Source organism: Lepisma saccharinum, chromosome 5 (genome assembly GCF_977018435.1).
Source record: "Lepisma saccharinum chromosome 5, izLepSacc3.1, whole genome shotgun sequence".
NCBI lineage: Eukaryota > Metazoa > Arthropoda > Insecta > Zygentoma > Lepismatidae > Lepisma > Lepisma saccharinum.
Window position 1 is genome coordinate 53776636 of NC_139233.1, and position 144179 is coordinate 53920814.

General features: G+C 37.1%; 4 protein-coding genes across 4 annotated transcripts; 1 reads left to right on the forward strand and 3 right to left on the reverse strand.

Annotated features, from left to right (window-relative positions):
- The first annotated feature begins 7625 nt into the window (after positions 1-7625).
- Positions 7626-36412, forward strand: LOC145987833 (KIF-binding protein-like). The gene is made up of 8 exons (XM_083122571.1): positions 7626-7962; positions 17608-18357; positions 20174-20272; positions 21391-21584; positions 23061-23301; positions 25682-25942; positions 28379-28526; positions 32788-36412. The coding sequence occupies exons 2-8, from the start codon at positions 17618-17620 to the stop codon at positions 32914-32916; spliced, it is 1812 nt and encodes a 603-aa protein (XP_082978697.1). The 5' UTR covers positions 7626-7962; positions 17608-17617; the 3' UTR covers positions 32917-36412.
- LOC145988033 (histone-lysine N-methyltransferase SETMAR-like) lies at positions 13455-14516 on the reverse strand. Its single transcript, XM_083122871.1, has one exon. The coding sequence runs from the start codon at positions 14514-14516 to the stop codon at positions 13455-13457; it is 1062 nt and encodes a 353-aa protein (XP_082978997.1).
- Positions 36413-41360: 4948 nt separating the features above from the next.
- LOC145988377 (leucine-rich repeat-containing protein 9-like) lies at positions 41361-107719 on the reverse strand. Its single transcript, XM_083123260.1, has 18 exons — positions 107646-107719; positions 105165-105742; positions 100302-100442; positions 96989-97123; positions 84019-84195; positions 82757-82912; positions 74912-75037; positions 74105-74238; positions 72851-73058; positions 64779-64939; positions 62245-62365; positions 54188-54514; positions 50799-51464; positions 48098-48322; positions 46475-46630; positions 45264-45570; positions 43806-43999; positions 41361-41528 (listed from the first exon to the last, which is right to left on the reverse strand). The coding sequence occupies exons 2-18, from the start codon at positions 105696-105698 to the stop codon at positions 41361-41363; spliced, it is 3936 nt and encodes a 1311-aa protein (XP_082979386.1). The 5' UTR covers positions 105699-105742; positions 107646-107719.
- Positions 107720-117627: 9908 nt separating this feature from the next.
- Cog8 (conserved oligomeric Golgi complex subunit 8) lies at positions 117628-136266 on the reverse strand. The gene is made up of 9 exons (XM_083123261.1): positions 136066-136266; positions 133724-133795; positions 131630-131754; positions 130116-130391; positions 129570-129783; positions 127030-127193; positions 123773-124054; positions 121749-122093; positions 117628-118399 (listed from the first exon to the last, which is right to left on the reverse strand). The coding sequence occupies exons 1-9, from the start codon at positions 136118-136120 to the stop codon at positions 118061-118063; spliced, it is 1872 nt and encodes a 623-aa protein (XP_082979387.1). The 5' UTR covers positions 136121-136266; the 3' UTR covers positions 117628-118060.
- Positions 136267-144179: the final 7913 nt, after the last annotated feature.

Genomic DNA, 144179 nt, shown 5'->3' on the forward strand with positions numbered 1-144179 from the left:
GGAACGAATTTTATTTCCGGGGGGACGACGGACATATTTTACTCCTCCCTACACTGGAACGACGTCCATGTAACAGATTTAATATTTGCACCCTTGCCAGCAAAATTTAAATGTCCATTTGAACCTGAAAAAAGCGATTGCAAGAACAACATGCAAAGACCAAGTCCATTTTATGTATAAAAATAGGCTAATCGGGACTGGACATACACTTTAAAGTAGGATCGGAACCACTGTGCTGTGTATCGACCCTCCCCTTCCCCTCGGGTACGCCACGTTACTAATAGTACAGCGCCTTGAATATCGTAGTGTGGAAAACGGCACAGTTTTGCGCGCTCTGGCTGGTTCCACTCAAAAATGATCCGCTAGAGGCGCTGGTGTTGAACCCGGTGCTTGGTATTCGTCTGCTTATAATGGAAGTGAATGGAGTTTTCGCTGCAACGTCTGATTCTTTTACATGAAGCATTTCTATGAATGTGATAATTGCTATGATATTTGGTACAGTGGTCGCGAAGATATTAACGGACATTCTAGACAGTCGACCACGTCCTGTTATCGTCATACGTTCGTTAATAATACGGGAGAAAAAATACGCATGGAATGCTCTTGGCAACTAAATTTTTGTGTATGAATTAGGTTCATTATTATTATCATCATCATTTCTTTTAAAGATATACACACTAAAGCATTTGTATTTTTGATATTTACTGTCTCTTTTCTTCCGCTTTAAACTAATCGAGCGATGATGATAATGATGATTCCATGAAACGACAAGGGGAACCCCACAAAACTTTCTTAGTGCCATCGACATGAGTGTAAGGCAACTTTCAAACCAATGGGACAAGCGACACGGGATGTTCACACTGTCACACTAGTGACACACACTTCCAGACTGTAAAATAGCATTCATTGCACATGAGGGTCCAAACAGCAAACGACACGTTCATACGGCGTATTCGCGTGCTACTTGTTACTTCGGTCGGAAAGCTCCTTAAAGGAAGGGTGCTCAGACCGAAGCGACGCGCTACAGGGGGAGTTCCCGACTAAGTGACAAGCGACATGGTGCCTTCAGTCTATTGGCAAGCGTTCGCTGCTAATTGTGCGAACAACAGATAGGCGACACGAAAAACCGCAGATTACAACAACAGATCTAGGCGACACGATAAGTCACACGTGTCGCTTTGTCGCTTGTGCGTCGCTCAAACTGGGCCATTTCCTCAATAGCTTGCAACATGTTGCCGTGGTTTGTTGTTCGCGCATGCGCGATGCAATGAGTGTCTTGCTTTAGGAAGATTGCGCACCAAAGCGACAAGGGGCACGCGACACTTATCGCTTGAGGATTTCACCAACCGAACGCTTGCCTGTGCTTCCCGTCATGCCGCTACGATGTGAAATGTTGCTCTTGATTGGCTCCTTTCCAAGCAACATGTGTCGCTTCGGTATGAAAGTTGCCTTGGTCCCAAGAACCCGTGTCGCTTTGGCGTGAAATCCTTGTATCGTTTGTCGCGTGTCGCTTTGGTGTAAAATCTCCTTGAGGAAACGGTGCAGTCAGAGCTTGTGTCCCTACGGTTCGAAAGGTTGCATTGATTACGGACTGCTCGCTTCCAAGCGACACTTGTGGTTTGTTGCCTCGGTATGAAATATCTCTCAGGATACTATTTATATTCTAATAAAATAGAAAAATAAAACTCTAGTACACAATCCAACACCTGACGTACGGAATTACTTTGCGATGTTTCTTCTTGTGTTATGATGCTATTTATTTATTCATTTTATTTTACTTTTCTTTCCAAATTAATGTCATTTCGTGACTGCAAATCACTCCACAAATATAACTGTTTCCATCAATTCACGTACCGCCTTTCAAGACAAACAAATCTACATAATATATTCCAAAAACTAACAAAGCCACATTACTTTCATAAGAAAAGTAGTACCGACATTAATCGCACTGCCATCTATGTTTCTCATCCGTCTGGGGAACCAGTTTCTTGGGTCGTTTTCCACACTACGTTATTCAAGGCGCTGTACTAATTCGCGAGTAAAATTAACCGATATGCCATCTGATGGGACTTTCAGGAACTAGTCTAAGTAGGATACGTTGTGTTGAAGTCGTTTAAAGCATAGGGAATATGCGAAAGAGTAAGGTCTACTTTTCAGTTTTTTTGTGCTCTAATTCGTTTTATGGGTCAGAACAAATGAACAGTCTTCATGTATTTCCACTTCGTGGAATCAACAAAATGAAATGTGTAAATAAATCAGGGGAAACGTAATTGATTGACAGAAGATTGGCATGGGGAATAACACTGTAATTCGGCAAGGAAATTACAAAGAATGCACGAGTCTATTCACTTTATTTTTCGAGAGATTGCCATGAAAGTAAAGTTTTAAATTGTACTTTATAAATAAAACGTTTTTCTTTTTCGAAAAGTCACGAAGAGTCTTACCCAATGCATTCATGTATTATGTATGTGTGAAATTTGGAACAGGTGCAAGTCGATTAAGAGAGAAGATGAAAATAGTTTGAGAATGAATTAATGTCAAATGTAACCAGAAAAAGAAAATGGAAATGCTAATGTTGCTACTCCATTTAGTACGATGTACTTTATCATTGAGGATAGCCTGATCATGAAATCGTGAATGTTATCAACGATATGTCCGCAATTTTCTCCTGCCAGCTTTTCAAGTATAGGTTAATTTAAATTTCTTTATTTTCAAATAATTTCAGAGAATCCCAGTTACAATATGAGGTGCATATGATACAGCACTGTTTTGAAGAACCAGTGCGTATCCATTAGTTTCGTCTACGTTTTCCCTGTTATTTTTGCCTATCATAATTAAATGCTTCGTTCTCATCACAGCTTGACCTTCGTTCGAGTTCGCAATATTTAAAAATATCGCGTAATTTAAACGTTTCTTCTCCATAGCAGCCATGGCAACACGCTGCTGTTTCGCACTACTGCTGAATGTAAGCAAATAGTTATCCTACTTAGAGCGGCCATATTGGAAGCGACACTAGCGCTCAGGTGGTAATTTTAGTCACTACTCAAAAGCACTCGGCAACATGTCGGCTTTGAAATGAGCAATTTCGAAAAAAGGAGGAGAGAAATCAGCACAGCTCAAAATTTGAATATTCCATGAACAAATATTGCTAGATTGACACCGGAACTAGGGGTGTAACAGAATTTTTTGGTTCGGGACGGGAAAAATTCGCAATTTCCGGACAAAGTCGATATATTTCGGGACGGGGAATGTTCGAAATTTCCCGAAGCTCTGGAAATCTCGAATTCTACACGTTATTTTCACTTTAAGGGATTGTTTTTGCATTTCTGGAATAAAAACTAACAATTTCCGATAAGTTCAAAAAACTTACAATGCAGAAGACGTCGAGAATAACGACTTTTTTAAATGCTCGGCATCCCGAAAAGTCGGGAAGTCATTTCCCGAAGTCGGGATTGGGACGGGAAATTTTTTTCCCGATCCCGGTCCACTTTTCGGGATAACGCACATACTGGATAGGATAAGATTCATTGATTGATTTAGTGTTTTAAGTCCACTTTATGCACAGTAAGGCTAATCTGGACTGGACCTACAGTTTAAAGTGGGATCCGAACCACTATGTGCCTCCACTGGGAATCGAACCCGGGACCCCTTGATATGGAAAGGATAAGATAAGATAAGATTTATTTCCATCCACTTGATCATATGAGTACAAATAGCACTATGATATGAGATAGGTCAATTACATGTATAATTTTGAGTACAAAGGAATTAACACATACTTAAGCATATTAAAAAGTCTAAAGAGTATAAAATAAAATTACATGTATGATTTTGAGTACAAAGGAATTAACACATACTTATGCATATTAAAAAGTATAAGAGAGTATGGAATAATTAGAAAATAGAAGAAAAATCAAAGGTTGTGACTATTAGTGAGCATAAAAATAGAAGAAAAATCAAAGGGTATGTCTATTAATGAAAAATATGATCTAAGTACTCCTCTGTGCTATAAAACAAATACTTCATAAGCAAGCTTTTTACTGTTATTTTAAATTTGGTTGGATTATGATTCTTGAATTCCTCTGGCAGCTTGTTATAGAGTTTTACACCTTGAAATCCTAGACCACTGTGTTTTGGATGTGCGGACAGTAGAAAGGTGGAGGGAGTTATGCATACGAGTGCTGTACTTGTGTATGTTCAGATTTTTTGAGAAGATTTTAGAATTTGTATGAATAAAGTACAACGAATTTCGAATATGTACAAACATGGAAGAGGTAATATTTGAAATTCATTGAAAATTTGTTTTGTTGGGTTTGAGAGGGATACATTCTTCATAATTTTTAATATGCGTTTTTGCCAAATAAAAATTTTCTGCATTTTGGGTGAACTGCCCCAGAAAGAGATACCATATGTGAGTACAGGTTGAATCTGTCCAAAATATACTGTCCTTAAATCATTCAAAGTTAAAACATTTCTCAAAATTCTCATCATGTAGCAGAGCCTGCTTAACTTTTGAGTTAAATTAGTAATTTGCATGTCCCAAGACAGGTTTGTGTCTATCCATACTCTAAGAATTTTATTGCATTGCATTCTTTGACAACTTCATTGTTAATAATTACATTTAAGTTTTTTATTTGTTTTGCTGGATTAAAATTTATTAGAACTGTTTTATTAACATTCAGGGAAAGCGTGTTGTTGTTTAGCCAGGTGTTTAGTTGTGTTGTTGTTGAAATGGAATTCTTTTGAAGTTGCTCATATTCCAGGCTTTTAACTATGATATTTGTATCATCCGCAAAAAGTATTGTTTGAGACTCTGATAAGGTTTCTGGAAGATCATTTATGTAGAGTAAAAATAAAACTGGTCCTAGAATTGAGCCTTGCGGTACACCTGTATTGAGGAACAGTTGGTCTGATTTGATTTTGTTAATATCTACATACTGACATCTGTCTTTTAAATAAGACGTGAACCATTTTTTTGCTAAACCTCTGATTCCATAATTTTATCTAGTAAAATGTCATGCTCAACCAAATCAAATGCTTTGGTGAAATCTAAAAATAATCCATGCACATGCATTTTTTTGTCTCTCGATTTTAGTATGTTATTTGTAAATTCAAAAATAGCTTCTGATATTGACTTACTTTTTTGGTATCCAAATTGATGTTTGGATAAAATGTTGTATTTTTCTAAGAAAGTTACTAATCTATTTAGCATAATTTTCTCTATTACTTTAGAGAAGACCGATAAAAGAGAAATTGGCCTATAGTTTGAGCATTCTTCTTTGTAGCCTTTCTTGAATAATGGTCTCACTTTTGCTATTTTGTACTCACTAGGAAAAATACGTTTCTAAAGATGTGTTGCAAATACTTACTAGTGGTTGTAAAATACTATTCGCACATTGTTTTAGTAGAGAACTTGAAAATTCATCTGGCCCTGATGAATACTTCTTTTTTAAGTTTATAATAACCTTCTCGACTTCTCCCTCAGTTACTGGTGTGAGAAACATAGTGTTTGTGTTTCTGGGACTGTTGAAATATGTTCTTAATCTAGGTGTAGAGATTACTGCATTTTTATTTACGGTATTGGGAATGTTCACAAAGTATGTATTAAAAATTTGTGCTACATCTCCATCAGCCATAATTTCTATTTTTTCATTCACGTTCTTTGTTTTCTTACCAGTTTCATCATTAACAATTTCCCATAGTTTCTTTGATTTATTAGCAGATTTGCGTATTTTATCTGCAATGGCCAATTTCTTAGCATTGTTTATTACCTTCCTGAGAATAATTACATATTTTTTGTAGTGGTATTCAAGTATGGGATTCTTGTTTTTCTGGATTTCTTTATATAATTTTCTTTTTGTTTCACAGGATTTTTTTTATCCCTTTAGTTATCCAAGAAATTGATTTTGTTTAATTTAGGGGTTGTCTGTATGTTTTGTATGGAAATGCTACTTCAAAATGATATTTTACTGTCTTTGTGGATAAGCTTACTTTTGTACTTAAATTTTCCTCCATGAGCACATCAGTCCAGTTTTCTTTCTTTAATGAATATACAAAGTTTCCTATATTTTCCTTGGTGAATTTTCTTTTTTCTACAGTAGTGATATGTTTTGCAGTTTTTTCTTTTATATTCTCTGGTATATGGACACTTATGAAAACTGCTTCATGATCGGACAAGGCTAAGGTAAAATATTTGTGGTGTATTCAAAAAAATCTTGGTTAATTATTATTTGATCAATACATGATTTACTTGTTGGTGTTATCCTTGTTGGTGAATTTATTGTTGCAATCAAATTATGGGAGGTTAAAATTGTATTTAGTTCATTTTTTTCTGGACTGTGTTTAAAAAAATCTATGTTTATATCGCCCATCACTATAATGGGTTGTTTCTTATGTAGTAAAATGGACAACATTGTTTCTAATTTTTCAAAAAATGTGCCTAAATGTCCATCTGGTGTTCGGTATAAGCAAACTACTGTTGCTTCATCTTGTTGTAATTTTAAATTCACTACTGCGTGTTCAAAATTGAATTCTTCATTTAAATAATTAGTTTTTGTTACGTTTTCATATGGTATATTGCTTTTAACTAGTATAGCAGCACCACCTCGTTTGTGTTGTTTACGGCAATATGCACTGGCTAAATTAAAATTGGCCGAGTCTGTTGCCACGCACGTGTCAGCAGTAAGAATAAGCGTCAAATTTGCTGCTGCCACGTAATTCGTCTGCTAAGAGGATGTTACAAATCTTAAGAACATATTAAGACGAGAGAAATGCAAGTTTATGATTAGTGGAAATGAATGTACAGGTAATTTAGAACCTTTATCTTTAGAAAACATTTAGCGATATTATTTTAATGCTAACAGAACTTAACCTAACTACGAGAGCATTTAGGTTTATTATTAAAAGAATGCTGAGGGACCTAATCTTAAAACATTTTTGTGAAAGTAATCGCTACAACTTCACAGTATGTGCTACAGACGTAATTACATACATAGCATGATGAAATCACGATAAAACAAAGACAGAGTCTACTGCCACGCGCATCTTTTTTGAGGTTGCAGCAGAAAAAGAACGTGGCAGCAGACACTGCCATTAAAATTTGGGATTTGTGTGGAAGAAAACTTTTCTTCTCGCAACCAATGTTCAGTGGCACAAATTATATGTGGGACTTCTTTGAGGGATCCAAGAATCACATCCAGCGCATGGACCTTACTTACTTACGACAGCAAGATATTTTCTTGGCCGAGTCTGCTGCCACGCGCGTGTCAGCAGTAAGAATAATAATCAAATTTACTCCTGCCATTTAATTCATCTGCTAAGAGGCTTTCCTTTATTTATTTGCCAAGAAAAGAAATAATTTCTATTACTATGACCGTCTGCCGATTTTTTTTTATCCGGGATCTTGCGATTATACCCATATCGCACAACAGATAGCATCATATTTGTTTCACAATTTACCTTAATTTTGTGGTGTATATTCTTCGGTACGAGTTAGTTGATAATATATTTGTGATCTATTTTGGCAGTTTGGTTTTGTTCTCTACCTTATAGTAAGTACTTTGATTTTCTTTCTCCGCTTGAGAAATTACGGTACTCCCGTATGGGACATTTAGTAAGACTTTTTCTGATACTGATCTGAACAGTCTTTCTGCTTGAAGTTTCTATTTTTTATATGCAGAATGTTCGAATAATTTATTATTTAAAGCAAGAATTTCTGTATAATTAAATAGAAGACACCTTTGTTGTGTCAAGTACATTAGTTGCAAAGTTCAAACGGGGTGTCGTTGTATATGAAAAGGTCACACTGCCTAAGGAAGGATATAACATTGGCTCATAATAATACGGTATTTTGCACAATTAAGGCCAAAAATGTTCGGATATGACTTCATTGTTTTAGGAATTGGTCGAAATTAAATTTACTGAAACAGTAAATTTATGTGTTTTACATCGTATAAAATAAAGGTAATGAATTATGGAATATGAAACATTTATGTACTTTCAGATCTGTAGATTAAGTGTGTACAGGTCTTGTGCATATGTGCTATGTCCTGTTTTTGGGAGGGCAGTTACGAAAATCAACATTTAATTAGTAAAATTTTTTTTCATCTTTTATGAATCTTTCCCAGCGCATTGATTTTTATTTCATGCATGTAGAGAGGAATCAAATACAGGTAAAGATTTTACATAAGTAATTATCGATAAATCTTTAAGCTGGAGCATCTTAATTGCATAAGTACAGTGTAGGGAAGTTTCTGGCCCGAAGTCTTTTTAATGTGTGTGCATAGTGACTAGCTTCACCAGGTAAAGCCAGCTCAATTTTCACCAGGTTTTAAACTGCACATGATCTACTACCTTGTCTGTTACATGGTTGCATTCTTTAGTTGTTGGCATGTAACAAGCATGGGTCTCATTTATTACAGGAGATTCAACCAACCTCCCTGCCCTTCACCTTGTGAGCCAGTCCCCGTGGCGGAGTGGTTAGCACATCACGCTACAACGTCAGGGGTCCTGTGTTTGAATCCCGGCCTGGGCATGGATGTTTGTGAGTGTCCAATCATCACCATCTTCGCAAATTAACCAAAAGTGTACAAAAAGCAAAGTAAAATAAAGCAAATCAATCAATCAACCTTCACCTTCTGATGTCAGTGCAAATGCCTTCGTTGTTAGGTTTAGCTCTCTTATCATAAATACACTACAATATTTCGGGGCTAGACCAAAAAGGTATTATTTATGCTAAGAGAACTAAACCTAGTAACGAAGGCATTCCACACTGATGTCAGAAGGCGAATGGTGGGGAGGTTGCTTGATTCATGTGTAATAAGTGAGACCCATCAAGCTAACACCAATGTGAAATTATTTTCGTGCAGGTAAAAGTACTATTTTTTCTTCTCTCCATGGAGTTGGAAACATACTGCAAGGTGTTCCTATATGGGCTGCGGTACCCTTGACCCTCTGTAGTCCTCACGAGAGTGAAATATTTTGAATGATTTATGAAAATTATGTGGTTTATGAAGGTTTTTCTGTTATTTTTAGCTCATGGAGATGTACTATCGTGGAGTAATGTCTTGTTACATTCTTCTTCTTCTCTTCCCTTATGCCCATTTAGATGTCAAGTTCTTTCATCCTCTTATTGAAGGAAGTTCTATCCTGTGCCAGTCTTTTCACTTCATTTGGTGTCTACCCTCTCTTTGCCAGTCCATAAATGTACTGGTTCCAGTTCAACCTGGGTCATCCCCTTCCTCTCTTTCCATCTGGTCGGGCCTCAAATATTTGTTTTGGTTTTCTCTCTTCCTTCATCCTAATGAGAATCCCAGCCAGCCTAATTCCCTCTTCTCGATGGTTTCAATCGGTGGTTCCTGATTCAGGCATTCTCTTCTTATTGTTGTGTTTTGTACCATATCTCTCCTTGTCTTTCCCAATGTTTTTCTTAAGAATTTCATTTCTGTAGCAGTAAGTCTGCTCTCCGATTTAGTTTGCATTATCCAACTTTCTGATCCATATAATAGTGTGGGGAGATAGACTGTTTTATATTTTAATTTTTGTTTCTTTACTAATCTCCTTTTTACCTATAATGGTGTTATTAATATGATAGTACTGATTATTTGCTTTCTGAATTCTGTGATTAATTTCAGAGTCCATTTTCCCGTCCGCAGTTAGTATGGTTCCTAAATATTCAAACTGTTCTACTTGTTCTAAGGTCTTATTATTCCAATGAATGGGCACCTTTGCTGGTTCTTGTTTAGTAAAATGCATGACTTTAGTCTTGCTAACATTGATTTCCCATCTTTCGTTCTTTGAATGCTCGGCCCCACTCTAGGTCTGCATTTTGTAGGCTGTTACTATCTTTTGCTAGGAGAACAATATCATCAGCATATACTAATGTCTGTATCCATACCGGTTTCAGCTTATAATTTCCAATTTTACATTTTCTTTTTCTTCTTTTGCATTGTTTTATAATTTGATCCATGAATAATATGAAAAGAAGAGGGCTAAGTCCATCACCTTGTTTTATACTTTTTCCATAAAATTAAATTCCTTGGAGGATTGTCCATTTATTCTAACAGTCCCTTTAATGTTCTTATATAGACTTTGAATTATTCTAGTCAGTTTTGACGTTACTTGGAACTGATCAAGGGCCTTCCATATTTGTCCTCTTGGTACTCTGTCGAAGGCAGACTTTAGGTCAATATAAACTGTAAATTGTTTCCCTCCTCTGCTTAGTATCTTCTCTATTGCGTTCCTGGGGTAGAAGATTAGAGCTTGAGTTTGGCGATGAGGCCTGAAACCTGCTTGCTCTTCTGCCAATTTGTTTTCCGCTTGTTGCCTTAATCTTTTTTCTATGATGTGTGAATATAGTTTCTGGGCCACAAGTGCTAAGCATATTGCTCAATAGTTTGAGCAGATGGTACTTCCTTTTTTATGTATAGGAATTATTACATTCTGTTCCTTTTGGTATTCTCTCTGTTGCCCATATTAGTCTATATAAATCCCATATCAATTTTTCTATTTTTTTCCTCCATATTTTATAAATTCTGGATGGATATTATCCAGGCCAGGTGCTTCACCAGTTTTTAAGGATTTACGTGCCTCTTCTACTTCTTTTAGTTGGATTTCTTCCTCCTTCCACGTTCTCGTTTTCTTCACTCACGAGTCTTTCCTCGTACAATTCTTCTTCTTCTCTAAAGGTTTCTGCATAATATTCACTCCAGGTATCTAAAATTTCCTTCATATTGGTTTTCACCTCGTTATTCTTGTTTTTGATATTCCTTATTTTCTTTCCTCGTTTTCTTTTCAAATTTTTCAACACAAAATTTTCTTGGATTTTTTTTATGATTTTCTTCTATTTACTTTCCAAATTGTTCCCAGGTTTCCTTCTTCACTGTTCTCACTATCTGTTTTGCTGTATTTCTTGCCTCTATATATGCTTCTTTGTCCTCCATTCTGTTGGTCTTTAAATATTTTAGCCATGCTTTCTTTTTAATTGCAACTTTTTCTTTCACATTGTCATTCCACCATCTTGTCTGCTTCTTTTTGTTTGTTAATTTTACTATTCTACATATTTCTGTTGCAATTTCGATGAGGCTTTCTTTCATTACTTTCCATTTATTTTCCACATTCCATTCGTCTCTATTGTTTTGTTCTTTTTCTCTTTCTTCCAGTTTCCTCTGAAATTCCTTTATTTTATTTTGGTTTTCTAATGTTGATATTTTAAGTTTGGTAAGATTTATCTTAGTTGGTGCTGGTAGTGGTTTGAATTGGGTCGTCATTACCAGTATTCTATGTTGAGTACTGAGTTTAGCGCTGCGAAAAACTCTTACATCCATGAGATCATAGTGGGTGTTTTTTGTATATAGACTACGCAGTAATCTATTGTGCTCTGTGCCCCTCTGCTAATTGCTTCAAAGGTAATTTGATGTATTCTTTTGTGAGGGAAGAAAAGAAGGAGTTTCCGATGCAGAGCTCGTTATGAATACAAAACTCCAGCATTTTATCTCCATTGCTGTTTCGGGTCTTTTCAGCAGCATATCTTCCCAAACTTCCATGTCCTCGCCTAATTTCATTTCCCACTAGCATTCCAATCTTCCATTATGATTATTCTTTCCGTTGAATTTCTAGCCTCATCTAATGTTTGTTGGAGGGAGTTGTAATATAATTATTTTTCTAGTTCCTCTGTAGGAGCGTGTACTTGTATAATGGCAATCCTACGGTTTAATTCTTCCAATTCCAATCTTATTATCCTAGAGTTAACTGTTTTCTAGTCAGTTAGTCTACTGTTCAGTCTTTTGCTAATAATAATTCCCGCACCTTCTTTTGCTCTACTTCTTCTTTCTGTTCCTGAATACCTGAGAACATATCCTTTTCCCATATCTACCTCTCTTGATCCTTTCTTTTTGACTTCACTAATTCCTAATATTCCCAGTTTGTATTTCTCCATTTCTTTTACAATCTCCACTTCCTTTCCTGAGAGGGAGGTGATGTTCCAGGTTTCAAATCTCATAGTCCGTTTTACCTTGCATTGTCATCGTTGTTTACTCTGTTCGGCTTCTATTCCTATGTTTCTCTGAATATGTATTATTTCACTTCATGTGGGTTATTAGCCCTACGATGAAGCTAGGGCAGTGGGAGGAGTGCTCCCTTTAAGCCTCTGCCCTTGCTTGGTTTTCTTTTTGGGTTTGCTCCCATAGCCTTCGAGTCAAAACCCTTACTACAAGGCAGTGGGTTTGTGGCTCTTCTGCCTCTTAGGATGTTGGGACTATACTGTCTTTTTCCATCTCTAGAGTCGTTGGCTGGTTTTCTGTTAGTGTTCCTTCCCTTAGCCTTTGGGGATCCCTCCCCTCTCTACAAGGCACTTTAATGGGGGCACTTCCTTGCCATGTCACAATTCTGTCATCGGGCTTTTCTGGGTTTTTATTGAGGATGGACCTGCCAAATGCCATCCTCCCCAGGCCCTGATAGCATTGTTGCCTTGGTCCGGGACTTCTTATTTGGCATTGCGTTATTCGCAGCTAACCACCATATCTGGTGCCCGTTCGCTATCCGCCACCTGCCCAGTTGCTGAGGCTTGCATTGGAAAAAAACTTTATAGAGGCTTCTACCGCTGGGTGTTACCTTACCATGAAGCAGAACAGCCTGAAGATTTCTGAAAGTGAATATAGCACCCAAAATGACATTCTACAAGTGCATCTATAATTTTACATTGCTAGGTTTGGAGCTGATAGTAATTTCCGACATGTTCTTTTGCTATTTTAGTTGTACACACATTATTTTTTTCTAATAAAAAATGGAGAAAGTACTCTGAGATGACAGATTTTTACTTATGCGGACCATACTTGGGACCAATTATGTCTGCTATGAATTTAAAGTTGTTTGATTGATTGATTTCATTTATTTTACTTCGCGTTTTGTGCCTCTTGGCTAATTTGCGAAGATGGGGATGAGTGATGAAATTGATGAATGGACATTCACAAACAACCAAGCCTGACTGGGATTCGAACCCGGGACCCTTGGCATCGCAACTCGATGTGCTAACTACTCGGCGAATTTAAAGTTGTGTGGGTAGTTTAAATGAAATATGAAGTTGTGGATTTAATAATTAATTGTTTTTTTTGCATGCTGGAACCAATTTTATATTTTGTAAAACATCGACATTTGTTGATTAAAATAAAATTCAATGTACTCCTTGAAATACAGGGGGGGAGGGGGGTTGTTTGGTACAGCCCTTCCTGCTGCTTATATGTCACATGACATAGGAATGTAGGGATATTACATTTGTCAATGCTTTTGGTTTTAGGTTAGGTAGGTCAGGTTTAAGGCTGTTAGCATTAAAGAATATATAAGGGGGGATCAACTGAAACCCGTTCAGTGGTCATAATTCGCGAAATAAATTTTATTTCGAGCTGAAACTGGTACACTGTCTAGAGGCGTCTATGGTTAGCGCTCAGTAAAAATATTGTTCAGAAGAAGTCACCATGAGCGTTGAGACACTTGTCCCACTGTGTCACTAACTTACAAATGCCGTCCATGTAAAATTGCAAAGGCTGAATCTCAAACCAATCACGCACAGCATCCTGAACTTCAGCGTCAGACTGAAATCTCTGACCTTTCAAAGCCTTCTTTAGAGGCCCAAAGATGTGAAAGTCACAAGGTGAAAGGTCAGGGCTGTAGGGCGGGTGTCGCAACATTTCCCACTTGAATCGTTGAAACAAATCCTGCACTTGGTTTGCAACATGTGGACGCGCATTGTCATGCAACACAATGACTCCAGCGGTCAATAAACCAGGCCTTTTGTTTTTGATGGCTCTCCGTAACTGTGTCAAGGTCTCACAGTAGCGTGCGGCGTTGATGGACTGTCCTGGTTCCTTGAAGTTGAGCAATAATGGTCCATGGCAATCAAAGAACACAGACGCCATAACTTTCCCCGCAGACGGTTGCGTCTTGAACGTTTTGGGACGTGGAGATGAGGGGTGTTTCCACTGCATAGTGGAAGACTTTGAACTCGATTCAAAATGATGGCACCAAGTTTCATCCTCAGCAACAATGCGCAGCAAGAAGTCGTTACCTTCCAAATGGTAACGTGACAAATGTTCAATGGAGCATCCCATACGCTCGAACTTTTGGTCCTCCGTCAATACCCTGGGTATCCACTGCGCGCACACTTTATGATAACCCAGAGCTTTCACAATTTTGTGAGCAGTACCATAACCCATGTTTAACTCGTTCGCTATGGATCGAATACTCATGCGTCTATCTGCAGATATTGCCGGATTCACCTTTTCACACATGTCTTCTGTGGCAACAACATGGGCTTGACCAGGACGGGGATAATCAGTGGTTTGTTCATACCCCTTCCGAAACATTCTTGCCCAGTCCACCACTGTTGTTTTGGACACGCATACATCACCATACACGTCTTTCATATGCCGGTACACTTCAGCTGGTTGACAATCTTCGGCACTCAGAAACTGGATGACAGCACGCTGGTCCTGTTTGGACAGATTGGGGATGTTGAACGCCATCTTTCACTCGTTATACCTGCAAAACGGAAACACGCATAAACAACATTCCTACACCCAACACACAGGGACATTAGCCATTACACACTATTGGACAAACAATATCCTCCTACACACTATACCAATAATACATGGAACGAACGGGTTTCAGTTGATCACCCCTTGTAAAAAAGGATGTTATAAACTGTACTTACGTATGCGAGTATGTTGTTCCAATATTTCTTACTGTAGAACGACGTTTCGGAGATTAATTATCCCCTTGTTCAGGTTCGTATGAAAAAACTAGGTACTTAGCATAGTACCATGTCGAAATGTAATATACATAAAATAATAATATAAATAATGTAATATTACATTTTGACGTGGTACTATGCTAAGTACCTAGTTTTTTCATACGAACCTGAAGAAGAGGATAGTTAATCTCCGAAACGTCGTTCTACAGTAAGAAATATTGGAACAACATACTCACATACGTAAGTACAGTTTTTAACGTCCTTTTTTATATTCTGGAATTGTGAGTAATATGCACCAAACCTACAAAATGCTGTTAGCATTAAAATTACTACTGTAAATACTTCCAATACCTGATCATATCGTGTGATTTCTGGTCTTCACTTTCTGCTATTCTCACTTACCTGGTAAAAGTAGTAGTACGAGACACAAACACACACAACACAATATGGTGGGAATTAGAGTACTGCATTGGACCACTTTCGCTCGATCGAATCTTCCATGCTAGAGTGGAATTCACTCAAATATATAAAATATCATTTCAATGTGATAATAATCGTACAAATATGTGTAAAATTCATGCTGGTAGTATCAGCCCATAATCATCTATTCATTTTCATATATTGCTATGTATTGGTAAGATAGACTAAATTACAATTCAACATGGAGATGATGACTATGTTCACTTTAGTTTCAATTTCACTTCACGAAGCATATTTGAAGGCCCACAACCACATACAAATTATGGTTGTACTTGAACTACTGGGCTTCTAGCGTATACCCATAGTTTGCCTGTCCGAGCGTTATTCACTCGAACAAAGAAACAGTCATTTCCGTAAGCCATCTAGCATCATCTGTGCGAACTATTAGACGATCGAGAAAGAAACACTCGATGCAGCACTCTAGTGGAAATGTAGGATCAGACTGTTTCATTACAACTAAGAATTGGCTACTTGTATACTTTCCAATCCATTCTCAGCATTGTCCTGGCCAGTGACAGTGCCAGGAGTAACCATCTAGGGGTGCTGATGGGGTACAATATGAAATTAAGGGGGTACAAAGTTGAAAATAAAGAAAAAATCAAACATGCATGTATGCTTTAGCCACTACATCAAATACCAATCAACTTTTAGTATACTTCTATGAAAATATGCCAATGACTTGATTCAGTTTTGCTTGCTTGATTGATCAGTGGTATCGCTACAACCCAGAATCGGCTGTGACTGTACAAAGAAGTAAATGTTGTTTCCCTTTCAGATTAGTATCAATATCTTGACCGTAGTATACATTAATAGGGCCTCTCTTCAATACATATATTATACGCTCATATGACGACATCGTTTTCGTAAGTCATAACGTAAATGACACTGCAGCACAGAGAAAAGGGATATGATTGAATTAACAAAACACGTTTTGTTAAGCTATTTGGTAACTGTTAAAAAAAAAAAAGTATCATTTACTACAGTTGGTAATTTTGACGAATTTCTTTGGTATCTGTAAGCCCATGTACATGATTACTGAAGAGCATATAGTACTGGTGAATGATGATTTGTTTGTTGCCTGTTTAAACAAATGTTTGGTTACCAGAAAATATTTGTGGTTATACCATACCAAACTTTTTCCTTTGGTAAGAGTTAACATAAGGTGACCAGATTTTGTAAAACGAAAAGAAGAACATCCACAGATGCACAGAGGGAGGTTCTAGGAGAGTCATGCACCCCCCCCCCTTCCCCGTCCTTTGGACAATGGAAAAGTTGTGCTTCCTGTATGTGTATTTAAATATCATGCAGTTCTATTTACCCTCTTTTCTTCCCTTTTTCTCTCTCTCTCTTATTTCTTCCTTGTTTTAAGAAATTTTGGATGAACTGGATATTATTATTCCTTCCTTATTATCGTTTTAAATAATTAAACTCATGTCTGTTTGATGCAAACCCAAAACTCATTATTATTCCAGTTTCTTGATGAAATCTCGAATTTGACCTTGGATTTTTAGGTTGCTTGTACAAATGTTACTCATCACTGAAAACTTGTTTTCGGTTTGGAGAATTTGTCCTGGGAAATGCAATTCAAATTATCACTTGGAAGTCGAGCATGTAGCTCAAGATTTATGCACCCAGGGCAAGAGTATTTTTCAGTTTTTATCACTAATTCCATTTCATGCAAATGAAAAGGTTGAGAACCTACTGATGCGGGAGTACCTACTCCCTCAGTGAACCTGGAAGGAGCTTGTATAAACACACACATGCATGCATACGATGCAGCCAGTATGTATGTGTAAAAGTTTATGTATCCATTGCATATGTGTTTATGAAAAAAATGAGGACTTTATTGGTGGTGTAAAAATTCATCTGGATGTTTTGCAGTGTTTTGCAGGATGCTGTTGAAACATAGGACATTTGTTTTTTGGAGTGGCATCGCGGACTGCAGGACATGACTCTCAAAAAAAGGACTGTCCTGCGAAAACCAAAACGCCTGGTCACCCTAAGTTAACAGTAATTTCGAAACCACACCCAGTGGCATGCTCAGTATTTTGGAAAGGGGAGGGGTTATGCACACTTTTTCTGGTAGTCTGCCCCCATTTTCCCCATCTTTTCCTACCTTTGACATTTTTTTTTTAAATACTGGGCCAAAGTGGGGGATATAACCCCCATCAACTCCTTCCCCCTTGGCCACTGTTCACACCCCCTTGACACCACCTCTGTCCTTGGTACCTACTGAAGAATCAATATGCTCATTTAGAGAGATCAAGTTATGCCTAAGATATGTTTTTTTTTGTGCAACTAAAGTTAAGTTTTGACATATACAGAGATGGTGGTAGCCCTGAATTATCATTGTTAATTATTTTTGTAATATTCCTTTTTAGAAAGAAAATAATGGCTGATATTGATAAGGAAATCCTTGTAAGCTTGCAAGAAAAATATGGGAAAGTTAGGAAACTTCTTGACGAAGAGAGCAAGAAAGATCCAGAAGAGGAACCATTCCATTCAAAATATGAAGCCAGGGATATACTGAATGACATGAAATCCATCCTTGTGAAAATACTTGATGATGTGGATTCCAACCACAGCTTGCATCTGAAATCGAGAGCAATGCTTGGTGCTGTAATGTACAATATGGGGTGCATATCTGTAGATACTGAAGAACTCTCAACTGGTGAAGAACAGTTATCCAAATGTGTTGAGTATTTGTCAGATATTGCTGTGGAACCAGAAGTTATTTTAATTATGCTGAGTGCCCTCAATCAACTGGGAATATTATGGTCGCAAAGGGACCAAGCTAAAAAATCCCAAGAGTTTTTAGAAAGAGCTGAACAATTGTACAATGATTTTAGGAAACAGACGTCAGTGTTTCCAATTGATATACATGATTTGTTTGATGTTTTTGGAAACAGTGAACAGAAGGAAGATGGTGATAAGAGCTTGGAGAAAGTGTATACTCATACATTGTATTATCTTGCTCAGATTTATGGAACACTGGAAAGACCTGTGAAGTCTGGAGCCTACTGTCACACCACACTGAAAAGACAGTTGGAAAGCAAAGCCTTCGACCCAATAGAATGGGCCTTGAATGCTGCAACATTGTCACAGTTTTTTGTGGTGAAGAATGGATTTAGGTGAGTTAATGTCGGTATTTTTTGTGTTTTGTTTATTTTATATCTCCCTAGATGATGATGAGAATGAATGATGATGTACTAAGATAGATAAGGGAACACATTTTATGAAATGTCCATGCTTTATCCAGGAGTTGAAATCTTCAAAGATGTTCTCCCAATGATCATTAATATCAGTTATCATCCTTGACAATCTAAGCCTCTCCATCTTTCTTTCCATATAGATCTTAATTATTCACTTCTTGGTCATTTCGTTCATAATCTCGAATTCAGTAATTATACTGACAAGGGAGGTTATCTAAGTGTCCCCCTCCGATTTCATGAAACTTGGCAGGTGGATAGAGGGGCCCAAAGGAAAAAATACGTGTTTTTGTGTTTCAGCTAAAAAAAACTGTTTTAGGGGGTAAAACCCCCCTCAAATGTGAAGATGAAGACAAATTGACGTGGGGATCTGATCCCTGTGTCCCACTCCGATTTCCATGAAACTTGGCAGGTGTATAGAGGGGCCCAAAGTACGTGTTTTTGTGTTTCAGCAAAAAAAACTGTTTTAGGGGGCAACCCCCCCAACTCAAATGTCAAGATGAGGAGAAATTGAAGTGGGGATCTGACCCCGAAACCACGTAAATATGGCATAGGAAGAAACAGGGGGCATAGGGCCCCTCTATACACCTGCCAAATGCCATGGAAATCGGAGGGGGACACAGGGGTCAGATCCCCACGTCAATTTGTCCTCATCTTGACATTTGAGTTGGGTTTTGCCCCCTAAAACAGTTTTTTAGCCAAAACAAAAAAACACGTATTTCTTCCTTTGGGCCCCTCTATACACTTGCCAAGTTTCATGAAAATCGGAGGGGGACACAGGGGTCAAATGCCCACTTCAATTTGTCCTCATTTTGACATTTGAGGAGGGTTTGCCGCCTAGAACAGTTTTTTAGCCAAAACAAAAAAACACATATTTCTTTCTTTGGGCCCCTCTATACACCTGCCAAGTTTCATGGAAATCGGAGGGGGACACTTAGATAACTTCCCTTGTGAGTAGCCATTCTGCATTCATTTTCGAATATATCCATAGTATTTTAATCTCTACCTTTCTGTTCATATCTGCAGCGTATCATTTCTTTTTAAGTTTTCATTTCTGGATATTATCTTTTCTTGGTTTTCGTACCATGCTTCTAACACACTTCATCTTTGTGCTTTATCCTGACTTGTGTATGAACATAACGTGTACCTTTAGTCAGTGATTTCTGTTATCCTTGACCCTCTGTACCCTTGTTAGAATGTGGACAATTTTGCATGGTTCATGAAGATTATGTTGTTCATGAACATTTTCTGTTGCTTTTTAGAGTGAAGTAATGTATGGTTTTATGTAGTATTGTTGGGATCAAATATCTTGGTTATGTGTGGTTTCTGTGCACTAAAACAAATTTTTTTTCACTTTTTGAGTGTGCATGCAAGTGGGTTTTGATTAATATAAAACTGTGAAAGTAGTTCTTTTACATCACTTGTCTACTTCTTCAGGCTATTCAAAACAAAGGGCACGAATGATGATTAGATGAAATTGATGAGTGGACACTCGTGAAGAAACATCCATAACTTGAACCTCGTACTCTCAGTAGTGAGATTGACAGTTTCACACTCAGTGCATTCTGGTTGAATCATTAAGCATGCTTTATTTTTCTTTACCACTACTAGTATATGTTTTTCAATAATTTGCTATGATAATAATCTTTGTTTGACTGAGGATTCAGAATCTTTGGAGATCTACTAGATATGATGTTTAAAAGCTGTTTCATAAATTTCATATTTTTCTTTCTTTCAGGCAAGCAAGACATCATCTAGCAGCAGCAAGCTATATACTAGATCAGTATGAAGCAGAATTAAGACAAAGAGGAGCAGAGGGGGAAGAAGCCGATGCAAAGTAAGATATCCCTTTTTACATGTTTTTTAATTTATACAAGTAAGCATTCCTTGAATTCTGGCAGTGTAAGTCCAAAATATATCTTGTATTGATTGTCAGAAGTTCTTTGTCAAACATATATATCAGTCCATGCAAATCTGCATTTCAATTAGCGAGATGCGCCATTATGTCCTCAGTCTTATTGTGGGTGATGGAGGGGGTATAAATAACTTAAGGACAATATTTCACACTTCACCATTTGTTTTAGTTTTTTTAATACAAGGTGCTCTGTAATTACCGAGACAAATTTATCAATCCCCTGCTTCAATGTTTGGATGCCATTCTGAAGATGTTCTTCTTCCATTGAGCAAGCAGCATTTAAGAAATCAGCCTCGAATCTTCATGCAAGACTCTGCATGACCTCGTGAGATGGTGTAAAACCAAACTGATTGCCTCTTTACTCTCAATCTGCTGGATTTGCTCCACCTTATGGCCCAAAGCCTATGCTACTATCCATAAAATTATGGTTATGCTGAATCTGGGAGTCCCAGAAGCTTCATTGGCCGAAGCCTACAACACTAAGGATGATATCAACATGCTGCATGCTGCCATGGATGGCTTCCACAAAAACCTCAAGTTATGCTTCTAGAACATTCAAAATGTAAATTTATCTTGTTACTTCTTATGAAACTGTTTCCAGAATTTTACTTTCTTTTTGCCTAAATATCATTATCTTGAACTTGTCTCGGTAATATCTATTTTGATTATTTTACAGAACTTTTTAACTCTTAGGTTAATCATTCCAGGTGAACAGTGAGTGATGGGAGAAACACCACAGAGGTTGACTTGTCTGCAATTGTGGGCCATACTCTATGTATTGTTGTTGTTGATTTTATTCATTTTATTTCACTTTTTTTCAGATTTTGGCTAATTGCAAAGATGAGGATGAGTTATGATATGATGAAATTGATGAAGGGATGCTCACATAGAACACCCATGCCTAGGTCAGGATTCAAACCCAGGACCCCTGGCATCATAGCATACTGTGCTAACCATTCTGCCACGGAGGTCGGCTGTACGCATTGTGTATTGGCTAATAAACATTGTGTAAGTGCTTCTGATTTATGTCTTTCCAACAGATGGGAATCTTTAAGACATCGTAATGCGGATGTTGCTAGATGCTGGGCTAAATACGGACTGCTTTTGTTAACAAACTCCAAAGAAAGATTAATGAAGCAAGCAAGCGAAGATGATGAAGAGAAAAATGAAAGTAATTGTGACACAACTCAGGAAGTTAGCTTGGAAAACATGAGCTTAGATGATATATCCAAAGGTAAGTAGTTAAGACCATCATGGGCGTCGCCAGAAAGTTTTGCAAGGGGGGGGGTCTGGCAAATGATAAAAGTTGAATAGTAGTAAAATAATAAGTATTATTACCACGGTTATAAATGTTGTTATACAATAATAGATATTATAAACTAACAAAAATAAATTTTATTCGAAATAATGATAATAATAATAATAATAATAATTATTATTATATAAATGTTGAGACTCGATCCACCAAACAAGTGAATACCAGCACAACTATTTTCTATTATTTCTTTTGCATTTTATGCAGTTAGTACCTGAAATGCATTTTGATATTAACTTTTGCACATCTCGTTCAAGGAAAGGCTTTAATTGTTAGGGGAAATTTTTTTTCACAAAGTTTGTTGCGTGACCCCTCACCTACAACTGTAATTATTAGAATTTTGAAAATTGTGGAACGATTTGTTCTTTGGATGAAATGGTAGAATATAACCTTGTTCCTGTATTTTCACTCAATGATTTCGATCCAATGCATTTTATTTGGTTTTTCTGTTCGAATACTAACTAAATGAACTTTATTTCTGTTCTTAACAATAAGGGTAACAAACTTTCGGCTTTCTTGTATCTTAAAATTAACTATGTCAATTTCCAGGGGGGGGGGGTCCACCGACCTGTTCGACCCCCTCTCCCGATGCCCATGAAGACCACTTATTTCCGTCTGAAACATAGTGTATCATATTAGTACATCATAGTGTACTGGATATTTCAATCCGAGATGATTTTTAAGTCCATTTTGTGCACAGAAGGGGCAATTGATACCGTACCTACAGTTTAAAGTGGAATATGAACCACTGTGTGCCTTCATGACTGTGAATCAAACCTGAAACCCCTTGATTACAAGCTGACAATGTTACCTCTGTTATTAGGAAGGCCAGTATACTGGATATGTAGAAACAGATGTAAAAAGAGAGAGAGATGTAGGAAGAAATTTAGTGGCAAAGGAGAAATGTTAGTGTAGAGCCTCACAATATTTGTCATTTGTGAAGGTGATTTGATCAGCACCATGTGGTGGCCATTTTTACTCCCCCTTCTCCCCCAGGGTTACTTCCAGGTCCCCATTCATTAGAAGCTGGGTGAACCCCAGAGCTGCTCCATACAGGGACATTACTAGAAATATTTCCACCCGAGATCACCCATCAGATTTATTTGTACAAGATTTTATAATTGTGTTTCTCAAAGTTTCTAAATAATCAAATCGAGAAAACTAATATCTCATAAAGTTATGTCGTCATCGGCATTTCATCCCCACAAAATATTTATTCATTTTGTCATTTTTATGCGCTGCTTGTTAGCCCAAAATATGCTAATTTTTTATACTGAAATTTTCATATTTTATTGATTGGAGATACGTACATATGTCTGTAATGACTAATAATATAGAATATTTTATCTGGTCACACAAATGCTTACGATTCCTCTCTTTTCTCTTTTGCTTTAGAGGAACTTGATGAAATGTACTTCTCTTCGCTTGAAGTAGCAAACTATGAAGAACAAGTAGCAGATAATTTTGTCTTGACATACGAAGATGCAAGAAAGGTTTTTCTCAATGCACAACAGTGGCTAAACAAAGCGAAGGAGTACTATTCCATAGAGAGCCATGCTACAGACTATGTTCAGATTGTCCAAGATTTGAGCCAAGTTTACAAGTTTTTGGCATTCTTTGAAGATAATGAAGAAAGGTATGTTCACATGATTATTTCCATTCTCCAGTATGTAATTATACCCTGGTTGCAGTTGATGCAGCAAAATGTTATAAGTTTTTTTTAATAATCTCTCCCACCAATACACTGCCTCCTTATAAATGTGGTAGGGATGGACTGATATGAAGTTTTTGTTGATACTGATAAATTACCAACACCAATAACTGTTATACCGATCTGATATAAAATTGCAAATGTTCCTTGAAGAATATAAATAATCCATTAACCCCTCTAATTAATGTCTGTAATGGAAGACCATGTCTGTGATTTTGATGGCCGTGGTTGGAACAAGTACTTGTTGGCACAGATTTCACACACAAAGTATACTTCAAATGCACCTACAAACTGTCTTTTCCCGGGTAGTCATAATTTTCCACACTAGTGTCATTAGCAGAGGAACAGAATGTGCATGCTAAGTACAAACTTTGAGAGTTTTCCTTTGCAGTGATGCTCTACACGTTTTTTAAAAAATATAAATACATACTTTGTTAACCTTTAGGGGATGAGTGGGATATACGTATATATTCTGCTGCATGTATTCCGTTGAGGATGAGCAGGAGATATTGTATATATCCCACCACCATGAAACAGCAATTAATGTGCCATTTCTTGAAAACTACACATGATATTTCAGTTCTGTCTTTTTAGTTTATTAGCGTACATATGAAGGTATGACATACTCAAATTACAATACAATATACCCATTGATACTATTATTAACAAGCAGAGTTTGAAAATGTCCTTTGTTTCCCTGAGTAATATTATGGGATAATATATATATAACTTCTCCCCCCCCCCTTTTTTTACCTTGCCCACTAATTGGTAGGCACATGGCAATAAACCATTCACATTCAATAAATAATCTATGTGCAGTGACTGTGGTACTTTCACTCAGGTGTGTATCCAGAATTTTCTATCTGGGTGTTTTGGGTGCAAGTTCATATTTAGGATAGGTGAAAGGTAAATTTAAAACCAAAATTATCAAACTTTTGATCTTTGTAAAAATTTGGTAGGTGTGTGGATAAATTACTGGTTTCAGTATGTAGCTGAACAAATTCTTGCCATGTCTTTTACACTTTCTCACCATGAGCTGTTCTTGGAGTTCCTAGACACCCTTGAAATCAGATTTATGATAAATACCGTATTTACGCGTGTATAATGCACGTGCATGTATAATGCACACCCTGGTTTTCGATGGGGAAAAGTGACGAGCAATTATATATTGTATATATAATGCGCAGTACAATTCAGGTTCAAGAAATGACTTTCTTAGTTGTAGGTCGTAAAGCTGTTGCTATGCCGATCAAGAGTGAATGACTTCATACCTATTCAATGAGTGACCTCTTGCTATGTGGATCAAAGGGAGAATATTCTCTTGTGTAAACAGTAAGTCACCAACCCAAAAGCTTTCACTCTTTAACCACCTTATTTATTCTGTAATAGTAGAAAGCAAGATCAAAATTATGTTATGGATTTGAAGTGCTCACAAACTTATTTTGTATTATTTCTCGCCCAATGAATACCGCTGATACACATCCCATGTAACGGGAGGTGCATGCTTGAATTCCACCAGAATGGCACTGCTTTTGTTGGTGTCGCAGAACATTACATTGCAAAGTGAAAAATCGCGGGAACTTTTATACGTGGTTTTTGCTTATTCCTTCTTTACTTTTTCTAAAAAAAACTTCAAAATATGTACTTTTTCTGTGACTAATGTAACAATTATACGAGGCATATTCATGACCCTCAAAATAGCAGTTAGCAGCACAAGATTTCTTCTATTAAGACATCTACGCACTCCATATACATAATATTATTTGGCCAGTAATACATTTTAATAATTATTTTCTTTTTCCTTACCTTTTCTTTCATCCAAAGTGCCATAAACATCAGAATGTTCCATCATTTTGTGATGAGTTTATTTCAACCGCATTTCATATAAGTGTCGCTATCTTGAATGGAATACTGTTGCCATATTTAGAAACTGCAGGATTTAAGCTTTACAATGATATATAACATGGTAGGGTTCAGTAAACATGAAAAATCAATGCATGTGTCAGAAAACATGGAATGACCCTGAATGGTTTCATGTTGGCTGTCCGAATTATTCTGTGCATAATACGCACCACAGTTTTTGGAGACAAATTTTGGAAAAAAGTGCGCATTATACATGAGTAAATACGGTACAGGCTTCTAAAAATTATAGTTCTTTTGCACACCCTTCATTATGTTCATCTAGTAATACATGATTAACTTATGCATTTTAAATAAATATTTTGCTGTTTAGTTTGTTAAGATAGGCAATTATTTTGAATGATCAAATAATATTAACATATGCTATTTGTTTCTTTCTTTAAAGGCAGAGTCGAATGCACAAACGACGAGTAGATCAATTAGAAGCTGTGTTGAAAGAACTGAATCCTAGATACTACCTGCTGGTATGCAGGCAATTGTGGTATGAATTGGGTGAAACTTATTCTGATATTCTCGATATAAAGTTGCAGAAGCTTCAAGCGACAGATGAACGACCAAGTCCTCATGCTTTGTGGAAAATTAATCATTTAGCTGAACAAAGTATAGCCCACTTCAGGAGCTTCTTGGAATCAGTCAGTGATCAGAGGTAATCATTTATTTGAATACTATTCTTGTATCTCCTCCATTTTTGGATTCAGTATGTAAACTATGTTTTGTGTGCAAAACCACAGCTTTTCACATGGATGATTTCATTTTATTTTTTTTATTTTTGCAATAAAAATTTGTAATTACTAGGGATGAAATTTTTGCTGATATCAATATGACCAATGGTAACACTATTAAGTCTTGTTTCCATATTTAATAAAACATTAAAAATAGTGACAAAGGCAATATTTATTGTAAAATATTTTAGATTTTAGTTTGAATCTTTGTCTGAAGAGGATCCTGTTAGAGGGTGGATGCGTTACATTATAGTAGTGTGTTATTTTACAATAAATACTGCCGTGGTCAGCATTTTTAGTGTTTTATCAATATCACATTTACTGATACCCATAGGCATAACTATAGGGTCAAGGGGGCATTTTCTCTTCCTCAAAATTTTCAGGTTATATAAAATTTACAAGTTAAGGATAATTTTGTTAACATCCTAACACCTGAGGAGCTAGGTAATAAATAATAATATTTATGATTTTGCAAAACAGTTATTTAGCAAATAATCCTGGACACTATTTTTATTGGGCCTCCCTGATGGCGCAGTGGTAGTGTCGTTGCCTTGTAATCAAGGGGTCCTGGCAGGCCCGAAAGTGTAGACAGCACATATTATTTTGCTCACAACTTTGGTGAAGGATAAATTCACATAACATGAACAGCATCTATTACATTCTTTATCTGTACCTTCGCTGCCCGTGTTGCGACCTCCCGTTAATACAAAAATCTGTGACTTTGATGTCATCTGCGTCAAAGGTCAACAGATCCCATGTTTTGGGAACGAAGGGGAGTTTCATTGCTTCGGCCAAGGGTGGAATATAGGCTATGGCACTATGATTGAATATTGTGCATTTTTCTTCTGTGATATAAATATCTGTATCATCAGAAGTAGTATGGAGTGTGTAGTAAGCGATGATTTCAGTAGCAGTCAATTAACGCTGCAAGCAATGTTTTAAAAGATATAGAAAAATGTAGTTTTTTTATATCCCCCCACATAATTTACCTTCATTTAACAGTGTTAAACTTTTGAAAAATGGACTTGGTTTACAAAGCCACCCCTGATAACCAGTGAGCCCCCCCTGGAGATCAATTCTAGCTACGGGCCTGGGTCCCAGATTCGATACCCGGTGGAGGCATATAGTGGTTCGGATACAACTTTAAACTGTAGGTCCAGACCCGATTAGCCGTACTGTGCATAAAGTGGACTTAAAACACCAAATCAACCAAGCAATTATTTTTATGGGATGAAAAATGTATCAACTCTGTCCCCCCCTCCCCAAAAAGTTAAGCCTCAAGTTCGTACCTGTCCTCCCACAGTTAAGTCTCAAGTTACGCCCATGCTGATACCTGCAATGGACATTCTACTCATCGGTTATAATATTACAAACTCTCCATGAGTGGTTAATTCACCCTCTTAATTAATATATGTAACCAGGTAACTGCAATAGGTTTTATCTTAGAATACATTTTTACAAGCCCAGTGTAAATGAATTATGCCTTTATATTCATTAAAAATGAGCTGCTATTTAGCTGAATGGTAAGTGCTTTCACTAGGAGCTCCAAAATTTTGATGTTGATTCAGCATCATGATGATAATTGGGGAAGTACTTGAAAGTGGACTCTGGCCTTGAAAGCCAGAGAATGTCAGCAATGGGACTTATGCATAGCGCATTACCCAATACAAATTTGGTTTAGTTCATTTATTCAAAAATAACAAGAGAATGGCAGGAACTAATTACATGATACTTGTAGAAATATCTTGTTTGCAAAATGACTAGTAATTTTACTGATATGTCTATATTGGCCTATTCCAATAAAGTACTGATTAATCTGTACCATTCCTTTGATTTACATCAGTGGTAGATCTAGATATCTTTCACAGCACACCATTCAGTGGAAATTACATTTCTTAAGATAAATAATGTAAACTATATTTTTGCTCCCAGCATCCAACATAGCCTATATTAAAAACCACCCGTGCAAAAAGTATACTTCATATGAAGCATGAATTTAATATGTAATGTAATAGTTTTGCGTAATGTGTAATAATATATTCATTATTTAATTTCTAAACAGCATATCAGGTAATGTTTCACAAACTTTCAGCCAACAACAAACAATTAACCCTCTTGAAACTGATCCAGCAAACTATGTAGTCCACACTGCAGATTTCTTCTTTCAACTCTATTTGGTCTTTTGATGCAGATGAGAAGTTTATAAAAACATTACCTGTTATATAAAATAATCAATGTATTGTTTATGAATTAAATAGGGGGAAAATCTAGGAATTATGTGTTCTTAGAAAGAAGCAATAGGTCAAATGTAATTTATGCTGTAATTATATGTAAAACAAATGATATATGTTTTGTTGCAGCAATGAAGAAGTAGAGGAATTCTCAGAGGATGTTTTAAGGCCTGCATTGGTGGCTTATTTTCACTTGGGCCGCCTTTACAACAGAATGATCATTCCAGAGAAGGCAGTCAAGTTGGAGAAGCTGTCTCAGAGCTTAGAATGCTACAAGGTAAGTTTAGAATTAGTGATGGAGAACTTAATTATCCAATGGCTAGAAACAAATGAAACTAGATAAGAAATCATGGACAGTGCCTGTTTATTTATTTTCCATGTCTTTACTTGATGAACAGGCAAATATCAGTTATTCAAAGTCACACATGATCATTTCACAAGAAGACAATTTTAGTATTTCTTTTATCATGAATTGGACCTAACGAGTTAGAAAAAGTACTATTGATTGCCTGAAGAGCATGCCCTGGCAATGTTTTTTGCTGAGGGAAAATTAAGGTCCGTCTACCATGATATGAGCACACAAAATACCTGAGTCCTATAAGACTCAATGTTAATTGCGGCATGAATATTTCGTGTAAGAAAATAAAATAACATTGCAGCAGAGAACAGATACACACATTGTTTACTGCTCTGCCAAGAAGAGAAACTCACTGACACTGTTGAATTTCAATACTAAGGAAGCGAAGGGAGTGTGGTTGATGCAATCAGCTGCTTACCATGTAATCCCACCCCTGCATTACCAAAATGTGTGGTGTTCTTCAATACATCGTCATCACCTTTATTCAGTGCCAAGTGTTTGTATAATCATGCAGGGAGAAGTTGCACACAGCAAATGCAGAGACATAATATTTAATGTTGTTTATTTCTTTTAAACAATGGAACAACAGAGAAATTTTAAATATGACAACATGGGGACATGCAGGTACAAGCAAGGGAGGATGAGAGGCATATTCATCTGTGGTGTCTACAAGAGGAGTAAACAAATGATTTTCCACTTCGGTTCACAAGTTGACTGCTAACTTTGTCTTCTTAGTTACAAAATTTCCTTCCATGCTACTACCTGTACTTCGAGGAGTTTTGTGTTCATTCCCATTGCAATCACTTGGTTACATGTTACCTCCACACCTGTGTTTTTCCGTGGCACAGTGCAACATGCAGGGGTAGCTTCACTTTTGTCTATAATGGTAAAATTCATGTATAGTTTTGTAAAGTAAATATCGAAGTACGCAGTTTCTTTTTGTAAGGCAAAACTACTGCAAACACCTAGTCACATACGCCGCTTAAGAAGGTAAGTGAACCATTTAGGTTCTTCATGGAACATTTACAATTTTACATTGGATCGGTAAAATATTGGTTATTGATGTATTTTATATCTACTTTGTAATTTATATTCTGAATTTGTGCGTTTACTCACTAAATATATTCACAGTATAAAAAGTATAAAAAACTTACGGGAGTGAGTATAATAGTCGCAACAATCCTTGCAAACGACGTTTCGCGAAGCTACGCTTCGCTTCTTCAGGTTTTCGTATCAGTAAATAAAATACTTCGTCATATATATAAATAAATCCAGGATTAGGTAAAAAAGGGTAATGGGGATATAGAATGTAAAATTATATGACGTTAAAGGTGCCATATAGGCTAGGAGATAATTCTAAAAGAAGGGTGTACCCATACTACCATACAGCCATTCATTCTGCTTGATTTTACCATTATGCCAAAAGCAGGGTGCTAAGTGCCAACGAAGATCAAACTGTGCTTGGTTTAGTACCATTTTTCTGCGGTTGGCATTGCGGATTGAGGAAACACTTGCTGATTCCTAGGCCCTCGCCGATCTTTGCACCCCCCTCACCTTCACTGCCCCTTTCACTCCTCACCCACTGTCTGATTGACAGTACCTAATCTAGTCAATTGTACTTACATTGTGCTCATAATTTTATAACGCACATTAAATTCCTAAAAAGTAGAGAACTCGAAATAAGTATAAATGAACTGCAGGAAGTTCCTCACTTCCTACATGGAGGAATCACTCCTGGTCTGAACTTTCCCAAGTTCTGGCCCTGTTACAGATAAAGGTCGCAAATATTATTTGAAATTATAAGTTATCTAGTACTATGGCATACTAAATAATTGGAGATGACAGATTGAGTACCTGGTGATTTGACATGGAACAGTCTAATTATTAGCATTACACACATTCTTGATAGTAACTCATCACTAGAGGCACATATTTTTGGTAAATACAAAGGCAAAATTTCGGTACAAAAACTGAGTCAATTTCGGGTTCAAAAGCGGTAAATAAAATAAAATATCGGTGTTATAGCGGTGAAAAAATGGATGAAAAGTGGTATATAAAAAGACATATTGGTTTTAAAATTGTGAAAATAATCCTAAATTTGATTTAAAAACTACTCTTATTCCACAGAATTAACATTTCACTTCTAATAGCACATTTATGTAGTTATCAGAGTATTAAGTTCATTTCTGTGTAAAGGAGTCCATTTTTGCTTCTCCAATATTAACAGCAGAATTAATCAATTTTCCGGGAATTGCATAACTCTCAGGATAATTCAGACCTCGGAAGGTGTCACAGCGGTGAATAAACCCTGAATTTCGTGTTTGAGAGTTAATTTCGCTTTTTGCAGTTCATTTCGCATTATTTCGTGACAAAATATGGTCACAAAATGCACCTCACACCTTTCAAAAACATGAAAAATTAACACTACAATGTGTTTTTCAAATTTCGTTTTTTCGTCAAAAACGAAATATGCATGCCCCTACTCATCACATATTATGTAGTTTTTACAGAAGCTATGTAAGAAGAATCTTTCAATAAAGATAAACACTCCTTTAGCAGATTATGAAAATGAATTATACACTCATGGAATTGTATTGTTAAAAACTTTGACTTAGTACAAAAGACATCATCAAACTACTTCTTGTCTGAGATACTAAGGATAATACATACTGAACATGGTTAATCCAAAATGGCTGCTTCTTGCTGAGATCTTTGGTGGCTTTAGGTGCAAGTCATGTTGTTGGAAGCCTACTCAGTATTTTAGTTTCACTTTGGGGTATTGGATTATTTAATTTAATTTTTATGGTTTTGTATGTTTTATTAATTGTGGAATAATCATATTTTAATCAGTTATTAGTCATTGCCTGTGATAATTTATTGTGGAAAAAAAAATTATATAAATAATTTTCCTTAGAGCTGCTAAGATTTGAAAGAGCTTGAATGAAGATGATGTTCTTGTGGGTTCTGGAAAAGATTCTTAGCTTTTTTAGCCTCAGTATGAGACTTGCATTACTCCTCAGGATCTTCTCCAAAACTCACTCACTCATTAATTATCTCATATCATAATCTGAGAGAAACCTTTTCAGTATTTTTACCAGATAAGCTTCAAGATGTACTTTACTTTTGAAAAATCATATATGCCACTGAACTATTACCCTTAAATCATGAAGTTAGAATGAGGATGCTGGATTGACCAATTTTGTTCCTTTGGGTTGTTTCTTAAATATCTCCTGGTCAGTGGACAAATGCAATCAGATTGTAGTCATTATTTTGATTAGTGGTCTGAGGGGCATATTCATCCAGATTGAAAGCAAGATTTTGATTGATGGCCTGATGGGCAAATGCATCCAGACTGTAGGCAATATTTTGACTGATCATTAGGTGGTAGGGCCTCCCTGATGGCACAGTGGTAGCATCGTCGCCTTGTAATCAAGGGGTCCCAGGTTCGATACTTGGTGGAGGCACATAGTGGTTCGGATCCCACAACTGTAGGTCCAGTCCTGATTAGCCTTACTGTGCATAAAGTGGACTTAAAACACCAAATCGATCATGATCATTAGGTGGGCAGATGCAGTCAATTTGATTGGCAATCTGGTGGGCAAATGCATTCATATTGCAGGCAATATTTGATCACCAGCAGTGTGAATGTTTACAACTAGATCACTCATCCCAAATACCGGTAGATGTGTGCATTCACATACATGCAAATTGGTTGGTTCTTAAAAATAACCAGATTCCTTGTTCTATCACCTAGTGAATGAGTAACTGGGAAAATAACCAAATATTCCAGCAATTTCAGAACAATCACATTGATGATGCAATTGCCTCATAGCTTTGTGAATGGTAGGAGGAATCAGTTTGTGTGACTTGAAGAAAGGTACAATTAACTGTAAATATATTGGTCTCCACCATAAATTTGTTGTAGTTTTCATTTAAAAAAATAACCTTTCCCACACTACCCTCCAACCTTTCTATTATATCTTGATTGCCAAATGTATGTGAAGATTTCGCTTCTTTAGCTTTGCACCATACACCTTCAACCTTTGTCCTCACGTGGCTACTAAATGTCTGTTTTGTACATTCACTGTTGTACAAATAAGTGTGCTTCATGCTATGCATTTCCAACATCTCTGATCTGTCTACAATGCAGTTTTAGTACATACTATTATTGTTATTACAGTTTGTTGTAGACTACTGCAACAGATTCCCAGAGGCAAAAAATGTGATGAGTGCTGAACTTGGAATTTGTCAGGACATGGTGAAGCTGTTGCCATTGAAAATGGAGAAATTTAGTGGAGAGGAACAGTAACTGTGGTCATAACTTAATAAATTTGTGTAGATATGCAAGTCAAGGATGTAAGTTTGTTTTCAAATGTACTATTGTACGTTGCATTTAGAATGCCTTGTTTATCTGCTCTTTCATTTCTGACTTGCTTTCACAAGGTGGCATGCCAATTTTTAAACATGGAAACGTACGTGAAACTTATGCAGTGTGTCATGTGAATGTGGTTAGTACTTTGAGTTGGTGTGTCACAATTTCTCAATGCAGCAACAATAATGAAAGCAAGTAGGAAGGAGGATGGTACATTTTCCACAAGTCCACACATTGCACCTGAAGGATCGTAAATTATTTATAACATTGTAAACATTTCTAGTTAAAACTGGAAATTTGTATGTAATAGGAGTTTGTAAGAATGTGACCGTGTTGTTGCAAATACGGAGAAACTATTTTGTGTGGTTGGCTACATTGAATTGCTTCTGTTATGGTCAAGTGATGTGTTTGAGTGATTGTATGGTTGTGTGCTTACAAAGAAAGAATTAAAAAATCAAATTATTTTATTTTTAAATCAACCAATAGTATAACATGTGATTAGCATGCCAAATAAGGGAACTCACTGGTTAAGGATTTTAGTGGATTTTCAAAGGAAAACCCATTCATGATAAAATGTGAGTCCTGAATGGTCTGGATTTTGTACTAAATGCCTATTATGTTTCTGTGAATGTATTTTTAGTACATAAGCATATTTCAGAGTATAACAAATGTTGTGTAAATTTTATTGCACTTAAAATTGTGTATTTTGGTTGTTATTGATGCATGAGAGAGTACCCTAAAACAAAGGCAGTAAACAAATTATGAGAAGGTTGCATAAAATAGCCCAGCCATTTTCTAAAGGACATATCAGTAGCAACACTGATTAAACATATCCCAAGGCTACATTTCTCCCACTCCCCCTCTTGGAAGACAATGTGATTGATCGTTTGGCCTATTATATTCCAACTGCTCTTGCACCTTCACATTTTGTGTTGAAAGAACATGCCAGTCGTGTGATCATTACTTTAAAATGGAAGTATTTCCAAGATTGCATGCAAGTTCATTACCGCATGTTTCTTGCCCTTTGACTACACTTTCCTGCCTGGTGGCTTAATGTTGTTGCCTTCTAATCAAGGGGTCCTGGGTTTGATCCCTTGTGGATAGACGTTGCACAATGGTTGAAGTCCCACTTAAACCATATGACCAGTCCTCAGCCTAACTGAGCATAAAGTGGACTTCAAAACAAATTTTGGCTATTAAACTCCATTTGGATGGGGATCTCCTGATGGCATAGTGCTAACATTGTCAACTTTTAATCAAGGGGTTCGAGATTCAGTAACTAGTGGAGCCACATAGTGGTTCACATCCCACTTTAAACTGTAGGTGCAGTACCAATTAGATTATCTGTGCATAAAGTGGGTTTAAAACAAGAACTCAGTTCTGGATGGCTACACTCAAGTACTTTTTTTGACCTCGAAAAGGACTGCATTAAGGGTTAATGCTCTCACTTCCCCCTGCTCCACTGTCGTCATGAAATATCATCCATATACCCAGCCGATAGGGTGTTTTGCTGCAATGATCACAGATGTGGAAGTACACTCATGGTCATAAGTTAAGGTATTTACGAGATCAACTAGATAGAAAACATTGGGTCACTGCGATAATTGATGCAATAAAATGTGCCCTGGCAACACTGAAACACGAGAGACAGTAATACTGATACAAGATATAAAGGAAAAGTGGAAAATGACAGTGGGCATCACTTAACGTGGTGTGGTCTCTCTCCACCAGTGGCATACATTTCGTGGTGGACGGTGTCAGAACCATTCAATACAGCATGTGGTGACCCCGAATGGCAATACATGTTGCACAACGGCTCCCCATACTGTGAATCAGGCCGTCCAGCATGTCCTGCAGTAACGCATCCCATTGCTGGAAAAGTGCCCTTCGGAGGTCTACAATGGTCCATGGTGTCAGAGCTAGGACTGCAATCCTGCGACCTAGAGCATCCAATGCATGTTCAATTGGATTGGGGTCTGTTGAGCGAGTGGGTTGCTCCAGATGCTTAATGTCCTCGTACTGCAGATGTTAGTAAAAAAAATTCTTATTAATTATGTGTACAATTTTGAAAAGTGGTGCACCCCGTATATCGTTAAACATTGCTGAGTGCCGAACATCATTTGAAGTTGGTGTCCCCGAACATCGTTGAAAGTTGGTGCCCACGTTGCAACGTCTGTCGTCGAGAAAGGTGCCTACTACACCTACATGAGTACGTCAGCAGGATGCAAGTCTACTAGCTTAGCAACAACCAATCAGTAGTACCAAACACACTGCAAAGTTTTACCCATTATGCTAACCTTATCTCCAGTGGTGGCATGAGACACTATTTCACTCAGGGTTCGGGAAAAAGTACACTGTCTAAAGTTAGAGAAAGTTTAATGACTATAACTGGATACACTGTAAATGTTGTAAGTTTAGGACACACCCGCATAGGATATTACACTCACTGGCCTATGTACTGCCACACAATGGGGTGAGAATGGCTTCTGCAACTGCTGTAAACTGAGAACAGGAACACTGCTGCTGCTTCCCTCTGCCGTCGAAAACATTGCTCCAACTCTCGTTAGGAATGTGCTGTCCTTGTGCCGACTTCTGTAGCTGCAGGCTTTTTACAGGGAACTGTTGGCTTTTGGGAGCAAGGGCATCTATTAGGGTTACCCTCACGATAACTGTAGTATTTTCTCTGACCTGTAATTTTATCTTGTGGGTGGTTGCCTAGAAACCCAAAGCCACACTACCCTGGTGGGCTGCCGCAGGTTGATCGGGGAGGAAACCTCTCACAGCAAGCAGAGTGGGTCCTCTCACTCTAAAGTGGAGTGTATCTCTCTCGCCAATAGGTGGAGTGGGATATCTCTCACTCGAAAGTTGAGTGGGTTCTCTTCCCAGCGGCAGAGTTCAACCTCTCTCGCTGAAAGGCGGAGTGCAGCTTCTCTCGCCCGCAGGCGGAGGACAATTTCTCTAGGGTGCTTGGCCTCTCGCAACAGCGGAGAGCACCTTCCTTCCTTCCTTAGGATGCTTGGACTCTCGCAAGAGCGTAGTGCTCCTTCTTCCAGGTCAGTAGGTAAGAGAGATCTTATCGTGAGCCGACCTGAAAGCCAACTCAAGAAAATCTGCTGCGCGGCCGGTTATATACCCTCGGTTCAACTAGCGCCGTTCACGCAAACTACGTGGAACCGTGCTAGAGCAGGCAAGGCCATCTGTACGGCAGTACATTGAACTACGTGCTCAAGGCACAAACGATAAATACATATTATAATATTAAACGTGTACTAAACGTTAATATACAATTATCAGATAAATAATACATATTCTTTGCGACCACGCAGGGCGTGATTAACATTACAACTCAGCATAATATGCTAACACAGATCACCTGACCTCATTATCACCAGTTACAATGAATGGTTAACACAAATAACGTTGACAGAATTAGCAATTAACATGGAATAATAACACTCAGAAACTAAATAATTGTGATGACCTCGCAGGATCATTACAACGTGCATCGTTGAAAGTTGGTGCCTCTCGAACATCGACTATGTTTCTTTCATAAATCACTTGTAAGGTTTCTCCCTGTTCTTTGTTCCGCCATGTAAGAATCAAAGGGAGTGAAAGTATGGTTTAAAGTGCATTATCCTACCCAACACTATATGCAGGTGGTACGATCCAGATTGAAGTCTTAAACACTCTACAGAAAGTAATTCCGAAATTCATTGTTGAAGAAGATGACCCAGCTAAAGATATAATTGAGGCAGCTAAATTTTATGAAGATGACGTGCAGTCTATTTTAGCAATAGAAGGGGAACTCAAGTTATAGAGACAATTCTGGTTTTTGGAAAAAATCTACCCCAGATAATCCAGCAGAGGTGTACAAATTTTCTTCCTTGTATCCCAAAATTAGAAGTTTGCTTCACCTGTTGTGTGAGATTCCAGTCACAACGGCTACAGCTGAGTGTTCATTCTCCAATCTGCGAAAAATCAAGACCTATCTTAGATCTACAATGGGTAATGAATGATAGAATGGTTTGGCTCTCCTGAACATCCACAAAGACAAATACCAAGTGAAACCAGAGGAGGTTATTGGCATATTGGCATATTTGCAAGGAAACATTCACGAAAAGTACAGCTACAGTATTTGTAGGGTGAGTTAAATGTATTTAGTAAGTTCCAATTATTTGACGATTGAAAAGTTAAATTGGTGTCCAAATTAATAGCAGCTTTATCATGTATCATGCATGTTACTGAAAAGAACTCGGGTACTACATTAAACTAATTATAAAGCAAAAAAGAATTAAGAAATGAAGTAAAACAGACTGTTTATAATTTGAAAATACTTCTGTAACTTGTGTGTTTCTGTGTTCGCGAGGAATACGCTATTTTTAATATGTTTTTTTTACAATGTAATTTTTAAATGTATTTGTTCTTAATAACTTGGCCGCATGTACAAAAGACTGGAATTGGTACTTAAAGAAATATTAAAGTATAAAAGACTTGTTTCACCATGGTAAACTTTAATTTTAAGTAGTACTGTAATCTTCAATAGTATTTATGTGTACACTTTTGGAAAATGGTGCTCCCCCCAAAACTGAATCCTGGATCCGCCCCTGACTTGTCCCAGGGGCATGCCAGATGAACAGGTGTCGAGAATCACTCTCCAGGCTAAACTGAGACTCATCTGTGAACAGCACACTGCCCCACTGTTCCTGGGTCCAATCACAGAGGGCAATACACCATGTTTGACGAGCCATGCGGTGTGTTTGTGTGAGGGGAATGCATCTGATGGGTCACCTTGCATACAGAGCGAGCGACCTCTGAAAGCCAACGATACACAGTCTGATGGGAGATGTGTGTCCCAGAGGCTGCTACGATGTCTCTAGCCAGTGCATGTGCTGTGCTGTGCTGGTTGGTCGACTTTGGGCATTTAACCTTTTCAGTCCCAATCGTCTCGATCGAGATACCCAAAAGTAAGCCTCACGGTCCCAAGCTTCTCGATCGAGATGCTGTGTCAAGGTCGTAGTTTTTATGTTATAACGTTTCTATTTTTGGCTAGAATTTCGATTTTTTTTTATATTGTTCCTAACACATGTATTTAACAGAAATGTTTTTTTGCATTTTTTTTGTCTTCATGAAAATGGAGGGGAAAAGGCGGGAAAAGGGACTTCTCTTTTGCGTCTCTTTTCAAGGGAAAATTTTTGCCGACAAAGGAGGACCGGCTTTGTTGTTCTAAAGCAATGCTTTTCACTCCCGCCTGTGAACTGCATTCGAAGGAAGCTTGTTTATCAGTATCCGATGTCAAAATGAAAGTTTCCCGTGAGGGTGCAAGCAGGGGGTGGGGGGAGGGGTAAGACTGGTTGTTGAATGTGCATTGTGAGAATGGAATTTTGAAGCGTGCTGAAAGAAACCTTTGTTTTTTTAGCACAAGCGTCCACAAGTTGCGACAGGGGTTACCCTGCATTGTCTAAAAATAGAATTTCAAGCAGCTGCAAGAATCGGCGCTCATTTTTCACTGCATTCTAGCTTTTCGTCCGTGAATGTTGTGCATAGGTGTCGTTTTGTGCCCAAGTGCGAGGACATTTTTTGGGTGAAGTGACAATTTTTTAAAAGTATTTCCAGGGGATTTCCCCCCTTTCCCCCTCCATATATACGCCGAATGTGCATAAATTATATATCGTCTGAATCTGTGATTCATTCTGCGTACAACGGTATATCGTTCATATCTCCAGGGCAAATAGTTTCTGAGCTAAAGTCATTTCAAGGTACTGCTGCATTTTGACGCTTGAATCATTGAACCATTCCTTTTGGAGGTACAACTCAAGTTACATTGGTCATATGATAAGAATGCAAATAATTTTGTGTTCCTTACATGTCAGCGATCATTTCCATGTGCATGTCGACACTGTCATGTACTTTTTTCTTGGGGGGAGGGTGGGAGAACCAATTTTTTTTCCGAAATTTTGGAATTTTGAGACTTAGCCCCTTCCCCCCCGCCACATATATGCCGAATTTGCATAAATTTCATATAGTCTGAATCTGGTTCATTCCGCGTACAACGGTATATCACTCATTTCTCTAGGGCAATTAGTCTCCGATCTACACTCATTTAATTGAAACTCTGCATTTTGCTCAAAATCGGCTCGGGACAGAGAGGCTTACTTGTGAAAAGGGCCTTGGGATTGAAAAGGTTAAAGCAAGATAACGATCCTGGCGCTGGGTTGTAGCACATGGTCAACCTTGCCCATACTGCCGTAGAATGTTTCTGTCTGCCTCAACAGATGAGAAATTACGCTACTGGCAGCTTTCAGCTCCTGACCCACCTCTCGTTGACTTGGCCAGCCTTTAATATGCCAATTATATGGCCATACGTAATGACATCCAAATGTGTTTGCTGTGCCATCCTGCTTCCCTACAACTCGATTGCTGTGAGCCAAACGCACTCAGAGACACTTTACTAAACACCTCTTCCCACATTTACTGTTCCAGTCAGACTAATCGGTCTCGTACAGAGTGGGCATGGTGGCGACTTGTCTGGCACATATTTCAGTGTTACCAGGGCACATTTTATTCCATCAATTATTGCTGTGGCCCATTGTTTCCTAGTGGATGTCGCAAATCCCTTAACTTAGGGACATGAGTGTAGTTTTCCTAATCCTTTCCAGGAGAATATGGTTTCTTTATTCTATTCCGAGCTTTGATGCATATTTGATGCTGGCTGCTGTGTGATCACTAGGGCTAGGTTTTTATGACCTTAAAATTGTCAAGAAATTACCTTTAAAAAATGCATTAATGACCTAATACATGCAAGAAAATGCCCTATAAACATAGAAAAATGACCTAAAAATTCTGAAAGATTTGTAAAACAAATTTATAAACTACCATGAGAAATTCAAATTACAAATTAATGTTACAGTATCATGTACACATGTTCATTGCATATGGTAGTACAAGCAAGTACAAGTAAGAAATTTTAGGGCCTCCTCGATGGCGCAGTGGTAGCATTGTCACCTTGTAATCAAGGGGTCCCAGGTTTGATACCCAGTGGAGGCACATAGTGGTTCAGATCCCACCTTAAAGCCAGAGCCAATTAGCCTTTCTGTGCATAAAGTGGACTTAAAAGAACAAATCAATCAAGTAAAAAACTTCACTTTTTGTCATCTTTTACACTTTAAGGACTGAGTTGCAGTACACAACGAAAATCAAATGCAAATTTTCAAAAGTGAATGATTGTCGGTTGTCGGACAAGAGAGCCTTGTACATGGAAAAACTTCTCTTTACTCCACCGACACAAGATGAGCGTACTTGAAATGGACAATATCACTTGCTGTTAAGTCACTTTCAAATCCATGTAATGCAAATTGCTTCCCTGACAAAATGCTCGATACAGACCCTTATTTTTTTAACAATAATCCGTCTGGCGACAATGTATTTACTGATAGAGCAGAAAATCACATTGTTTGAGCTGAATTGTTACACAACAGCTTGTATCAACAGTACTGCACAGAATTTCTTTGTTTCTTCAAACACAGTCGTTCAGAACTGCGCTGAAGGCAATGAGACAAGAGTCGGGAACCTATCTCCTTCAAAGGGTTACATTTGCATGTAAAATGCACATTCTTTCACTAAAATGTATAGAAAAATGCATAATATGACTTTTAAAAGGCCGAAAAATTACTTAAACAGTTTAAAAAGTTTAAGAAATGACCTTTACTCCAAAAAGGGTCAAAAAATGCCCTAACAAAGGCATCCCAATTTATTCACTTACGTTTAAGACACGTTCCTATCTACTTATGCAATGTTTCTGCCTTACCAAAAAAAAAGATGCATTTGCATCAAAATCCTAGCCCTAGTGATCACTATACCAAGGACACACTATCCTTGAAGAAGCTTTAATTATATACTTTCCTGCCCTTTTGTCAAATTCATTTTTAATAGCCCTCTATAAAGATTACACATTCATTTTCTCTCATGAATTTTTTTTCTCAATTATTCACTGTTCCATTGTGAACACTTTCTGCAGAAGGTTTTATATATAAGGAACCCTGTATTTAAAATAAAATAAATATTGAAGAACCTTGTGTGTAAACTTTGGGAGATTTCTGACTGAAGTGACTTGGCGATTTTTGCACCAAAGTGACAAGCGACACGAACCTTTCGGTCTATAAGCAAGCATTCACCACGCTTGCACTGTCAACAAACCGGAGTGGTATGATGCATGATATTAAGAAAAAGGCCCAGTCCAAGCAACAAGCAATACATGTTAGCAGTATGCTAATGATGACACACTAAATCTATTGCAAAATAAAACACTCAATTACCATTCCAACATTTACTAATTTTCTTAAGTTTTTCTAAAAAATAAAAAAATATTGAAGATAATATGCACATCATTTATAAACATTCATGGCCAACGAGCATCCATCTATAAGCAACAGAGATGGCAGCAGCTGAATGATCTGCTTGTAGTAGTTTGATTTCTGACACACAGGGTTCCCAGCCAAGGTTAATTCCTCCAACTTATCCATAGAGCCAAATAGTTTCATTTGTGAGCAGTTCTGAAACGAATCAAAAAGATTTGTGTCTTATACACTAAATGCTCTTCCCAGTTTTGAAAAGTAACAGTTCTCAACACTTTAAGTACATTAAATATGCTTTTTGTAAGAAATACATGTATTTTATATTTTCTTTGTTTTATTGGTATAATCTCATTGTTCCGCACCAGTAAACATTCAGCTTTTGTCTCTTTTGGTGTGGGCAGCAGATTTTCACGATTTTCGTGTGGTTTTTGTGACAGGTTCCATTCACCAGTGGTCATGGGGGTGGTAATCAGAAATCAGTCTAGTGAAGACCCCACTTTTTTTTAACCCCTCAAGCCGGTTCGACGTACACGTGAAGCCGGTTCGACGTACACGTGTACGGACCCTCATAGTGCTTCTAGAGGCGGTTCGACGTACACGTATACGTCCCGTGTAGTAGTGACGAAATGATGCATATTCTGCCATCTGTTGTTTTCCCATATGAATGAAAACGCATGTAACTCAAGAGTAGACTGCAAAGTTCTGCTGTCTGTTGGTTTGCTTCCAAATACATGAAATTATATGTGATTGCATCACTTTATTACGTAAAAAAAAACAGCTGAGAAATGGCGTCGAACGAGCGGGTAAAGGGCATCGAAGCGGACGAAATTGGTGCATTTTTAGAGGAAAGTTACAGTGAAGGTTCAAAACTATGCAGAACAGGAAGTAGATAGTGTCAATGATAGTGAAAGCGAATTAGATGGCATTACATCCTCACCTGTTGCGTCATTGAATGTAACCTGGAACTGGAAAGAAGTTGACGACTCTTTCAAAGCAAATAAACTTGCGTTTTGTGGATTGTGCGGTTACCAACAGAAAGGAGTCAATAATGTTCTTGATGCCTTTTTGTTGTTTTTTGACAAACAAGTTGTACAACTCATTGTCGGAGAAACTTACTTATATGCCGACACTTGTATTCAACATTGCACATTGAAACCACGTTCACGAATGCGCAAATGGCAAGCAGTTACCGTGGAAGAAATATATCTTGTTCTGGGAATATTTATGCTTATGCGTATAGTTCAAAAGTGTTGATTGGTGTTCAGATAGTGAAGTAGGACTGTGTTTAGAAGCATATTTTAAATTGAACCACACAACGTTGGACTTCTAAACTAACAAGAACACAAGACAGAAGGAGTACTTTGTAAACGCAACATGTAATTTTTTATTTTTATTATTATTTTTGTTATTAGAGTATAAATGTCATCATTTATACAGTTTTGTATAGTGTGAAGTTTCGTTTACAAGTCCTGAAAATTTCATTGTAATTGAGCAAATGGCTTTTAAGATATGTTCAATTTTGTGACATTAAGCGAAAATTGCTGTTTTGGTGATTTAAAATCACCGCCTCTCGCATCAGCTGATGGGTATTTAACTCCCGGCTTGAAGGGTTAAGGAGGCCTGGTTGGGTGATCATAATGGTGAAGGCACTTTAGTCAATACATGTATTTGTACGAGGTGCATTTCAAAATTAAGTGCTGGTTGCTCATAAAAAATAACAAAAGAAGTGTAACAAAAATGCATTAGTAGTTACAAACACACACATAACAACTTCATTTTTATGTAGTCACTAATGTTTTCCAACCACTTTTGGTACCATGGAACAAGCTTTTGTGCATAAAAGTTCAGCCAGACCAGCACTGCTGTGTTGAACAACTCACCTGAGCTCAGCACTCCATGCCACCTATTCGAATGATGTACCCTACTTCACAATTTGTGGGATTGTTTAGACTAGCGGACTACTTGTAGCTACTGTACAAGCACAATCCAACCACAGTTGCTAGTACTTTGTGTACAGCCGGCCCTTACTTTTGAAATGCACTTCATATTTTTCTTAGTTTGTTACTTTTCTGCTTCTGTAAGTTAATCCAGATGGTGATGATGATGAATGATGATTAAAGGAAAATGATGAAGTTATACTGACAAAAGAAGGAGGCAGAGTTGTGCGTTTCAGACAGAATCGGAATGTAGGTGATGTGATCAGCACCATGCTCCAGCCACCTTTACTCCCAGGATTGCCCCAATGTACCCATTGATTAGAGGCTGGATGAGCCTCAGAACCACTTTACCACTGGGAATCAAACCTGGGTCTCCCAAGTGGCAGACACCTTCCTGACAGCCACGGTGATGAAAAATGATCAGTTGAGGATTTTGTGAAACATTTAGATTTGTGACACGTTATACAATGATAACATGACTTTATGTACAACAAGAATTGATACTTTGTTAATAAAGCAAAGAACACAGGCAACTTACATTTATTTTGTTGTCACTTAAGAATAAACGTTGCAGATGCTTCAGATGTTTTAGAAAAAACAGCGATTGCAAGCAGTTTCTCTCTAGGTAGAGTTCACGAAGCTCAACCATTTTGGAGAAGGTTTCTTCAGGAATATACACAAGCTTATTCTTGTCCAAAATTAGTTCATGAAGGCTAACAACATGTTCAAGACCTGTTCAGCAAATTAGAGGGGCAAAAATTTAGTCCATCACTATTACTAAAGGGCAACTAAAGGAAACCATGCTTCAATTTCCTAAATATTTTTGTAAATACATTTATTACAATTAAATAAGACAATAATCACAATACATATACCCTCTATTGGTTATCCAAATTTCCAGATGAATTTTGATTGTTCCTCAGTGTTGGAAAGGTTATAAGCAAAATAAAAGATTGTTCCTCTTTGTGTAAGATCAGGAAATTGTTGGCCATTCTACCAACAGGATCTTGGATCAAGTGTTTATACCTTTTAGCCACTTTTATCCACACAGGAATTTTTGGGAAAAATGCAAGCTCAAGTAGGTTTCATGTCCAGGTCTTCGGCATGTCAGCCCTGGTTTCACCTATCTTTTGCTTTCGTTGTTCTACTTGTGGCAACCAGTGATACTGTAACTGTTAAATGGATTTCTAAATTCAAATAATCAGGAGAAATATTAACAAATGACAGTAGCGTGCGATGACCATTTAGATAGCCGAAGCACTGAATATATAATTTTAAAATAAACAATAGTACATCAAGGGGCAGGCTCGGCTCGCCTTGATAAAAATACCACACAGCACTGCTTTGCAGCATTTTAGTCTTTCACGGGCTCCACAAAAATGCCTCTCTAATTATCCTGGTAATTATATGCAAAATTCGAATTTGCATTCTGAAGCAGTGCTTCGGTAGCTTACCTTGTATGCACGCCACTCACAAATGAAAATTATATCGAAGAGGAAATTAACAGCAGACTTGCCTATTGACCTTATGCCAGCCTGACAAAGGCCATGTAAACTGATTGGAAACATTTGGCAGAAAAAAGATGCAATTAATAAAAAAATATGTATTGTGGAATTTTTTGTGTTATAACTGACGTTATTTGTTGTTAATTGCAAATGTCTCTAATAAATTATTCCCTATACTAAAATTGTAACTAGTAGGTTTAAGCCAGAACCACTTTGAACCGATACCAATACTTGAAAATTGTAACAATTCAAAATAGTTCAAAATATTTATAAATTTTCCATTTAGTAAAACATAGCAATCTGCCAGTTTTGCTTTAAAATATTCATAATTTCACATGAGATAAACATTTAATCACAAAATCAATTTTTCTCCACAATGCTGTTCCAAAAAATAATGAAAATTTTGTATTTTGCATAGTTTTCAGACTCCACTGGTTAGCTCATCCTTAGTATCTATGTGAATATTTCTATATATCGCAACGAAAGCATACCTTCTGTTGTGTTCAGTTCATTTCCTTGCAAGAAAAGTGCTTTCAGTGTTGTAATGGTTCCAATCTTCAACGGTTTCATGCTTTGAATCTTATTATTTGCTAAAAATAACACCTCAAGCCTTGGAAAAAGTAGAGAAGGTGCCTGTGGCTTCTGGTAATCTTCACTTCGGAAACAACTAACTTGATTATTATTAAGACACAGAATCTGTAGTCTTGGTAGCATATGAAGGCCCCATAGTTGTGATATGCAGTTATTGTCAAGATTAAGGCTCTTCAGACTAGGCAGGATGCCTTCTGAGAGGTCAATCTGTGAATAAGATATAGAACTATAGTGTACGGGGTACAGTTTAGCATAAGGTGAACATTTACAGTTTTGTCAAAATACCTGTGAGTATGAGGGACTGAAGTGACAGGCAACAAGGGACATGGGGACACTTGAAACCAAAGTGACACGAGAAGGTGCACATGTTGCATGTCACTTGCATCACTCAGACTGGGTTACTGTTGGTCGTGCAAAAGCAGTAAATGCTGTTGTACAGACTTGACGAGAAAGTGACTATTCTACTGTGTTCAGTTTGTGGTCATGTCGCTTCAGTCTGAAAGCTCCCTTAGAAAGAGAGAACAGTGAGTTCTAGATTATGAATTTCTCCTCACAATGCAGTTGTAAGAGGAACTCTTAAGTTGTTTAGCTAACCTCTGTGGCAGAGTGGTTAGCACACTGTGCTGCGATGCCAGGGGTCCCGGGTTTGAATCCCAACTTTGGCATGGGTGTTATTTGTGAGTGTCATCATATCATCACTCATCCTCATCTTTGCGATTAGCTAAAAGTGCCGGAAAGGAAAAGTAAAATAAACCAATCAATCAATCAAAGTTGATTATTAAACTATATATAGCTAAATAAAATATATTAAAATTTTTATTAATATACGATGTATGTATGTATGTATATCATATGTATTTTGATGGCCTCCCCGATGGCGCAGTGGTAGAGTCATCGTCTTGTAATCAAGGGGTCCCAGGTTCGATACCCGGTGGAGACACATATTGGTTCGGATCCCAATTTAAACTGTAGGTCCAGTCACGATTAGCCTTACTGTGCATAAAACACCAACTCAATCAATATATGTATTTTGACTCCCATATATGTCCCATATTATTGAGAACATAAACACTTGTCTTGAACTTAAAGTTACAGGAGGGTTAACATTTACCTTGTGCAGGGAACATCCTGACAGTGTCATCTCAGTTAAGCAGTTCATTTGAGGTGGCGTGTAATGCTTAAACAAGTAGTCACTGTTGAGCTGACCTCCAAATTGTATTGCAGCTTCAGCATGAGCTGCTTCAGAAATGTATTTACCATTCAGGAACTAGAAGGTAAGGGAGAGAGAGAATCCAATAAAAGGCAAATTACTTTGGCTATACATGAACTGCAATAAAATGTTCTCAATTTTTGCGGAACACGCGCCTTAAAATTACTGCAAAATATTATTATTGCATCTGTTGTTTGATAAATATAATGTGTGCCAACATTTTACACTGCTCAAAACTTGTTTTCGGTTAAGTATCTTCTTATTTCAGGGAGCCCCTCAGTTACTTTTAATGCATATGTTACTAGTGTACAGCATGAGACCACTTTTGCTTGCTCATACTCATTTGAGTCTCCTATGCTCGAGTGTATAGAATCAAATATTTCAATGTGACAATAATCGTACAAATATATGTGTAAAAATCCATCCTGGTAGTTTCAGCCCATAATCATCTATTTCATTTTCATATATCGCTATTGGCAAGATAGACTAAACTACATTTTAACATGGAGATAATGATTGTGTTGACTTCAGTTTCAATTTCGCTGCATCTTTCACTTCACAATCCGTATTTGAGGGCCCACTATTACAGAAAAATTACGGTTATAAGTGTACTACTGAGCTTCGATCGTTTTGCCTGTTTGAGCATTATTCGCTCAAGCGAGGAAGCTGTCAATTCCGTATGCTATCTACCATCTTTCGAGCAAGCCCTTAATGCACCACTCTAATAGGTACATAGTATAACAGCTAGATATTACATACAAATAAAAATTAAAGGGTGACCTTCACTGAAGGCACTCAAATGTCAATCTCTCTTGGGCTGCATTGTTGCATGCTAATGCACCCCTGGTTCGTGTACCCAAAGCCATTATAATCCTGTGTTGTTGTTTTTTAGCCATGTGTGTGTGTACCTTTATCCATTTGTTCTTATCTTCATTTATCCCTATTGTGAGCTATCAAAAGTGGACGATGCTCAAGTGGTGGTTCAGAGAAAGTGTTTTGAAGAGATGACCTTGTGATGTGTGTAGTGGAACTTTGGACAGTTCTATCCACTAAGAACTTGCACACATGGTCAGGATTTTGATGGGAACCTGCACGTGAAACAAGTTGCAATGATGAAGTTCCTTGCCAGTATTACTCAGCAATGGTGAACTGAAAGTCCTCATGCAATTGAACAATATACTATGCCACAGGTCACGTGGCAAGGAAATTCAATACCACACATGGTCTATATCCTGGACCTTTCACCCTACAATTTTCATGTATTTTATTTCAGTGGAACATCTAATTTAATACTTTGCAGGATGTGACAAATAGCAGAATAAGAGGTGTTTTTCCATCAAAGCCAGCTGTCTAATATTGCCAAGGAGTTGCATAGCTGGCTGAACATGACTATCATTATGAATTTGGCTTAACCTGGTATTTACATACTAGTAAATTGGAAGACTTAACCTGGATCATTTACAGCATAATTTTGAATATTTAGCAACCTTAAATTTGCAACCCAAAATAAAAATGTATACTTACCTCAAGTTTTGATAGGTGATACACCACATAGTGCTTGAAAGTTTTAAGTTTTTCAATTTTATTGTAGGATAGGTCTAACACAAGTAATGAATTGCTATTTTTAATAGATGAAATGTCATCTAGTTTCATTATATGATTGTGTGAAACAAACAGTTCTTCTAAAGTTTTAGCAACATTTTCCAATCCATGCAAATCCATGAGCATATTACTTGAGATATTCAATGACTGAAATGGAAAAATCAAGAGGATATTGGAGAATAAGATATGAGCTGAACTAACTACTATGTGCTGCTTATTTTCAATTTATTGTATTTGTATTTTATGTCGCTTTTTATGCCTCTTTCTTCCTCTTCCTATTTTCTTCTTTCTTTACTCTCTGGAGAAGACGAGGAAGAAAGAGTTTAGACTAGTCATGATGATAAGGATGAAAGATGTTTCGATGAAATTGATGAAGGGACAGTCACCAAGAAATGCCCATGCCAGGACTTGAACCTGGGACCATCAGTGGTAGATCGTGAATCCAGGGAATAAAACCTAGGCAAAAAGAGTAACGTAGCAACCTTGAGATCATATGAGTTGATCTTCATCAACCATTCACCATCTTGAATTCACTCTATTCAAACTTGCTAGTTCCTTGTTCTCTGTGCATTTGTCTTATGAAATTGAGACAGTTGTCTTTGGATACCCATAACAATATTAGTAGACTACATTTATGCCCCTCTAATTTATGCAGTGAATGCTTTTTTTTTTGGTTATGTCGCTAACTCTCCAGGAATATCCACAAACTGCTGACACTGGAATAAGCATTTTTCACTCCAGTCTGCAAAACAAATTAGTTCATGAAGGCTAGCAGCATGTTCAAGACTTATTTGCAGACAGGTGACATGATGCACGAGAAAGATCTGTGAAGTTGTTTATTTAAAGATTTTTTTCATGTGTACGACATATTTTATGTTATGTAAGCTAAAAGCCACACAAAGAAGTTGGAAATAATTGCAAAATGGTTCAAAACTTTTGATAAATATAAGGATTTTTCTGGAAGCATGTTGCTTGGGCTGCCTTCTTGGTAAAAAACATCATCACTGAGTAAGTTAATGCTACCAGCAGCAGGCTCAGTGACCAAGCCATGTTACATGGTCTACTTTCAATCTGTCCACTGAAGTTCTCATGCTCAAGCCACGGTCTGGGCATGGTTGTTCTTTGTGAGCCTGTCTTCATCAATTTCATCTAACGATCTCTCATCTTCATCATTGCAATTAGTCAAAAGTGGCAGGAAAGTGATGCTATGAACGAAAATACAAAGTACAAAATAAAAACAGTGTTACTAACACAGTTTGATATGTGTTGATTACATATGAGGCACTCAGAATAATAACGGCAGATCCCAACCAAAGTTCATTTTGAGAAAAATGACATTTTCTGTTTAATTTCAAAACTCAGGAGATTTTTTACATTATGATGTAATTTTTTTAGGTTCTTTTAAATATGGTTTTTCAAGTTTATCTGCAAATTCTTGAACCATTGTGGTTAATAGTTTCACAGATTTTGTGCTGTTTACTAGGAAAAAATATACAAGTTAAAAAATGGGGTAAAACTTATTTATTGAGTTTACCTTTATTTAACGTGTTGTATTAATCCAGCTCCATTCCCAGATTTTCACATTCTTCTTCAACATAAACACCATCACGAACAAGATTTTTATAAAAATCATGATAGACTGGTAGTATATATATTTCAATAGTTGCATCAGGTCATTGTATTTAGCTTTCTTAATTTTTCTCTGTTCACTGTACTTCTGCTGTAACTTAAACAATGAAACATCTACAGTTTTACCTCGTTTCCTAAAATTTACTGTTTGATGCACGTCAATGTCAGAATAAGATAGACTAAATTTTACAATATCAGGATTAATATGTTCCATAATAATGGAAGTTGACTGATTGATTGATTTGCTTTATTTTACTTTGCTTCTTGTGCCACTTTTGGCTAATTTGGGAAGATGGGAATGAATGATGATATGATGAAATTGAACAATGGACACTCACAAACCTCCATGCCCAGGCCAGGATTCAAACCCGGGACACCTGGCATCGTAGCGCCATGTGCTAACCACTCTGCCACGGGGGCCGGCAATGGAAGTAACCTTATGTAAAAGCAGAGGAGCACCATCAACATATTTTATTTCTGATGACAAAGTTTGAACTAATACTATTTTAACTGTTTATGCATAACTTCCGTTTGTTTATTACCCATTTACTTGAGTTTTCACTAGTTTTTTTACCTTTTTTCAGAGATTCTGGCATACCAACACACTCAGTCACGGCTGCTGCCATATTGTCTACAATGCCACCGAACTCGTAGCGGACATAAACAAAAGCACACACAGTTGGGATATGTTATTTTTTCACTGATAATATTTTCATTTTCCTTACAGACGAATTTCAAAGGTGGAATATGAGAGTTTTGGCATATCCCAATTCTTTTGATACTTCAGCATATGAAAGATAGGTTGCAGCAGTATACCGTCATACTTGTATCTCAAAATTCGAGGTCGGTTCGGATCTGCCGTTATTATTCTGAGCGCCTTATGTGTATTGTTACAAACTTGCAAAACATTTCTTTTAATGTGATGTTTAGTCCCTGTTTTCATGGAATTAACCAGAATTTTTGGATAATACAAAATTTTAATTATTAATCTTACCTTAAGATAAGGAAAAAAGCCTTTCTGAAATACGAAGAGCGAACTAATGAAATTTCTGCTTAGATCCAATTTCACCAGAAACCTCACAGATGTAAGACAACTATGTAGCTGTTCTAGTATATTATTGCGCAAAGAAAGTTCTTCAATCTCTGCACAGTCACCTAGGAACTCTATACTAGTGATTAGATTATTCTCAAATGACGCCCACTTCAAGTGGCCAAACATGTCTGTGTGCTGTATGCTATGAATCCCCTTTCCATCCAGTGACAAGCAAGACAATTCTCCATCTCCAGTATTTATATTAGTGATATCTTCATCTTGAATGCTTTCAGTGTACAGTTCAACCTTTGAACGTATGCTAATTAGTGGACCACCATATTCTACAGGTTTCTTCCTTAATTGGGACCGAATAGTTCCCTCATGGTTTTCAAGAAAATTTCTCTTTTGGAACAACAATATGCTTTCTTTATTGAATTCTTCAACATTTGGCAAATATTTTATTGCATATGCTATTTTCTGATCTATGTCAATAATATCTTCAATCGGGTTGTATGAGAGATCTAGATTTTGGAGCTTCTTTGCATTTCTGCTTAAAGACTTCAGTGAGAAGACAAGTTTATTAATGCAATTCCATGATAAATCGAGTGTCACCAAATGGGGCATGCTCTGGAAATAGAAAGGAAAAACAATTATACATCAATGAACTTCTTGTGACAAATGTACAGTAGATTCTGGCAGGCAACAACTTTCGAATGTCCTCTTATGCACTGGAACACACAAACAATATGAGTGATGTTATTTTATACCTAGATGTTGCCCGACCCTGTGGCTGAGTGGTTAGCACATCGTGCTGCGACGCCAAGGGTCCCGGGTTCGAATCCCGGTCGGGCTTGGTTGTTTGTGAATGTCCATTCACAATTTCATCATTTAATCACTCATCCTCATCTTCGCAAATTAGCCAAGAGGCACAAAACGCGAAGTAAAATAAACTAAATCAATCAATCAATCAATATACCTAGGTGTTGTAGCTCATTGCCACTTTTTTTTTTTGCAAGACATGCAAAAAAAAAAAAAACTTGTTCCAGCTTTGTTACTTGTGTGAAGAAAACTGTGGTAATTACAGTCTAAATAATTTGCATATATATCGTGATTGCTGCCTTAAAAATACATTCAGGGTTTGCAATGACCTGGAAAAATTAGAGAAATCAGTTTAGGGGTGAACAGGCCATGCAAATGCCAGGATACTTTGTAAAAGAGTCATTCCATGCGAAATCAACACAGCCCCCAACCTGACCATCTCCGATTTTCCTGATATTTGGGGAGTTGAAACTATGCATGGAACTTAATAACTATGAAAATTTTGAGTCTTGTTTGCCTTGTAATTGTAAAATTATTCAAGGTCAAAGTTCGCAGAAATTGCCCTTTCTTAGCTCGTTTAGATACACTAAATGTGCTGTAACTCTACTCCTATTTGGCCTAGGAATCTGAAATAAAGTTTGTTGTGCAGGAAATGGAACAAGCTTTCCAATGGTATGTCACGTGACCTTGAATATCTCAAAAGATGTCTGCCAAAAATGGTGAAAAAAATATATTTGGTGCATCATGCTATACTCTAATGCACATGAGAAAATCAAACTGGGACTGCAATGGGATCAAAATATAAAATAATATGTATTTCTATGTGCCTGCCTGATAAAGGCCTCCTTACAATGTACTAGGGTGAGTCAAAAATCTCTTAACACCCGCTATAAAATGTAAAGGAGTTATGTTAGCTACAATTATTTATGATAGAAAGATGTTAAGCTCAGGGGGAACCATAGTTGGGTGTATCAAGCAGAGGTCCACCATTTTTTGTCTGCCATATTGAATTCAACTCAAACATTTTTAATGGAAATGGGGGTGATGTGAATATCAAATCAAGCTAGAATTTTATGAGAAATGGAGTGGCGAAGGTTATTCCAACGTAAATTTTTTCATCCATTTCTTTGTAGGCTTTCAAGAGTATTAATTTAATAGTGTGTCAATACTTTCTTAGGATCCCCAGATATTCAGTCTTTTCCAGCTTCTCTTTTGGCACGTCTGGGGTCGAAAACATGTGGATACAACATCACTAAATACAGTTTCCAAAATTTAATGATTGAACTCTCTCTCCACTATAGAAATCCCTTCACAATCTAACACTTTATCAAGAGCTTCATATCTCTCCATTTATATTTAATACTTATGGGCATGCATATTTCGTTTTTGACAAAAAAACGAAATTTGAAAAATCACATTGTAGTGTTAATTTTCCATGTTTTTGAATGGTGTGAGATGCATTTTGTGACCATGTTTTGTCACGAAATAATGCGAAATGAACTGCAAAATGCGAAATTAACTCTTAAACACGAAATTCAGGGTTTATTCACCGATGTGACACCTTCCGAGGTCTGAATTATCCTGAGAGTTATACAATTCCTGGAAAATTTATTAATTCTGCTGTTAATATTGAAGAAGCAAAAATGGACTCCTTTACAGAGAAATAAACTTAATACTCTGATAACTACATAAATGTGCTATTAGAAGTGAAATGTTAATTCTGTGGAATAAGTGTAATTTTAAAATCAAATTTAGGATTATATTCACAATTTTAAAACCAAAGTGTATTTTTATGTACCACTTTTCATCCAATTTTTCACCGCTATAACACCGATATTTTATTTTATTTACCGGTTTTGAACCCGAAATTGACTCAGTTTTTGTACCGAAATTTTGCTTTTTTATTTACCAAAAATATGTGCCTCTATTAATACTCAATTCTACCACCAAAATTTCCATGCCATAATCTAAGACCTAGAGTTGGATACTGTCCCCCAACGTTTAATTCAGAATCACCTCCAGAACCCACGTGTCAATTAAGGTGTAATATGTAAGAGTCTGATATTTCTCCCCCCCCCTTCCCCTTTGATAATGCCCTTAAACACTTTCTTTTCTTTATCTAATTGATTAAATATGGTGCATTTAAGGTGTAAAATTTTTACATATATTTTGGAAAAATTTAGTAATGTTGAATATTACATTATTTGAAGGGAAACCCCCCCCCAAATCTCAATGGTGCAGCCTGCACCATAATCCCCCCTGTGGGCACCCCTGCTGATACATAAGAACTTTTAATGGGTATTATTTTCAGAATCCACAAACCATACACTCAGGGAATTGTTCTGTATCTGCTACATCATGTCTCATCAGGAAGTATTATGAATCAACCATAGTATTTTCAAAATTGGACCCACCCCCTGGATATGCCCTTGTGGTACCCTACTCACAATGAAGTAAAAGCTATAATCAGCTGATAAGGGGTACATTCGCAAAAAATCTACAATCTGCATTGAAAGTCATTAAAATCTTACCTTTAAGTCCACAAAAGATCTAATGGAGTTGAAACTCATATACATATGATTAACTGAAGGAAAATGTTCAATGATGCCAATAGCTATTATCTTATTATATGAGAGATCCACCTTTTTGACATTATGCAAAGCTGGTATAGACTTTATGGACTTAATGCCGCGAGCAGAGAGGTTCAACTCTGTGAGTAAATTCCAATCATGGTTTTCCACACAAGCCTTAAGTGCCATGGTATCAAGTTCAGGATGCATTAGTAGTGTTATTCGAATGTGGCTAGTCTTCATATCGGGAGACCAACCACAGTCTTCCTGGTGTCGTGTTAAAAGATTCTGAAACACAAGGCAGTATATTCAATGAAAAACAATCTCTGGCAAGATAGAGAATTTTCTGTAAACTAGCTATGTTCTATAACTTTTTTTTTTATTTGAAAGTTGTGTCCTGTTTGGAAGTAGTGTTCACCAGATATCTTCAAAATAATAAAAACTTTATAATTATAATTAACAAACACATTGCTTGCGTTTCTTCAAAACATAATTGAAATCTGTTTTTTGTTTTGAATAATAAGCATGACAATAAATGTGTAGAATTAAGAATAAATATTGTTTCAATATAGGAAACCAAGGTAATGATAAATTGCAGTGTTCATACAGGGTGTCACCATAAAACATCAACAGACTTTCACAGCTTGTAGTAGACATCAAGATGAGCAACTTTTCTTGGTAACATTGTGCTCATTATGTCCTCGTTTTGATGCTATGAGCCTACAGAAATTAGACATGTGACACAGGTTTTCACTGTCATTTGCTTTTCTGTAACATAACATACTAAGAGTGATAATATGCTGAGACAACATCATCATGCCAACAGAGACACCTGGTTATGCAGTTGCAGGGTTTAACCCCTTTCCATTAAATCATGCATCCACATAAAAGTGGGGCCCCCCATGTTTTATTATTTTTGACTAGTAGCTTTATTAGCTCAATATGATAAACACCAATTTTCAGCAGTTGAAATGGTAGACCTGATTTTAGAATCAGTAGTCATTCACAATCGAACATATCGCAGATAGGTTTGCAGGGAGAATAGCACAGTAAAATAAAGTTACAGGACGAAAATTGTAGCACTATAGCAGCAGTAAAATTCTGCGTCTAAATGTCTACAGTATATTATGAAGAGTGAACACCGTAACTACAATATATAGTAAATACTAAGGGGGTTCAGACGGAAACAGAGAACTGAGCAGTAGACTGTACTTATGTACATAATTTATTATAAATGATATTATTTGCAATTAAAAGTAAATATGTCACTACATATGCACGGTCCATCTACTGGACAATTACCGGCAGGTTCATTGTGGAAATTGTAGTAACTACACTTCCTTCAAGAAAATTTCCAAAGGCTTAACACTTATAGAAGACACACTTTTCTTGCCCTTTTTGCAGATTCATCTACTATATCATCGAAGTCCAATTCATGAAGACGTTCATGTTCAATGCTTAATAAACAAAGATTGGATAAGCGATCCTGTCCCATAGCAGCACAAAGCCTGTTTTTAACTAATTTCATTTTTGAGAAAGTGCTAGAATCTCCATATTTTTTTCCCTAGAAAAACTCACAGTTCTAATACGATGTTATTAACGAAAGAAAGTTATGTACTTCGTAGGATTATTTATTATCTTAATCGTATCTGAGAATTGATTGATTGAATAAGTGTACCTTATTTCCACACCACAGCTAAATCAATGCATGATATAAAGTATACTGAGCTTCAGATATCTACAAACAGATCGACTGAGAGATGTGCTACAATTGGATCCAGAAGAGTGTAGACATACGACAACATTGAAGTTTTTTTTATTTTTAAAATACAACTTATGTAATTTTTCACAAGCATAGCCAGGTGGTTAAAATATTTTTTTTTTGGTGGAGGCCCTTCACAGCTTCCTTTTGGTGGGGGCCCCCGGGGCAATTGCCCCAGTTGCCCATAGGTTAATACGGCCCTGTACAACAATGTCACAAAAGTGACAGTTGCTACTGGTCGGCCATGGAAAACAGCAAGAGGAGAAGTTACACGCTTGACCACAAAGTAAAATTTATACAAAAAGTGGACACTAATCCACATAAGACTCAAACTGAAATAGGTGCAGATTTAGGCATCGCTTATACCACACTTTGCACTGTCTCATTAGTAAATGAAATGCTATTTTAGATGACTATTTAAATTGAGTAGTAAAACTACCTATATAGTGTCTACTGTAGTATTTCAGTATCAAAGTGTTCACTAATAAACTGGCAAATCTAATGAATTTAAGAATCAAAGTTTTAGATTCGTTAATGTACCACTTTATGACAGAAATAACCTGTATTATGTATATCTTGTTCCTCAAAATAGATACAATTTCAGTATTTTAATAATGATATGACATGGTATATAAATCTGATTTGTAAGTAATTCTTAGTTACACATATTATTTTCTCTTCACCTTGACATATGTATAACTCAGGTTCAACTGTATATCCAAAGTTGTAGCATTATATATTTGAGCTCTTTTACTGGTTTTCTATTTTAATTATATGCATCTCTTTGAAAATGTTTTTTTCATTTTTTCAAAATTTGAGTCCCAGTATATCTGGTGGGAGATCTAATAAAAATTGATATTTATAGCATAAATACGAGGGTGGTTCAGAAAGTTCTAAGAATCGGTCAGAGATGGCGTTGCAGTCGGAACAAAAGCATGTGCATTAGAAGGCCACATCTGTTCTGAACATGCAGCGAAAATTTCATTGACACTCTTCCAATAGTATGGTTTCCATAGGCACGTGAAGGAGGAAAAGTGCAAGTGACGTGACAACTTGGAACAATTGGAAGTTTGTGTGGTCATCAAGTTTCTGGTGAAGAAGGGATTAAATGCGACAGCCATCAAAGCCGAATTGAACACAGTGTTGGGAGACTCTGCCCCATCATTTGCCACTGTTAGCAAGTGGACGACGCTGTTCAAGCTTGGATGGGTCAGTGTTGAAGATGACCCCCGCAGTGGATGTCCACCATAACACCAGAAACAATGTATAAAGTCCATGATATGGTGCTGGCTGACCGAAGATTGAAAGTGCGGGAGATAGCTCATGAAGTAGGCATCTCAGTGGACCGAGTACACCACATTCTCACTGAAGAGTTGGGCATGAGGAAGCTTTCGGCGAGATAGGTGCCGCACCTGCTCACACCGGAGCAAGAACGCGTTCTTCGCACAGTGACTTCCACTGAATGTTTGGCGCTTTTCCAGAGGAATCCTCAAGAGTTTCTGCAGTGTTACGTCACTAACGAAACTTGGGTTCATCACTACACGCCTGAGACAAAAGAGCAGTCCAAGCAGTGCAGATTCCCCGTCACCAAAGAAGGCAAAGGGGGTTGCGTCGGCAGGCAAGGTGATGGCATCAGTTTTTTGGGACCAGGCCCGTAGCTAGGAATTTTTAGTAGGGGGGGCAAAGTCAATTCTTGAGGGGGCAATTTTTTAATATATTATTTCGCATTGGCAGATATAGTGGGGTACATAGGAGGACACGTTCCCCCCCCCCCATACAAAGCAATTACTAACCGGGAAAGGGATGATATTGTGAAACTCCAACGAACAAAAGAATATAAAGTGTAACATCAAATATGGATAAAATTTTAAGATAAATAGGCTAATCCGGACTGTATCTACTTGAAATTTAAGTGTGCTGCCACCGAAAATCGAATCTGAGGCAACTAGATTGCAGGTCGATAATGTTAATAGTCGATTAACACGTAACAACTTTATAAATCGTGCTTCATAAGTTTTGCCTCTAGTTTCCAGTATGCAAGATATTTACGTATAAACGGATCTAACAAGAATTCAATAACACCAATGTGTTGTGTTAAGCAATAAAAATCAAATAAAGTGAATAATAGTGGTTACATATTATCTACACTTTGATGGATACTGTAAAAATTTGTAACGTACAACGTCTGTTACATTTTTTGTACATTAACACATGGGTCTCTTAGGACTACCACGGATCCTATTTGCTTCAAAGGGGGAGACTCTTATATCACTACAGAAAATGTTGGCTTACTGGTTACGTTAACCAATTTTTTCAAAATATTGTGTGAATTGTATTATTTTATTGTTGAAAACACATTTCTTTGACACCCGACAAACAAATGGGAACCCCTTGATTGATCAATGACTTCTTGAATTACGGTGTCATTTCATACTAAGTTGCATACAGGGGAATTTTGTATCCTCTTTACATTATAATAAAAATGTTCCTCTATGACTATAATATGAAATCAACTATACAGTGTATAAGGGGCCTCCTTCACCTTACTCCATCCTTGCTGCGTGAGGTCTCACGGATACCTGTCACCACCAAAGCGTACAAACCCCAAATATCAGTTTTTTTTAATACTGATACTGGTTTCTGTGAAAAACAGAATGGCTTAAGATGAGTAAAATTAGGAAAATCCACTCCACAGCAGAAGAGTTGACAGAATGTTTTGGCAAAAAATTAGGTTATAAAAAAGGCAAGGTCTCCTGTATATAGCACTGTGCCATGAAGACACATTTAGGGGCTGTGGGGATAGATCCCCACACATTGAAGGTGATGTGATCAGCACCATGCTCCGGCAGCCTTTACTCCCCAGAGTTACCCCCAGGGACCCATTGATTTGAGGCTGATGAGCCCCAGAGCTGTTTTATGCCGGACAAGACCGGAAAAATTCCGATCTTAGATCACCCACCCCAGGAATTGAACCCCGGTCTCCCACGTGGCATACAAACGCCGTACCGACTTTTCTTATTTTTTAAAGGAATACCCCTAAGCGGTAGTATGCCCTGTTATTCACTTTCTCTCATGTTGTCATTTTTTACATTTTTGGACAAACACAAACATCCATGCCCAAACCGGGATTCGAATCCAGGACCTCTGGCAACGCAGCATCATTTTCTTGAACCTATATACGCAGGGCAATTTTCACAGTGTGTAGAGGACATCAAGGCGAACAACGTTTCTTATATTTGCTCGTCCAGTTCTTGTTTCGATGCTACAATACAAGCCATCGAAAAATGGCATCATCTGCCATCCTTAATGTATGCAATCCCAATTAGCTTCACGGTTGCAAATGGCATTTATTTTTACTGCCGCTAAAAATTCTAAAAGCAATAGAATACTATGGAAATGATAGCATGCCAACAGGAAGTCAACACTTACCCTTTCCTTTATAAAATACATTTATCATATCACACACCCATGTTGCTTATCATATTTGCCCCCCAAAAACACCATTTGAATTTGAAATCATCGCATTAATGTAAATTACTATGAAAAATCAAATTACACATGTTAAATATATTATTTTAGGTTGACATTTGATTTCTAAGGGGGAGTGGTGGCTTTGCCCCCTCCCCTTTCCATGTCCCTACATTATTATACTTTCACCTAGAAATTTAGTGTAGAGGAATCTTATCATCGATATTAGACGACATTAGACTCTTAAAGAAAATCAAGTATTTTCAAGCGATTAAAGTTCAAAGCACTACGGGGGAAGAGGGTGCAGTGGCGCAACCACAGGGCATTGCCCCTCCCCAACCTTGGACAGAAATCAATTCTACGGGGACAAACATTGAGGTTGAAGAAAGCAAGACTAGGAGAATCTAAGAGTAACAGGACAAAATGATACTCAAGATACTCTTTCTTAAATTATTTCTTCCAGGCGGCCAAGAGCACCTGCAGGGGGACACAATTGCCCCCTCGATATCAAATTTTATAGAGATAAAAATACAATTCGTAAAATTTTCTGCTTTTATTGCAGTTTTGTCAAGTTCAGAGCCGTAGCTAGTGGGAGGCGAGAGTTGGCCTTGAGTGCCGAACGATCTAAATGAAAAAAAAAAATGTAAAAGAGAATGCCATGGCGCCCCATGGAATTTTTAGTGCCATATTAAATCAATATTGTTTTCAGTTTTCAAAAATTTGGATGTAAAAGATTTCTTGCTCGCTTCGCTCGCTATTTTATTATTTTCTCTAATGCATTGTAAATTACCAGAGAAGGAAGTTAAAACTAAGTACTTCACACTCTTACTGCTAAACTATTTTGTTTTAAATGTATGAACACAATTATTTGAAGGAAAAGGAGGGCAGCATATTTCATAGATAATTTATTTATTCGTTATGGTGCCTCTATGTTACTGCATTATATATACCCACCAATTAAATGAAACTAAACAGAGAATAAAATGAGGATTTTCTTTCCCGACTGAACTTGCATCAAGGCTTTTGCCCCTCCTAATCAGAAGGTCTGTGCAAGAATCTCGATCAGTAAAGAAGAGGATGGTGGTCGCCTTTACTGTAAGTGGACTTGTGGAGCACGTGGTGCTATTAACACAGAAGACCGTCACCGCAAAGTGGTACACCGAGGAGTGCCTGCCCAAGTAGTTCAAGCTCTCAAAAACACTCGTCCACGCTCGAAGGCAGACGCTTAGTTGGCATCAAGTATTTGGCACCTACGGGACTGAAAGTGCTGGAGCATCCTCCGTATGGTGCAGACCTCGCCATGCGACTCTGCACTGTTTCCTCACGTCAATAACAGGCTAAAAGGAATAGGTTTTCCAATGAAGAGAAACTTCTAAGGCCGTGGGATGACGAGTGTACCCACTTCCCTCAGGAAATATGGAAGAGTTGGTTCGACGAATGGTTTTGAAGATTGAAGAAGTGGTGGAAAGTATTTTCAAAGATTTTGAAAATGAGAGGTGTATTGCAAAACTTTCCTAGAACCTTTTCTATTTACACTCCAAAAGATACCTGGTGTAACCGACATCACACCACAATTTTTATTGCTTTCTAACAGAAATAATAAATGTGAAACACTATCACATTTTCGTCATGTTTGATAACTGACCCAGTAATCTGTCCTACATCTTTCACTAGCCGACTTCCATGGTGGGGTGGCTATACAACGCACTGCGACGTCAGGGGTCGGTCGCTGTGCAAACCTCAGCCTGGGCATGGATGTTGTTTATGAGTGCCCCTAAATCAATTTCATAAAGTATCCACTCTCTCTCTCTCTCCCTCTCTCTACCACATGCATCACTATTAGCAAAAGGTAGATGTGGGAAACAAAAAATTGAGCAGTTCAAACTCCATAGAAATACATTCAAGAAAACATATCCAAACACATTACGCATCTTTAATAATATAAGGCCACTCAGAATGTCTAGATACTGAAAATCGTGAAATCACTTTCCGAAATCTGAATCTGGAAAGATTTTTTTTTCCCAATTCTGGTACGACATTATGGAATCCAACACACGTTCCTTAATGAATCACCAAATCCATAAGTGTCATTGTTAAGTTCCTAGAGCAATATAGGATATAATTGTAAAGAACAGTGAGAATTCCAGATAGGAATGTGTTCTATATTTTTCACAGGGGGGGCAAAGCATGGTCTCAGGGGGGGCAGTTGCCCCCCCTGCCCCCCCTCTAGCTACGGGCCTGTTTGGGACACGAAAGGAGTCATTTTGATAGCATTTTCCCTGCACTTTCAGAACAGATGTGGCCTTCTTATGCACATGCTTTTGTTCCGATTGCAATGCCATCTTTGATTGATTCTTAGAACTTTCTGAACAACCCTCGTAGTACTCAGTGAGGGGTACCTTAAATAAAAGAAATGAGTTTCATATTCCAGAGATAACAAAGTTATAATAGCGGGAAGTTAGTAAAAACAACCAAATTTACATTATTAGTTACAAATAAATATAAATATTTAATTTTTAATAAACCCTCATGTAAATAGAATCATTACATTTATTAATTACATCATGCAAGTGGCATACTAACCATTATAAATTAAAAAAGGCATGTCTGAACCCTTCAAACCCTTACTTACATTTTCATTCATAATGGTTAGTAATGGGCTTACTATGTGCATTACTATTACATAATCAGAAATACATGAAATAGAAAGAATCACCTTAATTTCCATATTAAGTTTCTAATAATTTATAGATCTGTGTACTTATTAATTCAATCAAAAGGTAATTACCTGTATAACATAGTGATACTCCACAACCACTTGGGGAACAACACCTTTAATGTTTCCAATATAAAATGTGTCACACCCTTCAGGGGGCAATCGTGATGAAGAACTGGAATTCTTCTGAGCCCTAAATAAACAGTAAGCACAAATTATAGAATTATGTTTTCACATTTACTTAATTCTGTATTTATAATGCATAAGCATAGGACAGAGTACAAAAACATACACATTGAATGTCTATAGGAATGACTGTTGTGGATTTGCATCCACCACAGCAGGAAATGTCATCATGAACACGCACTCACATACAAAATGCTTGCATCATTCCAGTGTTTTACTGTAGCTGATTGTTCCATCACTGTGCTGTGTTTCAAATGTTCTGTAAATGTCTACTATTTTCATGTTTTTTTTTTCACAAGCAACTTCATCACAATATGCTGCTTCATATGCAAATCAAAAGGTTTTGCCCATCATTTCACTCTCAAATATACAAAGATATGGCTCCTGTTTCAAGTCATCAACCTTTACATACTGGTAAATGCAGTGCATTGTTTGTATTATTGATATAAATTAATATAAAGAGATCTAGTTAACTTTGTAACCCACCAGCCAAGTTTGAGGCGTGAAAAGCATGGATGATATTCAACTTGATGTCATCACACAGTACACTTTGGGGAAAAAAAATCATGAAGTACGGCTAACAGATTGATGAATGTTGATAAAAGTGTATAAGAAGCATTTTTACGAGAAAATTTGCAATATTTTACAGATAAACATTCCTCATATGATCATGATAATGATTATCACCTTCGCAAAAGCCACATACACAATGCCTACCTGGCATATTTTCAACACAGAATCTGATTTGTTTGCTGGAAATATAGGGTGAGGCAGTCAAACGGGAAGATTTAAAAAAAATCACAGAAAATAGAGAAAGCAAATATTAGTTAATTTTTGAACATGAATGTACTGTACATGAGTTGAAATTGCTAGTGTACTTGAAAAATGTTCAATTTTTTTAATATGGTGTCAGTAAGATGGCATCCTTGGTTTTGCACACATTGTCGGAGTCTCAGAGTAAATCTGCCCATGACGTTATGCTGACATATTGGTAACCTTTATCCTGCCTGTCCTCGATGACTATGACCCAGATGAAGAAACACTCTTTCAGCAAGATGGTGCAACTAGCTATACTGCCAGAATGTCTATGGATGTGCTTAGACTCGCATTTCATGGTCCTCTCATCAGCAAATTCGGCGATATTCCGTGGCTTGTCCATTCACCCGATTTGTCGGCTCCTGACTTTTTCCTTTGGGGTTACCTCAAATCCAAAATATTCAAGGTCAACCCTCCTTCACTCACGTAAAGCAACATTGCTCAAGTGGAGGACTTGATACGGGAGAACCGGCATATTACTGTCAGTGAAATTGCTTCCCAGATGGAAATAAGTGTATGATCAGCCCACCATATCAGTCATGACATACTGAGGTTGAGGAAAGTGTGTGCGAGGTGGGTTCCGAAACATTTGACACTGGAAATGAAGGAGAGACGTGTTGATCTGTGCAAGGAGCTTTTGTGCCATTATGAAGCTGACAGTGAGGCATTTCTTTATTGTATTGTCACTGGAGATGAGAGTTTAGTTCATTTCTATGAACCAGAACGTAAGAGGACAACAATGGAATGGCGACATTTTTTGTCTCCCAGACCGAAGAAGGTGATGTTCAACAGAGTGCCGGAAAGGTCATGTTAACTTTGTTTTGGGACCACAAGGGCCAATTCTTGAACATTACATGTCCAGAGGTCATAATGTAAACAGTACCACGTACTCCAACCTTTTGCATGAAAAACTGAAACCAGTCATCCTGCAGAGATGACATGGTCTGGTGTCCACTGGTGTCCTTTTGCTCCAGGACAATGCGAGACGAGACACACTGCCAATGTCACATTGTCTACCATCAAGGACCTAAAGTTTGAGTGCTTACTACCCCACCCTCCATATTCACCCAATCTCGCACCTTCCGATTTCCACACCTTTGGCTCACTGAAAGACGCACTAAGTGGATCGAGGTTCCAGAATGACGACAAAGTCCAGTCAGCGGTGCATGAGTGGTTACGCATGCGTCCAAAATATTTTTTTCCTGTGGAATCAGTGCCCTTAAGCACTGGCGTAGGTGCATTGAACTAGGGGGTACTATGTTGAAAGATAGTACTGTAGTTCTTTTGGTGCTTGTAATAAATATTTGTTACAACATATTTCCGGTCATATATTTAATGAGCCTTGTATGATAGTGGGCATGATTTCGTGCAATGAATTGTGGGGGAAGTTGTTCACTGAATATTATCCATTGTTATCAGCTGTACCTCTCTGCTACCAAGAAAGGCCATAAATGACATGCAACCTAGAACCTCACTTTGCTCCAACATTGAACACTTCTGGGGGTTTCCGTTTGAATTACATTACAACCAAGATAATTGTCACCAACTGCAACATTTCCTAATTTTTGCTACTTACTTGGGTTTATATATATATGCAAACTTACTTAAGATGCATGGTTGTCGGAAGAAGTTTCACAATCACAACAACCCTTCTCCTTTTGAAGCTAGGTGTCTCCAAGATTGTCTGAACACTGCATTTTGACAAGGCATCAAACCACTTTAGGTCAGCTAGCACTATACAATTGGTTACAGAAACGTCTCCACCCTTAAAGCATAGACAACACATGTTAATAATTATATTTATCCATAGTTTGCATTCAGAATTACGTATTTTTAACTGTTGTGAAATCTCTTAAGAGTAATGGCTTTTAGAGTAATTGAAGAATGGGAAGAGTGAAAAGAAATATGGTAGAACCTCAATTGTACATTTTTCAGAGGAGTGCAACTAAAGGACTTAAAGAAGTATCAGGTGAAGATTTAGTTCAAAAGAACCACGGAGCCTCCAAAATTACCTACAAAAATGGTGTTCATTAAAGTTGGCTTAATTTGTGGTGGAGAATCATTGGAACTAATTGAAGGGCTCGTGTGTAAAACATGGCAAGTGACATTTTGGTCATTTTTGAGTTACAATGTGCTATCCTTCAATTTTGAAGTGAAATTGACGTGTCATACAATTTGCATTGGACTCAGTGAAACCTTCTGAAATGAGTAAAAACAACACAAAACAATTTATCTATAATATAGCTTCTAATAGCCTTTTTTCTTAATCAACTCAGAAATGATCAAAATGTCACTTACCATGTTTTACACCCAAGCCCTTCAATGGAGCCAGTCAACGTAGTTGTGTCAGATATTAGGTGTGCCAAGTGTTGTAAAATAGTGAGGAATGGTATAATTTGTGATAACTGTGACAAATGGAACCATTCTCGATGTGTTGGAGTAGATGAGAATGATTTACCAGATGAAAATGTGGAGTGGAATTGTCCGCGATGCCACCCAAACCGGCAAGATGGCGACCGATTACGCTAGTTAAAATAATGAAGCATCTCTAATGAAGATTGTTGAAATATTGGAAAATTACTTACGAGTTCTGAAGAGTTAAAGGAAGAACACTACTTTTCAAGTGGAAAATGAAGGTAAGCTTACCACTCCAAAGTAAGTAAGTCCAAGACAATGGGAAACTGTCCGCTATAAAGCCAGAAAGAACAATCATTTTTTTTTAACAATAAGAAGTTTCTAGTTCTAAAAAATAGATTTGAGCTTCTGTCAGATTTGCCCACTAATCTCTGAGTGAAAAAATCGGAGTACAGTCTAGGAACAAAACTAGGCCTATGAGCATTTGCATATATTCCGATAGTCAGGGAAGAGGCATTTATTCCAATATCTTAAGAGATAGTCATCATAAAATTACAAGTATTGTAAAGCCTGGGGCAAAATTCTGTGATGCTACAGCTGAGGCATTAGTAAACAGCTTAGTTGACATTCCAGTTCTGTTGGCAGGAACAAATGATGTCACCAGAAATGAAACCAAGGATCTTCTGTTTTCCCTAAGAAGTAAACTTCAGGAACTTCGAAGTGCCAGGCAAGTGTGTGTCTTCTCCGTGCCTCGACGACATGATCTGCCGCAGTGGTCCATCATCGATAGAGAAGTAGACAAACCAGATAGTGAAATGTACAACATATGTAAGCGTTTTAGAAATGTTCTTTACATAGACATAAGTAATCTAGGAAATAGGTTTCATACTGCCCATGGTCTGCATCTTAATAGATTAGGTAAAAAATTTGTTAGTGATAAGATATTGGAATTAGCAAATAAGTGTGCTCCTTCTGAGCCTATCCCTCTAAGTTTCAATACTGATACCTTTTTAGATTATTAGGTAGGCCTATGTCTAATACTCTGAAAGATCATCAAAATAATTCAGAAGTCAGGCCGGTAGAAGTTGTTATTAGTAGTCTTAGTAGTTTTAATAATCAATATAGGCCTATGTCTAATATCCTTGAAGATCATCCAATAAATTCAAAAATGAAGCTTATGGAAGTTGTTAGTAGTAGCTTTAATAATCAATATAAGCTGAATGAAATTGTAACTCTTCTCTGGAATATCCAAGGCTTCTCAAATAAATATACCATTGTTGAAGACTATGTCTCTACATTGAATGCCGATTTCTTATGTATAATTTAGCACTGGCTACGTCCCAGTGAAATTGATCTTTACGGTTTTAAGGGCTACAACTTGAGTAGTAGTTATTGTAGACCCACTAGAAAACATGGAGGATGTGCTATTTTCATCAAGAAAACCTTTTCTCATAGGCCTGTCCACAGTGTAAACAGCATGTCTATTGAAATGGTATTTGAGGTTACGGCATCTTTTCTTGTAGACATAAACACTATTTTAGTTGCGGTATATAGGCCGAATTTTGAGTGTAAAGATTTTAAATTATTTATTGATAGAATGCACAACCTCTTAGAACATTTGTGTACATTTAATGCTAAGATTATTTTATGTGGAGATTTCAATATTGACTTTAGGTTAGTAAAGAATCTAGAAGGTGTTATGTTAAATAATATATTTTCCTCGTTCAATTTAGCTATAACTACAACTGAGAGTACTAGGCCCAAACTCGGAGGTGGAAGTTGCCTTGATAACATAGTTACTGTTATGGATGGGTTAATTCAAAGCGAAATTGTTAAAACTGTTGTATCTGATCATTGGGCAGTTTTACTTAAGTCTAGGGTTAACTTCCTTAAAGTCACATCTAAAATTGATACCAAAAACTGCAAGTTAAGGGTGGGATTCATGAAAGAGGAAAATATTTTAAAATTTCGCGATGAATTTTCACTTGTTAACTGAAAAATTATGTATTGTTCTGTAAATAATATAAATGACAAAGTGAAATTTTTAATGTCTGAAATGTCTAATTTAGCTAAAAGGGCATTTCCTCTAAAGTATGTTGTAGGCAAACTTACTAAACTCAAACCTACAAGGGTTAGAAGTAAAGAAATTGACGAACTCAAAGGAGAATGTGAACGTTTTTATGACTATTATATTAGTACTGGTTCAAATGGCATGAAGAATCTGTATATAAATAAAAGTAAAGAAGAAGAAAAAAGTACTCCCCTGTGCATAGCACCACGCCATGAAGGCGTATAGGGGGTGTGGGGGTAATGCCCCACACTTTCTTGATCCGGTCGTGAGTGGGGGTGATGTGATCAGCATCACGCCCCTGACCGCCTTTACCCCCCAGGGTTTCCCCCAGGTACCCATGTTATTCGACGCTGGGTGGGCGCCGGGGCCGATTCCATTGTTAGAAAAGTTCCCGGATTTGAACCGGCCGGGGATCGAACCCGGGACCTTTAGCATGGTAGTCAGACGCGTTACCAACTGAGCCACCGTGGCCACTCCTGTATATAAATATTAAGAAGAAATTATATAGATTTGTTAGGGAAACTAGGATTAAGGTTAATGATAATTTTATAAACAACTCTAGTAATAAGTCAAAAGCCATGTGGGATATTGTAAAAAAAGAGAGTAATTTCATACATGTGAACAGAAAAGATTTTAATAACCAACTTAGCGCATCTGAACTCAACAATTTTTTTATTAATAAAGTTGAAGAAATCCTGAACAAAGTTTCATCTTGCTCAAGTAAAAATGATTCAAGTTTTTATTTAAATGGATTATTAAAACCTACCACTACTTTTAATTTTCATCTTGTTGAAGTAAAAGACAGTGAAAGAGCAATCATTAAAATGAGTAGTAGTAGAAGTGAGGATAGTTATAACTTAAGCTCCATCATATTGAAATATGGAGTAAATTTTATAAAGGAACCTGTAACTCATATTATAAATTCATGTATTATTGGGTGTGTTTTCCCTGAAGATTTCAAGCTTGTAAAAGTGTTACCCATATTTAAAAAGGGTAATAAGTCTTTTCCTGATAGTTACAGACCTATTTCGTTGGTTCCAGTCGTATCAAAAGTTTTTGAGATTGTCCTAAATAATCAGACTGTTGATTATTTTGAACAAAATAAGTTATTTAGTAACGCTCAATTTGGCTATAGAACTGGGCTAGGTACTGTTAAGGCTGCTGTCTCATTCTTGAAAAATTGTATATTAGGGTTAGACAGTAAGAAAGTTGTTAATGTGAAACTCTATGATTTGTCCAAAGCATTCAATACTGTATCTCACTCTCTTCTGCTAAAAGAGTAAAGATTTTATTTTTTTGAGGATGGAGCGCTGTCACTTTTGCAATCATATTTAAGTGGGAGATCTCAGAGAGTAGTTTTTGAAGAAAAGGAGTCAAACTTGTTATCTGTTAAACATGGAGTGTCTCAAGGATCTATTCTGGGTCCTATTCTTTTTATTATTTACATAAATGATTTGCCATATAACATTTCAACACCCTTGGTCAGTAGTTACCTATTTGCTGATGATATCAATATCTGTTTGAACTCAGATTCTAATTATCTTTTAAGGTCCTCATTAAAATCTACTTCCGATATTGTTCTGGACTGGTGTATTGCTAACTTGCTTTGTATAAACACTGATAAGATTCAAAACTTGGAACTTACATTTAATAGTAATAATCATAATACAGAGCATGAAAAGAATTCTGTCACCTTTTTGGGATTCTTAATAGATCATCATTTGGAATGGGAGGATCATATCAGTAGAGTTGAATCCAGAGTTAGCAAAGGGGTTTATTTAATGCATAGGTTAAGATTGTGTGTAAGCTTGAAGGTTCTAAAAACTGTTTATTATGCACAGATACAAGGTCACTTAAGCTATGGTACCTTACTTTGGGGTCATCAGCCTTCAATAAAAATGTTATTAAAATTGCAAAAGATATGTGTAAGATTAATGTGTGGTCTTCTAAGCCGTGGCCACTGTAAGTTAAGTTTTGTTAGACTAGGTAGTGTGACAGCTCCTGCTATCTTTGTATTCCAATGACTACTCTATATACAGGGAGGTTATTGCAGCATGCCACCGCAAGAGCTTCGGCCGCTTGCCGGCTCAGTCATGCAACAGGTGCCGGCAAATTGCGTAACAGATAGCCCGTTACACAAACCGCTTGTTTTGTAATGTTTCCACTTTTCACAATTATAGTTACAATTACAACTTAAATAAGCACGTACCTTGTCGTAAGGATGCTGGAAAAGGTGTCCTCTAAAATACAAATATTTCTGGCACTTTATTTTTGACATGTAATCTTTCTTAGACACCGCGAGAGCGTCGGCCGCTTACCGGCCTTGTCATGCATCAGGTGCCGCCAAATTGCGTAACAGATAGTCCGTAACAGAAACCGCTTGTTTTGTAATGTTTCCACTTTTCACAATTACAGTTACAATTACAACCTTATTTCAGACATCTAATCTTTCTTAGACATCTCTACTTTATCCTCGGTTGACAGAAAGGGAAGACAGCATCGCGGCGCATAAAGCAAACCGAAAGTGTAAAATTATATTTAAAACTAATAATAATGATGATCACTAACCTTCTGTGTTATAAATGATGTTGAAAATGACCTCCTTCAACACCAATACATTTCCGGCATCTGCGTATGAAATTCCTCTGAACATCCATAAGCTCCTCAGGTGTGATTCTGGCAATTTCTCTTCTTATATTTTCTTTTAAATCCTCTATTGTACGCGGGTTATTCTGATACGCTTTGTTTTTTAATGTTCCCCATAAATAATAATCACAAGGAGTAAGATCGGGGCTACGAGAGGGCCACAACTCAGTACTGATAATTCTGTCCTCAAAAATCTCGGCAATAAAATTAAGTGATTCATAAGCAGTGTGAGCAGTAGCAGAGTCCTGCTGAAAAAATGACTGCTGGCATTCAATGTCCGTTAATTGTTCAAAAAAAGGTTGTAGTATGTCTCTTCGATACCTTTCACCATTGATAGTACCTTCATAAAAAATAGGCCCTATTATTCTGTGCGCATTCAAACCACACCACACACCAATTTTTGCAGGATGGAGCGGAACTTCATGCACAAGGTCAGGTTTTTCTGCGCTCCAATAGCGATTGTTTTGTGAAATAACTCGGCCATTCAATTCGAACCAAGCTTCGTCTGAAAATATGATTAATTCTGGATTTACTCTGCCAGCAACAATATTATCCAGCATCCAGTTACAGAATCGAACTCTAGTCGCGTGATCGCGCGGTTGCAATTCATGAACCACTGTAATTTTGTAGGGTTTTAATCTAAGTAATTTAATGGCATTTCGTGCTGAGGATTTTGAAATGCCTGTTTCCTGAGCAAGCCGACGGAGGGATTTTTTTGGAGTATGTTCAAGTCGTTCACCAATTTCGTCTAGCTTTTCTTCCGTAAGAACACGTCGTCTGGAAACACGTTTCTTAGGTTCAAGAGATCCTGTCTCTCGTAATCTTTTAACGAGGTTGTAAACAGTATGTCTGTCCGGAACAGGATTGCCAGGAAATCTTCTTGCGAATCGCCTGACTACTTTTCTGCAAGAGTTCGTTTTCACGTAAGTATCGTACATAAAAACTCTTTGTTCAAGGCTATATTTGTTTGGCGGCATAACTAATGAATGAATAACAATTAACACACGATAAAGCACTAGCACTGAATAGCACACCAATAACACAGTATAAACAACACGAGTACTGATAAACGCAAACCGAAGTGAACACGTCTAAACAACTGGTAGCCGACAGCTGTCGCATTCGCGTAGTATCGAGAGGCTTCTCGCGGCTTACCACTACTCCGATAAGCCGCTGACGCTCTTGCGACATCTGAGGAATTTCGCTTCTAGCGTCGGCTCTATAGACACTGGATGGACCAAATTTTGAGGGAAGCACAACAAAAGACTACTCTATGAGGATATGTAATGCTCCTGCCGCAACTTTGAAGAAAAAAAAATATGGAAATTACGACGTTCAGAAATTTTGCGTAATTACGGGGAAAATAGAACTTTGGGATTTGGCCCCCGTTTCCCCCTGGACTCACAATTGTCGGAATTTACATAAAATGTTGCTTTTTGTTCATTCTTACATTTAGAATTTAAATTTCTTAAAAAGATGCAGTTGTTGAGCAGTTATAGCCTTTTATATTCAGTTTATCCCATAGTAGCATAAGGGGAAAAGTGCTTATTTCAAATGGCGCTCTCAGAAAGAAAAACGCACACAGTGTATGATCGCTACTTTACTTCAAAAATATTCACACGTTAAAATTAATTGACACTGTTAAATAATTCGTTTATCTGCGCTTTCGTTTTGCATAATAATGTATACGTAACCTCCCCCCTCGAAAATCTTGGGCACGCCACTGACTCTAGTGTTCAAAAGGATTAATCTTGTGTTATCTGCAAAATAAGAGTCACGGTTTTGTTTATTCGAAGGCAAGACAAGAATGAAAAATTGAATCCTTTATGTTGGACGAGTCATTGCTGTCAGAAGCGATATGGGCAGAAATAAAGTGCCAGAAATATTTGTATTTTAGAGGACACCTTTTCCAGCATCCTTGCGGCAAGGTACGTGCTTATTTAAGTTGTAATTGTAACTATAATTGTGAAAAGTGGAAACATTACAAAACAAGCGGTTTGTGTAACGGGCTATCTGTTACGCAATTTGCCGGCACCTGTTGCATGACTGGGCCGGCAAGCGGCCGAAGCTCTTGCGGTGGCATGATGCAATAACCTCCCTGTAGAAGAAAACATTCACATTTATGAGGAGTTAGGGTGTTCACATACCTATCAAACCAGAAATAGGGATTGTTTAGGATTGTTTAGATGTAATTACAACAAGATACAAAAAACCTTTTACTACATGTCAGTTAAGTTTCACAATGCTCTCCCTCTGTCTTTAAGGCAACTGCCCTTTTTAAAATTCAAAAGAAAACTGCAAAAAATATTGACTGATAATTGTATATATAGGGTAGAAGAATTCTTTAAAATTAATTTTGTTAGGTAAAATAGTTATGCTTGCAAGATAATAATGTTAACTACTAAATTTATGTAAGTGGTGTTACGTTTCTAAAATGCTGTTGGGATGTTTGTTTGTAAGATCTATATATACTTTATTAGTATAAGGCTAGGTTATATTTCTGACGATTGTAATACATGTGATGTTCTCATATGTTTCTACAATAAAAATTATTATTATTGTCATTCAGTGCATTATCTTATAATAGTAAATGCTAAAACTTACCTCTTCCATACCTAGTCCATTTTCAATTAATTCAAATGGCCACTTCCACAGTTCTTCTGCACCTACTGGACTAGCAAGTAACAGAAAAGTTGGCTGGGATGTCTTACTGGAGACTTCAGCACACTGCATTTCTCTAAATTGCATTTCCAAACTTTTGTTCACAACACGTGTAATCCTATCCACCTTACATTCTTTGACACCTAGTTCTCTGTGAACATTCAAAATTGTTATTAAAATAAATGTATTTACATAAATGCATCTATTCACAACTGATAATAGAATTACTAAGGATTTCTTGATTTTGATGGGAGACTATCTATAAAATAGTGTATTTAAACCATTAGATTAACTATAATAATGGGAATGCATGATGACATGCTAGTTGGAAACACAAAATTTGATATGATATTCATGACCATTATGTTTTGCTGTATTAAACTCAATCAGTAAGCAAAAGTATGTGAAAGGAAGTTGTGGCCAACAGTATGCAGCAATTTGTAAAATGTTCTCAGTTTCCTAGATTGAGGGAGTGCTTTATGCAATTTCAGGGACTTTAAGCTTTTTTCTTTATTTCTCTGTTTAAATCCATCAAAACATGTCTTTGCTGTACATTGTGTTTGAATGTATTTGTATTTAGTGTCAGTTCCTCTGGCAGAAACTTTTTACATCATCCTATTTTTCACTTTTAACTACAACTTAACTTTTGTATCTTTCATTACTTGATATTAAATAATACTTGAAAAACTTTTTTAAGAAACCTGTTTCTCCACAATTCCCAACCATGCAAGGCTTTTCAACAAAAGGTAAATTAACTTTTAGTCCTCCCTGATGTAGTGGAAACATCACCACCTTGTAATCAAGGGGTCCCAGGTTTGATACCTTGTGGAGAGAGACACTATTTTGGATCCCACTTTGAACTGTAGGTTCAGTCCTGATAGCCTATCCATGCATAAAGTGGACTTACAACTAAAAAAAAACCTTTTGAAGACATTACATAGTTTTAGTCATTAGTATTACTAGTTTATTTTTGAGGACAGGTCCAAGTTGATCAATTCTCATGTACAAATTATTCACATGTGAAATGAAATTCCAATGTTCGAAGATAATTTCTGGTGGGGTCCATTGTGTTAGGTTAATCTGGACCCTCACCCCACCCTCTTCTAGTTATACATATGGTTTTGATGTATGTTAAAAGATCACAATCCCTTCTTTTGTTGTGTGAGATAATAAATAGAAAAATTAAACTTTACTCACCTAAAAACATTATGGCAAGCAAACATATCCAACAACTTTTTACACTCCTCACCAAATTTACTTTTCACATCTTCTTCAGAGAAGGTCACATTTCCAAGACTTTCCAGCTCTATATTCATTTGCTTTAGTTTAATCTGGAAAACATTAATTATCTCATTATGTTTACGGCACCTTCATTATGACAATCATTGTAGAAAAATTAATGAATATATTAAATATACATTTATATTAAAATAGGTTCCATTTAATCAGAAAATCCAATTTTGGATCACAATATTGATACTGAAGTCATGAAAATTGTCTATTTTGCAGGATACTGAGGCTTCACAAAAGCACCATTTGTAATTTTACCATCTTCACTAACTATTCAAAATCTTGGAAAAATATCAGATGGTATCAATGAATAAAATTGAAGTGGTATTTCCAAATAATGATACCACTGATATAGGCTGATACTGAAATATTTTAGACATTATTTCAGAGTTTCAGAGTAGAATTAAAGATCTGTGCATACTTTCTGATACTGACCCCAATACATATCAGCCAATATGGATAAATTGGTATTAGGGTTTACTCAGCTTTAATATTAAACAAATCGATATTTTATAAGAATTTATCAATAACTGTGTAAACAGCTAATAGAAGCAAGTCTACAAAAATGCATAAATCAAAAGGATAATCTTTCATTAAAATTTTAAATTTATTTTTATGCAAAACAAAGTAACTTCAATCCTTTACACTGAAATTGCACCACAAAATTTTCTCAATCTGTTTTCACACTCGCAAACTATGTAGTAGAACACTTACCTTTTTAATATCTTCGTGCATGCTCTCCCACTTGGCTTGGTAATGCTGCAAATTTGAAACCTTATTTGTTGTTTTCCTGTGATCTAGTGTTTCTTCATTTTGAGGTTTGCTTGGATCAGTGCTTTCCTATGTAGTAAAAATTACAATTAGAATTTTAACTGTTAAAGTAAAATAGCTGAATTTTCATTGTGCTCATTTATATTATATAGAATACATTCATTGAAAATATCTTCAATTGCTAACAAATAAATTACATTATTTTGACAACAAACAATAATCTAGCTTTGAACTGATTGAGCAAACTATGTAATCCACAATTCAAGCTTTTTGTTCCAATTCCATTGGATATGATGACACGTGAGAAGTATGTGAAATGTTGCTTGTCATAAAAGCAATCAATATGGTGTTTACATATTTAATAGTGAATAATAATATATTTTCCAGCCAAATGTGTAAAACAATTTCTTGTGTCAAGTACAAATACATTCATATATACTCTCCTAATTTTGTGTCTGAGGTAACAGATTTCCAGGCATCAGAGACAGAAAGGTAAATTTTAGGAATAAGTTAATGTTACAGTGAACTGATATTAATTCTGACGACAATACTGTTACAGACTCTTGCTGATATCAGTATTCATGTAGCAAATTAAAATTGTTTAGAATAGTGGACAGTGTTAAAACTATAAGAATTACATTGCAATTATGTCATACCAATCTACCAGAGATTTGCTTTAAAATATTCTTAGATTCACTTGTAACATAAAATAATATAAAAAGATATCTGTCATTAAACCACAAAATACACTTCAACCATACAATTTGGTTGCCAGATGAATGAAAACTGTTTGCTTTACATAATTTCCAGGATATTTAGGCTATGTTTATACAGAAGATGACGAGTTGGTAGATAATTAGCAGACAGTATGTACAAGTCAAAACTATAAAATCCCTAACCACAATAGCCTGTGAATAAGATATAAATAATTGGTACTTTTTCTTTGCTTGGTGGTTGTGTCGTTGCCTTGTAATCAAAAGGTCCCAGGTTTGATACCTGGTGGAGGCACATAGTGATTCGGATCCCACTTTAAACTGTAGGTCCAGTCCCGATTAGCCTTAATGTGCATAAAGTGGATTTAAAACACCAAATCAATCAATCAATCTTCCTTGCTTGGTACATTGGCTCAAGAGAAGTCACAAGCAACAGTGTACTTTTTAAAAAATCATGGATCACGTGATTTATGGATTCTGTCTTGCGACTATTGCTTACTAGTTTCCATAGTATCATTCAAAAGCATGAGATCCCTATCAGATAAGAAAATGATTGCTCCAGAGTTGCAGATATTCACAGCTGAACTCTTACAAGCCAGTGTTTGCAGTCCTATTGCAGGTGAGGTGTACACAGACCCAAGTTAGAGATTTCCAAGAAATTTCCATTTGGAAATATTGGAAGTACATTGACTACTGGATTCCTTTACGTTATCGCTGTCTGCCAATTTGCTATAGTCGCTACCTATGTACACATGGCCTTAGATTCTGAAAAAGATCACCCAAAATCAATAATTGAACTCGAATTGATACTTTCCAATACTGATACATTGGAATCAGTATTAGCTGAGCACAAAAATGCAAGGGGGTTGAATAAAATGTAAAGGTAAAAAAGATAAAGTGCTCCCCTGTGCATAGCACCACGCCATGAAGGCGTATAGGGGGTGTGGGGGTAACGCCCCACACTTTCTTGATCCGGTCGTGAGTGGGGGTGATGTGATCAGCATCACACCCCTGACCGCCTTTACCACCCAGGGTTTCCCCCAGGTACCCATGTTATTCGATGCTGGGTGGGCGCCGGGGTTGCTTCCATCATTAGAAAAGTTTGAACCGGGGACCTTTAGCATGGTAGTCAGACGCGTTATCGACTGAGCCTCCGAGGTATTATCCAGAAGTTTTTGGAACTGGTGCTGCCATATGAACAGCAGTTGTAGTAGCACAATAGAACCAAAGATGGTTTTACTAGCATATCTTGAGAGTTATAAGCATATAGTGTAGAGGAACTCATTTATGACGCGATGTAGACTTGAAACAAACACGTGACTAATGCAAGGTCTGCCATTGGTTCGAGTTCTCAGCTGGATGAGCAAAGAGTTTGGCGTGGAATAACCTTGCCGACTGGGAGACACAAAGGACACACCTGACTTAGGCTGAGTACACTGTAGCTCCATATACTTCTTTTTTTCATGGCCTGGTTGTGGTTTACCTAGTATTTGTATATATATATATATATATATATATAGACCTTTAATAGATATTCTCCTGGTTTAAAATTTGAAATTTAAATGAGGGTATATTGCTCTGGGTCATGTTGGCTTTGGGGCTTGTGGGCAGGTTTGCAGTGCACTCGATATAGCCTCTATACTTACCGACTAATGGACTTACTGACTGTTTAATTGGACTAACTTCATTGTGTGTTATCCCTGTTAAATGAATGGATCTTGTATTTAATGTCATGAATGAAGGGGGAGATTTCTTCTTGCTATTATTGTTGAGTTACTAAAAATGAGGTTCTTTGTTATTTAACCCCTTAAGTGGGTGTTTCGATTTTATAAATTGAGTTACAAGTGTATTTAGGGTTGCAATGTGTAACGCTAAGCGGGTTGTCCGAGCTAGGTTCGGGCAGGAAAATTTATTCCAACTTCAGATAGGGTAACGTGAATTGTTCTCGGGTATTGTTGTGTACGCAATGCGGAATCTGATGCGCAGTTGTTTTTGTAGATGGCAGCATGGTATTATTAACAGAGCAGGAATAGCTTGCGTTTCTTTCATGTGAAAGAATGGCTGAGCAAATGCAAAGTGCAGACCAAGTTCAACTTCTTCTTGAGGATTCCAGTTGTGATGAAAGTTCGGAATTTGAAATCAGTGATTCTGAAGGAGATACGAACTATGATATTTCATCAGATGGTATTATTCAAAACGTTGAACAATATTTGAAGTTTTTTCTGTTTTGTGTGTCCGCTAATTTCTCTATCTCACTACATTGTCAAGGGGGGAGAGAGAGAGAGAGAGAGAGAGAGAGAGAGAGTGAGTGAGTGAGTAAGTGAGTGTGTAACTTAAACCTAAATGGGAATTGAAACTACTGCACACATAATTTAAAGTAAATCGTATGTTGAATCTTAGACCCCAGTTCAGCGAGGCCCCAGTCCACCCCTGTCCTAGAGGGACATGGCTCTGGACAACATTATAACATTACATGTCTTGTAAATGAGAGAAAGGTGAATGAACACACAACATTCAAGTAAACTGTACAAAACGAAATGTATCTATGTATGTACTACTGTATATCCATTTAAAGAAAATAATTCCCTGCTATGGGAACATTGACTGGATCTGAAATGCACAAGAAGCTGCCAAATTCAAATTCCCGAGCACAACCCGGGCTCCCCGCTTAAGGGGTTAAATATGTAATGTGCCTTGGAAGTTAAGTTTTTGGAAATTATAGTTAAACAAGGATTTGTTAATACAATTTGAGAGTGTATATTATGTTTTAAATTGACCAGCATAACTATCTATAGTACTACATTACAATACCTTCCACTGCGTAGATAAGATAATCCCCGTCTCACTCTTTAGTTTAATATCTTAAGGAGAAATATGAGTTGTATGGGATTGCAGAGACAAGTGTACAAAATTTCATGTAGGTACGTGAAATGTCCTGACTCTTTACATACTTTCATTTGAAGTCGTGTATGTGGTGTTTGATGATTTCGTGATGAATCTGGGAAAGGAGCAGCAAGTGTGCAACACATTTTGTGGAAGTGGCAATGGTTACTCAAGTGTCTGGGGAAGAAAGCATGAGCTGGACATGGATGTCTGAGTGGCATGCTTGGGTTCATGGCTTGTCGGATATCCATTGAGGACAACGGCCACACAGGAAGGCCCTTCAGCTACACAACGTCCGACATAGTTGCCAAAGTTCAACAGCTCATTTGTGAGGATTGGCGTCGAACTAATCATTACCTTGCTAATAAGATGGAAATTGGTTATGAGACGTGCCAACAGATTCTCATTGCTGAATTGGGCATGCATCATGTCAGTGCCAAATGTGTACAGAGAATCTTGACAGATAATCAGGAGCAGCAGCTTGTTGACATCGTCAGGTTGCCTCCAACAATGCAACCTTCTTGTCCAGGATGATGAGAGATGGGTTTATGGGTATGAGCGAGACAAGTCAAGAGCAAAATCAAGAGCATACTCATTATTTTACTTTACCGTCAAGGGGATTGTGCACAAAGCATTCATCCCAGCATGACAAACAATTAAATCTGCCTACTGCTGTGATGTTTCGTGGCAGCTGTGTAAAAATATGTGAAGATGTAGCCCCAAACTTTGGCAACAAAGAACTGGATTTTGCATCACAACAATGCCCTGTCTCACACTTTCTTGTTATCCAAGTACTTTTTGACCAAAAATAACATGATCTTTGTCCCCTACCCACCTCACTCGCCTAACTTGGTCCCCAAGAGATTTTCTCTCTTATCCTGACTGAACATCAAGTTGGATGGCTGAAGGTTTGGCACAATAGAGATGATCTAAGCAGAACTGCAGACATTCTGGACACCCTCACAGGACACAACTTCCAGGATGCATTTTAAAAATAGCAGAATCGTGTGCATACAGAAGAGGACTACTTTGAAGGTGAAGGTGGCCTTTAGGGTTACAGTGATTTTTTTTCACCATTTGGTAGCACCAGTCCTGAAAATTTTGGATATCACAACATAGGACATTGTACTCTTTGCAACTTCTTATTTGACCACCCCGAAAGAATTCTAAGTCCCTAATTTGTAAACTTAGCAACATTGGCACTTGAGTGCCAGCTAAGAGTAGCCAACTTTGAGTTGGTCCCTCCACTTGACGTAAAAGGCTGCGGTGATAGGTTTTCAATTTCACACATACCACGAACGTAGAAACTATAAACCACTATTATAATGCACAATCAAACAGAAATAACAAATTGGATAAAGAACCTTGAGGAATCTTTACGATTCTGCTTGCTCGACTTGAAATCAGAGGGGTTTGAAACACTGAATAGTGTTTTTCTCCACCTGGATGAAATCGCCATCAAGTTTGTGGAGAAAGAAGCAAATTTGTGAGGAGTTTATGTGGTATTTTATTTACAATACCTTGCATAATATCAAACAGTTCTCAAAAAAAAAAAAAAAGAATGTTCACGACTTGTTGAGAAAATGTGCTTGGAAAATAGGAAAGTGGATGTTTTCATAAACGCGAACATGTTTTTAAGAGCATGTTGTTTGTAAGTTAATGTAGTTAGACGCTGTTATCCTTATTTTTCATCATGCATGAAAGGTTGCAGTTTCAAATCCCACCTTCTCCTCTTTTTTTTTATTTGGTTCGCTGAACAGAGACCGTTGATATTAGAATATTTCAAAAATGAATCCGATGCACATTTTTCTCCTTATAAGTTGTTGGTTACCAGGATTTAAGGTTAATGCTTTCTTCTTGTAGCTATTCTTCATAAGTTGTGTTAACACACACATCATAATTAATTCACATATCACATATATGTATTCAGGATGCAAAATGTAATGTTATTTAAGTTATGTATTGTTTATGTTCTTCACTGACACCTAAAATGTTGATAATTTCGATATACTAACACACACAGACACATACAATTATGTTAAGCAGTTATTTAGTGGATTACTGTAATGAAGGAGAGAGTTTAATGAGTTCAAATTGCTAAGATTAGTAATTTTATGTCAGTTCCTTCATAATGACTGTTGTTAATCCCCTCACCTCCATCTTACGATGCATCTAAAACTAATAGTTAATTGCCAATTAACATAAGTAAATGGCTATTGGGACAGAGGGTGATGCGATAAAAAGAACTACTAATAACTATTTATATAGTGAGTCACAAACAAGAAATTCAAAACCTGAGAAAAACTGCTTCGTATCCAAAATATTTGTTTATTTCAACTGAAAGTACAAGTATCAGATCTAAAAAACTTTCTCCACTAACTTTGCAATATTCAAAACCATCACCACAGACTTAGCTCTACGTAACTTGATTCTGTGCATTCCATGTGGCATGTGATTTCCTGTTACCATGGAAATAACTTCCTCTTACTATTTCCTTTCACCTCGTGAAACACAGAGACCAATGTTAACTTCTTAGCATGGTGGATAAACTTTATGCCTAACGATATACTCCTGACAAAAATCCTGCCTGGGTGGAGAATCGAATCTACAACCTCCCTCGTCAGGATCAAGCATGCTACCTCTTCTTCAGGTAGCTTATGTAAAAATTATCTGCCAGTTTGAAGAAGCCAATTCACACATAATGTCATGTCTAAAATTTCCTCATGGCAATTTTTCAGTGGAAGCAAAAATCGAGAAATGCTGAAAGGGAAGAATGATGAACATTTCTATTGGTGTTTTTTCACATTTTGTAAATAGTGTGTAAATGCAGTGTTTTAAACAAGCAACCATTTAGTTATGAAGTGTTTTCTTGTTTGTTGAAAGTTGGAACAGGAAAGCGAAAAGGAGTCAGTTGAACCAGACCCTGATTGCCAAGAAACTTCAGCCTTTTCCCAAAGACTGTAGGAAGAGAGAGAAGAAAGGAGTATTCAATGTATGAAATATAAAATATATGTGAAATTACAACAATGGAAAACCTTGCAAGTGCATCTTAACGAACTTCAAACTATAGAAAACCTATTTTCATGGTGGAAAACTGCAGGTGATTTTCGAAATATGAACCTGATTTTTTCTGTATTATAAAGTGGAGATATGGGATGATACGATCCCTCAGCAAGGAGAATTTAGGCTAATCGGGACTGGACCTACAGTTTAAATAGGAATCCGAACCACTGTACAATGAGCCTCCACCTGATATCCAACCCGGGACATTTTGATTACAACATCCTGTTTAAGAACATATATTTATGACATATAAATTCCTAATGTGTGTTAACATAACTTTTGACAGCTGAATGAAAATAAAGGTATTGCCAAAAATCCTGCCAATCACTGAAAAATCAAGATGATGAGCAGACACATTCCCTGAAGTATGCATCACATAAATATTTACAGTGATTTAACATAATCTTATATTACAACACTTCATACTTGGTAAATAACAATAATAAAAAAAAAAGAATCAGGAGAGGGTAGGATTTGAACCTACGATGTTTCGTTCTTCACGAAAAAGTGTAACAAGATGACCATCTAACCAACTGCCCCAAGAGATTACTAACGTGAGACTGTAAAAACAAGTTGTTCTCAGTTGAAAGAACATTGTGCCGGAGTTCCGAACCATTTTTCTCCACACATCAAGGAAAAGACGCACTTTGCAGAATCCTCCGGTATTGTGCAAGGTATCTTTACTGTAATTTCACCTAAAATCGAGAGAAATTTCTTTGCATTCAAATGTGATGTGAATTCTCTCCAGGTGGTGGAGAACCAGTTCAGTGTTTCAAATGGCACATATTTTCTATTTCAGAACGAAGAATCGTAAAAAAACAAATGCAACATTCGTATTTCCAATTTACGATTTTTGTTTAATTGCGTATTGTATTACTGGTTTAGTGTTTCTAACTTCATGGAATGAGAAATAATGAAAAAATTCACATGAGCGTTTTCATTTAGAAAGAAAAACTGTTGCTAAGTTGGATACAATTTGTTCTCTGAAGTTCTATGTTGCCAAAGTTACGAATTCTGGACTTCAATTGTTTTCAGTGCGGACAAATAAGGTGTTGCGAAGAGTACAAATAGCTGTTCACACACAAAAGGACACATGTCATTCCTTACATTTAGTTTGTCTGCGTAATACCTGTTTTTCTAGCAGTTTATACATGTAGAAATTGTCCCTTAGCTTGCTTAAAGACTGAAACACTTCTCTTCGTTTAGCAATAAGTTCATGAAAGCTGTTCGATAGAATTTCTTGCTTTATCATCTTGTAGTATTTAACTTTCTTCTTAAATAATTCCTAAGCAAGAATAGTATATAAATGTATGTCACAAAATATGTGTGCAATTATTATTATTATTATTATTATTATTATTATTATTATTATTATTAATCACTAGAACTAGTCACAAAAGTAGCTTCTAACACCATGTACTGAGCATAACATGTTTGTTTACCTGTCAGAGAACGGGAATTCAAGAGGAAACACAACACACATACAAATAAATAAAGTTATACTTTTATGTGAGATAATGCAAACAGGCACTATAACAATGTGAGGATGTTTTCTTGTGGAACAAAATTGGCTTTCTGAATGCATTTACTTTTTCATCAATTATAGAGTAAAAATTTATTATCCCTGCTGAAAATTTTGTCTACTGTTTTCAGTAGATCTATAGGTGTTTTGAAACATTTACTGTGTTCAGATTTTCAAATAGATGTAAAAACAAATTGTAAATCAGGAGGAATGAAAAGTTAAATTTACGGCCAACAAGTTGAGTTACATACACTGTATACAATATTTCATGTAATACTGAAGAGAATATTTCACTTGTATTTCTTCTACTGTACACATACAGTAGGCCTACTGAACTTGTTAAGTAGAAGTTCAGCAGGAAACCATTGAGTTTCAGCAGATTTCTGAGAGAGACAGTAGAGTTCAGTTGATAACAGTAGATTCTGTCTACTGAAAACAGTAGAAATTTCCTTAAAAATATGCTATTAATTACAGAGAAAATTGGTATGCTTTCATGAGGTATCTTCTAGGAATCTGATGTACAACTTTCATGAGGTATCTTCTAGGAATCTGATGTACAAATTCAGAAAACAAAGATTCAAAGCTTTTGAGAGGTAATGTCCATAGTGGTGAGAAATCCAGAGTTTGAAATCCACTCCGGACTGACCTGGTCATTAATCTGAGAAACCCACTTTATTATTTGTCACCAGAAACACCTAGGTAAGGCTCATCTTGCCACCAAAGGTTTCAAGTTTGAGTCCTGGCATAGGCATTCCGTGTGTGTGTCCTTTCATCTATTCACCACCACCATCATCATCATTACAATTAGTCTAAAGAAGCAGAAAAATTATGTATAATAAACTTTTAAATAAGGCAACCCAAGCACTTACTTCTGAATGAGATCTTTCTTCAGGATAAATTAACACAGAGTCTAAATAGTTCAGATTCTGAAGACAATAAACAGCAAATGCTCGATAATGGCAGAGTTGAACAATTGGGCAAGCACCATATAAAGGATCAGCTAAATACAAAGACTTGATAGATGTGGAAGCCAAATTCTGTAATTCCTGAAATATATGAAATTGACATATTATCTTTTTGATCATGGCCAAACCTAAAGGTGGCATGGGTTAGAGTTCAACCCCAAGTAACCAAAACTGGTTGGCCCAACGTTGAGCCAACCTTACTGAAAACTGTTGGTCAAATGTAAGAAAACATTGTTGGGCAATGGTAATTTTGGCCATCCTTCAAACGTTGGCCCAACATGGATTTTATGTTGGGCCAATGTATGGTTTTTACATTGGGCCAACATATACTTTTATGTTGCGCCAATGTACTGAAAACTAAAGTATAGATAGGTTTGTGTAAAATAAAAAAAAAACAGCACTTTCTCATTCATATGGTATTGTTGTTTTCAAGGTACCTTCAAGTGGTAGCACAAAAAAAAAATAATTCTAGAGTTTACCTAGTTTTCCAACGTTTGTGGAATTTAGTCTGGACATAACATTGTTTAACTGCCTTCACAAGAATACCTGTAAGAATGTCTTGTTCTGCTACAACTAAACAGACAAACAATAAGCAGTGGCGTAGCATTATAGTACCCCCGAACGCCCGGCGTTCCCAGATTTAAAATTTCAAAAATGCGTAAATGCTGTAAATATAAAGTTAAACTTGACTAATTTCATATATGTTTGACCTTTATGGCATTATAATAGCTATTTTTTGCGATCCGCTTGCAACGCTCCACTCTCAACACTCTTTCTAGCATTTTTTTTTCAATGCCTTTCGTGGCTGGATGCCGAGCAGGTTCAGCGTAAAGGACTCTATATTCCTTGCTGTCTATCTGGAGGGATAGCTTGGATCTCTACAGCACGCACGCAAATGCTCTCTCTCATGCCAGCGTACGGAGCAGAGGGCTATGGTGATTGGTTCATGTGACTCTTACTGCCTTCTGAAGCAGACGACAGCCATAGAATTCCTACCCGGTTCTTCGCGCTCGTGCCACTCGTGCTATGTGATGCTACAATACGCAATATTGACTGACGTAACTTTACCAAACTCAAATATACCACTTCTTAATGGCCACTGCATTGTATAATTTATCGCACAAACAGAGATGTGCATTAAAAACTAAAAGATCTACAAAGTTTTTGTAAAATAAGTCGGTGAAGTCTTCGAGGTAGAAGTTCAGCCTGTGGCTGCTCTACAACTTAACCCGCAAACTATTATTTTTTTTATTATTATTATTATTATTTCGTTAGGATATCTAACTGCTTAATATTGTGTCAATGGAAATGTTTAGCATTCATTTGAAAACTTTTAATATCGAAAGGTCTCTAGACAAAATTATTTTAAAATATTTATCAACATTCTCAAGAAGTAATAAACAGTGGTCTGAATTACTAATCGGCACTGTTACGTCAGTTGAGTGTACGATAGTTGGATCATCCACCCACCTCCGTGTCAGTGTGTTTTGCACAGCGTGCCAAGATGAAAGAGGCCCCTGATTCGAATCCCGGCGTGAGCACGGGTGTTCTTTGTAAGTGCTCCTTCATCAATATCATCACTCATATTCATATTCGCGATTAACCAAAAGTGGTAGAAAAGCGAAGTAAGATAAACCAAATCAATCAGTAGTTGGATCATCCACAACAATGACGTCTACTGTTGTGCAGAGGTGCTTCTGATTCAGGTAGGTTTTTTAATGACTTGCGTCATGCAGAAAGGTATAAAACACCAGAGTTCAAAACATTTGTGGCATAGTGAGGCATCTAATTTTCTAGCTAAAACATGCATGGATGATGTTTTATTGAAAACCCAGCTTACTTCAGGTAAATAAACAATCCCTGTGGCGACTAATTTCATAAGTAAATTATTAAGCAAAAAAGGGCAGACCCTTCCTTCGGACTTGGTGTTCCCACCCGAAATGCCCATGCTACACCACTGACAATAAGCAATTCCCAACACGTCTTCCATCCATAGTGGCTGCCAAAGGACTAGTGAGTGACTACCAGTTAGAAATAGCTTCTACTTTCACCACAAAAAGATCATATTTTCAGTATGTGCTGTGACTGAAATATTCGAAAAGAAACACTGTTACATGCCAGTTATTTTACACTCTAGAATTTACTGCATACTCTTGAAAGTTGTCTTAACCCGAAAAAGTTGTTTTTAAATCTGATTTTGAGTCAATTTTTCATGGTTGGGCAACCGTTGGCCCAACGAGATATGATCCATATTTTTATGTGACGTCACAACCTTAAAATATGTCACTGATATATTATACTTTTATGAAAGGACACGTAAATGTTGTGTTATTATATGTAATATTGCACCTTATTTGTAATGTATATCTTTTGTTTAATGTTTATTGTATTTTATGCTCTATTATGAGTAGTTTAATGTATCTTCATGTTTGCAAGAGTGCACTATGTGAATTTGTATTTCTAAACATGTGTAGATGTCAGTTTTGTTGATAGTATACTTTTGTAGATAGTGAGTGATTCATCTGTACTTGAATCTGTGTTCTCGAAAATAGTATAAAAGCGAGGATATCGCGTAAGAAATAAAACACACTTTCGCCACAGATCGACAAAGCTTTTAAATTTAAAAGGAACTCCTCAGTGTTGTGCATACATCTTGGTATGATAGTTCGGGGCGCAAACTAGGCCTATGTGATCATAGGTACGCCAATAGCCATGCATTGATGCTATGCACAATACTGCAACCATTCTACAAGAAATAATAAAGCTAGCCTAAGGATTAATTTGGAAATAAAAGGCTAAGGAGCAAATATTGGCTCAGTTATTATTGCATATCTCTTGGTGTGGTAGATAAGGGCACAAGCTAGGTCTATGTGATCATAGGCATGCCGATAGCCACACATTGAGTTTATGCATTTTAGTTGAGTCAATTCATCGAAAAAGCTAAATCCTCACCTTCGTTTCAAGTATATTTGCATTATAATTGCAATAAGTAAAGAATAAAAAAAAACTTTCAGTTTATATATTCTGTCAAAGAATATTGTTAAATAAAACGCACAATATTAATTTATTCATCAATATTTATTTTGTTGCCTTCAAAGTAGGCCCCATTTGATGCAACACACATATGCCAGCATTTTTTCCAGTCTTGGAAACACTTTTTATAGGCGCTTTCCGGTATGGCCTTCAGCTCCTTCCACGAATTTTGCTCTATTGCTTCAATCGAGTCAAAATGGGTACCCCAGAGTGGCAATTTTAGTTTTGGAAACATAAAGAAGTCAGACGGGGCCAGATCTTGTGAATACAGTGGTTGTTCGATGGTATTTATTGTGTTTTTGGCCTTATATTCTGTCACAACTGTCGCTCTATGCGATGTCGCATTATCGTCGCGTAAAATCTACGAATTGTTCTTCCACAAATCTGGCCGTTTCTGGCAGATTTTCTCATGCAAATGCTTCAATATGGTCAAATAGTATTCTTTATTGACCGCCTTTCCCTCTGGAACAAATTCATGATGCACCAAACCACGAATATCGGAGAAAACAATGAGCATCACCTTGACTTTTGAGCAACTTTGATGTGGTTTTTTCGGTTTCGACTCGTCTTTTGTCCTCCATTCTGATGACCGTTGACTTGATTGCATGTGAAACTCGTAGACCCATGTCTTGTCACCAGTTATGATGCGTTCCATGAATGTGGGAGCAGAATTGGTGCAATCCAGCATGTCTAAAGAGACCTGCTCATGGTACTGTTTTTAAGACAATTCAGCTCTTTTGGAACAAGCCGTGCGGCGACGCGTCTCATGCCCAAAATATTCACCAAAATTGAACGAACAGACTAGTGAGAGATGTTAAGGTCACTAGCTATCTCTCTTAAGCTGGAATGGCGATTATCCAGCACAATTTCCTTCACTTTTTCGATGTTTTCATCCGTTGAAGAGGTTGAAGGTCGTCCAGAACGAGACATGTCTTCGATGATATCTCGGCCCTCCTTGAACACTTTGTACCACTCGTAAGCCCGTGTTTTTGATAAAACTGATTCACCATAAGTCTTTTCTAACATTTTTAGCGAGTGAGCACACGAAAGTCCGTTGGCAACACAAAATTTAAGGCAAACTCTTTGTTCAATAATTTCGTTCATTGTAAAAATCGTGATGCACTACTGAAGTGGACTCATTCAACCAGCTGCTGTAAACAAACTGGTTGACAGATCGCGCTCATGTATGGCATAGTAATTAAGTACAGTGCTACCAACTTACGGAAAGAAAGCTTTTTAAAATATCATTAGTGCGGGCCTTTTAAATTACAAATTCCCGGTACTTTTTTGACAGAAGGTATATACTGCAGTAATGTGGTTTTATTTCTCTGTGCTGTGAATATTGTCTTTGCCTAACACTATCCCTGTACCTGAGAGGAGTCTGTGTACTTCACCGAGTCTCATCATTCACCGCTGAATATTATTAAGTTAATATTAATAGTATAATAATACAACGCGTCCATTCCAGAACGTATCAAGTGGCAGCTCAACGTGTTGGCTCGATATTGTAGTGTACCAGGGCAAGACAATTGTTTAAAGTTGAGATTAACTGAACTTTCATAGTTGTAGAAAAGCACAGAGCTATTTCATTTTGAAATGGAAAAAAAGCATTTGCATAGCGCAAATAAAAATCTTACCTCGAGTTCAGGACTTAATGTTCCCGATTGTTGTCGGGACATTGATAAAGATAGAACCACATTTGTGTGCAAGAAATGTACAAAGCTTCTACATTATGAATGTTGTGGCTTAGATTTTCGATCTGAAAGCCACGAAGCTACCGATTTGGTTTGTAAAGATTGTGAATCATTGTCTAGAACTATTTTATCTGATCCGTTAAATATGTTTAAAGCTTTAAAAGCCATGATTGAAGGAATTAGCAAGCAGCAAGTTGAAAGTATGGAAACATTACAGGCTGATATTAGCAAACAGTCTGAAACATTACAGGCTGATATTAAACAGCAAGCTGATTCCATTAACAACTTGAAGGCTGATATTAGCAGACAATGTGCGCTATTAAAGGATGATATCGGTAAGCAGCACGCTGAATCTATGAAAGCTTTAAGAGCTGAAATAGGCGAGATGGCCTGTGAAATACAACAACTAAAGTCTGAGAATGAGGAAACTAGGGCCCGATTCTCTGAAGAAATCCGGCAGGCTAGAGAGATGGACTTTGATGAGTTCTGACGTAGCTTGTTAATAAAGCCACGGAAAGTGTTTGCATCGATGTAGAGAATATTAATTCAAGATTCACTGAGGAGTGCCATAAGATTATTGAAAAACAGCTGACAATGGAACAGATATTGGCCGAGGTCGAGACTGACAAAATATGGTTCCGATCTGAGGTTCAAGAAAATATTGGTCAGATTTCCTTGGTTGTATCTCAAAGAAGTAAGGACGTTGAGGAAATAAAGACTCAAGTAGAACAGCTTACGAATCAGTTAGAGACTATGCATGTTACCTGGCACACAGAAACAGAAACTTGATCTCGAACAGCTGGTCATCCGTCTGCAGTTGCTGAAAGTGCAGTGTTGCCAACCTTGAACATTGAACTAAATGAAGCGATGGACAGAGCCGGTGGAGAGAGAACTAGAGAAGACAAACAAGTCTGTCGCCCACGAGTTACTGCTGATTCAAGATCTAATGAAGTGGCATCTGCTGTTCCACCTACCTTTAGTCTCTCGGGCGATGACAGAGGTTACAGAGAGCGTGAATCTCGCAGGGCACGGCATCGTCCTTATGAAGAAGGGTCAAAGAGGAAACATCCAGAAAGGAAGAAAGATCGTAGTTCCTCTTCTTCCACCACCAGCTCTGACTCTCAATATCAAGCAAAAATCAAGAAGCGAACACGAAGGCATGGAAATGTGAGAAGCGGGTCAGATGAGTCACCACCACGAACTCAGTGATCAGCAACGACATGAACCCCAAGGATGGCAGACCTTAATTCCTTGTCCAAGTTCAAGGGAGAACTGAAAGCCCAGAATGCTGAACAGTATTTAAAAGAACTCAATATGAACTTTGATTTAATGCAAGTTCCATACGAATACTGATTGGAAATTATTCCTCGGTTATTCAAAGGCCAGGCTGAGCATTGGTTTCGAACAAATCAGTTGGATTTCAGGTCCTATTCTGATTTCTGCCGCCGTTTTCGCAAGCAATATGCTTCTGAAGAGGCCAAAGAGAGGCAGCTGACGGCAGTGAAATCTCGCCGATATTCAAAGCAGTCTGATATGAGTATGGAAGAATACGCATGGTCCATTTATTCAGCCTACCACAATCTGTCTGCCCGTTATGTAGAACCAGAGATAGTGAACTTAATAATCTCTCAGCTTCCATATAGAGCCCGCAGTCTGAGTTTGGCTAATTCTCCTCGAACTGTACGGCTGCTTGCTGATTTTTTGAAAAGATTCGAGGTGCTTGAGGAGCAGGACAGTTGGAAGCCTGTGTGGAATAGAGAAGGTGCTGGCCAGGGAAATGCTCCCAGACAAAATAGAATAGGAAACCAACAACCCAAAGTCAGACAAGTTATGCAGAACCAGAGGAATGGATATTCCAATTACAACAGGCGACGTAATCCTCCGAGAAGGAATGGCAGGAACAACTACACACGTGGGCCACGTCGTTCCAGATCTGATCCAGAAGACAATTCCCATGACTCCTCATGTAATGCCTCTGAACCCAGTAACTTCAGAGCGATGGCGCTTCCATTCGAACCTTCTGCTTCATGTTTGACGAACGAGCAGAGGCAAAGCGTCGACATGACAAGAGACTTTTGTTGGGTGCCATCAACCAGTGCTAATCCGAGTGGTATGCAGTCGGATTTAGCCAGTCGCCCGACGTGAATTCTTCGTTCCCGATCACGGTTGGGCTAAAATCTTGGACTTCTCTGGGAACGGATGACAATGTTGTAAATAGTGAAGATAATCATCGTTTTGTTGTGCTGACTCTCAATGAAGGAGAACAAAGTTTAGATAGAGCACTACAACAGGCAGTTAGAAAGGGAAATTTATGCAGGCCTCCGTTAATTAAAGCAACTGTAACAGGCATTGATTTTATTTGTGTACTGGACACTGGCAGCGAATGTAATCTCATGAGCTACGCCATTTGGAAGAAGATTAAAGAGAAGCTGCCATCATTGCAGTTACAACCATGTCCAGATGTTAGGCTGACTGATTTCACTGGGAGAAACAAAACTAGAGTTGTGGGATGTAGACAAGTATATCTGGAGATTGCTGGAAGAAATTTATTGGAGGACATGTTTGTCTTGAAAGGTCTCGAAGTTGACTTTATTTTGGGCTACCCATTCCTCAGGAAATATGAAGCAGGAATTGACCTACAGCGCGAGAAGTTATCCCTCACCGTAGACGGAGTTCCGGTAGAGCAGGACCTCATGAATAATGATCTTCGACAGGGACGTATGTAAGAAAAGTCCGTGAAGATTCCCATGTCGATCAGTGGACAGCTAGTCCTGACGACATTCTTCAGAAGGTCAATGTGAATGAGATTTTATGTGAAAGGGTTAGAAGCCAATTAAAAGAAGTCTTATTGAAGCATAGAGATGTATTTTCCGAGAGACCAGGTACTATTAAAAACTTCCAGTGTGAGATTGAACTCACCACCACAGAACCTGTGTATCGATCTCCATATCCCATACCTATAGCAAAAAGGAAACTCCTGGAGGAAGAATTAGAAAAGTGGAGACAATGGGGTGTTATAATGCCTTGTAATTCCCCTTACTTGAACCCTTTAATTGTAGTCGACAAGCCTGACGGTACAGTACGCCCATGCATTGACTTCAGAAATTTGAATAAAATTGTACGTGTTCCACGAAATTCAGTTGAGCCCATTTCGGATGCCTTACAAAAATTTAAAGGTGCTCGTTATTTTACAAATCTGGATCTGGCTTCTGGATATTTACAGATCCCTGTAAAAACTGACTGCTAACCATGTACTGCCTTCTCCTATAAAGGACGTTAGTGGATGTTTGCTCGAATGCATTTTGGTATCTCTAGTGCTGTGTCAATTTTCATAGCTGCCATGCATGCTGCATTTGGTTCTGAAACCGAAGAGTATCTAACTCAATATATGGATGACTTGCTGATTTTCGACAAAGAACTCTCCAAGCATCTCGAACATCTGGACGAAGTGTTGCAGCAACTCCAAGAAGTGGGGATGACTGTAAAGCTGCGAAAGTGTGAATTTGTCCAAAAGGAAATTACCTACTTGGGTCACATTGTTTCTGGAGATGCTATCAAAATCCAACCAGACAAAAATTCAGCCGTTAAGTTATTTCCTACACCTAAAACTAGAAAGGATGTTCGGAAATTTCTAGGCCTCACTAACTGGAGGCGGAAGTTCATTGAAAATTTCGCAGCTAAATCTGAACCGCTCACCAAGTTGTTAGGTAAAAATCAACGTTGGGTTTGGGGAGTCGAACAAGAGCAAACTTTCCAGCTACTGAAGAATGAGCTTGTAAGAGACGCTGAATTAGCACAGCCTGATTTTGAAAGCGATTTCTGTGTCCAATGTGATGCTTCTGGGAAAGGATTGAGTAGTATTCTTTTCCAAATGAATGGTGAAAAGAGGAAATTCATTCAGTATGCAAGCAAAAAACTGAAGGAGAACGAACATCATTACTCCATCCATGAGTTAGAATGTTTGGCCATCATCTTTGGAGTTGAGAAGTATGCTGTTTATTTGAAAGGCAGGCCTTTCACTATCTACAGTGATCACAAATTGGCTGGTATGGTTACAAGACGCTAGAAACTGGAACAGTCGTTTGACTCGCTGGTCTCTAAAACTCCAACAGTACCAGTACAAAATAGTATACGTCTCTGGTCGCCAAAACAATCTGGCAAATATTTTATCTTGGTATCCTGCTGATGATATAACCCAGATTCATCCTGAAAGTAGTCAACAGACATTCAGAATAAACTACCTGTGGGCCGAAAGAGGAGAAATTGATGATATTGAAAAGTGGAGAGAGGCGCAATCTAAAGATGAATTCTGCAAAAGTTTACTTGAATCTCTTAATTCTCAGAAACCTAACCTCAGATTGCATCGTTCCTATCGCATTCAGGAAGGGATTTTATTTAAGAAAGGATCGGATAATCAGTCCCTTTGGAAATTGTGTGTTCCGATGGTAATGAAGCAACCTCTCTTGAAAGTAATTCATGATGAAGCTGGACATTTTGGAGTATCCAAGACATTGAAGCAACTTGCAGTACGTTACTTCTAGAAGGGTGTGAAGGATGACGTAATACAGTACATCTGAGATTGTGAAATTTGTGCCCAGAGTAAACCAGACAAATTAGGGATACTCAAGGAAACCCTTCATATCAGTCCCAATCAACCTCACGAGATGCTTTCTCTGAACTTGATTCGGAAGCTTCCTCGGTCTAACGGATACCAATACATCTTGAGCCTTATTGATGTGGGTACACGTTTTGTCTCCGCATATGCTTTATGGAGAAATTTACAGAAATTATAAACACGCTTCAGAGAGGATATTTTGCTCACTATCCAAACGTTACGTTTATCCTAAGCAACAGAGGAGCTCAGTTTAACTCTAAGCAGTGGAAAGAATTTACCAAAAGCCGTGGTATCCATCATGTTTGCATAACAGCTTACAATCCAAAAGGGAACATGGTAGAATGAGCAAATCAAGAGATAGTCAGATTACTTCGTTTATTTTGTTATCGAGAACATCAGGCTTGGTCTCGATACATATCAAAAGTTGTTTGGTTAATTAATTATTCCATCTCTGAGACTACTGGATATTCATCTGCTGAACTATTCTTCAACCATCCCATACCCAGAGAGATCCTAACTCAGTTCAATTGCCCTGAACGGGAAGAAGCCCAACCGGATTGGAAGTCCAAATTATTCTTAGCCCAAATCAGGGAGAAGAAGAAGCTATCAAAGAAACGCCAAGCCAGTGACAGTTGGAGACACTGCGATGGTTAGAAACCACTCCTTAAGCTCCCTACTAGTTAGGACCATTCAAAAGTTATTTATGTTGTGGACCTTATCTAGTGGACAAAGTGGAAAATAATGTTGTGTCATTGTTAATTCCAAAGACTAAAGAATTATATGGTTAACTTGGATAACCTAAAAATGGTGCACTTTTCGGAGGATAAGAAGAAAGAGAGTGTACTACAAAACTAAAGTTTCCTCCAGGTAGGTAACTTCCTTCCTGAAACTTAGTTTCCGAAAGGAAGGGGCAGATGATATGATCCATATTTTTATGTGACGTCACAACCTTAAAATATGTCACTGATATATTATACTTTTATGAAAAGACACGTAAATGTTGTGTTATTATATGTAATATTGCACCTTATTTGTAATGTATATCTTTTGTTTAATGTTTATTGTATTTTATGCTCTATTATGAGTAGTTTAATGTATCTTCATGTTTGCGAGAGTGCACTATGTGAATTTGTATTTCTAAACATGTGTAGATGTCAGTTTTGTTGATAGTATCCTATTGTAGATAGTGAGTGATTCATCTGTACTTGAATCTGTGTTCTCGAAAATAGTATAAAAGTGAGGATATCACGTAAGAAATAAAACACACTTTCACCACAGATCGACAAAGCTTTTAAATTTAAAAGGAACTCCTCGGTGTTGTGCATACATCTTGGTATGGTAGTTCGGGGCGCAAACTAGGCCTTGGTATGGTAGTTCGGGGCGCAAACTAGGCCTATGTGATCATAGGTATGCCGATAGCCATGCATTGATGCTATGCACAATACTGCAACCATTCTACGACAAATAATAAAGCTAGCCTAAGGATTAATTTGGAAATAAAAAGCTAAGGAGCAAATATTGTCTCAGTTATTATTGCATATCTCTTGGTGTGGTAGTTCAGGGTGCAAGCTAGGTCTATGTGATCATAGGCATGCCGATAGCCACACATTGAGTTTATGCATTTTAGTTGAGTCAATTCATCGAAAAAGCGAAATCCTCACCTTCGTTTCAAGTATATTTGCATTATAATTGCAATAAATAAAGAATAAAACCTTTCAGTTTATATATACTGCAGTAATGTGGTTTTATTTCTCTGTGTTGTGAATATTGTCTTTGCCTAACACTATCCCTGTACCTGAGAGGAGTCTGTGTACTTCACCGAGTCTCATCGTTCACCGCTGAATATTATTAAGTTAATATTAATAGTATAATAATACAACGTATTATTCCAGAACGTATCAAACGTAAGACCAACTTCAATTTGCCAACCAACCTAAACCCAACCTTTTCCACATAAAAAATACAGTTGGCCCAATGGTTGTGGTTACTTTGGACCTCCATCCCCCCAAAACTTCAAGCATGTTGGATTAGTGCAGGTTCGGAAACCAAAATCGGTCACTCATTTTCAATTACTTATTCAAAGCTTTACAAAACTTCAGGATGGAGACAATGCCAAGAGAACCCTTCCTTGGGGCAATTTAGTGAGAATTTTCAAATGTTTGGAATTCCTGAAACTCCTGTGAAAAAGGTATTATTCTTGGAATGAAAGTCCTTCCATAACCCTCCACTTTCACTTCCGGTGTTTCTCTTTCACTGCTGTGCACAATTATGATCCAATATACCTTATAATTGCTGTTAAACAAAGTCCAAATATTGTGAACATGTAACAAGCAATAAATCAAATATTGTGAACATGTAACAAGCAATAAACCAAATATTGTGAACATGTAACAAGCAATAAAATATGCCAGAAATCTAAACAACACATTATACATTATAAGTAAAAACATTGTTATCGATATTAAAAAATACTGGTTCAAATTTAATCATTGATCCTGGTCAATACTTTTGCAGAGTCTGGGTATCCTGTAGGATCAACAACGTGCAGTGCACTCAGTGAGTGATTAAAATGTCCAATTTGCCCTTTTCATAGTTTGTATCTCACTTTCAACAGTATTTTCAGTTACTTTATGATTTGGCACATACAGGAGATGTACTACGAAGAACTTTAATAAAAAATGCATGCTCAATCAGAACTCAAACATGGGTTCGAGCAATGGATCCTGCCATTCTTTGGTAGCTCAATTGGTGGAGCAGTAACACAGTATGCCAGGCACCTGGATTTAAGTCCTGGTCGAACCACCATTCTTCTCGCTTCTACACTTATATTAAACTTAAAACGAAGTTTACTTCGTGGATAATCATAAAGAAATCCAGTGTTATCCATATTACAATGAAATGCATGTAATTTACCTCCTTAGCAAATGAACACTAGATTCTAGTAGTACATAGAATCAAGCCTTTTGGGATATAACAGATTGATTAATACCTGTACATACCTATATTATAACATGGTAGTGAATATTGCAAAAGAGTGACAAGGTAATTGCATAATGTAATATTTATTTTGTAACTTGATTTGTGTAATACTGGCAACACCAGTGAAAATGTTAAATTTATTTAATCCTAATGAAAAGTACTGGACATTTGCAAATACTATGCATTAATATTTTGCACCTATTGAATGATGATGTATCCTTTTAAAAATGTTTTCCATGAATCCTTTGCAACAAATTTCTCCAGTCTTTAAATAAATAACTAAAACTTATTTTGTTTTAAATACAGATGCCAACACTCAAAGTTTTTTCCAATGAACAACTCCAGTAATTTGGTTTATAAATTTGACACACATGCTTACGTTAACTACAGTATATATTTGTTAGTTAATTTCTTCAAAATATTGATGTTGAACCTTAACACAAATTATTTTAAATTTATCAGTAGATAACAACTTTTATTCAATTTCATTATTTCCTTAAAGATTCATGTCATGGTTTGAAAATTTAGTTAAGAAAGTTAATTTAATACTTACATTTAATTTATAAATAGGGTTTCCAGATAAGTTTAGGTACTCTACTTTTTTATTGGAATCAAGAGATTTTCCTATACTTGATATCTTATTTTGTGCGATCTGAAGCTCCTTCAACTCCTTTAGATGACCTAAATTCTAGAGATGAGAAAAAAATGTAGTTACTATTCAATTTAAATGTGTTGTACTGTTATGTTAAAGGTAATGTGAACACAAAATGTCCATTGCTATTTTTTGCTATTTTCATTCACTTTTCTTTTTCTTCTTATGTTATTACATGGGATTGCTTGTATTGGATGAGTTTGAGAGGGTATCATCTGTTTCTCTGATGGGTTTTCAATTCATGAACTTAACATTGTACAAAACAAGTCAATGAATATCACAATGGACAATCTGTGTATACATATATCTTTGAATGATACTGTACAATTTAGTGAATAATGATTATTAATCATCTCAAACAGTAGTGAGTCATTATGTAAGTCAGGAAAAGGCAATAAGGCATGTTAAAGAAACATACAACACTTCAGTAGCGTACGCAGGATTTCATCAAGGGGGGTGTTATCTCGAAAACTTTCTACAAATTCACATTACCATTGTTTTATTATACTTTAATTAATTAATAATAATAATAAATTAATTAATAATTCTTATAATTAATTAATTAGTTTAATTACTACTAATGCAGCTGCTATTTATGAAAGAAATAGAACAAAATTATAATTCTTTTGTTTCAAAATAATTGTCTAGTCAACGGTTATTTGTATATGATAAGTGAGACATTTTAAGTGTGAAGAAAATCCATAAAAACAAGCAAATATATTAAATTTATTGAAATAATCGAAATATGAAACTCATTCAAGGAGCCGCGCTGGTCTAGTCTGACAACTTCGTGGGATATCCGGGTTCGATTCCCGGAATTGGTTGGAATTTATCCAGCCTTGTCTCCGCACCCAGCCTATGGGTATCTGAGAGCAACCTTGGGGGATGAAGGCTGCCGGAGCATGGTGCTGATCACATCACCTGCAAAATATTTCGAGATCAAGAATCTTTGGGGCCCACCACACCACTATGTGTGACTTCATGGCACGGTGCTATATACACGGGGGAATTTACATTACCTTTATCTATGGAACTCACCCAGGGTGATGATGAAGCGCGAGAATACATGTTGCTAAATTCCACTGAGTCTATGTTTTCGTTGTAAAGTAAGTTTATAGACATTCCAACACATTTATCCCTTCTAGGTGATTCACAAAAGACTTCTTCGACATTATTTAATGATGTGGATGTAGACTCAGCATCACTTGAGAGTTCACAAGGGGATGTGAAATCAGTACCGGGAAGAACGTTTGCAATAAGGACGAAGCAAGGAATTTTCACAATTCTCGCAAGAGTCACTGCGCGACTTTTTGCAAAAGAAAATTGCAAAATTGAACTTTGCGGCCGTTTAGATTGTGTTTGGAATGTTGTGTTTTTCTTCATGCTGCATGGGAATAATAATCCAAATTATTATTATTATTATTATTATTATTATTATTATTACTGTCGCAGATCTTTGACTGTGATAAATTAGCCATTTTTAATTTTTTCTACAGCATTTTCCATAATATTTCAAGAGCCCAAGGGGGGGGTTTAAACCCGGTAACCCCCCCCTTGCGTACGCCACTGCAACACTTGAAGAAGAAGTGACAGTCCCAGTAGTGACATGTCTTAGCAGGTCAAGAACTACAAAAGCCACTAATTGGTCAATAACATTTGTAAGCAATGTTAGAAATAAATTCTGCATGGAATATTAGTAAATTTTAATTTTAAATGGAATGGAATTGAATATTGCATTCAGGAACAAAACTTGTTGCTTTGCTAGTTCAAGATTTTATTACTAGCTTCTAATATCTCTATTTTGTCATCAGTTGAAAAATTCAACGGTCACGCTACATTCTTTAAAAAAATGTTTCATTCTAATTTTCCAGAATTTGTTCAAACTTACACTAACAATATACATACAACCTCACATGGTTAGTTGCTGTACAAGATTTATTGTATTATTTTGTAATATATGTAGTGGTTATGCACTTTTCAAAGTTCACATTGGTGAAATTCAAAACTCATGTTATAGGAACAGAGCAAAATATAGGTATGTATCACCATTTGATATCTGCCTTTTAGTTGGTTATAATTTCTTGTACAGGTACTTTTTGAGTACATCTGAATATATAAAGTGTATGCTACTCCCCCCCCCCAAAAAGCTAGAAGTTGAATTCCAACTACTATACCATATGGGACAATTTTTTTTATTGTTTTTAAAAGTAAGATGTCACACATGGGACAATCGTCTCTTCCCTTAAATCCAGGGTTGTTAAAGGTCCAGGAACCCATAAATTCTAATGGGTTCTGCTGTCCGGAACCTTTTTTCTGGCACAATTTAAATTTGGTAAAAGTTGCATGTTGTTTTATTGAAAACATGTTCCTGGACTGTATTTAAATTGATCCAGAAAAAAAGGTTCCTGGACCGTAGTTAAATCGATTTGGAAAGTTGGTTCCTGGATCGTATTTAAATTCATCCAGAAAAATGGTTCCTGGACCGTATTTAAATTCATCCTAAAAGAAGGTTCGTGGACCATATTTAAATTCAGCCTGAAAAAGATTCCTGGTCCGAATTGAAATACTTTAAAACATAAAAAGCTTCTTTACAGTCTAGAATCCATTTACACTTGCTGATTTTCTCTCCCCGGTGAGAATTGAATTTATTTACAATTCCCGAACCTTTAACAACCACGTGGGCTAGGCATAATTCTCGGAATTTCAAGTTCCTGTGATTCGAGCAGGCATATTTCGACATCATGAAACCAGGGTTGTTAAAGATCTGGAACCTATACATTCTAATGGGTTCCATAGCAGGACTGGAACCTTTTTTCTCGCATAATTTAAATTCTGTCTAAGTTGTGTATTGTTTCATTTCAATACGGAACTTGGACCTTATTTAAACTGATCTGGAAAAAAAGGTTTCTGGACCACATTTAAATTCATACTGAAAAAAGGCTCCTGGACCGCATTTAAATTCAGCCAAAAAAAAAAAGGTTCCTGGACCATATTTAAATTGATCTGAAAAAAGGTTTCTGGACCGAATTGAAATACTTTACAGATAAAATGTTTTTTTACTGTCCAGAACCCATTTACGCTTGCTGATTTTCTTTCCTGGACAGGAATTTAATTTTTTGAAATTCCTGGACATTTTATCAACCCTGCTTAAATCCCCCTCCCCTATGCTCACTGATCCCACTCTATCTAATTCATGTTTGTTTGGCATGCTTACCTTAATTTGAGAGATTTTATTCCCTGCCAACCAAAGAATTTCCAACTCTTTATTTTCTTGTAAACCACTTATCTCTGTAATTTCATTAGAATATAAGTACAACTTCCTAATCCAAGGACTTCGATACAGATAGTCAATTTTCTGTGAAAGAAAATGAAACTAAATTTGTACTACAGAATTTTGGCCATTTCTATTAAAAACAATACATAATAATCAAACTCCCACTCATACGTACATAGCCAAATCGTTAGCACTCTTGTCATTGGAACAAGTGGTCCTGGGTTCGATTCTTGGTAGGAGACCCAAAAACTTAATGTCAACCTGAGATTGTGAGGACAATTGAGGATCTATTAAAAAAGAATTAGCAGGTTCCAATCTAGAAAACCAGACACAGTGACAATGGAATTCAAGGTGCTAACCATTTGTTGCCCAATGAAAAACTGCCTGACAAGCCTTGGTCCTTCAGCATCAAGCAGTTTAGTTCTAGAAACAAAATTTCTCCCAGCATTACGTTTATGAGTTACCAAGTTGAATGTACACAAACAAATGCCTTCCTTTACAATGTTAGATCCCATGTTGTATTTGTATTGCATTGCTTTTCTGTCTCTTTTGGCTAATTGTGGCAATGTAATGATTCTATGAAATTGATGAAGGGATACTCACAAGGAGCACTCATGCCCAGTCTAAGATTTGAACCCAAGGACTTCGGTGGTGAGATCGAAAGTCAACCATTTAACGTGCTCGACCACCGAGCTGGCATTTAATGTACTCTTAGCAGTAATATGCTCAGGCATTTCTTATTATATACTAGCTGATTGCCCAGCATTGCCGGGTATTTATTTATCCCAATCTTCTATTAGACAGGAAAATAATGAATTCTAACTATAGTGCAAAATGAACTTGGAGTTGAACGGCATTGGGAGTGTCATTAATCATCTTAGCGACCCCGAGAACTATGGATTCCACACTAATATAGGTCGTTTTCGATTATTTTTACATGTCACCACCTTTCCACCCCCACCCCTAGGGGTGCAGGCGTGTCTTGGAGTTGAACGGGATTGGGAGTGTCACTATTCATATTAGCAATCCGGAAAACTTTGGATTCCACACTAATATCTGTCATTTTCAATTATTTTTACGTCACCCCCTTTCCACCCCCACCCCTAACGATGCCAGGGGTGTCTTGGAGTTGAATGGCATTGGGAGTGTCACGATTAATCTTAGCGACCCAGAAAACTATGAATTCCACACTAATATCGGTCATTTTACATGTCACCCCCTTCCCAACCCTACCCCTAGGGTGCCAGAGGTTCCTTGAAGTTGAACGGGATTGAGAGTGTCACTATTTATCTTAACGACCCCAAAAACTATGGATTCCACACTAATATAGATCGTTTTCGATAATTTTTACATGTCACCACCTTCCCATCCCCACCCCTAGGGGTGCCAGAGGTTTGTTGGAGTTGAACGGGATTGGGAGTGTCACTATTCATCTCAACGACCCCGATAACTATGGATTCCATACTAATGTTGGTCATTTTTGATTATCTTTACATGTTGCCCCCTTTCCACCATTACCCTTAGGGGTGCCAGAGGTGTCTTGGAGTTGAATGGCATTGGGAGTGTCACTATTCATCTTAACGACCCCAAAAACTATGAATTCCACACTAATATCGGTCGTTTTCGATTATTTTTTACATGTCACCCTTTCTCACCCCCACCCCTCAGGGTGCAGGGGTGTCGTTGGAGTTGAACGGGATTGGGAGTGTCACTATTCATCTTAGCGACCCCGGAAACTATGTATTCCACACTAATGTCGGTTGTTTTCGATTATCTTTACATGAACCCCCTTCCCACCCTAACCCCTAGGGGTGCCAGATGTGTCTTGAAGTTGAACGGCCTTGGTAGTGTCACTATTCATCTTAGCGACCCCGAAAACTATGGATTCCACACTAATGTCGGTCCTTTTCGATTATTTTTACATATCACCCTCCTCCCCACCCCCACCCCCAGGGGTGCCAGGGGTGTCTTCCCCCTACAGTATTTCTTTCCATATTGCAAGTGATACGCGTACCAAGTTTGGTTGAAATCGCTCTAGACGTTTGAGAATTATGCCGGAACAAACACACACACACACACACACACACACACACACACACACACACATATATTAATAATAGTATTATATTTTGTTGGTGAAATCATCTAATTATCCCTGTTGTTATATATATATATATATATATATATATATATATATATTTCCATTTTTATATATTAGATATACATCATCCAATGTTCATTTTTTCTTCAAAAAGATTATCAACAATCCTCATGTGCCAAATCAATTCCAGAATTTTGTGTCTTTTATAAAATTAATAGCTTGTAAAAATTAAATGGTTTTATGATAAATATCACAGTACATTGAATACAAGGTACATACTGAAAGTCATGAGCCTTGTTTGAATACTCTCAGACCTTGACTATTTCGGTTGAAACTACACGTATGACAGGTACAGTTATCTGTTGGCCACTGCATGAATCACATGCTGACACATGCACACTTTCGCTGCAGTGCTGTCGGTAGGAGAAAAATTGCATCCACAGACAGTTTGTTTCATCAATGTGCTGTCGTGGAATTTGTTGATAGTGAAAACGTTGGAGCTGCAGAAATTCTTCAGCATTTACAGAACTTCTATGGGGATATCTGTGTGGGTTACAGTACAGTGAAAAGGTGCGTGAAACATTTTAGAGATGGTAACACATACATTGCTGATAACCATCTTAGTGGCAGACCTAAAACAGCTTCAACACGCAACAACACAGACCGAATCCAAAGTGACAGGAGGATAACTGTACTTGAACTTGCACATCATCTGTACATTGGACACAGCGCTATACAGGACACCATAAAGACTCTTGATTAGCACAAGATTTGTTCAAAATGGGTGTCAAGGCTTCTGACAAATAACCATAAACAAACATGTTCGACCATCTGCTCCCCATACAGCTGGGTGCACAGTATGGAAAATTGAAAAAAAAAATGAGCTTGGAGCTAATGTCCCACCCTTCCTACACCCCAGATCTAGCCCTATCCGACTTTCACTTGTTTGCTCCGTTGAAGAACAGCATTCAGGGTACCAAGTGTGATAACGATGATGAGGTGAAGAATGGTGGTTATGTCGTACCGAAATGGACTTCTACAAGAGTGGCATTTATTAGCTGCCACTACAGTGGTGCAAATGTGTTGACCGATCTGGATGTTATGTCGAAAAGTAACAATAAGATCCAAATTATGTATTACCGTAGGTAGAATAATCATAGTGGTTTCTGACTTTGAGTAATAACACTTGGCTCATTATTTTCAGTACATACTTTATATATACACGTAGGTGTTCCATTGCAACAGGAAGTTCCACGGTACAGCATTGCCACGGAATAAGAACCCAGGCCCAGTCTCATTAGTGTCACATAACTTTTCTCGGTAACATTGCGATCTCGCACAAACGAATTTCTTCATTTTTACAGGAGAAAGTACTTACGGAATTGAGTTTCTATAGATTGTTGAAAGGCCGTGGATGTATTTTTTCATCGTTCAATATATTTGACGCAAATACATGTATATTTCAAGAAAACTATGCTTGCCTAACCTAACCGAACCTAACCTAACCTTGCCGGAAATGGTTTGTGGGGTTATCCGTCAATGGTTTTCGGGGCTATCCGTCCATGGTTTTTGGGGCTATCCATCAATGATTTTTTGGGGCTATCTGTCAATGGTTTTTTGGGGTTCGAACCCGGGAAAAATCCGAAATCAGTAACACCAAAGTAGTAATGTTAATGTGATAAATTGAAGTTATTTTCTTCACAAGAGCAAAATATCACCTTCAAGAACCTATCGCAATGCATAATCGGTAAGTACAATTGTTAAAAATGACGAAAGAAACAAGTGAAAAGTGTTTGTGCGAGATCGCACCAGTACCCTTTTCTCATAGTAAGTTATATCCAGTGGTAGCAATACTTGTTTTGGGTCCCTTTGCAGAAGAGAATAAGGGTCCCTATATAAATCAAGTTTCATAACTTTTCAGCTGTTAAGTAATTAAGACCATATTTGCTTTTTCCTTATGCATGCACACAGCAAATTCTTAGAATCTAGCATTATTAAGATATGACAAGCGAACTATATTTATTTCACTCAGGAATTACACATTTGCTTTTATGCGCTATGATATACAACATGTCACATGCCATTAGTCTTATGTAAAACATGTTCAAAACTGAAACATTGCCAAAAAGCTGTGATGTGCTCAAGGGAGGGGCGATGAATATTGAAGATCACAATAAAGAATAAAGATATCCTCCCCTTTTGGCCCAGCTTCCCCAGTTCCTACCAGTAAGTCATGTGTTGTCTGCTGGAAGACCTTGCCAGCTATCATGTAATTTATTTCATCCACTGGCAGCAGTATTGGAGACATCACATGTGCTTTGTTTTTTGCCATCAGAGCTCCTTCTTCCCTTTTGCGAGGGGCATTTGAACACTTCATTTTCATATTCACAGTGGAGAGGAAGGAAAGCCAGCTGACACATAAGGAGTGGGTGTTTCAGATGGTGAATGGAAAAGAATTTACCATCTAAGGGCTCAAATAGCTAAATGATAATTTTTGTTTGTCCTATCAAAGTACTCTTGCAACAGCATGGTTATTTGCTATGTTTCTGGAACTGTAACAGGATAAACAGTCTGGCCTATAGACACTGGTTAGTGAGATACGTAAACCTTTTTTGTGGAAAAAGGTGTACCACAGAGTTTGGTATACCATAACCATAAACAAACTGACACACAGTGTAAATGATGAACAAGATGGAACTTACTGTTATTTGACATTCAACTATCCACAGCTCCTTCAACTGAACCAAATATTGCAAACCTTCAAGGTCCTTTATATCCTGACCAACTGCAACCAGAACGGTTAACTTCCGATAAGAATTGTTACTAAAAAATTTCAAAGTATCCACACATGGCGTGAAATACAAGTGCATTTCAGTGTGTTTTGCATTTACCCTGCCTGGTAAGTTTAACCTTTCATTCCATGATTCCAAATTCATTTTGTTTTCAACCATTCCTTCTGCTTTCTCTCCCTTCAGGGTTAATGTTGACTTATCCTTAGTGGTTTTCTTAATTTCATCTTTAGTTACATTAGCCTCTTTGGCATCACCGTGCTCCGTCCTGGTTAATGTGTGCTGTGATGGATTCACTTCAGTTCCATTATTATCTTGTTTAGTGTCTCCACGGTCCCTTAATCTTGTGCTGAATTTCAACATTTCTTGTTCCAGAAGTTTAATTTCATTTTCATAACTCGTGGATTCTAGTATGGATTTTGCTCTTGGTGAATTTGATTTCTTCATTTTCAACACATACAACCTGCTGCAACTCAGTCCAATATCTTTATCTATAAGTACACCAACACAAGTAAATAAGAATGGTTCAGTAGTAATTAATATAATTATTTGGTGGATAGGACAGGTTAATCTATCAATATTGACTACCATAGCATAGGCATGTGCATGCCGGGGTGGGGGTGGGGGGAAATTGCCTTCGCAAATCATGGATGTCCACAGATTTTTCCCTCGGAGGGACAAGCAAGACATTTTTTTTCATGTGGTATATTACCCCGATAATAGTGTTGCCCCCTTGAAATTTCCGTATTAATGTAAATTGCTATGACTGAAATCAAATTATACATGTGAAATATATACTTTTCAGTTGACATTCAATTTCTAAGGGGGAGGTATGGCCATCCTTGCCCCCCCCCCCTTCCAGAGGTCCGTCCGTGTCCCTACATTATTATACTTTCACCTAGAAATTTAGTGTAGAGGAATCTTATCGCTGTTATTAAAAGATATACTCTTAAAGAAAATCAATAATTTTTCAAGCTGATTAAAGTTTGAAGCAACTACGGGCAAAGGGGGGTGCCGTGGTGCAACCACAGGGGGGCAATGGGCATTGCCCCTCCCAAATCTTGGACGGAAAGTAATTCTAGGCAAGGGAGGCAAACATGAGGTAAAAGAAAGCAAAGCTAGTAGAATAGCAGGAGAAAAGGATACTCAATATGGAATTAGTTTTCATGTCTTTCTTGCATTATTTCTTCCAGATGGCCAAGAGCACCTGCAGGGGTCACAAAGGGGCAATTGCCACCCTCGATATAAAATTTTGTACTAATAAAAATACATTCGCTCACAATATCTGCTTTTCTTAGTCTTGCCAAGTTCAGAGCTGTAGCTAGGGGGCGACGGAAGTTGGCCCTGGGCGCCGAACAATTTAAATTTTAAAAAATTGTAAATGAGAATGCCATGGCACCCCATGAAATTTTTTGTGCCATATTAAATCAATATTATTGTCAGTTTGCACAAATTTGGATCTAAAAATGTTCTTGCTCGCTTTGCTCACAATGTTATTGTTTGCTGTAAATACATTGTAAATTACCAGAGAGAGAAGTTATAACTACTGAATATTTCATACTCTTGTTGCTAACCAGTTTTGTCTTACACAATTATTTGGAGGAAAAAGAGCGTGGCACATTCCAGACAATTTATTTATTCGTTAAGGTGCCTCTATGTTGCTGCATATACCCATCAATGCAATGAAACTAAAACAGTGAGATAAAATGAGGTTTTTCTTTCCTGACTGAACTTTCATCAATGTTTACCCCCCCCCCCTTAATCAGAGGAGCTGTGCACACCTAGTTACCATAGGCATATTAGTGATAATTTTACAGAGCCAATATCTATAAATAGCCTGTAATTTAGTGCAAAATTTTGCCATTGTCATGGATTTGTAAAGGAAATGTCTAAATACACAGTTTATTTTTGAAAGGCAAAATCCTTTGCACTCACATGGTTATATACACTAATAAAAATTTGATATTTTTCCACCTCTAAAATCACACACACACAGAGAAAGAGAGAGAGAGAGAGAGAGAGAGAGAGAGAGAGAGACAGGCAGACAGAGATATATATACAAGTATTGCATTATCTTTATCTCCATTATCCAAGTCAGTATGGATTGCAAGATTATACTCACAAAGAATACTGATATTTCCAAATTTTGTTGAGTATCCTGCATATGGTCCAATAAATAAAATAAAATTGTTGTTTCATGCATCTAATGAATTTTCTGCAATCACAGCTGAAGCATTTGCAGTCTATAGTGTTTTACTTTATTCATGTCAATTATCTTATGAAAAAAAATAACTGATTCCAAGAGTGCATTGAAGGATTGAGGCTTGTATGAAAACTTTTAAACATGTTTTTTGTACATAAGAAGAGAAAATTAAAATAAAAATGTAAACTAACCTCTATTTCAGTAAAATTACAACACAAACTACTTTTCTTGCTACTGCTTATTGGAGTTTATTTTCTAAGTGAATATGTATGGTAGTTACATACAGGTGGGTCAATGAACTACTTCTTGTGTTTGAAACCATTGTCACTATTTTTTGGGATATGTTTTTCAATTAGCAAAAAATGAAAGTTGTGAGGAGCATATTTTCCAGCATTCAAAGGATACTTGCAAGTAATTTAACATTTATTCTTCCTCCCTTCAGTTTTAAACATATTTTTTTTTTTTTGGCTGTAAGGTAAAAGATAAAATTCCCTGTGAATATAGCACCGTGCCTTGAAGGCACATTTAGGGGAGGTGGGATCTCAGCAATTTGGGAGACGATGTGGTCAGCACCATGCTCCAGCCACCTTTACCTCCAAGGGTTGCCCCCAGGTAGCCATTGACTTGAGGCTGGGTGAGCCCCAGAGGTCAGTCCATATCAAGTGGTACAACACTGGTTGCTTGACCATTTTTTAGAAAGTTTATATTTTGTGTGGTATGAACCTCATGTGTTGACAGTTCAGAACCACTGTTATTTTATTTTTACTATCACTGATTTCAAGATGGCGGACAATTTATAATCATAGTGTGCGTCTTTTTCTCCATTCATAAGCATCAGAGGTAACTTTTTAATCTCAGCTCGGGTAAGTCCTAGGACAATGAGACAAAATCTCTAATATTGAGCACATTACAGGCTACAATTATATTTGTGTATAATATTCTAAATACTATTCCTTCATAAAAAAAATTAAGGTCAAAATTGTGTATCCTAATCACTTAAAGTGTCACTTTCAGATATTTTTTTTGAAATCTGAAATTTGTACTCAATACAGTACTCTATGATAAGTAACTTCAGTTAAAATTTTGAGTTTGAGATTCAATTGGTTTGAGAGATACGGTCATGCAAAACTCATGAAAAATTCAATAAATCTCATTAAATAAGGTATGCTTGATTTAATTTCTTATTAACATATTTTGTGTTAAAATTTTGCAAACTGTAATTTGGACTGTAAATGAACAACATTACAATGCTAAAATGGATCTGCAATAAAGTATATATATGAGGGCATGCTGAAAAGTAATGCCTCCTATTTTTTTTTGTTACTGTGTAAACTCATTTTGAATTTTGAGCAACCATGCTCATGCTTATCAGACTTTCCCACTTCTGCATTGAAGGTTTCAAACTTTTATCACAAAGGGGTGCTTGCTGAATATTTTGTCTATTGTTTTCAGCAGATCTATAGGTGTTTTGAAACATCTACTGTGTTTAGATTATCAAACAGATATAAATAAAATTTGTTAATAAGGATGAATGAAATGTAATACTTATAGCCACCATTTTGAGCTAAAAACACTACATACATATTAAATACAAAACTGAAGAAGTTATTTTCACTTGTAATTTCTCTACTGTACTGTTTTCAGTAGATCTATAGATGTTTTGAAACATCTACTGTGTTTAGATTTTCAAATAGATATAAAAACAATTTTTAAATAAGGAGGAATGAAAAGTTATATTTACAGCCAACATGTTGAGTTACATACACTGTATACAGTATTACATGTAATACTGAAGAGAATATTTCACTTGTATTTCTTCTACTGTACATGTACAGTAGGCCTACTGAACTTGTTCAGTAAGAAACCGTTGAGTTTCAGTAGATTTCTGAGACAGAGTAGAGTACAGTTGATAACAGTAGATTCTGTCTACTGAAAACAGTAGAAATTTCCAGCAGGGGAACGAACTATAGCGAGGAAAATGACAGCATGCAACCATGCAATGTTGGTGGAGCACCTGAGACAGCATGCCGTGATCAAGTTTCTACCTGCAGAAAATGTGCCCAAAATTGACTATCATCTGAGAATGAAGGCTTTTTATGGAGATGAATGTGTAGAATATGTTGAGATGTTCATGGTCATAATGAAAACCCCAGCTGAAGAACTCTCCACGTATCTGACAGAAGTGATTCGAAGGCCACGTACTGCAATTGATGGAGGTCATCAGAATCGTGTTGATGAACTCATTAGAAAATTGAGCTGAGAGAAAAGACTGCCTGCCATGAAAGCGAAGATAGGGAAAGTTTCAGCTTTGAGAAGAAGTTTTGAGAGGTCATTTCATAGTGTAATGGAAAATCCTGAAGATAATGTGGATCCTAGAGATATGTTTTGAGGAACTAATCAGTGAACTAAAAAAAAAAAAAAAGGGCCAAGGCAGGCAAAGAGGAGAGGTTGAAAATCACAAGTCTACTACATAAGTCTTGTACTTGAAAGAGAACAGCTACAGAGTTCAATGTATCTGAGAGTCTGGTAAGCTTGACATGAATAACTAGTGAAAGATCAGGGCATTCTAGTAGAACTAGGAAAGAAGCATGGTGTTGGCATTGAACCAGAGACCGTTACTAAAGTCTGTGTGTTTCATGAAACTGATGATTACAGTCATCTCTGTCTAGGCAAGAGAAACGGTTTATCTGTACAAATAAGTAATACGAAGGTTCATAAGCAAAAGCGTCTCATTCTTTGCAATCTGAATGAACTGTTTGTGGAGTTCAAAGAAAGAAATGCAGAAATCTGTAAAACTGGGAGGTCAAAATTTAAATTTCATCTCAGCCTCTCAGAACTATCTACAGCAACTGGATATTCACACAATATTTCAGCATCATTATGTGAAGAAATTTCAGTGCTGAAACATAAAAAAAGTAAATAGATAACAGTAAGCATTTGTAATCTCAACATGACATGAAATATTGTGTACATGCGTTTCTATCATCCGTAAACTACCAGAGAAATAATTCTACAATGCAAATAATACCTACATCCAAGAAAAATATGTAATCTCAATTAAAGTATTTTGTACAAGGGCATGCAGAAAAGTAATGCCTTCTATTTTTTTATTGGAAAACGGTTGAATTTATTTGATAAAAGAAATGCAGGTAACTTTCTAGAACTTCATTGTCCATATCTACATAATTGCTCTGGTGATCATTACACGTCTGCCAATGTCAGCCACAGGCTGAACCTCGCCCTTCAACAAAGAAAATTTGAATTTGAATGAAGCCACAGCCACATTTCTGTTCACACTGCATCATCTGAATCAGAGTGAACTCTTCTCAAGTGATCTTTAAGTTTTGGAATGCATCATCTTCACTGAAGCAACTGTTGGTTATGTCCAGTCTTTTCTGTTTCATGTCAGGATTGAGCTTCTGAGGCAACCACCGTGCACAAAGTTTTCGGTATCCCAGACCTGCGATTATCGCCAGCACTCGCTCCCGTGATATGCTTGAAGTCACTCCAATTCAAGCTCTGTCTGGGTTATGTGAGGGTTCTCCGTAATGAGTTCATCGACACGATTCTGATGACCTCTATCAGTTGCAGTACGCGGCCTTCCACTTTGTTCTGTCTCATACGTTGAGAGTTCTTCAGCTGGGGTTTTCATTATGACCATGAACATCCCAACGTCTCACAGTACTGACGTCTACACATTCATCTCCATAAAGAGCCTTCATTCTCAGATGATAGTCAATTGGGGGCACATTTTCTGCGGGTGGAAACTTGATTACCGCACTGCACGCTGCTTCAGGTGCTCCACCGACATTGCATGGTTGCATGCTGCCATTTTCCTCACTATAGTTCAGCACCCCCTGGCGATAGAAGTTTGAAACATTCAATGGAGAAGCGGGAAAGTCTGATAAGCATGAGCATGGTTGCTCAAAATCCAAAATGCGTTTACACAGTAACAAAAAATAGGAGGCAATTCTTTTCAGCATGCCCTCGTATATATACTTTATTGCAGATCCATTTCAGAATTGTAATGTTGTTCATTTACATTCCAAATTACAGTTTGCAGAATTTTAACACAAAATATGTTAATAAGAAACTACATTAAGCATACCTTATTTAATGAGATTTATTGAATTTTCATGAGTTTTGCATGATGTTACGTACCCAATGGGACCAACTCATGTAAACAGTTTGCCAAGGTGGAATAGAGATGACAGCACAAGGTGTGCAAGATTGGAGATTAACATGAAATGTGCGAATGGCAGTGTAAATAAGCACAGAGTAACTTGGAAAGATGAACAACAATAGAATCCATTATAAGAGGATGAGGAAAAGATATAAAAACAATAAATTAATGTAAATACTTAATAAATTAAATTGGTGCTAATATGTAAATATACCAGAAAATTAAAGAAGTGAAAACACTGATACAAATTTGTGTATTTTAACAGGTCTCGAATCTGTTAGCTTGATTTACCATTCCCTTTAGTGGAAATTTTGATTTATACCAGTGGTGGCACGTTCCAGTCGTGAACCACATTACCTTTGGTTGTGCATCCCAGCCGTTGCACCTACTTGGATATGCGTTTCAATCGTCTTGCACCAAGTATATACTTTGTTGAACTATTTAGTGTTGGCACATTCCAGTCGTTGCCTCAAGGAAGGAGAGTAGAAACAGGTGGCGTAGATATCAACCCACACCTTAAACTCGCAACCCTCTAGGACTTGGTGAGGTGTTACCAGCTTGTGAAAAAAGGACTTAGTGAAGAGTGAAAACCTACATACGAAAATACCAGAGGAATTGGTATAAAGGATACACGTTTCAGGGATTACATAAGAGTCCAGAAGGAAGTCCAGATCCAGATTCCCTCAAAGAAGGAAGTCCAGATATGAATTCCCACAAAGAAAGAAGTCCAGGTCCAGATTCCCTCAAAGAAGGAAGTCCAGATTCGAATTCACACAAAGAAGAAAATCCAGAAAGAACTACAGAAGGAAACTTATATTAAAGAAGATTATACAAATTAGAAATAAGAAATAAATTCGTAAAAGCATACAAATTGAATCGGAATCTGAGCAATATGTATTTCATTATGTAAATATATAAATCCATGTATCCTTGTTGAGATAATATAATCGTTTAAAGGTCTCCATTGGAAGGCATCCTGTCTGGTTTCGTTTTAAAAAAGAACCCTACCCTGAAGACACATTTAGCCATGGTTTAACATTAAGATTTATGTACCTTGCACAAATAGAGGTGGCAATGACCGTATCTCTTAAACCAATTGAATCTCAAACTCTAAATTTCTACTGAAGTTACTTATTATAGAGTACTGTATTGTGTACAAATTACAGATTTTTAAACAACTGCCCACCAGAGATATTTAACCCTGAACTTGGAATGTTTTAACAAAAAGTACATGTTTTTAACCCTGCAGAAAAAAAATAATTAGTCTCAAGCTTCAAATAATTTTAACATACACTATTGGTACACAGGTAATTGAAAAAAAACAATTAAAAAATCGGAGTGTTAAACAACCTGCCTTCCCGCTAAAAAAATATCCGAAATGACATTTTGAGCAATTAGGATACACAATTTTGACCTTAAATTTGTCTATGAAGGAATAGTATTTAGAATATTATACACAAATATAATTGTAGCCTATAATGTACTCAACATCACAGATTTTGTCTCATTATCCTAGGACTTACCAGAGCTAAAAAAAAAGTTACCACTGATGCTTACGAATGGAGAAAATGAAGCATGCTATGATAAGAAAATGTCCACCATCTTGAAATCAGTGATAGTAAAAATAAAATAACAGTGGTTCTGAACTGTCAACGTACAAGGCTAACATCACAAAAATATGTACTTTTTTTTAAAAAAAATGGTCAAGCAACCAATATTTTTCTTTCTGTACCACTTCATAGGGAGTGACCCCAGAACAAACTTTATGCGAAGACAAGGCCGGAAAAATTAGACCGACCTTAGATCACCAACCCCAAGAATCAAACCTGAGTCTTCCACATGGAAGTCGGATGCTCTACCGACTAGACCACCGTGGCTCCTATTTTTGTTTTAGCTTTTTAAATTTTTATTCCCTACTTTGGTTTTATCCAAATACTGTACCATAAATACTCGTATATGTATTTCCTGTTTTTCAAATTTTAATTCTTATTTTCATTCTGATTGTAAGTTTTAGCTCTTAGTAAGAAATCTGTGTAGGAAAGTCTATTTGGGATAATTTGCTCTATTTTTCTGGCCTTATTTGCCTCTTAGTTATATGGGTCATTCCATACCATTTCGACCAATTCTGAATTAATTTGTTGCCTCACCATTTAAAAAAAATAAAATAAAATAAAGTATTCCCCCGTGCTTAGCACCACGCCATGAAGGCATATAGCGGGTGCGGGGGTAACGCCCCACACTTTCTTGATCCGGTCATGAGTGGGGGTGATGTGATCAGCACCATGCCCCTGACCGCCTTTACCCCCCAGGGTTTCCCCCAGGTACCCATGTTATTCGATGCTGGGTGGGCACCGGGGCCACTTCCGTTAGAAAAGTTCCCGGATTTGAACCGGCCGGGGATTGAACCCAGGACCTTTAGCATGGTAGTCAGACGCGTTACCAACTGAGCCACCGTGGCCACCATTTTAAAAATTATTAATATTTTAGTCACTTATTTCTACATCTTTCAAGTGTTGAAAACTGACATTACAAATTTCTTTCAGGCTTGCATTTGGATCTGGCAGCCATTTTCAATCAGCGGCATGCAGTGATTTTAGCATTTTCAGACCTTTACCAAAATCGCTGTCCTGTAATTCCAAATGTAATGTTTCAAAACCATTTCCTTCTAAAGTAAATGCTCTTTCTATTCTTTATTATAAATTTTGCTTCCAGATTTGAAATGTAGACTTATTAAAAATGCATAATAAATATGAAACTATGTACTCCATGTTGATACAGGGTGAGTCAAAAGTCGTGAACCACACAAATATCTTTAAAACTCTTGGTTGTCAAAATCATCAAAGCATTAGACGTATCTTGGATATTCGTGGTGAAGTTTTTGAATGGAAAAACTATTGGACGATTATTGGATATCTATGTGCAGTCTGGAAGATAACCATTGAATTCACTTTTAGATCTTTAATCGACATTTTTAGGATCACTTTTTGTTACAGATGAGTCATCAGTGACTATTTTGTACTATGTGAACAAGACCTCATACGGACGCTTTAATTTGGTTCAGATATGTGGCGTTCTACACGTAGATAAGAAAACATATATTTTGGACTAAAACTGGACCTAATCTGGATATTTATTAGGCATGATTTGAACATTGTAAAACCTTTCAGAGGTAGACTCGTGATTCAACTGCACTGCAGTTGGTCATTATTTGGATATTTTTATGCAAAATTTTGGATAGAAAAACATTTCTGCGATTAGATTGAGATTTATCAAGCATCCCATCAGAACGTGTAATACAATAGAACATAGGTTTTGTTCAACATGCTCATTCTTCTGGCTTACCCACGAACCTATGCTCACCTACAATTCTGAAAGATTCTTAAAATTTATGCCTCATGTGCAGGAGCACGTACACTAACCATAACGAAAGAACTTGCCCACACATATGCAAGATGGAATCAAAAATAATGAATCTGATGAATCACCTAATTGATAAGCATAGAATGTTTCACCTTCAACTTTATTACTCTCTCTACTACTACCTTGCGTAACCTTAATTATTTCGTCAGTACTAACTGAAAGACTGCTAACCTTTATCTAAGTTCACAGTTCCGTGGACCAGACAATGGGTTCCTTTCAGCTAAATATATGACTTTGTGTTTTCAAAAACTTTGTTGGAAGGTGACTTAATGTTTAAGAAGGCTAATCGGGAATGAATTAAAGCGTAGAGTGGAATTTGAACCACCGTGTAATGCTTCCACCGAGGATCAAACCAAAGACCTTTAATTACAATGCAACAGGGTTGCCACCACATAATCTGGGAGGCTCCTGTTCCATTCTCGGGTGATATTTTAGCAACTTATAATTTAATACACCTTTGCATTACAGAGTTGATTATACCTATTATGTATAGCAGAGTGCTTATGATTTTAATAAGTGAACATAAGACTTACATTTTTCCTAAACAAATTTTAAGTGCTGATAATGAAACATATGTCTAATATTTTATTTTGTTATAAATGTATTGATTTAAATGCTGGCACGTCATATAATATGTAATTTGAGCAATAGTTACATAAATTACAATCAAAATTCATGTTTAATGTTGAAAAATGACGTAAAATACTAATGCCTATTTTTGAAAAAGATATGAATATACATTGAATATCCAACATTGAATTATCCTTAGTTATAGAAAAAAATTATGTGCATGAATATATATCTAGTGCTGGGCATTATGGATATCCAATGCAGGTCCTTGGAGATTTGTGTTGCATGTTCAAGTTTTGTAGTTTGAACCTCTAGTGGGAACATCTACGAATACTGTAACGTAAAATTGTACCCTTCAGTTCAAGATGATATGACTACATAGTACAAGACACAAAAAGTATTCTAATACACAATGGTAATGATTTGAAGATTTTAACTTCGAGAGTTTTAAAGATATTCATGTGGTTCACAACTTTTGACTCACCCTGTATCTACATGGAGTACATAGTTTCATATTTATTATGCATTTTTAATAAGTCTACATTTCAAATGTATTTATAGTTGTCTTTAGTCTTGCAGTTTCTTCATTTCCCAGTTCTACACCTGCTTCATTTAATATAGTGAAGTGGCTATTTTCGGGTAAATTTAGTATTAAATATTTTTCTTATTCGGAAAAACACCTTCACCAAATTTTAATATTACGTTCCGCCTGAGGTGTTCTCACTGTGGTGCAAATTTCAGATTTTTTCTCCATCCCCTATTTGGGGATACAGAGGGTCAAACTTTTAATTTTTTTCAAAATTTTCATTTTTTGGGAGCTTATAGAATTAAAGGGGGCCCAGGCACCTCACAGTAAATATAAGAAATATGGTTAAGGTGTTTTGCCCCCGTCATGGTTATTTTGTGTCTCAAAGATGAGAAATTATGAAAAAAATTCTGTTGGATATATTGTAGTATAGCATGGAAACTACTAATCTGCTAATAAATGTTCTTGGAGTCAAATTACATCTTTCGGCAGTTGAATGGTTGGTTAGTGCTTTTGACTTTTGGTGCAATTGGTCCTGGGTTCCATACTGTTGAGAGCTTCAAAATTTAGTGTTGACCTTGATAAGTGAGGATAGTTGGGGAGCTAATTGCAAAGAAGTAGCAGACTCCAGTCTCCAAAACCAATAAACAGCAGTGATGAGACTTGATTGCGAAAAAAAAATTGTTACTTGCTCTTGATTGAAATACCACTTATGATGATATAGAATCAGAAACTCAGTGTTTGTTATCAGGGGTAGACATAACTAAAAATAATTCAGGTGCCAGCCCCTTTTTCTCAAGAGACAGCCTTTAGTTTTTGCAAATATTGGACACTGGGACAAATTATACTATGCTAGGACAGTCCCAGAAAATTTGGGACTGTAACTGTACTGTAACTTCAAACTGTGGTGCTGTTTGAATCTCTTTTTGTGCAGTGACATATTCTCTCATGTTGCCTGGTTTACTGCCGGTAAACCAATTTTGTATATGTATAGAAATTGCCGGTAAATGTGAAGTTGTCAGACTGATGTTTTTGTTATACATTGGTGTTTTATTTCTATTATATCTAATTAATATACAGAATAAATAAGAATTGTTGGGGTAAACCAGGTCAAATTTTCAGAATACGTTACTGTTTTTGTGAGATAGCAGCCAACACTTTCAGCCAGTCAGTTTAGTGAGGAATGTGTGACAAAAGCCTCCAGAATTTCAGAAAGGTCCAGCTGCTCTTTCTAAATTATGCACACTTCCACTACAGGACTACTATTAGTATCTAACACTGCAGGCAAGAGGGTTTGCTTAGTGCGAAAAAAACAAAAAAAACTCTTCTTACATTGTCCTGAGGACAGTCACTGGGACTGATCTAATAAGGGGACTTTATTCCCAACACTCCGCACTGATTTCACCATGATCAGTTTCTGGTGATAGGAAGAAATTAAAAAAAACAGGTGTTACAAAAGAATTATATTCACCAATCTTGTACTGTACTGTTACACTTTGAATAAAGCTGATGGGAACACTCAAAATTTCACGTACCAATCTAGGTTGGGAACAAAATTAACATTTCTGAAGTTTTATCAAATGGAAATGGTCATCTACAATTATAGTAACTTATTATACCAAAATGTAAAAGTTTGTTTAAAGTCCACTTTATATTCAGATAGGCTAATCAGAACTGGACTTAGAGTTCAAAATTGTGCCTCCACTAAATTGAACCCAGGATCCTTAATTACATGGCAACAGCATTACCACTACATTATCGGGAAGGCACTTTAATTTATTATGAGAAATAAGCTCACATAATCTATATTTATTTTGTACATTACGTAAATAAATAGAATTGGAATTTACAAAATGTACACACACATATATATTCCCCAATATCAGCACTAATGAAGAGATCAGTTCTCAAGATTCTGCAATAGCAGCATCCTCAGTTTTCTCATTTACACTGGTAACAGATTCTGTCCCTTGTTCAACATCACTAACTATTTCTTCTTGATCTCTATGCTCTGGTTGAAGCTGATGATTGTCTGCCAGAATTTTTGACTCTGCTTGAACTAACAGTACATCTTCCTTACTTTTGCTGTTCTTCTGTTCAGGTGGCATAATTGCTACAGGCTCCTTCGAACTTGCATTTGATGCATTAACAGGAGTGACTGGATTTAATGATAGGGGTGTTATTTTCTGCGGAAGTAAATGCTTGATTGGATCAAGTATCACATTTGCATCCAGGTATGCCAAGCCCTGTTAAATGAAAATGGAATAATATTATTATCACAAACTTGTACAATGTGAATGTTAAGAAACTTGTTACGTCGCATGACTTAACAATCATGTCTGATTTGCCTTGGAGCCAGTAAAATAAAAAAAATAAAAAACACAGTACACAAAGAAATAACAGGGTTATCATTTGGGACAAGATTGTAAAGGTTATAAGAAGGAAGTCTGCTGGATGTTTTGTTGATTTGACCAAAGCATGGTGCAGAAAAAATTTTAGGATTTGTAGCTTCTGAAAGCCCAGAATGAAGTGTTTTTTTTTTGTGCTGTGTTTTTTAATTTACCAACTCCAAGGAAGTCAGACATGCTTGGCCTCTTTCATACAATGAATTACAATGAAAGATATGTCGAAGGCAGCAATGTATGATTATTATTAGTATACAGATTTGTACTACTATATTAATGGTAAAATTGCTGAAGGCATAGAAATTTTGTCTACCCCACTCTTTCCTGCATGTGGATACTGGATTATAACCAAACTCAATCAAACTTCTTACATAACCAATACAGTGGAACCTCGATTTTACAATTATCAGGGGACCAAGCAGAAAAAACTTAAAATTCGGGAAAATGTAAAATCCAGGAAAATAAAATCGGGGTTCCACTGTACTTATCTCAAATGTTGAAAAACTCATTCACAACATTTTGCTTGCATACTACTAACAAAGAATTTGTATTTTTCTTATTTGACATCACTTTTCACACTTCACTCACAAAAACATCCATGTCAGAACTCATAGCTGGGACTATCGATGACGAAATTGAGTCCAACAAACACTTATTGTGCTTAACCACTTTTTTGCTGTTTGTAGGGTGGAGCTGATAGCCCTTTGAACTGATGCTGAGACTTATGCCAGATACTCCTACCAATTTCCAATAATTCAGACACTGATGCTTGAAAATTGTAAAGATTAAAAGTTGTTCAAAATATTGAGTTGGTGCGAATGAAATGTCCGGCCCAGGTGCGTCATTGCCAAAGGCCAAAGAAATCAAAACTACAATAGCTGGTCAATCAAAATAGTCACCGTCTGCAGCCACACACTTTTCTCATTGCTCAGCCAACAATTGGATTCCATGGCGAAAGAAGTCTGGAGTCTGCGACGCAAAGATCTCCTCAACGGCATGTTGCACCGCCCGATCATCAGCGAAGGTCTTCCCTGTCAGGAAGTGATCGAGATGCTGGAATAGATGGTAGTCAGTGGAAGAGAGGTCGGGAGAATATGCTGGATGAGAAATCGTTTCGTATTGCAACTCATGGAGAGCCTGTACCATCCTTTGCACGACATGTGGGCGAGCATTGTCGTGCAACACGAGGACACCATGTCTGTGGACCATTGCTGGATGCTTGCGGAGAAATTTGCATTGCATTTCATGGAGTTCAGCACTGTAACGATCTGCATTGATGGTTTCAACTCGCCTGAGAAAGACATGATGGATCACACCCACCATAGACCACCATACCAGCAACAACACCTTCCGTGGGTGGAGAGGCGGTTTTGGAAACCACCCTGAAAGTTGATCACGATCCAACCATTGTCCTGATCGTTTACGATTGTCATAGCAGATCCATTTTTCATCTGAAGTGACAATCCGATGCAGGAAACCATCCTGGTTATTCCTTACACTCAGAGAACTGCACATCTTCAGATGGCGAGTCTTGTTGACCGGTGTCAAATCATGTGGTACCCATGAGTCCAACTTTTTCACTTAACCGATCGCACGGAGCCACCGAACGACAGTGGTATGGTGTATGCCTAACTCGTCTGCAATGGCACGAACACTTTTCCGAGGGTCCGCTTCCACGACGTTCCTGAGGAGCTCATCCGAACATGATGTTGGTCGATGGCCACTGGGTTCATTTTGCAATGCTGTGTCACCGGAACGAAATTTGACAAACCAGCGGCGAATGGTGCGTTCATTTACCATTTCTGGCCCAAATGCACTGTTAGTGTTTTTGGCAGCTTGCTGAGCAGAATGTCCCAGTTTGAATTCGTGGCAATTGTGTGTTCTCCATGGTGCACTTTCAGACCACCCTGTTCAGCAACACACTGCCTCCTGACTGTCTGGGTCTCCAGCCTGTTTGCTGGACGTATACAGAGTTTATGACGTTAGACCCATGACCTCAGTCAATCCCTGTGTTGTGTTGTTGAGGTGAGTTTTTCACCAGACGTCAAAGCGGACATTTCATTCGCACCAACCCAATATTAATACATAAGTATTCCACTGTAATCATATGCATCCATTTACAGCAAATTTTTGCTTTCAAATATTTGAGAATTACATCATAATATTAAAATAAGTGCCATTTAATTACAAGGTACATTTTTCATGTAATACTGATGCAAAATCAATGAAAACTTTGAATTTTGCATAATTTCCAATATAATTAAGAGCTGATGCTGCAAAGTTGTGTGGCTTTTTCTTTTTGCGGACACTGCAAAATATTGTAATGCCCGGAAAGTATTGGTGGGTGCGTACCTCTGAATCTCTGAATAAATTCAAATCAATACTTTCAGATACCGTTACCACTGGAATTGGCCAATACCGCTACATTGCTTCAATGATTATAATGCTGGTTTACCTTATTGAGGTATTTTTGTTAGTACAATTCTACAATTCACAATGAAGGTTGACCTGTTAGCAGTGTTAGCTCAGTCTATTTTTAAAAAAATGCATGTTCAAAGTACATCCTTTTGCAATTTTAAGTGAATATTTTACCAGTTTTTTAGTACACATTTCTGTGAACAGTATCACGAAGTTTAATTTCTATGCAAGTACTCAGTACCAGTACAATCTCATTTAGGTAAATCTAGTGATGTGACAAAGCTAAAAATTTACCGATGCCGATGTACTCACCGATAATTTTTGGAACCAATACCGATGCTGATATATATAACCGATTCCGATACATAAGATTATTCAACAGAAATGGATGTTATTTTCAGCATGACAAAAATAAATTTGTTATGCACATTTCTATTGCATATTAAATTTATGTATATACATATATATTCTCAGATTTAACCTTAGTACACAAGCAGTTCTTTGAAATGCAAAATGAATTCTTGTTCTTAATATTGTAAATTTAATGCTGGTAGGTTGAACTTCAGAAACACAAGTTTTTGAAGCACTTCTGAAAGTAACCGTGATGAAGATCCATAACCTAATTTTCAATAAATCTTACAAAATTAAAATATAAACCTTATTAGAAGGTAAAACTCTAATATTATCAGTACTGATTTAAATATTGGATTTTTGCTGATGCCAAAATATCGATTTCGGTATTCCCTACGTCAATCCCTAAAATGAGACTTACTTCATTTTGTACTTCTTGCACACCAATGCCCAGGTGTAAAGCTATATTGGTTGGAGGGAATACAGCGTGAAGACACTTCTGGAGATAGCCAATCAAATCCTTAGCAAAGAAGTTGCAAAATCTACTGAATTTCTCCTTTTCTGCTTCTGTAAAAGCTTGCTGCTCTTGCCTATAGAAATTAAGGATGCACTTGGATGCCGAACACAGTGAATCTTGCAGCATGAGAGTACTGCTGTCTGCCACAGCAATCGGAGCACAAAATCTTAGCTCATTGAAAGCTGTCAGGATGCCATTGCAGTACACAGCAAGAGGGTAAAACTCCAGAAGGCACTCTGGAGGGTGTTCCTGGAAAATATAAATAGTTTGTTACATTATGGAGTTAAAAATTTGGCCTAGTTACAATAGGTATCTAGGTGGAGTGATAACCATAATGTGCTATAAAGCCAAATGTTTCAGGCTTGAACCCTGGGTAAGGCATGCGGTATCATTGTGCTTCACCCATCATCCATTTCATAAGTTCAACATTCATACTCATCGTTGCAGTTAATTCAAGATGTTGAAAAAAAAATACATGAAACAGAAAGAAAGAAAGAAAGAGAACTTCAATTCATAGCACAAATGAATGGGTGAAAGAAAGAAGGAACAGATTTCGTAGAGTGTAATTAATTTTTGGGAAATCAAGGAAATAGTTCTGGGGGCTCAAAATACTGTATTAATTAAAAAAAAACAACTTTCCATTGGGAAATTATAATACAAAGCTCTGACAATAACTCTAAAGCAATACTTTTTGTAAATTGTTAATATGTAAATAGACACAGTTACAAAGTCATTCTGGAATGTTTTCCTTTTGTTTCTCACTTGAACGTAGCAAGAAATAAATGCAATTGTTTAAAATTACAGATCAGTTATTAGTTGATATAACATTACTATGAATGCAAGGTAAGTGTTCTGACCCAAAAAATATTTACATTAACAATTATCAATAATAAATTTTAAGTAACACATTTTCTTCAAATAGGGGTGAACCTGCAACATACACATTACATACAACAGTATCCTCTGTACAGCACTGCTAGTCACTATCAGAATGTTCATCATATGCAGACTGCATGGATGTAGGCCATGATAAAATGCTCTCATACAACTCTTTACAGTCGTCTGGTACATAATGCACAATTTTAGCCAGGTCCTCAATTTTTTTTAACTGTTTATTGAAACTTTCCCACCATAAACGTTAGTAGTAGGAAGCACAATCTCACCACCTTTGTAGAGCTTGAATGCTTCACTCCTAAGTCCTAATAAAGTTTATAGGCTCGTGTGCTGTCACATATCATTTTTCTCTTCTTTCTTCTTCTTTGTACATGAGATGCCTGTACTTGCTAATTTGAAACACTTCTCTGCTTTGCCAGCTTTTAGTGACCTTCTTAAACAGCGTTGGCCACCATTGCTTAAAGTTGATTTATTTGTTGATTTTTAACACTTTTTGCTTCAAATGTTGGCTGCTTCTTGCTGGTGCTGAGAGCTAAAAGGCAAACATTCCAGGGATGTTTTCCTTCTTCCCCTCAATGATATTTCCTACTAACTACTACTACGTGGTGAGAGGGAGAATATTTGCTTTCTGTGTCAGTTTGATGCAGCTTAACTAAAGCAATAAAATGGCTATCTCAGTTCAAAATTACCAAGAAGTGGAATCTTTACCTTCTTTCTCTTGCCCATTCAAATACAGTTGAATTATTTTTCTTATACAATGTAATAATTTTGTTTCTTTTGAGAAAAATACTTTATTGGTGAATAAAGTGATTTTTTGCTAAAGACACACTTTACTATTATATATTTGTATAAAAAGAGAAAGAATCCCGCACTTATGCATTTATCACCCTCTCAAAAAAAAAAAAAGAGAGAGAGAGAGAATATCATTGAAAATACATGTATTTTGTTTACACCGGACTTCAGCAATGGATAGATAGTTAGTATCTCCCTTACAACAAATAGTTTACTTTGCACAGTGAATATTGCACACATACCTGTTTTGAACTTGTACTCGATGACCTGCTCATTGAAGGCTGGGATTTTGCCAACAGAAAGTTTTCCATGTCTGCCTCGAACTTCTTTGTTGCCTTCTGGATCCCTTGCTTGAAGCTTTGAGACACAATCCTAACAAACACAGGTGCCAGGAGACCTCGGAAATCTGCACCCACGCGGCTGAAGGAGAGTCCAAAGTACATGCACCGTCCAATCAGAGATGCCAGGGAACTTCCAACGCCTCTGTTCAGGTCTTGTTCAAGTGTAGCAAGAAACTGGGCTACCTGAGGGTAAAATTGCTTTTTAAATTTCCATTTTGTAAATAATAATAATACAGTATGACATTAAAAGACTCCGGCAACATTCTTGTTAAAAAACCACACAAAACACATAAACAGCATGATATGAAACATTTTAAAAGTTTTTCCACTGTGTTATACCATTCCTCAGCCATCAATTGGAACAACCAGGAACTTACCAACACTGCCAGACTGCAGTGACATCTTCTGGCAGACAGCAAGTAGCATCATCTGAACCTCGACCATGTAATCTTTACCGTCTCTAGATCAGCCATCATGATGACTCAGAGATGGAGTCTTGTATTGTGCTGTTTTTTTTTTTTTTTTAACAATGATACAGAGTACTTGTTGCACAACACAAAACTGACTTTATAGCATATACGAGGCGTATTTTTTAAGTAAGTACCATTTTGATATGTACAAAATACAAGTAAACTTTTTGTAACAATGGCGTCTGTGGCTTGCCAACAGATGTAGGTACACAGTGCGCATGCACGGGACACCGACTGCATCGCTGCAGCGGTGGAATTTCAAAACGGTACTTACTTTAAAAATACGCCTCGTACAAAGACGTAAGTGGTGAAATTTGATGGTAGGAGAACCCGAGCCTGAACCCAAGCTTAGCTTGGTAAGGAAGTGGTAGTTCATTGGCATGGTTCAATCCTTGGTTGAGATTCAAATTTCCACTAACTCTTCAATAACTTATAGTACCTAAAGAAAGGGGTTTTCACGTTGCATGTAACATACATAACTAGTAACTAGGGCCCGGGACTTTATGTTATAACATATTTTTCATTTGGCTTTGGATCTAATATTGGGGTGAGATCCTTACATATCTGATGAACATCAGCCAAAATAGACAAACTTGACAAAGCATATTTTGACATATTTCACCAATTTTGCATTTTTACAACATATTTCTTCAATTTTGTTGTAATAAGACATATTTCTGTATAATTTCGTAATTCTCTTGCACATAATCGGTTATTTCATATATTTTTTTCTTCGTAGCTTTAGCACAACGGATAGTTCATATTGTCGATGGCAGGATATGGAAAGGCAGGAAGAAAGGTGCCGACTTTTCTTAGTACAGAACAATAATACCCCACTTTTTATATCCCGCCGACAATTGATAGCCATGCAAACATTATTGAGGAAAAATGTTCTCTTTCATTGTTGTACGGGAAGTAAAGAAGTTTCGTTCTCATTTCTTTGCCTTTTTCGCTTTTCACAAAAATCAGTCAAAAGTAAAAATAACATTTGGTACATTCAGCCCCTACTCTACTCTATCGGGTATAGGAGAAATTCAAGAGTACTGTTGTGCATATTTTTGGCTATACTGGGAATATTTCTGCATTTTTCTGATGTATTTGTAATTTTTCAAGACATATTTTCCAATTTATATGACATAATTACATACATATTTTACAGTTTTATAGGACATAAAGTCCCGGGCCTTACTAATAAGTATGAAGGCAGTCCCTCCCTCACCTACCTTCAATGCCCATAGGTCAGTGGTTCTCATATACAGGTGGTATTGCACTGCTGAGAGTTTTATCATCAGCTTGTGGTAGTTCGCAATAGCACAACAAGTTCCCAAGGAGATGGTGGCAGTGACCACCAAAATTTGTAAAAGAAATGAAGTTTCCCAGATAAGCAAGTACTTCCTTTTAGTGTATTTATGTGTTCCCACATTATGAAATAAAAAAAAAATGCAATGTGATCATTTCTCATTGTGATTTGAGACATGTTTCATTTTGTTGAATTAGTCAATTGTAGAGGACCACACTATCTGCTCCATGGTTAACCTAAAATGATCTAATCTACCCAACACTACGAAACCTAATCTTATCTATCCTTCAACAGATTGAAATGTGTCTCACATAACAACATAGCTGTAAAGGGATAGACTTTGAGTTTTTGATTTTAAGTCCACTTTATGCACACAAAGGCAAATCGAGACTACCTACTATTTAAAGTGGGACCCGAACCCCTATGTGCCTCTACCGATGAAGTCCACAGCTATAAAGGGAAATGGCCATGTACATTTTGTTACTTTAGAATGCTTGAATCTGTTGTGGTTAATTTCTTTTATGGATGTAAAAACACATTTCACATTCTAATAGGTTTGAATTAGGGCTGAGCTGATAACATATCAGTATCGGAAAGTATGGTTGGAATTTATTTACAGATACCAGCCGATACTTTCCATCATTTTGGTCTTTCATGGGGTCCGCAAAAATGCTGCACGGCACTTTTGTGGAGTCTACTTATCCTGGAAATTATGCAAAGTTCGAATTTACTATTCACTTTGCACCAATTTTGAGCTAAAAAAAACTGGATTTTGTGATTATGTAACATGTATTTTAATACTTTAAATCAAAATTCTTGGCAAATTAGTTGATTTGGAGTTTTAAGTCGACTTTATGCACAGATAGGGAGTGGACCCACAGTTTATAGTGAGATTCAAACCACTACGTGCCTCCACCGGGTATCAAACCCGGGATCCCTTGATTACGAGGCAACACTGCTACCACTGAACCATCGGGGAGGCCCAATCTTGGCAAATTGATGCTTACAATTAGAGTAGAATACTTACATACTAATATTGATCAAAATTTTGAACAGCTTTAAATTATTACAATTTTCAAGTATCGATATCGGTGGGAATCAGTGAGCGTATCGGTTCAAAGTGGTACAGATTCAGCCCTAGTTTCAATATGTTGGAACAGATTGTCGCCCTTTAAATATAGTTAGAATGAGGAATTCCATGCCCCCCCCCCCCTAAAGCTACAGTTTTTTTTTAAACTTAGTTCCTTATTGAATGTTTTCAATCTTTGAGCTTACCATATGCATTAACTACTGAGGTAAATATGTGATTTTTATGTTCTAAAGTCAACTGAACTATGAAATAGTATGCTGTGCTATTTCACAGTTCACTGCAAGTTTAGGTACATTACCTTTTCAGTGATCCATCCATAGAAAATTCCACTGTCGTTATTGTTTTGATCTTTGGATGGTGGAAGAATGGGGTCTTCATCACTGAAGATAGCTCTGTACTGAGTCACAATGTTAAATAAATGAACTCGTGTCAGCTCAACAGTGTTGCTTAAGTGCTGATATGCTGAAACAAATAAGAGGATCATTCACTAAAAGCTGTGCTGAATTGACTTTCCTAACTCACTAAGCTTAAGGCATATAAGGATGAAAAAATGAAACAGATCCCTATACCTGGTATATAAACCCAACAGAAGGTTAGGGACAATATACACACCAGTATTGGTGTATGCGTAGTGGCCTATCATAATACCAGTAAATATTGCACTGGGAGTGCAAACATCCTGACAATTGCAATTAACATTTTTACATTAACATTTAACATTAATGTATTTTGATTATCTCACATGTAAAATTTTAACTTGCTGCAACAATCAATTAAAAAAAATATAATACATGCCATGTGTTGTCAACATAATTAAGAAGACAATTAATAATTCCATGACATGCATTTCATTTTAGTTTCCTCAAATATATTTGCAATTACCTGATGATGGTACTAGATATTGCTGAAATTATCTAAGGAATGTGAAATGAAGTATGCACTGTGGAATTCTCCTTGTTCTTGCACTTGCATTTTGTTATTTTACATTGCCTTTCAGACACTTTTTGGGTAGGTTGGGGCTCAAACCTAACACTTAGTGGTGAGATCAGGAGATGATCACTCAGTGTGCTCATCCACTGAGGTCATAAATTTTTTGATATCAGCAGCGACAGCAAATGCTAAAAGTATCAACTTTAATATCATCTAGGTACCAGCCATAGGCTTAAAAATTTCAACAAATATTTGATTTTTTTTCACTGTAATGTTCTTGCTCTAAATAAACTAAAGTGTGCTAATTTGTTAACTTGCTACACCATGGGTATTGTAAAATCCCACATATTAAGACAAAGTGACTTAAATATAGTGTTATTTTAAATTAGTTACCTAGAAATAACATTTAATAACTTCAAACATAGTAGTCAGAAATTTATTTAACCCCTCAGACCAGGATTTAAGTATCACCTGCTGAACCTGAAGCTTTATTTAAATTACTCAGCTTTAGCATTTTCCGGTGATATCAAATTACTATATTTTAAAAACCAGAGAACATATTTAAATCAAATTTACAGTTATTTTCCTGTAGTTTACGGTTATTGCAAGCATAAGAAAACAGTTTTTTCTTTGTGACGTTTCAGGAGAACACACGCTCCTTTCATCAGACATTTATTTTCATTTTGACTAAAGATACAGTTATAACAATGGTTAGTAATTTTTAAACAAAAAGAATCTGTTATATAATGGATGTTGTCAATATTACATTGTTGTAATATAGCAACTTAACTGTGATGGCACGAACATGATTTGGACATTATAAATCTAAACCCAAGAACAGGTTTGTCAACTCATATCATCGAAGAGAAGCATTTGATTAAAAAGAGAAGGGTTTTAAAAAGATTAACGGGAAACACAGAGTTGAATGTCTGGGAAGCCTCGTTCATTGCAGAAGAACACTGGAATAAATTAAATAATGAAAATGGTAACATAGATCCAGTGTGGAGTTTTCTTTTTCACAAATGGAGTAAGCCACCATCTTTAAAATTTAATGTAACAGAAAACATCAAGAGACTTTGTGAAAACAATGATGAATTTGAATTACCTGATGATATTTGGGATTCATAATTTAAAAAAAAAAAAAAAAAAAAAAACTGCTTTTTTCACAGTTAAGTTGCTATATTACAACAATGTAACATTGACAACATCCATTATATAACAGATTCTTTTTGTTTAAAAATTACTAACCATTGTTATAACTGTATCTTTAGTCAAAATGAAAATAAATGTCTGATGAAAGGAGCGTGTGTTCTCCTGAAACGTCACAAAGAAAAAACTGTTTTCTTATGCTTGCAATAACCGTAAACTACAGGAAAATAATTCTATCATGCAAGCAATGCGTACATACAAGAAAAACTATAAATTTACAGTTACTCATCCATAATGTTTTCTACTTTGATTGGTGTCAATTTTCGTGATTTATGTATTTCCCATGTATTCATGATACATTTTTGTACATCACTATGATATTTGAAAGTAATTAACCTCCCACCACTGCCGGATCACTATGACAAACTGCCACAGAAATTCTCTGTTAATTTTTTCATCTTCAGCTTCATTATTTGCAAAGTGAATTAATTTTTCTTCTGCACTTTTGACACCATTGGAAGCAAATTCAAAATTACTAACACTACTGCCTTCCAAGAAGATTTGTTTCAGTTCCACATCACTTAGAGGTTGCAACATAGCAGCCATCGTTTGACTTGTGAAAACAATGTTGTGCAAATAGTTTTCTTACTTCTGTAATTTTGTGTACAAACATTAACTGTGTTAGTATATATTCAGTAAGTATGACCATTAGGTAACTAATTTAGAATAACCATGTATGTCAAGTATGCACATGCTTACCATCATCTTTTGGTATGGAGGCCAAGAGTTGCTGGAGCCACGAATCCCGTGCCTGCAGAAACTTCAACCTGAGCTCTGCTTCAGAGAACAACTCCATCCTTCGCAAATAACCAACAACTTGCAGGCACTGAGGCAGCTGAAGGTCTGTTCTCAGTTGGGCCAGTAACTGTTGCAGCATCAGCATCCATGCAGACTGTACATCCTGGACAATATTCTACAAAGAATAAAGAGGAGACAATTTTAGTAACATTTCTGACAAGTGAGTCAAATTGATGAAGGAATAACACACATGCCTTACGCAGGATTCAAACCTACAATCTTGGCTCCCAAGGAAACTAAACAATCCACTCTGCCACAGATGCTGGTCAGCCTCATAAAATATCTTTGCTTAATCACCTAATGGCAGCTAGTGTTACAGGTGTAATGTATTGGAAGAAAAAAAGGAACGAACATGCAATAAGAACATTCCTTTTTTGTAAGTGTTTATACAATAACTAAATTATGTTGGCACAATGTGTAAGCCATGCAGTAAAGAGTATTACTTACAGCTATAATAGGTATATTCCCATGCTTTCTCTCCAAACGCCTGACATATGCTGCCAATTCTAGCGCTTCCTCATAATAGCTATTTCTAATGCATGTATTCATCAGCTGTGGTAGCTCCAAGATTTCCAACAGCTGGGTGTTACGTGTGAGCGTTAGTGAATTCAGACGTCTGTGTGTGTTGATGTCACTTGAAGCTTTGCTGAACTCCTGACATTTCTTCGCAAATTCTGGAAGTTTCGTCACTAATGAATCCAAACACTGCTCCGAATTGTTGAACTAAAATGAAAAAAAAAAAAAACTACTAAAAACTATACTTTATTGATGAACAAGACATTCAAATTTCAATTAACCAGCATATAATCCAAATAATTCTGATGGCAGATATTTAAAATTTGGGGTGACAGATAAATAAGTATTATAAGATATCTGGATTTTTCACCCCTGGTGTGATTCAGTAAATCCACACCCTACCGCAATATGAGCTCATGTTCGGACAAATAATAACTTTCTTATGTATGAAATGCATTACAAATGTGCAGGAAATACAAGCTGTTTCATAAGTCTCTCTGGGATTTCAGAAGTTGGTAGATCAGGGGCCAACTCACCAACTGGGATGAAGGCATGTCAGTGAAAAGAGTAAGTATCAAAGTTTTTCAACTACCTTACAATTGTTCGATATGTCCTTCCTTGATGACTTGACAGAAAACAACCCTGTAATCTAGCTCCTGCCACACACATTCCAACATGTCACCATTGATGCATTCACAATTGTCGAAGCTCTGGTAGATGTCTTGGTGAAGGACGAATGTAAGCTTAATCTTTACCATAACACAGGGGGAAAACATGTACTGTTAAAACTGATGACTCTGTTTTTACAAATTACAACTTTCTGTTCACACAAATATTCCACGTTTGCACACTACTGCCTCCTAGTGGAGAAACTGGTAACTAAGCCATGGCATCTGTCACGAAACAAACTTGTACATTTCCTCTACCCATTGACATACTTTCATCTATTGTATGTAGGTTTGCTATTCAAAATCCTGGAGAGACTTATGAAACAGTGTATCTAGCACCATCTACTGAAAGCAATAACTACAATCATCAGCTTTCCCATCGCTGTTTGTGACATACTTACTGGCCTTTACCTATAGCTATGATTCTTGTCGGATATGATAAAAACACATAGCCAGAGCAATTGAGCTGAGTTAGTCTTGTGAAATGTATAGGAGGGACGATGTACAGTCAGGAGAAATTTGCCATTGTTATGGAATCCTTAAAACCCAACCTAAAATTGACCAGGTCATGGTCAAAATTAAAATGCAATATACGAGGCATAGTTGTTTTTCACGATATGCTGTAAGCCATAGGAATTTCAGCTTGTTTTGTGATGTGATAAGTCTCTAACAATAGCAATTTACTTCTGAGTGTACCATGAAAAATAACAGTCTAAAAGAAGAGATCCAGTATTAAACAGCACTGATAAAACTTAATATTAAGCATAATTTGTGTACCTGTTTAAATATTTCCCTGGAACATTCTGCTGTTTGAATGAACGTTTTGTAATTTGAAAATGCAAGTTCTTGTGTTCGTTCCAAAACAGCTGCCTTTTCCTCCGACAACCGCTCAGGCTCCCTGCCTAGAAAAAATAATTTGATCAAATTTTAAAGTATAATGAGCTAACTTGATGTATTAAAAATTATAAAAACAAATTACAAATCTTGACTCCTTGAATGTTGAGTTACTGCTTTTTGTTTTGATTCCATTGCAATTCTTGTAAATATTGCTAAAGTTTCAATTTCTGGAAGCATCTATTCTACTTCATATGAATTGTTCAGGTGATATCAACTAGATCAGGGGTTCTCAACCTTTTTGGGCCTGCACCCCCCCCCCTTTGCATCCTCAAATTAGTCCATGCCCCCTCCCTCTAGGCATAATGAATTATTGATGTACAAAACTGTGCTGTTAGGGTTAATAAATCTAACTCAAAGAATATTTTACAATGCTTTTATTATTACAGATAGTAAAAAATACTAATACTTGTTTTGTTGATAGAACATTTTCATTAATTAATAAAAGTGCTTAATAGGCCTACATTACAAAGCATTCTGCCCTCACTGCAGTTAAAATTTCAAGCTACATCATTTGGTTTTATTTCTTAAGAACACAATTAATGAGTGACAGAGAACTATTTGCAGAAGTTTCGTTTCTGAGACCTACACAAGGGGTTTGTGTTTGCCACAACTTTTTTGGAGGGTAATTCATGTACATATTTTCATTGCTCACCACGCCTCCCCATAAATTCTCAAATAAGAATGCAAAGACAAAATTCACACATGCTTTTATTGTGAAATAAATTTCTAAACATGCTATTTTTTAAAGACAAAAATCTATTGAAATCATGGTTTGAAATAAATTTCTAAACATGCTATTTTTTAAACACAAAAATCTATTGAAATCATGGTAACGAACTAATTAGCGATCTTTGGAATATATTCAGCACATTCATGAAATGTGCATGTGACCACAGATATTTTATAAGATAATTCTCAAACCATACTTGTATATTTCTTACTTTATAGTGCTTTACTGGGTCTTTTAGGCTTATTGCGATAATTAGTATGAATGATGATTGGATGAAATTGATGGAGTGGCATTCACAAAGTAACACTCATGTTCTTGCCAGGACTCAGACCTGGGACTGTCAGTGGTGAGGTCACAAGTTCTGCACTCAAGATGCTTTGCCACTGAGGTGACTGGTGTTATTGTTTGCTTCTTACCAAAATGCATATATATATTTGTGTGGAAACCACAAATAAATAAAAAAGTACATATTTAACAATGTGGGCATTCCAGCATTATATGCAACTGGATTAAAATATTCATAACGAACTGATTTCATAGAATTAGGAAGTATTTTGTGGTGTCTGCTAACAAATGAAAAAAAAAAACTTGAGTATGATGACATAGCCTGAATAGTGAAAATGTGTGATGCTTTAAAAATGTAGCAAAGTTCGACTTCATTTATCTGTGAAGTATATAACCTGCAGATGCTAATAATTTTTGTTGGTGAAATGTGCAAATTATATGCATTCATGAACATTTAAACCTTACAGCAATTAATAACAACAATAGCTTTCAGATTGGTTCATTTTGTAATTTACATGCAGCAGGACCACTTTTCATGGATACCATTGATAGAATTGATAAGTTTTTAGTACTCTACGAGTATTAGCAAAAGTTTCATACTGGTATATTTCACTAGGCCACTGTTCCAAACATTTAATGATTCTTTAAAGTTTTCATAGGAGTTTTATATATTTCAAAGAGATATGCATATTGGAGAATACATTGTGGTAGTAAATTCGAAGCCTGGAGAAACTAATGAATACAGTATTATTTACTGGAGATTTGACTTCTTGGTTTAAGACTGTTTTAGCCTGGATTACTATTTGAGACTCAAAGAGAGTTTCGTGTTTGAAACCAGAAATCATGTAATCAGCTGTTGGAAGCATTCAAGCTAAGAGCATAAAACCTGACCAACCTAATAATGGAATTAAACAATCAGAACTTGGACCCTTTACTATAAAACAGAAAAATATACTTACTTAAATTTTCGATGCCATATGATCCCAATTTTGACAGGTAGGAAGAAAAATCAGGATTATCTTTCCAGTCATCTGAAAGAAAAAAATCATCTATAATCCGATTTCTCTACTTGGAACAAAAATAATACAGTTAAGAATTAAGAAATTTTTGAAGTAAATCTTGAAGCCTTCCTGGCAACGAATGATGAAAAGATTCTCTCGGTGACCAGGTGAGTTGTGGAAAGGATTCCAAGCTCAACTTCAGATGAAAGTGATGTTGGTTCTCGAAAGCTTGTGCTTTATTTGGGTACCACTTTCATAGATCGGAGACACATTAAAATCGGATATTTTGTGTTTCGCATGGTTCGTACTCACCAATTGTGTATTGCGGAACATAGTTCAAGGTGCCATTATGCTTTTTACACGAAAACAAACACAATTTTTCACATAGAGAGTAATTTTTGTTATTCCATTTTTCACTTCCTTAACAACAATATGGCGGGCAAAACTTGACTACTGTAGGGGGTATGCAGTCTTTCCTACCTTTTTCACCGAAAAATACCTACTATTGTGTTCGTCACATGTGCAAATTGTACATTATGCACGGGTAGCTGACAGATAGCCCCCCCCACGAACCATTCCGATAAGGTTAGGTTAGGTTTGGTTCAGTTAGGCAAGCATAATTTTTAAAAAAAAGGGGTTGGAAACACTGACAGGGGGTTATGTCATCAAACGTACACAGCATCCGGTTCACGTAGGGAAAGCAATGGCAATTGTGCGTTGGTGAGATATTTCACTTGAAAAATACACGATTTCCCGGTCAAATAGATTCCATGATGAAAGAAAATACCTCGATGAACGTTGGAACCCTTAGAGAAACTGATTTCCGTAAGTAGTTTCTTCTGTAAAAATGAAGAAATGTGCCTCCGATGTATGAAACTGTTAGCCTTTATTTGTGCTTTTACAACAAATCTGTAAGTTTTAAAACCACCATGGACACTATTCAAAATTTTAGTCTAGGCACATGTTACTTGCATGTTATTTAACATGAAACAAGTGTTTTAAAAATGTAAGTCCAATTTGAAGATTAAAAGGTACCTTACACAAGCATCCACTCTTCTCATTGACAAGGCATTCTCTTTTCATAGAAGAAAGAAAAAGTATCGCAGAATAGTGGGTATGATTGTGAAAGTAAATTTGAAGCTTTTTAAAAGTAATTAGGACTGTTTGCAGTTCCGAAAAGTCTGACACACCAGAAGATTAAAAGGGACCTTATTCAAATATCTCCACTTACCATTGACAAGTTATTCAACATGCAACTGTCGACACGAAGCTTTATGGGGTGTCGTGCTTGAGAATAGCTCCAACATAATGAGATGTTGAAAGCATTTATTGAAATTATTGTAATGCTAACAGTCCTAAACCTTGCCTGCCTAACCTAACTGTGAACAATATTTAGGGGCATTATTTGAATCCTAAACCTGACTCACCTAACCTAACTACGAAACCCCTTCGCACCTCACACGTGTGACCTAGATGGTGGCAGCAGTCCGTAACCAAGACATGAGTAAACGGATGGCTGGTGGCATAGCCAAGTACAAATTCAACTAAAAATTTTAAATATCCAACCACCTCACAAGAGACATAAACTGACAGACCATGTATTCCTGCACAAGATGATTAATGGCACCATCAGAAGAGAACGCCTTCTGCAGGAAATTCCCTTTCGAGTGTCATCTCGCACAACAAGAAGCACTCAACTTTTCGCTTGTCAGAAGCCAAAGTTATGCCTCATACAGCGTTCCCTGCTCTACAGACTACCCAGCCAATGCAACAAGTTAACAGAACAAATAGACATTTTACCCATTTTTGGAAATCAGGCACGCTTCAAAAGGTTGTACATATTTTTTTTTTGTTTTTGTTGTTCTTTTTCTACTGTTTACATAAAATGGCCAACGCTGTATTTGGAACTCTTTGTTAAATAAATAAGAATCATATCGGAGTATATGGAAGGGGGGGAAAAAACATTCTGAAACAAACACACAGTATGTATCGATAAAACTCCGAAGTATGTTAACAGACATTAATAGAAATCAAACCACGGAGAAAATGTCCATGGGCCATGTACCATGATGACATCGGCATTAAATAATCGGAACTTGGGCCATCGAACCATGTAGAAAATGTTCATGTACCATGATGACATCGGCATTAAATAATCGGAACTTGGGCCATCGAACCATGTAAAAAATGTACATGTACCATGATGAGATTGAAATGAAACAATCGGAACTTGGGCCATAATGTGAACTAGAATAATATGTTATAAGCAGTTAGAATTAAAATTTCATTGTAATATTTACCTGGTACACCTGAAGGAAATACCAATTTCAGAACACTTTCAGTCTCAACAGCCATTTTTAACACACAAAATAGTATGTTTGATTGCAACAACAGTTAACTTGCATAAACTGTTTGAATATAAATCCATAAATGTGTGACTTTATAAGAAAAACTTTGCCGAGAGCCAGAATTGCCGTCAACACCGACGTCGTAGTCGTCGTGTACACAATTTGCAAGTGGTTTATTAATTGTCCCGCAAGATTAATAATGACATTTTCCCCCCGAAATATGTAAATGTTTACTTTATTGTAGAATTGAAGCGTAATAAAAAAGTATTCATGAGCACACGCTATCTAACTTAAATTTCAAAATAAATAATCTAAAGTAGAAGAAATATGATATAATAATTTTGTTGATATCAGTCCCATGCAGGATAAATTCAGATAGTCTAGGCAATACAGCGTACTCTTTACTTACGATTTGTCCCTTACAGAGACAAATGCCTTTCATATAGGGGTGTACGGGGTCCCGAAAAGTTGGGACCGGGATCGGGAAAAAAAAATCCAGTTCCGATCCAGACTTCGGCAATGAATTCCCGACTTTTCGGGATCCCGAGCAGCCGGAAAACACTGAATGGTCATTTTTAAAAGTCGTAAATTCTCGACGTTTTCTACATTGTAAATGTCTGGAACTAATCGAAAATTGTTCGTTTTGTACCAGAAATGCGAAAACAATCACTTGAAGTGAAAATGACGTGTAGAATTTGAGATTTCGAGAGCTTCGGGAAATTTTGAACATTTACCGTTCCGAAAATTTACCGACTTTGTCGGGAAATTGCGAATTTTTCCCGTCCCGAATGCCGGGATTTAAAAAAAAATTCCCGTCCCGATCCAAAAAATTCTGTTCCGCACACCCCTACTTTCATGAAACAATAAACAAATGTACGATTCGGACAAGAGTAACTGCCCTCGCGAACTTGGCTAACCAGTTACTTTGCAGACTTTAGACAGGGACGACCGATTCGGTCGCATTAGAAACGCATGCAAAGCCGAAAGAATATTGAGTAAGCACAAGTTGTATGCTCTTCCACATGACGTCCAGTGGAAGATCTGTTCTGGCTGAAATAAACACTATTGCAGATGATATTGCTAATTTTAATCACATTTTAAGAACATTTATATCAAATTATCTGATCAAATTATATTTGTAGTAGTGCTCGACCAAGTCGAGAAATTTTTGGGACGGAAGGGAAAATGTTTGACATTTCCCGAATCCCGACACTGTAGTTGAGTTGAGTTGAGTTGGTGTTTAAAGTCCACTTTATGCACAGTAAGGCTAATCGGGACTGGACCTACAGTTTAAAGTGGGATCCGAACCACTATGTGCCTCAACCGGGTATCGAACCTGGGACCCCTTGATTACAATGCAACGACGCTGCCACTGCGCCATCGGGGAGGCTCCCCACACTGTAGAAATCTCAAATTCGACACGAACTTTTTTCCTTAAGTGTTTGGTTTTTGCATTTATGAAAGAAAAACTAACAATTTCCGAGAAGTTTCAGGCACGTACAATGAAGAAAACATCGAGAATTGACTACTTTTAAATATGATCATTTGGAATTTCCCGATAGTTCGGGCACAGGAGCAGGGACGGCGCCAGAAATTTTCGACCGGGTGGACAGAAGCTCCTTATTGATACATTAGGGAGGGCAGTATAAATGAAAGACCATATATAGTATATATGATCTTATATTATACACTCCCGATTTTCCTCTTACTTCTTTTGCCTTTCCTTTTCTTGTATTCCTCTTTTTCTTTTCTAAACTATTCTCGCATCTTGTTCAATTTCCTTTCGCTTTGTCTCTGATGGACACAATTATTTCAAGGAAGTGTTTACCCATGCGCAGCCATACCCCAGCCATTCATTCTAATTACATTCTTTCATGCATGTTAATGCAGTGAAATAAATGTGAATTAGGTTTAAGCTTGTGTTGCATACTTGATTTTGTGTAGCTATTCGTTAGCAATGATAGAAAGTGCGATGGTAGACATTCGTGAAGTTTCTCGTAATTTAAATGCATGTTCCTGAGCATAGTATTTTCATCGTATGAGTTTTTGACAAAGAGTTTTCTTAATCCTTGGGGGTCTCTTTTCTTAGCTTACAAGGTTTGTACAACTGACAAATCTATCTGAATGTTTGCAGTAGCGGCGATTGGGTGCCAACATTTGAGAGGCAGGGACAATATACTTTTCTTGGTAGAAAAGACTTACGTAGCATAAAGAGACCATAGTGCGGGGGCAAAAAGTGGCAAAATGTGGTGGGGGAACTGCATCCCCCATCTCCCGCTCCCCCTAATCGCCGCCACTGAATATTTGGATTAAAATGAACGTATTATTAGGAATGATTTAAAACACACACGGAAACAAATTATTTGTTCATTGTCCATGAAGTATTCCTAGGGTAATGAAAGTCTATTTTGACAAAATATCACTCATAAGTAATAAAGAACTAACTATAGATTGAAAAATCTGTTCAGAATTGAAGAGATTATTAGCTAAGTTGCTATTCGTTTTCTGAACTGTCATGTTACTAATGCGGGAGAAGTAATACACGTATGGTTACATGAACTTATTTTTTTGAGGTAACAAAATGATTTAGGACACAAGGAATTCATGCAAGTTGATCACCGTGCCAGTAATAATTCATCTATTTGTTGTATGGTGTGACCATTTCGAACACACTAGAATGTCAACATCTACCCTGTGCAGCATACCCTGGAAACTTTATTCTTTCAGGGCAACGAGTCTCTGGCGCTTGGAACCACTGACAAAGTAATAATTTATGAGGGTTTGAATTTTGAGTGTCAGCATGTGTTTGTTTTCGCCTCTTCGTTACTTTCATCTAATCACCATTCAACCTTATCGTCGTTATTATCAAAATTAGCAGCAAAATGACTTTAAATATAACAAATCAACCGCAACTTACTCTTCCAAAAATGGAGTGTCATTAGTTCGTACCTCTTAGAGAGTTGAGGTGGTAATTTCAATCGCACAGCGTTTCATTAGTGGATCAAGGCAGCTAATTCCGTGAACAATGACGTTGTTTTCCGAAAGTCTCAAATATTTGTATCAAGCAATCTCCCTCTTAAAATGAACGCATCTTCTGTGGTGATAAAATGCCACGTTTGGGGCGAGTTCTTTCTGTATATTTTTCCCCAATGGCATAACGCTGTCGCATTATAATGAAGAGGTCCTGTGTTCGACTACCCCCACCCCCTCTGGTGGCAGCACAATGCACACGGGTTCGGACTACACGTTAAACTGTAGGTTTAAGCCCGATTAGCCGATCTGAGCATAAAAGTGGGCTTAAAAACAAACAGAAAATCGTCTTCTGGATACTTCGTGACATAACTTTTTCTTTCTTTACTTCAACTGCATCTACAGATTCTGTTGATATTTTCGGTTGATTAATGTGGCAAAATTTATGTGTGGGACGAGGATTTCTAAATAGGATAAGCCACTCATTAGTAACTGAATAATTATGTAGCTTTTTTCATGCATAACTAGTAACCCTATACCGCTACAGCCCAATATTGGGCCCTTTCTTAAGCCCCTATCACACGGAACTGGATTTCTATTTGGAATGCTTTAGTTGACGCTGGACTGGCTACCCATTTGCTTGTTTTCGCCTCACACGGTACTTGTTATACCGTACTTGTCGATAGTCTTTCGTTCCCATAATGGCGGCCGCGCGAGACGTAAACAACGTATCACTTCACACTTTTAAAATACGATAACTATTCAACCGAGAGGAATATCGCATCGCATTAAATGGTTTTAGGTAGAGAAGAACGGCGCTGATAAAATACGTACTTTACAACGTTTACTATACACGTACGGAAGAATATTTTAGCTTTTTCAATTGTAAACATGCCTTTCGTGTTGTATGCACTCGGAAGCCACAGACAAAAAAGGCTACTTTACAAACTCACAGAATATCTTCACATGGCCAAACTTTGCTCTGATTGGCTGTTCCACAGAATCTAGTCGAAGAAGTTAGTAGCAATTAGAACATGTTCTATTCCTCAAAACCAGTCAAGCAGTCAGCCAGGCGGCCATGATTACTACCCAGAAAGTCAGTTCATCGCCAACTAGGGCATTCCAACTAGAAATCCAGTTCCGTGTGATAGGGGCTTTACCTACCGACTGCTGGCCTCTCTCCCACGTATAGCACCAGGGGGGGGGGCGTGGAGGTCTGCAGCCAGGCTAGGGGGACGGATGGTCGGCCCGACCAACCCCCAGCCGTTGTAGGACTTCGCGACCGGAATACGCTCACTCACTCGGAGCTCCCCAATTTCCTTACGATGGTGGGTTGCCACCGGCCCTATACACAGGCCGAAAATTCCCAGAGACTGAACCCGGGATCGAACACTTGCCGTCCCGCAGCCGCCGTCCAAAGCAAGGCGCCTTAGACCGCACGCCCACGGAGGAGGACTTTCGTACATAACTGGTTTATTAAAATTTATTCACTTCAGTATTGTAGTGATTATTGTGATTCCTACTTATTAGTAGAATGAATATAAAGTTGATATTTCTCATACCATATTGATATTTGAAGATAACAGGCACATAAAAATTGTAATGAAAAAAAAGGGGACACTTCTGGAATTTCAATGCAGAGCTAATTAAAACTATATTATACTCTCTAGCATACTTTAACCCGAAGGTTTATGGCTGCAGCAACACAAGTCTTCCATCTGTCCCTATTCGGGGCAAGATCAATTCAATCTTTCCCATCCTTGCCGATTTCTTTTAGGTCCATCTCAACATTACTCCTCTATCTTCGTCTTGGTCTTCCTACTGGTCTCTTACCATCAGGTTTCCCAACAAGAATCCTGTAAACTATTCTTTCCTCTGCCATTATGTCACCTGGTCTGCCCATCCAAGTCTTCTTGATTAAATTATTATAATAATAATTAAAAAGTCGAAATAATGTATTGTGTTGCCGGAGGAAGTAACGCTAAGATGATGTTTTTATTTGTTTATTTGGAGATTATTTTAACCATACCCGAGCTGGGATTTATATACGTATATGGAGGCCCGGAGCTGCAGCCCTCAAGTTCACCCTAAATTCTGATCTAATCTTGATCATACCGTGCATAATTTGAGCCTCCTAAGCCTACTAGCTGCTTTTAATCATGGAAGTATTCATTTGATCACAGTTTTTATGTCAATAGCTCTAGTAATTACTTTCACTTTCTAATGACAAAATTGGCATTTTATGAGTTGATAACATGTAAACATTTCTAGCACAGATAATATTCACAAGTAAAATATACATGATATGAACACCAAAATACACTTATTTATCGAATCATTCATATAGCTATCTCCAAGTATGGGCACAGGAATTTTTGGGTGGGCGCTTGCCCACCCGTGCCCACCCCTGTCGCCGTCCCCTCACAGGAGAGAAATAAAGTGTATAGTTTTGTACTCTTTGGTTCGGGTTCGAGAAAAGTCGGGATCGGGACGGGATTTTTTTTTTTATCCTGATATCGACTTTTCGGATCCCGCACTCTCTATTATATTGTATTTTCCGAAATAATGCACTTTGCAGCAAACTGCGAGCGTATTGTCCGCTAATATTAGACGATTTTCTCTGAATGACGCAGTCTACCCGTCCATGAGCTTTCGTTTGATTGATTTGATTTTTAATTTTATGTTCCTTTATGCACAGAACTGTAATTGGGACTGGATCTACAGTTTAAACTGGGATCCGAACCACTATGTACCTCTACCGCGTATCCAGGCCCGTAGCTAGAGGCGGGCAGGGGCGGCAACTGCATCCCCCTGCTTTGACCCCCTCCTGTGAAAAATACAGGACACATTCCTACCTGGAAATCTCACTAATCTTTACAATTATATCATGTGTTACTCTAGCAACATAACATAGGCACTTATTGATTTTGTGATTTATTTGATTTATTAGGATGTATGGGATTCCGTATAATGTCGTATCAGGATTGCAGGGGGGGGGATTCCCTTCCAGATTCAGACTTCGGGAAATGATTTCGCATTTTTCAGTATCTACGGTAGAACAGTTGTGACATTTTGAGTAATCTTGTATTAAAGGTGCCTAATGTGTTCGGATGTTTTTCTTGGATGTGTTGCTATGAACTTGGAACTGCTTAAATTTTTGTTTCCCAAGTCTACGTTTTGGTAATAGTGATTCATGTGGTAGAGAGAGGGAGTGAATATTTGATTTTTGTTACTTGGCGTTGCTTTTCTGCCACTTCCAGCTAATGGCAACAATGAGTGATGACATGAAATTTATGAAGAGACACTCATAAACAGTGCCGCAACCGCAGAGGGGGCAGGAGGCATTGCCCCCCCGACCTTGGACGGAAGTCCATTCTAGGGGAAGCAAACATTGAAGTAAAATAACAAGACTAGGAGAATCTAAGAATAGCAGGACAATTGGATACTCATGATGGAATTAGTTTTTGCGTGTACCTTCCATTTTTCTTCCAGACGGCCAAGGGTAGCCTACTTGCAAGGGTCACAGAGGGGCAATTGCCCCCCTCCTCGATTTCAAATTTTATACAAATCAAAATACATTTCGTAAAATTTTCTTGCTCTTTTCGCTTGCAATGTCTGCTATTCTTATAGTCCAAGTTCAGAGCCATAGCTATGGGGCGGCAGGAGTCGGCCTTGGGAGCCAAACGATCTATATGAAAAAAAAATGTTAAAGAGAATGCCATGGCATCCCATAAAATTATTTCTGCCCTATTAAGACAATTTCTTTCTATGAAATATTAATGATGACACTGTAATCCAAGAAGTCATTGATCAATCAAGGGATTCCTATTTGTTTGTCAGGTGTCAAAACATGTACGTATTTCAAGAAACATGTATGTCAACTACGTATAATATAATACAATTCACATAATATTTTGCAAAATGGTTAATGTAACCAGTAGGCAAACATTGTCTGTAGTGATGCAAGAGTCTCCCCTTTGAAGGAAATAGAGTCCGTGGTGGACTAAGGGACCCATGTTTTAATGTTTTAGCAAATACAAAAAAATGTATTGCAAATTTTTACAGAATTCATCAAAGTGTAGATAATATGTAACCATTATTATTTAATTAATTCGATTTTTCTTACATAACACAGCACAATGGTGTTGTTGGATTCTCGTTAGATTCCTTTGTGCGTAAAAATCTTGCATACTGGAAACTAGAGGGAATCATTATGTTACCTTAATCAGTTCTGCAGAGAGGGCCAAAGCTGTTGTTACATATTAATCGTCTATTAATATTATCGACCTGTAAATATCAAGTAGATACAGTCCCTATTAGCCTATTCATGTTATACTTTATATTCTTTGGCAATCTGGAAAGGTCATTATCGAAATATTGCTATTTGATGTTGCTCGAAATTTTTTTTGTTCGTTGCAGTTTCAAGATAGCATCCCTTTTCTGTTACTTATCTCATTTGGGGGAGGGGGCAAGTGCCTCTGTGAAAAAAATTGCTCCCTGTAGGATTGACTTCACCCTCCCTAGAAATAAATCCTGGCTACGGGCCTGCGCTTATCGAACCCGGGACACCTTGTTTACAAGGCCCTTGCGTTTTCGTGCGAGTACGAACACTATACATCGCGTGAAAAACGACTTTCGGAATACCATAACAAACTTCATAAGCTTCACGCGAGGACTTGAGGAACAGAGCCAACATATATATCTCGTTTTACTCCTTAAATTCAATCTTATGGGACTTTCGGAACGCACCCGTCCACTCAAGTCGCGCTGTTTAGATTTCACCGGTGGACGGGCTGGTGTACCGTTGATGCACACTTCGGCTTTCCGTATTTCACCGAGGCGCACCAAAGCTTTCCCCAGGTTAAACCATGACGTCATCAATTTACACCAGGCTCAAGAGCTGGTGCGGCTGGTGAATCAAAATGGCGTCGTCTGCACTGAAGCTTCTGATTCGTGATATGCGTTCTGCAGTGACGTGCGGTGACGTCGACACTTGGGGTAGCAGTCAGTGGCATGCTCAATAGGGGGGGGGGTTGGTGTGGGTCACACCCCTCCTCCCTTTAGGACCAGTATTCCTACAAAAAAGAAGAATATCA

Coding starts and splice junctions, on each gene's coding strand:
- LOC145988033 (XM_083122871.1), bottom strand. CDS start 14,516: ATGGCGTTCAACATCCCCAATCTGTCCAAACAGGACCAGCGTGCTGTC.
- LOC145987833 (XM_083122571.1), top strand. CDS start 17,618: ATGGCTGATATTGATAAGGAAATCCTTGTAAGCTTGCAAGAAAAATAT. Junction 20,273..21,390: donor GGGGAAGAAGCCGATGCAAA/GTAAGATATCCC, acceptor TCTTTCCAACAG/ATGGGAATCTTTAAGACATC. Junction 23,302..25,681: donor TTTGAAGATAATGAAGAAAG/GTATGTTCACAT, acceptor CTTTCTTTAAAG/GCAGAGTCGAATGCACAAAC.
- LOC145988377 (XM_083123260.1), bottom strand. CDS start 105,698: ATGAAGAAATCAAATTCACCAAGAGCAAAATCCATACTAGAATCCACG. Junction 97,124..100,301: donor ATAAAATCTCTCAAATTAAG/GTAAGCATGCCA, acceptor TCTCATCTCTAG/AATTTAGGTCATCTAAAGGA. Junction 48,323..50,798: donor GCTTTTTTCCTTATCTTAAG/GTAAGATTAATA, acceptor TTTCCATTTCAG/TCATTGAATATCTCAAGTAA.
- Cog8 (XM_083123261.1), bottom strand. CDS start 136,120: ATGGCTGTTGAGACTGAAAGTGTTCTGAAATTGGTATTTCCTTCAGGT. Junction 130,392..131,629: donor CCAGGGAAATATTTAAACAG/GTACACAAATTA, acceptor TTTTCATTTTAG/TTCAACAATTCGGAGCAGTG. Junction 127,194..129,569: donor CTCCATACCAAAAGATGATG/GTAAGCATGTGC, acceptor TATTTGTTTCAG/CATATCAGCACTTAAGCAAC.